The sequence below is a fragment of the Gossypium hirsutum genome, chromosome A05, assembly GCF_007990345.1.
Source record: "Gossypium hirsutum isolate 1008001.06 chromosome A05, Gossypium_hirsutum_v2.1, whole genome shotgun sequence".
Taxonomy (NCBI): Eukaryota; Viridiplantae; Streptophyta; class Magnoliopsida; order Malvales; family Malvaceae; genus Gossypium; species Gossypium hirsutum.
In genome coordinates, this window is record NC_053428.1 from 99,120,069 (window position 1) to 99,264,247 (window position 144,179).

A 144,179-nucleotide genomic window follows, 5' to 3' on the forward strand; every position below is an offset into this window, starting at 1 on the left:
GGGGTGTTACACCACAACTGGAAAGAGCGTCCTATTATTAGCTCCATGAGCTTCCTGTTAATAACTCTTCGGAGCATCCCGATTGGTTGTGGTCCTGCATGTGTTGTGGACACACCGCAACTCTCATGAGCTTCTCGATTAATGGCTTTCCGGAGCTTCCTGATATTGGCTCACTTGAACTTCCCGATTAAAGGCTTTTTCATGAGCTTCCCGATTAATGGTTCTCCGAAGCTTCCTGATATTGGCTCGTATGAACTTCCCATTTACGGCTTTTATGAGCTTCCTGTTACATGGCTCACTTGAGCTTCCCGTTATATGGCTCGAAAGAGCTTCCCAATTACATGCTCGTATGGGCATACATGAATATGAATTGACGGATATTACCATTTTGTACACTTTGTGTGTACCATTCGTGTATCCATCGAAATTTTAAATGATTCAACGGGTAAAGTTCTGATATGAAACAATTTGAATTCGAGATGAATTATTACGGAAATATATTTGAAATACATGGATATAATTTATACATGTTATATGAATACAATGTGAAAATTATATGTATATGGAAATTACATTTATGTTGAGCTCATATATGTTGCTTGATGTTTATATGAAATACATGTCTAACATGTTTGATGAGAATATGTGGTAGGAGTTTTGGCCAATTTGCTTTGAGTATGCCTTGAATGTTATTTTTAATGTGATTAAATGGTAAGTTAAATTCCATGTTATATGAATTTACTAAACATTAAATGCTTACTCTATTTTATTTTCTTGTTTTATAGTAATTCGAAAGATAGTTGGATTGGAAGTTTGATGGAGATATCTCACACTATCCATTAGCTCATTTTGGTACATATAGAAAACTAAATTTTGGTTATAATGACATGTATAGGCTAAATTGAGCCAATGATGGCAGGTATGTATGTTTGGTTGTATCTAGCCATTGGAATGGCTTGAGATGGACATGTTTTGATGCGTATACAACACCTTAACATGTTTGATATGTGTCTGAAATGGTTGAATTATGGAAGCACATGGGCATATTGATAAATGGTTTGAGATAGCATAATTGGTAAAAATATGCATATATGTCAGTATGGCTATTTTGGCAAGCTTGGATACTTGAACATATATGATGTATAAAGCTTGATTTTTGGCTTGAATTGGAAGTTTTGTTATGGCTCATAAGTGTGAAAATTGATATGTTTACGTTGAAATAAAAAAAGGGGTAAGGAATGTAGCTTGTAATTAGCCTATTTGTGTCCACACGGGTAGAGACACGGGCATGTGTCTCAGTCGTGTGTGACACACGACCTAGCACATTGGCGTGTGATTTGGCCATGTGTCCCCTACATCTTCAAAATTTCAAAATAGAATGCTCAAAATTTCTCACATGGCCTTGCACACGGGCGTATGCCTTGGTCGTGTGACCCATGCACCTATTTAATGCAAGTTATTATGTTCACACGGCCTAGCACACGGGCGTGTGACTTGGGCATGTAACCTAAGTCAGAGAATTACATGAGTACGGAAAAGGCTGGGACATGACTGTATGTCTTATTTTAAATGCCCACACGGCCTGACCACACGGGCGTGTGTCCCTTGACCTTGGAAAAATTTTGACATTTTGCGAAAAATTCTCTGAGTACCTGGTTTAGTCCTTACTTGTTTGTAATACATATTTTGGGCCTTGAGGGCTCATATAAGGGACAATATGATTGAATATGGTTGATTTTTGATATGGATATTAAATGATATGAAATGTCTGTAATTGATCTGTAAATCTGGATAATGCTCTGTAACCTTATTCCAGTGACGGATAAGGATTAGGGGTGTTACACTAACTCTTAAATTATAAGTCTAAAAAGCCGACTTGTTTAGAGAGTTCATGGATGAATTAAAGAGAGTATTTATTTTGTTAATTGGAGGAAGTTGCTTTAGTGAAAAGTTATTTGTAAACAAAATGTTTTTGTGCTCTATTCGTAACTAAGCTTTCAAGGGGAAAGACTTAATGCAAAATGATCTTAGTTGAATGTATAGAAGTAGGGTTAAGTTGAACATAAATCATGACTTTTATTTTTTATTCATAGGGAATTACTCTCTGGGCAAGACCATCATAGATGTAGGAAAGTGTTTCTGTAACACCCTTAACCCGTATCCATTTCCGAACTAGGGTTGAAGGCGTTACCTGAAAAATCAGAACATTTTACGAACAATTCATATACATCATTATCAATCATAGTCAAACATTACCATAGAGTCCCTTATTTAGGTTATCGAGACCTTAAACATGCATTAGAAAAGGGTCAGGACTAAACCGAGCTCATACGAAATTTTTCAAAACTTAAACATTTTTCAAAGTTGTACAGGTCACACACCTGTGTGAACAGGCCGTGTGCCTCACACGGATTTAGACACGCTTGTCTATCTAGGCCATGTCAAAACATGGCATACATACTGACTTGTCCACCCACAAGACACGCTTGTGTGCCAGGCCGTGTGAAAATTAGGGAGGCTATTGACTTGGCCACACGCCCGTATGTCTAGCCCTTGGTCGGAACTGACTTGGCCACACGGCCTAGCATATGCCTATGTGTGCGACCGTGTGGTTCATCCAGGCTCATTTCGAAATGGCCCTCGAGTAACACGGCTGAGACACACGCCCGTGTCTCTGCCCATGTGGGCAAAAATAGACCATTTACAAGGCCAATTTGCCACCCCTTTAAGGGTCCTCCCTATAAGCATCAAAACCATATCATTTTATACCAAATTCTCAACCATTTCTCAACCAAAACATGTACCATTCAAGCCATAACATTATTTATCAATTTCATACTCAATATATAAACTGTAACATACCCAAACCCTAAGCCAAAATCATACCAAGACATAGGTTTAATTATCTCTAATCACACAATCAAATCTCATGTCAAATTCTTACCAAATTCCATAATAGGCACATATCAAAACTTACCAAATTGACCAATTCTTTTGGCCATTCAAGAAAATATAATAAAGATAACATTGCATCACATAATTCATACCAAAAACTCATTCATAGTCATTACCAAAACCAAGCCAAATCACATGGCTAGATATACACATTACCAAAACATATACAAATACTTCTAGCCTATACATGCCATACTTCAATATACACATTTTCAAAGGTGCCAAAATATAGTTCGATAGTGTGGTGATGATCCTCGATGATCCTCGAGCTTTCAATAGCTTCGATATCTATAAAACAGTTGAAAGACATACAAAGTAAACTTTCAAAAGCTTAGTAAGCCATATACAAATAACTTAACAATATAAACATATAAGCATCATAATATACATATGCTCCTTAACCAAATGCTATCACAAAACACATAGCTCAAATACATTTTACATATTCCCCATTCATTTGCATATAATGCATATTTTCTCATACTTTTGTCACAAATAATCACTTGATCACAAAGATACATATACTTACCTTTCAACATCAAATACAATATACAACTTCAAACGTACCTGAATTGGATACACAATTCATATTATTATTCGTTACTCAGAATTCCCGTTGAACAGTTTGGAATCATAAGGATGCGTGGATAGCTTGGAAAGCTCGTACAATGCCAACGTCCCAGACGTGGTCTTATATGTAATCAAATATCGATGCCACTGTCCCAGATAGGGTTTTACACGAAATCAAATATGATGCCAATGTCCCAGACATGGTCTTACACGTAAATCATAAGTCAATGCCAACATCCCAGACATGGTATTACACGAGAACACATATCAGATCCTATGTCATGACATATGTATCCTAACTATTCCTATGGTTCGTAAGGGGCTTTTTGGACATCGGAACTTTGTCGATACTCTCTTGGATATCTCATATTCAATGCATTAAGATATTCATCATTATTCAATAACATATAAGTACAAATAAATCATTTCAAACACATTTATTTGTATATAAACTTACCTCGTACGGGTATGAATAGAAACGAGCAACTATTCAACAACTTTTGTTTTCCCCCGATCTAATTTCGTTTTCTTTGATTCTTGATCTAAAGGCATTCAAATTTAACCATTTTATTCTGTTTTATTCACCAAAACTTTCAATTCAATCCAAAAACACATATTTAGGGCATTTTACAAATTAGCCCTCACATTTTCACATTTTGACACTTTAGTCCTTAATTCACAAAATCACAAAATACACAAAATTTCTATATACCCATGTTAAGCTGAATTCTCATAGTATTCATATAAGCCGATATATTTCATTTATTTCACATTTTAGTCCCTCAATTTACAAATTTCACATTTGAGCCCATTTTACTCAAATTCGTCAAAAATTCAAAGATAAAACATGTTAACCCAATACATATCTTTCATTTTCTATCATCTAACTTCACAAAACTCACAATTTAATCAATGGCGTATTTCAAAATCATCATCAAAATTAGAAATTTAGGCATAGGCTTGATAGAACAGTAAGAAACGATCGCAAAATGTAGAAATTATAGAAAACCGAACAAAATACATACCTAAATCACCAAATTTCTTAGCCGAACCCTAAGCTTGAGTTTTCCTTCTTTTTCCTTTGATAAATTCGGAAAACATGGATGAATTAATCATCCAATATCATGTTTTATTATTATTACACCTAGTAATAATCCATTTACCTTTTTGCCCTCAATATATTAAACATATAAACTTATAATGGATGTCCAACAATGTCCATTTAAAATATCAATGGTCTAATAACATAATAAGGACCTCACAATTAAGAAGACATAACAAATAAGCACTTTAACAAATAGAAAACATCTTTTTCCATTTTACGCGATTAAGTCCTTTTATCAAATTGAGCATACAAACGATTAAATTTTTCATTCGAAACTTTCACACATACTAATTCACATATAATAAGCACGGAAAATAATATTAAAATATTTTTCAGACTCGGACTTGTGGTCCCAAAACCACTATTCTGACTAGGGTCTAGACCGGACTGTTACAGTTTCAGTCTATATAATTAAATCTCTTCTCTACTGTTGTTACTTTCCTTTTTCAATTGTTTCTTTTGTTGTAACTTAATTTATAATTGACAAGAAACTCAATGCTAACAATTGGTATAAGAGAGACACCTAACATATTAGGTGAGGATCATGTTGTTGATTTGTTTAGAGATGGAAGCCAACTCTATTTCAAGATTTATTATGCTTGATAGCTCAAACTATGCCTACATAAAAGCTCGAATGAGGGCATTTATCAAGTTTTTTGATAGAAAGCTTGGAGAGAAGTGCTAACTAGTTAGAAGGCTCCAACTACGGATGTGTAACAACTCCCAAGCTAGAAACCAAATGGACTATAAAGGAAGAAAATCAAGCTAATGTTTATTCGAAGGCTCTTAAGGTCATCTTCAATAGTGTAAACTCCCAGGAGTTTAAAAGGATATTCAAATGCATTACTACTCATGAAGCTTGGATACTTTTGGAAATAGATCATGAAGGCACAACCATTGTCACACAATCCAAACTTTAGATAGTAAGGTAATGTATGAAACTCTCAGAATGCTTGATGGTGAGTCATTATCTGAATTCTATGAAAAACTATTTGATATTTTCTAGCCAGGATTTTGCACTTGGTGAGGAGTATTTGAATTCCAAGTTGGTTTGCAAGGTTTTGAGGTCACTCCCTAAACGTTTTATAATCCAGGTAACTATTATAAAGGAGGCCAAAGACATTGATACAATGAGGACAAATGAACTCATTGGACCCTTACAAACCTTTGAGATAATTTTTTTGGTACAGAACTTCAATGAGGAAAATCTCGAATACACAAATGGTACATGAACAATAACTTAGACAAAAAATGAATCAATAGGACAAGGCTCCAAGGTGTGTATTAAGCCATTATCTTTAAGGTTTTATTCGACCCTACTATGCTCGGTGTGCAAATGAGTTTCAAACAAATGAATCTTGAGGATACAATGAAGTATTTGCGTTTTGCACTAACAAAAATAGTCCACTAAGCATTGATCAAAGTATAACAAGAAAATCAATTTCTATTAATAATTTTTACTGATATTCTTTATAAAACAATCTAAGAATAGTAAAATATGGAGGAATAATAGAAAGAATTTTTTGAGAACTTTTTTGGTATATTATCCAAATGAAATATCACTCCTATTTATAAAAATTTTCATGTCTCTTTATAGAGACATAACTTTTCAATAGGTGTCTTTTCTAAATATTCACATATCTTAAATAGATATAACCATTCAAGTAAGACCTTATAAATAAATATAACTATTCAATTAATATTACTTAAATAGTTAGAATTCATTATTAAAAAAAAAGTGATATAACTCTTAATATTTAAGAGACATAGCTCATTATTATGTATAGTCATAATTCTTGATTAATAACCAAAAGTTATAACTTTTTATTACTTACACCCTTTCATTTATAAGTATTGGAACACTATAAATATTTGAAAATCTTCCAACAACTCCCTTCATTTTTTGTCTGCATAAGGCTAAATAGATTAATGTGCAAGAGCTCAAATGTTGCTTTGGTCTGAATATGAGTCATCTTTTAATGCTTTTCTTGATGTTGTTTTCCTTTCATACAATTACCACAAACTTTAGGAACGATTCTTGAAAGTTTTGGGGTTCTTCAAACTACCTCATATCTAACTGGTCTCTATAAACCTTCAAAGTGGATATAGCCAAGCTTTTCATGCCATAGCTCCAATTCTGAGGTTGAAACACCATTGCAACTAACAAATAGCATCATTTTTTAATAATTATTGGAAGTATGGCCACCTTCCATGATCACTTCATTAGAATCATTAGTAACTATACATTTGTTTTTAATAAAATGCACAAGCATACCTTGGTCACACAATTAAGTCAAGAGGTATCGATACTAGGCATGAAGTATCGATACCTACCTTTAGGTGTCGATACGTTCACTTAGTGTCGATATTATCTTAGCATTTTGTTTTGTAACATTTTTATAACAAAATTTCAATAATATCGATACCCTTGTAAAGCATTGGTACTTTGATATAAAATATCGATACTTCATTCCAGTATTGATACCATTTTGGGATTTTGTTTTTGAAAACTTACTTGAAAAACACTAAGTACTGATACCTTCACCTATGGAGTCGATACCTTGAAGCCAAAAAAGTCAAAATCTTGTATTTTTGGACCCCTTTCATGCCCAACTCACCTTAAACACAATTGGTGTTTAGGAGCACTTTATAACCTGCACAAAATCAATTTGTATCATACCAAAACACCTTCATTCAACAATTCCCAAATTAATCACCTTTCAAACATCAATATATCCCATAAAAATATCATTTCTAACTTGTAACATTCTCAATCATTCTCATTTTTATAATCATCCAAAATAACCAACTCAATAAAGCATAATTTAGCATTAACCATACCATTTCAATCCATCTACTCAATTATTTATTCAACCTATCATATAAAACAAGTCTAAAACATACACCAAAAACCATATGCATTCTACCTATCAACTTTAACATTCAATCCTACAATTCCTTGTCAAGAATACATGTCATACTTTAACCAATTACCAAATGGTTCCATACCAATTCACTTCTTATATTACCAATTCATCTATATAAGTATTCCAAACATGGTTAAAACATACCTAAACCAACAAGGCACTAGTCATTTATGCCACATTTCTATTCCAAACTTATATAAATCTAACATATCATCTACTAACACTAAAACATATAATCAATTTATACCTACTTCCATGTACCTATTCATATTTGCCATACAATTCATATTTTACGATTTAGTCTATTATAAGTCAGTATCATCAAAATTATAATTAATCTAAAATAATAGACATTAAATATAATAAAAAATACCACAAAATTTACATAGTAAGATCCTTATGAACTTACCTAGCAAAAACAACAACAGTCAAGGTGCAGGGACTACTTTGTAATTTTTCTTTTTCCGCTAGGATCTTCCGGTTGATATAAATCTCGATTTATACGATAATTCAACTCAACTTATTAATCTCAAATACTTTATAACATCTAGTTGTATGTATAGGAAATTTTAATTTTAATTTTTATTTACAAAATTTTCCTAAAATTTCCTATTTTATTCAATTTAGTCCCTAAAATCAAAATTGTCATAACTTTCACATTTGAGCATCTATTTTAAAACTGATTTCAATTTTATCCTTTTACATCTCTATAGTATCTATATTCTCATAAATTTCATGCAAGTTTTGAAATATTTACAATTTAGTTCCTATGTTCAAAACTAACAAATTTCACTTTACAAACTAGTCATTTTTCATATCTAAGCATCAAATCTAACCAAATAACACCAATTTCATCAAGCATTCAGCAATGGAAACATTTAAAAACTATAACAATTTTAAAAATTAATACACAAGTTAACTAAACCAAGCTTCCATGATCACAAAAATATAAAAATTACAAGAAAAAAATGAATCTAGGCTTACCATGCAAAGGTCGATTGTAAAAAGCTTGAAATGGCTTTTCCTTAATGTTTTCTTTGTTGTTTCGGTTTGAAGAAGGAAAGATGAAGACATTCATGTCTTTCTTTTTCACTTTTATTTGTTTATTTGCTTTATAATTTAATTAAAATTAAATTATTACATTATTATATAAAAACATGCACCTAACTATCCACTAACTTTCTAAAATGGTTTAATTTCCATTTTAGACTATGATTTAATTACCATTTTAATCCTGTAGCAATTAAATATTTAAATGCCAAAATTAATGAAACAAACTTCAACCAACCTTTATATTCATCTCGTAAATATTAAATAATAATATTTACAGACTCGATTATCGAAAATAGGGTTTCAAAACCCTTGTTTCTGACATCACTTATGTTTTAATTAACTTAAACATAACATAGTTAATCTAATCATATTATTAATCAAACTTTGTGGAAGATGTCATCATCATCCACCAACTTTCATTGTATAATGATTTATTTACCACTTTATTCCTTTAGTAATTTAAAAGTTTATAGTGGTTGAACTTTTATTATTTAATCTCTATTCCTCAATTAAACCCCCAATTCAGTTAAATTGCTTACCAAAATTTCAATTCATCTATACATTAACTCCATAAATATTTCTGCTAAATATTTATCAACTCATTTTATGGAAATAGGGTCACAAAACCATATTTCCAACACCATTGACTTTTGGATCATTAAACTTGTACCTTAATTAACTACCAATTAAACAAAGTTACTAGACCAAAATTTAATATATTTTTATACTAGCCTCATAAGTATTAAATAATATTTACTAATACAGTTTATGGAAATGGCATTTCGGAACTGTAATTTCTGACATCACTGGAAACCGAGTCATTGAACTATGTTTATAGACTTGGTATGTAAAATGGCATTGAATGAAGTTGAGATGATATGTTTAATTGGTAAGCTTGAAATATGTAATAATGTGTAATATCCCGAATTAGGGCCTAATCGGAATAGTGGTTTTGTGACCACAAATCCGAGATAGAAATAATTATTTTATAATTATTTTGAGGTATATTATATGATTGCATGATTGTGTGAAAATTTCATGAAACAATTCTACGCATAAAGTGCTTAATTTGAAGTTAAGGACTAAATTGAATAAGTTGCAAAACTTGCATTCTAGAAGTTTCTAGTATGAAATTGCTTTGAAATATTAATTAAGAGGTATTAAATAGAAATTTGACCAATTTCTAAGTTTATGGACAAAAACTTAGACATGGATGGAATTTTTGAAAGTTTAGTAAGGAAGGGTATTTTGGTCATTTTGATATTAGATGAAATAAAATGGGAAAAATAACACAAAAATGGTCATCTTCTCCATATGTTGCTGCTGAATTTTTCCCTCTCCATAGCTAGGGTTTCTTCAACTTTTAAGCTTCATAGTAAGTGATTTCAAGCCCCGTTTTTAATGATTTTTATGTTTTTGAAATCCCGGTAGCTCGATTTAACTTATGCTAGCAATAATTCAACCTAGGGTTCATAATTGGAAAAATACCCATAGGTGAAATTTGTGTATTTTGGTGTTTTATGATAGAATATAAGGTTTTAAATTATGTTAGACAACTTGTGCTACTCGGTTTTAAGTGAAAACGAGAAAAAGGGCTTAATCGGTAAAAATCCCTAATAGTCATAAGTACATGTTAGAGTGAGAATTTGATGTTGCCATAGAAGGGAAAAATGATCAGCATGTCATAAAACATAAGAAAATAGGATGAAGTTTAATTTTTGAACCTTGGGGAAAAAGTGCAAATATGCAAAAGTTTAGGGGTCAAAATGAAAATTTGTAAAAATATGATTTTTGGACCCGTATGAATAGTGTAATTAATTATTAGGCTAAATGTGATATTATAGATGAAGGAAATCGAGATTCAGGCTTAAATCGGGAAAATACAAGGTTATAGACTAAAATGGTAAATTACCGTTTCTGGATCGAGATAAGTTCATGTGTTAATAATAATGCAATACCATGCATGAATTGTAATTCTTTATTGATATGGCATAAATTGTATGATTTAATATGTTTAAGAGAAGTTGATGGATGGTATGTATGATATGGAAAAAAAATGTAATGCTTGTTGCGTCATGTGAAATTGAATGGAAAAATTTTTGTTACATGAATTGAGTGTTAAATTACTATTACCTGGGTTGTATGAATTGCTACACGGTTGTACCTGATGAGATTTCGACAAGTTTGTACGTAAATAATTTATCGATTCTTTTTATTTTATTATATTTTGCTATCATATGTAATGTGGCTACCTATAGATTGACTATTTGTTGTAAATTGAAAACTGAAAAAAAAGACTATAAATAAATTTGTAACATGTTGGAAAGTGAGGAATTTCCCGGTTGAGCCTTCGGAATAAAAACGATACGAATGATCCATTGTGAGGTCGCATGTGTAGTACTAAGTGCAGGCTACTATGCGTACCCGATAACTTCGATCACGTGTGTAGTACTAAGTGCAGGCTACTACGTGTATCAGATGGTTAGGTCACGTGTGTAATACTAAGTGCAGGCTACTACGTGTACCGGATAATTGGTCGCATGTGTAGTACTATGTGCAGGCTACTATGCGTACCAGATAACCTTGTCTACAAGTGTGAAAATATGTGCAGGCAACTGAGTATAAGTTATTATTCCGAAGAGTTCAACGGGAAAATCGATTAAGTAAAAATACATGTGAACATGATTATATGATGAATAAGTGCAGGTATATGTTTATGAAAATTTTGAGCAATGTGCTTGATATTTGGGTGAACTTCGATAAGACAAAATGGATTAAGTGAAATTATGTAAGAATGAATTTTAGTAGTAAAACAGTGTTGGACAGCAGCAGTTGTGTGACTTTGAAAATTCACCAAAAATTGTGTAAGTTGAATTAAATTTCAAAAAAAAATTATGGAATTAATGATTAATGAGTCTATTTTCATATAAAAGAAACAGGGGGAGCAAAAGAGTTATATATTATGTGATATTATAATTTTTGTCAGATAGTGTCAGAATGAATTCGAGATCCCCTATTTTGAATTGGAAAAATTGTTAAAAATTTTACAAAAATAATTATGAGTTATAATTTACATGAATAGAATCTTAAATGAGTCTAATTTCAGGAGAAATGGACGAGAACATCATCCGAGTTCCGAAATATGAGATAAATAATTTTTAGTGAAGAGAGGTCAGAATTGTTGGACAGCAAAACAAAGAAAACTTTAATGAATAAACTATACTAATTGGTTAAACCAAAAATTCTGGAAATTTTATGGGAGAAATATATATGTATCTAGTTTCAAGGAAAATTAACAAAACTAAATTTGGAGTTTTTTAGCTTTAGATATGAATGATTTAGTAACTGTAACTCGATAACACAGATTAACCTGAAGATGTGTAATTGTACAATTATAGTGTTTTATCATGAAAAGCGTGGTAGTAATTGCTTATTATTTTCATATGAACTTACTAAGCGTAAAGCTTACCCATCCTCTCCATTTCTTTAGTATTGGCAGGTCGGCTCGGAGTTGGAGATCGTCGGAGGCAAAATCACACTATCAAACTATCATTTTTGGGAGAATTAATTCAAATATTAGAAATATCAAGTGAGTGGCATGTATAGGAAGTTGGTTTATGATATGTATTTTTATTATGACTTTGACCATACGTACCAGTCTGCATTGAGTTATCGTATATGATCATGAGATGTGGTCCTTATCCATTATGGTTTATAAGTTTAATTAATCGTGCCATGTCCTATGTTTTGATGTAATGATATAGTTAGCTTTGTTTGTTATGTATGTGTTCGAAAAGTTTTGAATTAAATGAAATTTATGGCCCAGTTTTCATCTATGTGTATTGTTAAGTCTGGTAATGCCTCGTACTCTGTTCCGGCCTTGGATACGGGTAAGGGGTGTTACATTTAATGGTATCAGAGCTATGGTTTAGTCAGTTCTCGGACTAACCTAGCATGTGTAAAAGTCCAGCTATACATGCCACTGATCCGTGATAGTGTGATGTCTCCCAATGCGTATGAGCACCGTCTTGTTTAGACAGAGGTACTCTCCAACCGAGCTGCACTGACCATGTTCAATGTGATGCGAAGGTGTTTGAATAAAATTACGATTATGATGAGTCTCGATTCAGAAAAGTATGAATAAAAGTTTGTGATATATATAAGTGATAACACGTGAGATGAAAGGTCATGTTGTAATAAATATCCATACTTGTTTGATGCTCATATGATGTAGTGTATTTGACTTACTTGATAAGATGAACGGGATAAATAGAAATTCATAGAGGTATGAGTAAAAGTTCCTAATATCATGATATGAATGAAAATGTCATTGCCTTGATTGAACGTTGAATGTTGATGAATGTCAATGATATTTTTTTATGAGATAAATGATTATAATGAAATGAATTTATCTATGTAAAAGTTCCTAATACTTTTCTAGTTGCGATTGTGATGCAAATATCTATGTTTGTTTAACCCTTATATGATGTCATGAGTATGATTTGTTTGAGTAGATGAACGGATAAGTCAAGTTATCCAGAAAACATAGGATGCATGCATAATTATACTTGACTAAATGAGACAACTGGAAAGTGGGCATTAAACCAATATGAATGTTAGTTACTCGAAATGAATGACATGATTGAGATATGATTGCTATGATGAAAACTGTGTTACATATATATGTATATGAGAGTTGAGTCAGAGGCCCTATGACCCTTCCCCCTTACCAAAGTTGGTGTTTTATAATGGAATTTCATGAGATTTGTACTGAATAAGTTTTCGGTTAAGAAACCAAAGAGTTCAGTGCTAGAATAATTATAAATATGATTAGAGATTGAAGAATGAGTTGATAAGTAAAGTCAAAGCTAGAAAAGTATCAGATTGGCATAAGGATTATTGGAGTTATGCACTGTTCCAGTTAGAGAAAAAATTTATTTTGATAAATCGAATTACTAAGGTACAAGGTCAAGAAAAGTGCAAATCAAAATTTATTCAGAACTAGCCTCCTTTAGTGAAAAGTAATATGAAATTTGTGATAACAGGAATAGTTGGAGAAATAATATCTGAAATGTGTAATATCTGAGTGTGACAGTTACGGTTGGACAGATTTTAGCAGTTTCTTCTAAGATGTTCTATGTGTTTATCCGTTCCCAGAAATATTTCTATGGTTGTTGATCTTTTGAAGAAATTCTTATTATATGGGGATGTTTTCTAATCCTGATGTTAGACGAAAGCATTGGTAGCCTGACTGGTTTATAATTTGTATTGCTCTATTCCTTCAGGCATTCTATTAAATTCTGCCTGATAAAAAAATTGATGAGAGAATATGTATGATACTATGATTCTGTTTCTTCTACTTGATGCTCCATTTGATATGTATAGATATGGGAAGATACATTGTTCTTGTTGCATTTGATTCCAGTGAGATTAAATGATGTTTTCTACTGGATTTCTTTTCTCTGAGAAATTATCGAGATCTTCTATATTTTCCTATGAGTTTGGTTTTCAATTTTTCGGCATAGTATCGTATCTTGGGTTTCTTTATTCTGGATTTTTTATTCTAGGTTTTTCTATCTTGGATTTCTTTATTCGGTTTTCTTATTATCTTTATTTCATAATTTGTCAATTATGACTCATGTTCGGAGTGTAATCTTCAGCTCATGATAATCATGTCAAGTATGACTATACTTCTAATTTAATTTGGGTAATGTGGTGATTTCAGTATTGGGATTTTTCTAATTTTCGTGTAAGGTTTGACAACAGTAAAGACATAAGTGATAAAAGTGCGAGTTTCAATCAGTATGGTGGATTACTTCTCTCAAGTAAGTTAATTATAGTTAATGTCTTCAATTGAGATATTTTGGTTACTTGAGCTAATGCAATTGAGACAGTTTTGATTAACGTAAGGAATGAATAGTAAAGGATGGCATGATGAATTATTTTGTAACTAGAAGAAAGGATTACTTGAAATGTCATTCATTGGTGATTAAGATCGACTTCTGATGTTGAATTTCAGGTTGGATTTGATTCATGGTATTATTATTCCGAGGCTTATGCAAAAAGAATTGTATGAAGCTCACAGTGAAAATTTTCCTATTCATTCAAAGAGTAATGACGTGTACTGTAATTTGATTCAGATGTTATTGGATTGTGATTTATTGATGATGAAAATCTGTATGATTATTTTGGAAGAGTGCAGGTCCCTTTGATTGTTGGATTTCTTGGAATTCTAGTCTCCATTAACCAAATTGAGATCTGGTTTTATGTTAAGATGACAAGGGAAACAGAGAAGGGTTAAAAATTTAAGAACAATTACGAGATGAGTCCGTAAGCTTTCAGAATATATGAGAAATTAAAAAGATATATTGGAGGCACCGCCTGAGTGAAATTTCTTCAGCACTAAATATGAAATTGAGAAATCTAAGTGAATACCACTTTTTCGGGAAGATTTAAGGGGACAAAAATCCCTAAAGGGAGGGAGAGTTGTAATATCCTAAATTAGGGCCTAATCGGAATAGTGGTTTTGTGACCACAAATCTGAGATAGAAATAATTATTTTATAATTATTTTGAGGTCTATGATATGATTGCATGATTGTGTGAAACTTTCGTGAAAAAATTCTATGCATAAAGTGCTTAATTTGAAGCTAGGACTAAATTGAATAAGTTGCAAAACTTGTATTCTAGAAGTTTCTAGTATGAAATTGCTTTGAAATATTAATTAGGAGGTCCTAAATAGCAATTTGACAAATTTCTAAGTTTATGGACAAAAATTTGGACATTGATGGAATTTTTGAAAGTTTAGTAAGGAAGGGTATTTTGGTCATTTTGATATTAAATGAAATAAAATGGGAAAAATAACACAAAAATGGTCACCTTCTCCATATGTTGCTGCTGAATTTTGCTCTCTCCATAGCTAGGGTTTCTTCAACTTTTAAGCTTCATAGTAAGTGATTTCAAGCCCCGTTTTTAATGATTTTTATGTTTTTGAAATCCCGGTAGCTCGATTTAGCTTATGCTAGTAATAATTCAACCTAGGGTTCATAATTGGAAAAATACCCATAGGTGAAATTTGTGTATTTGGGTGTTTTATGATAGAATATGAGGTTTTAAATTATGTTAGACAACTTGTGCTACTCGATTTTAAGTGAAAACGAGAAAAAGGGCTTAATCGATAAAAATACCTAATAGTCATAAGTACATGTTAGAGTGAGAATTTGATGTTTCCATAGAAGGGAAAAATGATCAGCATGTCATAAAACATAAGAAAATAGGATGAAGTTTAATTTCCGAACCTTGGGGAAAAAGTGCAAATATGCAAAAGTTTAGGGGTCAAAATGAAAATTTTTAAAAATATGATTTTTGGATCCGTATGAATAGTGTGACTAAATATTAGGCTAAATGTGATATTATAGAGTAGGAAATCGAGATTCAGGCTTAAATCAGGAAAATATAATGTTGTGGACTAAAATGGTAAATTGCCATTTCTGGATCGAGGTAAGTTCGTGTGTTAGTAATAATGCAATACCATGCATGAATTCTAATTCTCTATTGATATGGCATAAATTGTATGATTTAATATGTTTAAGAGAAGTTGATGGATGGTATGTATGATATGGAAAAAAAATGTAATGCTTGTTGTGTCATGTGAAATTGAATAGAAAAATTTTTGTTACATGAATTGAGTGTTAAATTACTATAACTTGGGTTGTATGAATTGCTGCACGGTTGTACCTGATGAGATTTCGACAAGTTTGTACGTAAATAATTTATCGATTCTTTTTATTTTATTATATTTTGCTATCATATGTAATGTGGCTACCTATAGATTGACTATTTGTTGTAAATTGAAAATTGAAAAAAAGACTATGAATAAATTTGTAACATGTTGGAAAGTGAGGAATTTCCCGGTTGAGCCTTCGGAATAAAAATGGTACGAATGATCCATTGTGAGGTCGCATGTGTAGTACTAAGTGCAGGCTACTATGCGTACCCGATAACTTCGATCACGTGTGTAGTACTAAGTGCAGGCTACTACATGTATCAGATGGTTAGGTCACGTGTGTAGTACTAAGTGCAGGCTACTACGTGTACCGGATAATTGGTCGCATGTGTAGTACTATGTGCAGGCTACTATGCGTACCAGATAACCTTGTCTACAAGTGTGAAAATATGTGCAGGCAACTGAGTATAAGTTATTATTCCGAAGAGTTCAACGGGAAAATCGATTAAGTAAAAATACATGTGAACATGATTATATGATGAATAAGTGCATGTATATGTTTATGAAAATTTTGAGCAATGTGCTCGATATTTGGGTGAATTTCGATAAGACAAAATGGATTAAGTGAAATTATGTAAGAATGAATTTTAGTAGTAAAACAGTGTTGGACAGCAGTAGTTGTGTGACTTTGAAAATTCACCAAAAATTGTGTAAGTTGAATTAAATTTCAAAAAAAATTTATGGAATTAAAGATTAATGAGTCTATTTTCATATAAAAGAAACAGAGGGAGCAAAAGAGTTATATATTATGTGATATTATAATTTTTGTGAGACAGTGTCAGAATGAATTCAAGATCCCCTATTTTGACTTGGAAAAATTGTTAAAAATTTTACAAAAATAATTATGAGTTATAATTTACATTAATATAATATTCAATAAGTCTAATTTCAGGAAAAATGGACGGGAACATCATCCGAGTCCCGAAATATGAGATAAATAATTTTTAGTGAAGAGAGGTGAGAACTATTGGACAGCAAAACAGAGAAAACTTTAATGAATAAACTGTACTAATTGGTTAAACCAAAAATTCTGGAAATTTTATGGGAGAAATATATATGAATCTAGTTTCAAGGAAAATTAAAAAAACTAAATTTGGAGTTTTTTAGCTTCAGATATGAATGATTTAGTAACTGTAACTCGATAATTAACCTGAACATGTGTAATTGTACAATTATAGTGTTTTATCTTGAAAAGCGAGGTAGTAATTGCTTATTATTTTCATATGAACTTACTAAGCGTAAAGCGTACCCATCCTCTCCATTTCTTTAGTATTGGCAGGTCGGCTCGGGGTTGGAGATCGTCGGAGGCAAAATCACACTATCAAACTATCATTTTTGGGAGAATTAATTCAAATATTAGAAATATCATGTGAGTGGCATGTATAGGAAGTTGGTTTGTGATATGTATTTTTATTATGATTTTGACCATACGTATCAGTCTGCATTGAGTTATCGTATATGATCATGAGATGTGGTCCTTATCCATTATGGTTTATAAGTTTAATTAATCGTGCCATGTCCTATGTTTTGATGTAATGATATAGTTAGCTTTGTTTGTTATGCATGTGTTCGAAAAGTTTTGAATTAAATGAAATTTTATGGCCCGATTTTCGTCTATGTGTATTGTTAAGTCTGGTAATGCCTCGTACTCTGTTCCGGCCTTGGATATAGGTAAGGGGTGTTACGTAATGAATAGATGAATTGGTTCAAGTTTAGGACATATGAACCATTAAAGTGCAAAATGAACATAAATGTATAAATATAAGGTGAAATGGCATGTTTCTAATTGGTTTGACATAGATAAGGCTTGGTATTTAAATTGGATTGAATACTTGTTTAAAGGTTGGATTGAATTTTTGAGTTGTTTAGCATGATTTGGTAAGTTTGGGATCAAGTAAAAGCTATATTTTATTGATAAAATTGATAGGTATGTTTGGAAGAATTGAAATAGGTATCAAATTGTTCATTTTTACCAAAAACAGAGTTCAGATACCGACGAGCAACCTACCTCATCGCAACATCCACAGACAATAAGTCACGTCGCGTCATCGAGTGGCCTAAGCACGTAACATGAAAAACTATTTGGCGGCGTCACAACTTGGAGAAGGTGACGTCACAATGTCAACCCCAAAATTTTAAAACTTTGCAATTTGGTCCTAATTCAAGTTCGGGTTGACAAAAACGCTTTAGAAGCTTGATTAAGACTTGATTTTGATTGTTTAACCACAAAAGAATGTGTTTGACATTAAATTGCATGTGAGTATGAATATTTTACTATAAATTGATTGTTCGCTCCGACATCGAATGTAGAACTCTATAGCTCGGACTTGGCGATCGGGTTGGGCGAGGAGTGTTACAATACTTCAAATCAATCTTTTCCCTACACATTAGAAAATAAAGCGTTAAGCTTGCAAAAGCTTAGTAACTACAACTATAATTAATCTTTATTTGATGCCTAATGTAGATTTAACAGAGCATGCATGATATACAAAAATAATACAAAGATGCACTGAAGTGCAATAACAAAGCAAAGTAGCACCGAAGTGCAATACCAAAACAAAGTAGCATCGAAATAGAATGCATCGTAGTGCATTAACAGAATATAGAGCACGCCAAAAGTTTTCTTAATGACATGCCATCTATATCTTACTTGTTCATATATTTTCTACATGAGCAAATTTAACAAAATTAGTCCTTGTTATAAAAATCCAATAAACACTATAATAATATAACACACTTTCTTATAATGCTTCATTTCCAACATCAAAATAGTAATTTATCTTACTTCTCTATTTTGCATATTTTACACTTTAGCCCCTTTTCATTAGTCATATATCACTACATTTAGATATGTTATTTCGAAATTTTAGTACACTTAATCACATTTTGAATATTTTACAATTTAGTTTTTAGCAACCTAGAATTTAATAAGCACTATAATATCTCTTCAATATCTATTTGTATTTAACTCACTAACACTTAACACTTAACACTTCATTTAAGCTCTTTATCATATTATTTCATCCCACACATAGAATTTTTTACACTTTTCAATTTAGTCATTTTTACTTTAATTTCACCGCATTTAATCTATTCACTTTGTTGTTAAGGTTAAATTCATATATTCACTTCTTTCTAATTAATTTCATAATAAACATTAATATTTTCCTATATATGTAATTAAATCTTAAGAAAATTAATATAACAATTTAAATATAAATTACACATAATTTTACTTTGGTAAGGTAAGATTCTTGAAGTACTTACTTCTTTTTTGTTAGAATTTCACTATTTTTACTTTAGTTTTCTTCCTTCCTCACTTCTTTTACCACATTCACTATGTTTCCAATGCTTTTATCATTTCTTTTCTTTTTCTACTTCATGAACACATCAAATACATAATCAAAACTCACACTAAAATCACTCTATTATATCTTTACTTCAATTAAACATGATTTCTATAAAAAAAACTTGAATTTCTTACATTGCTCTCTTGATATCAAGCCTTAGCTTGATTTACTCTCTCCTTCAATTTCTATTTTTCTTGAATCCAAGTTGATATTCATATTCACCATAGTCTTATCAATTTCCTTCTTGGTGGCTATGGAAATTCTTTTAATTTGTAGCTGAAAGGTGAATTTTGATGGAAAAGACTAAATTGCAAAGAAATAAAAAATTTCTTTTCTTCAAGAATGGTGGACATGAGATAGAAGGATGAGTGAATTCCATCATTCTTTTATCCCTTTTACTTAACCATTAATTAAATAATAAATTTTCTTACACTAAAGTAATAATTTAATAATATTAAATAGTCTTAACCAATCAAAATCCAACACCAAATAGTCCATAATTACCATGATATTACATTCTAATTATCCTAATTGGGAAATGACTATCTTACCCATAAACATTTTCTAGAATTTCTTCCTTAAGTCACCACTTGATTTGGTAAAATTGCAATTTAGTCCCTTATATTTCTCCACTAATTCAACTTAGTCTCTGCTTATTAATTTATTTTACACTTCGGTCTTTTCAATATTTAGAATATTTTCACTTTTGGTCCTTTAAATTTTTTAAAATTATACTTTAACCCCTCAACTTTTGCTTAATTCTATATTGGCCCTATCACTTTTCACTTCTTTATAATTTAGTCAAAATCTTGGATTTATTTCTCTCAATACATAAGTTTTTTCAATTTCTTCTGATATCCAACTCCTTTATCTATTAACACTAATAGTTCCTATTTTATTTCCTTCAAAAATTCTAACATATATCATCTTGTATTAGCATTATTCTTAATTCAGGGGTGTTAGGGATGTTACAAGATTACTATAGTTGCAAGGTCTATAGCTCAAGAGATGATCATTTTCATAAAGCAATGCAATTTACTACGGGAAGTTTGAGATTAATTGTTGGGTTTCGTAAAGGTAACTTCGACTTGACTTCTTGAGACCTTTCGACCACCTTTTTGGGTGATTCACATACCTAAATAGTAGATCTTCTAGTCCTCTTTGAAACAATTTTTAAGTCACCAGATTTTGAGGTCTGTAGCCTGAGATATTATCATTTCCATAAAAGAATGTAGCTCCCTGCGAGCAGTTTGAGTTCAATTGCAAATTAACTTGTCGAAGTTAATCAAAGCACATCCAGATACTAGATTATTGATGTTCTATTTTTCTTAACTATTTTATATGATCCTAGATGCATGAAAAACTTTAAAATTTTGATGCCCAACACACCACGTGTAATAGCCCGGTTTTAGCTAAATTAGAACAGTGGTTTTGGGACCAAAAATATAAGGTTGTAAAATTATTTTCATATTATTTTTGGTGTTTATAGCATGAGAACATATATGTGTAAAAATTTTGTGAGTTAATTTTATCGTTTAATAGCTTAATTTGAGAAAAGGACTTAATTGCGTAAAATGCAAAAGTAGCATGCTATAAGTTAAAAGTGTTTAATTGCTATGGCTTATTAAATGAAAGGTCCTTGTGTTATAATTAGACCATTTGTAGTGGATATGGACATTAATAGCCTTATATTTGATGAATAAATGGTTTAATAACCAATGGTAAAATGGTAAAATATGTATAAAGTTATAATAAATAAAAGAAAAACAATTTTAAAGCATAAATTATTATCATATTCCACCAAAAATCAAAATAAAATAAAATATAGAAGCTCGTCTAGGGTTCAGCACTTGTGTGGCTTAATTGAGGTATGTTTTGAGCTCAGTTTTTAATGATTTCTATGTTTTTGTGATCGTTGCTTCGTGTTTGAGCTAGCCCATGTCTCAATTTTTGAAGGTGTTGATGATTTTTAAAGTTCCCATTGATGAATTCTTGTGTTTTTGGATGTTTGATGATGAATTATGAAAGCTCAGTGATAGATATCTAAGTTTTGTAAAGTGATTTTTGATGAAAATGTCAATTAGAGATTAAATTGAGAAAATGTGAAATGTTTTGGTTAAAAGTGTGAAATAAATGAAAATATGGGTTGTTATGATGCTATAGAGAATTCGGCTAAGCATGATTCATATTGAATTTGTGAATTTGGTGTATTTATGAAATAAGGACTAAATTTTAAGAAATGTGAAAGTTTTGGTCCAAAGTGTAAATTGGCTTAAATATGTGTTTGTGGATGAAATTTAAAGATTATGTGATTAAATGAGTTGAATTTTTTATAATATAGATCAAGAAAAGAGGAACCCGGACTTAGATCGAGGCAAGAACAAAGTACTCGATTACTCGACTAGTGTTATCGTTTTTATGTCCGAGGTAAGTTCGTACGTGATAAACATTGTTATAATTATTTTTTTAATGCTTTAATATTGCATAAATTATATATATGAGACGATGGTTGTGTACGATGATGAATCAATTATGTTTGGCACTTAGTGTGCGAATTGGAATAGCTTCGGCTATATATGGCACTTAGTGTGCGAATCGGAATAGCTTCAGCTATATATGGCACTTAGTGTGCAAGAATGAGATAGCTTCGGCTATGAAAGGCACTTAGTATGCGAGATTATAATAGCTTTAGCTATGCTTTGGCACTTAGTGTGCGAGATATTGAGTATTCGACATTATCACGAAAAAGTATGAGTTCAATATGAATTTGTACAGGTATGTACATATAAAGCATGAAGTTCAAATAGAAGAAGTTATGAACTTGTTCATAAACTTGTTCATAAGCATGATGTAGATATTAATTAGTACGAATTAATGATTTGTATATTATGAACTGTTGAGTATATTTAGTACGAAATTACTAAGCTATGAAGCTTACTTTGTGTTATTTGTTTATGTTTTATAGAGAATCAAAGCTACCTTGGACTGGGGATCATCAGGAAGCGTCATCACACTATCGATCATTTTTTTGGTACTTTTGAAGCTTTGTATATATCGTATATGGCATGTATAGCTAGTGTCATCTTAGTACGTTTTGAATTATGATTTTAGCCATGAGATTTGGCTTGTAAATGTTGGTGTGTATGGTCCTTTAAGTTGGCTTGAATTATGTGTTGGCTTGTTTGGAATGGTTATATGGTTGCTCTTTTGGATAGTTATAAGTTGTGGTATCATTGCTTCAAAGTTGGCATATTGTGGATTGATTGAAATGATGATAAGGCGTGTTATGTGTCTTGAATTAGAGGATAAGTTGATGAGTAAATGCAATTATAAGTTATGTAAGTTTTTGATGATATTGGTATATTGAATTGGTATGTTTTTTATTATGGAATTGAGTGGCTAAAATGGTTGATGATAGATGGCATGATATGTGTGTGAATTGGCATGTTTTGGTTGCCTATATATGTATTGAAATGATACATTTTGATGGCTAGGTGTGCATGAGATAAAGATGGCAAATTGGCTTTGCAAATGGCCTATTTTTTTCCACACGGGTAGAGACACGAGCGTGTGTCTCAGCTGTGTGAGACACACGGTCATGTTATATGGCAGTGTGTCCCCTAGGGTGCCCTTACAAATTAAGGCAGTATACCCTACAGTTTTAACACGGCCAAGACACACGGGCTTGTCTACTGGAAGTTTATGACACACGGGCTGGCACATGGGCGTGTGGCCGGCTGTGTGACCCAAGTCAGTAACCTCTCAAGTTTTCCTACGGTCATGGCACACGGGCGTGTCATCGGCCGTGTGGTGCAAGTTAGTATATATGCCCTGTTTTCACACGACCTGTGACATGGGTGTGTCTGGTGGCCGTGTGAGGCACACGACCTGTTTACACGGGCGTGTGACCCTTAAATCAAAGAAAATTTTCTAAGTTTCCCAAAGTTTGCAAATGTTATTGGTTTAGTCCCGAACCACTTCTAAGCATGTTTTAAGGTCTTATAGAACCTTATAAGGGACAATGTGATTAAGATAAATGGATTTTGATTATGATTGCATAAATGTATATGAATGATGTGTATTATCCGGTAATGTTTTGTAACCCTATCCCGACGATGAATATGGGTTAGGGGTGTTACACCATGTTTTTTCCAACAGATATAAGTCCAAGTATATAGTAAGTTGCAATTAGACTAAGCTACTATAATTCGTCATGAAACTAACAAAAAATCTTACTAAGGCAAGTGCATCTATCAATTAATAGTATAGCTACAGTGAGTAAAGATATCATTCCCACGAAGTCTAGAAGTACTAGTAATTATTGCCATTCTATTATTTAACCAATAAATTCGAGTGATTAATTAAAACTAAAATTAACTAAATTAATTAACAAACGAACACCACAAAGAACAAATCAGGAAAATAAACGATTGATAACCAAGAAGCGAAACAATACCCAGGAAAGAATTCACCTAGATTTTATCTGTCATTATCAATTTAAATTACGCAATTTCTTTACTTAGTAACTTGATCCATAGAAATCCCTAAATTATGCTAATATCTCTTTCGAGAGTAAGAGCAACTGACTCTAAATTGATTAATTGAATTTTTTTTCTAATTAAAACTCATATTATCACATTAACTTGTGCTATGGATTCTCCTATTAGATTTGACTCTAATCCGGTAGATTTATGTTGTCCTACTTCTAATATTGCATGCAACTCCACTCAATTACGCAAGATCTACTCTTAAACATGATCTATTCCTCCTCTGATTTAAGCATATCAAACATGGTTCAGCAATCTAGAAATATCAAACTAAGAATTAAGCACACATAACTGAGAACAAGAAACTAAGTCTCTATTGCGAAAAATAAAAATCAAAAGACAGAATCCATCATAAGGTTCATCTCCCTAAGTATTTAGAAAATTAATTCATGCTTGAAAAGAAAAACATCTAAGATACAATATAGCTGAAAGAAATGAACAAGCTCATGATAATCTCCTAAGAAATCAAATGTGAATCTTTAGTCTTGACGGATGTATGCTTCAAAGTCAGCTTCAATGGTATTTTTCGAGTTGTTTTCTTGAGTATTCTATGACGGTTCACTTCTATCTTTTTCTTTTTTTCATATTTGGGTTGTATCAATGGTGTTGAAACAGTGATTCAAGATAACTAAATTCGACATGTGAGTTTAATAATTAATAAATTAACAAACGAAAGTTAGGTGTGATTTTAGAAATATTTTTAAATTAGTGAATTTTGTATTTTAAAGGAAAAGTATTAGGTAATTAGGTCAAGAATGAGGTATCGAGACCTCGAATTCATAAACTGAGCCATAAATATTTTTAGAAATATTTATGGAGTGTTAATAAGTTAGTATTAAAGTTTTGTTAGGAAATTTTTACATTTCGGTAGTCAATTGAACGAAAAGGACTAAATTGAATAAGATGTAAAATTGTGGGAAGTGATTAAATGGCTTAAATAATAAATAAGAGGGACTTAAAGAGCAATTTGAACCAAAATAAAATGGGCTGTTAGGTAAGTGAATGGCTGAGAAATATTGTGAACTAAAGGCAAAATGGTTTGAAATTGAATAGTTAAAAATTGGATTAAATAAGAATATCTAGAATTCTTTTCATTTTTTTTCATCCTCTCCAGCCAAAAACACCATTGAAGGATTTTCTTAAGCTAGTTTCTCATATTTTACTACATGTAAGCTTAATTCTTGATTAATTCTTGTAATTTTTATGATTTTGAGACTTTTACAACTAGGTCTTATTATCTAATTCATTAGTTTTTGCTTTTATGAATGATTTAGAAAGTTTCCATGAATAAGTGGTGAAATTTTATGATGATTTAGCATGGAATTGGGGTTTTAATTTTATTACATGATGATTTTATGAAGAGATTTTAATAGGAATTGATTTTTAGAACCTAATTATGAAAGTTGTTGTAATTAGGGTTTTTGTTGAAATTTTGAATGTCAAAGGATATGAAGTAGTTTATAATGTCTAGATAAAGTGTTATTTGAGAGGAACTAGTTTAATTGATGAATAAATTGTGCTGGGACCAAATTATAAAAACTAAAAATTTTGGGATAAAGGTGTAATTTTGAAATTAAAGGGCATAAAGTATGAAATAGAGTAAAATTGTGATAAATGCTAATAATTGAATGATCTTATAATTATAGATCAAGAATCTGAAGTGAATCGTGGAAAGGATAAATTGCTAGAATAGTCCCTAAATTTCCACGACTTTTGCAAATTTGCCCAGGTAAGTTCATATGACTAAATTTAATATTTTGATATGAAAATTTAATGAATATTATAGTTTATTATTGCATATGAATGTCATTAAACTGTGATAATTGTGAAATAATGTTTGAGTAAAAGTACAAATTAAGTGGAACGAAAGATTTGAGTACTTTTGTTCTGTGGCTAAGATGAATTGACGAAAAAGACCATAGTCAAATCATGGCAATATGTGATTCTGTGCTTCTGTGTAAAACCATAGCTGGGCTATAGCATTGGTGTGATGTTATTATGTGCCTCCGTATAAGATCATATCTGGGATATGGCATCAGTGCGATATGTGCTTCTGTGAAAGACCATATCTGGGATATGTACTTCTGTGAAAGACCATATCTGGGATATGGCATCAGTGTGGTATGTGATCCGCGCAAGACCATGGCTGGGCTATGGCTTCGGTGTGTGATATGTGACTATGTGCAAGACCATAGTTTTACTATGGTATTGTGAAAACAAAGTACTCAATTCCATAATCGTTCCCTAATTTGATTAAGAAAGGTAAATGATAAATGGGCTTGAAAGATTAAAATTGATTAATAAGTGACATTGAATTCAATCAAGTGAACTTATCACTAATTTTCTTATTGATAGGAGAAATTAGTGAATTCGTATATTATATGATTGTTATATAATGTTCGGTAAGACTTATTTTCTATGCCTATGAGCTTACTAAGCTTCTATAAGCTTACTTGTGTATGTTTATCGTTCTTGTAGATTGACGTATATACGTTCGGAGGATCAGATTTACATCGAGGATCATGCTATCCAGATTTACTCAGGTAGATTTTGTTAAACAACTTTTTAATTTATATGGCATGTATAAGGGCTGAAATGATAATGTAATGGTATGGATGATTAAGCATGCAAAATAATTTGAATGTAATGGTTGTGTTAGATAATGAAATATACATGTTTTGGCTTAAAAAGGGTCGATTGGATAGGCTTTATTGGTGTATAGATGTGTTTTTGTGCAGGAGAATAGTATGAAGGTGAGAAAAGTGGTCTTAAATGGCCTATTTTCGTCCACACGAACAGACACACGGGCGTGTGTCTAGGCCGTGTGTGACACACAGCCTGCCATATGGGCATGTGTTAAGCCCATGTGTCCCCTGCATCTTAAAAATGAGAAACAGAATGTCTAAGTTTTGACACACGGCCTAGTACAAGGGCGTGTGGCTTGGCCGTGTGACACACATGGGCTACAACATGGCCGTGTGATACGGCCGTGTTGTAACAGTCTGGTTTTGACCCTAGTTAGAATAGTGGTTTCGGGATCACAAGTCCTAGTCTGAAAAATATTTTAATATTATTTTTTGTGTCTGTGATATGTGAATTTACATCCGTGAAAATTTCTGTGATTTAATTTGTCTGTTTCTATGCTCAATTATACAAAAAGGATTTAATCGCATAAAAAGTGAAATTAGCATGCTACACGTTTAAAGTATGTATTTGTAATGGCTTTGGACTAATGGGTCCTTATGTAACGGCCTAATTTTTAGTGGTGTCGGAAATGGTGATTTGAGATCACTAAATTCGACAAATAAGATTGAACAAGATAGTAATTTAATATTTATGAGTCAAGTAAGAATTTAGAAGAATTTGTGAAATGGTGAAATTAGTGAATTAAAAGAATTTATTAGGTCAAACGGGTCAAAAACGAGGTATCGAGACCTCAAAATTTAAAATCGAGCTACAAATATTTTTATAAATATTTATGGGGTGTCATTGAGTTAGTATTAAAGTTTCGTTAGAAAATTTTAACGTTTGGATGGCTAATTAATTAAAAAGGACTAAATTGAAAATAACACAAAATTTGTTAAATTGTGAGTAAATAGCTTAAGTATTTAAAAAGATGGATTTAAAGAGCAATTAGACCCAAAGGTTAATGGCTGGACGGTTTGGGTATGAAATAAGCAAGAAAACAATGTGAACAAGTGGCAAAATTGGAAATAGCATAAAAGTTAATAGTTAAATAATGATGTAATTGAAAAATCTAGACATTTCTTCATATTTTCTCAACCAAAACGCCATAGAAGGTCTGGAGAAAGCTGGTTTTTCATATTTTTACATCATGTGAGTTTAATTCTTGCTTTTTCTTGATAATTTTTATGTTTTTATGACTTTTACAATTAGGTCCACTTATAGAATTCATTAGTTTTTGATTTTATGGGTGAACCCTGGATGGATAAGGGAATTTTATGATGAATTATTATGAAATTTAAGTTCTAATTTCATATTAAGGTGGTTTTATTAAGTGATTTTGATAGGAAATGGTATTTAGGACCTAATTGTGAAAAAGTTGTGAATTGAAGGTTGCTTTTGAAATTCAGAATATAAAAGGTTTTGAAATAGTTTATAATGATAAAATAAAGTGTTAATTGAGAAAAATTAGTTCAATTGATGGGTGAATTGAGCAGGGACTAAATGTGAAAACTGTAAATTTTGGGGTAAAAGAGCAATTTCGAAATTTGAACAGCATAAATTGTGAAGTGAAATAGAAATCAAATAAAAGCTAATGAGTAGAAATATTTTATATTATAGATCAAGAATCCAAAGAAGAACGAGGAAAAGAAAAAGTTGCGAAATAGTCCCTAAATTTCAATATCTTCTACAAATTAACCGGGTAAGTTCATATGGTTGAATTTAGATGTTTATTTGTGAATGATTAAAGTATATAATGTGTTATTATATACGAATTTGTTGTGGGATTGTGTAGATTTTGTTAAAGAAAGAATAAATGTGGAAATGCAAATTAGGAAAAACGTAGGATTGAGTACGTTCGTATCGTGACGTGTGATGAATTGACGGATAAGACCATGGTTGTTCCATGGCAAAGTGTGAAATGTAGGTATGGTATCATCCATACTGAGTTGTGAAATGTAGGTATGGTATTATCCATACTGAGCTGTGAAATGTAGGTATGGTATTATCAAATCCATACTAAGTTAAGAAATGTAGGTATGGCATTTCCCATACCGAGTTGAAAAATGTAGGTATGGTATTTCAATGAGGAAAACCATACTGAGTTGTGAATCATGGCATTGAGCAACGACGTACTCAATTTCGTAAGCCGTTTCCTAATTTGATTATAAGAAATAAAAGAGAAGTGATTCAAATGAAAGAGATTGAGTAGTTGTTACTGTTGAGCTCAACTATGTGAATTATTATAACAATGGTTGTGAATCGCAGGAAACTTTAGTAAATGTTTTGGTATTGTTTGGAAATATTATGTTTGGTAAGCATTACTTTTAAACCTATGAACTTACTAAGCTTCAATAAGCTTACTTGTGCGTGTTTAATATTTTTATGCAGATTGACTTTAAGTGAAGTGGGTAGATCGGATCAACACAACAAAGCACACTGTCCAGATCAATTCCGGTAGCTTTTGTTTTATGTTTGAAGATTTATATGGCATGTATAGAGTTTAAATGAAATGAAGTAAAGATGTTATAAACTAGTTAACAACATTTTGTACTAAAACAGTTTTTGGTTAGTAGCAGTAGTTTGAGTTTGAAAATTTACCATAAATCATGAAAATCTAATTAGAGGTTGAATAAAATATGAAATTAAATCTTATTGAATCTAGTTTCACATAGAAGAAATGGTGTAAGCAAAAGGCTTTCATATCAGGAGATATTAGAATTTTTGTGAGGCAAGGTCAGAGTGATTTTGAACTCCCCTGTTCTGACTTGTAAAAATTATTAAAAATTGTAAAAAAATTAATTAGGAGTCATACTATATATATATTGATTCCTTATTGAGTCTATTTTTAATAGAAACAAACAGCTTGGTATTTGAATTCTGTACATGGAGAAATTTGGTTCGTAGTGCACAGGGGTTAGAGCAGCCGAACCCTGAAATAGGGGAGACTTCAACTAATAAACTGTACTAATTGGCCCAACCAAAAATTCTAGAAAAAATATTAGTAAGTAGATATATGAGCCTAGATTCGGGGAAAATTTACAGATTTGGATTTCGAGTTTTGTAACTCGAGATATGATTTTTTTTGTGTCTGTAACGCAGTTGGACAGCTTGTCTGGAAAGTGTGATATAAACTGTTTGAATTTGTTTAAGTGCTCAAATAAGTTTAGTAATGCCTCGTGCTCGACTCCGGCGACGGTCTCGGGTAAAGGGGGCGTTACACCTTATGTGGTTAATTGACCACGTAATGTATTAAATGACCTTGTTGGACATTAGTAAATAGTTTATCAATGTTTAAATGCAAAGGTATTTTAGTAAATGGTTTAAAAAATGTAATTATAATAAAACAAAGCATGAAATGGTTTTGCATGTTCATCATTTTGGCCAAATATTACCATGGAAATAGGGTTTGAATGCTCAAAATAATTCGGCACTTTGAGGAAGCAATTGTAAGTCTATTTTGACTCGATTTTTAGTAATTTTTATGTTTTTGTAATCGTTGCTTCGTGTTCTTCAAAGCCCATGTCTGAATTTCTGTTTCTGTTAAAGATTTCATGAGATGCCATTGTTGATATCATGAGTTTTGAAATGTTTTAGGATGAATTATGAAGGCTTGGTAGATGGGTTATAAGTTTTGTTTTTGAATTTTGATGTAATAGAGTCATTTGGACTAATTTGTGAAAATGAGGATTTGAAGGACTAAATTATGAATTAATTTTGTAATTTGGACTTGTATGGAGGCTATGTATATTTGGCCAAGCTATAGTCTTGGTGAATTTTGCATATTTGTGATTTTGTGAAAAACAGACTAAATTGTCAAAGTGTGAAAATGTAAGGGCTAAAATGAAAAGTGCCCTAAATATGTGTTCATGGATTATTTTGAGTGAATCAATGATTGAATGGTTGAATTTGAATTGTATTAGATCAAGAACAAAGAAAATCGGACTTAGATCGAGGGAAGTCCAAAATAGTTGAATAGTCGACTCGTTCCGTCTGAAATCCGTACGAGGTAAGTTAAATTAAAATTACGTGTTAATTGAAATAAATTCTGCACATATAAACTGTAATCTGTATTGGATGGCCTTGAGTGCCTGATGTATATCTTTGGAGTAAAGTATGATAATATGTTAATATCTGAAAAACTCTGTATGTTCCTAAGCAAAGTTGACATCTGTCTATGACATCGTGTAAGACCGTGTCTGGGACACAGGCCTCGATTAAGATTTACGTATAAGACCATGTCTGGACATTGGCTTCGTATCTGATTTTGTGTAAGACTCTGTCTAGGACAGAGGCATCGATATTGAATTACATGTAAGACCACGTCTGGGACGTCGACATTGTACTTGATTATGAGCATTTGTATCGTTTCTGACCCGTCTGATTATAGCGTACGAAATCTGAGATTGAGTATATGAATTGTATAACCTATGCAAGTACGTTTGTATAGTACTGAATATGAAAAACTCTGTCTCTATAAAATATGTATGGAAATGAAGCATGACATATATGCAAACAAATGAGCATGGTTAAGTTTATGAATTATTCTATGAAATGGCTATGAATCTAGATGTTTGAATGGTACATATATGCTTTAGTAATTATACCAATTGTATTTGGCTTACTAAGCTCTTTGTAGCTTACTCTGTGTGTTTATTGTCTGTTTACAGTTATCGTAGCTACTGAAGGCTCGGGGATAGTCGAGGATCGTCACCACACTATCGATCTCATTTTGGTAATTTTGGAAGTGTTCATATTTTAAAGTATGACATGTATAGGCTAGAAGGTCTATGTATAATTTTTGATGTGTATATATTATGCCATGAGGGTTGGCTAACAAATGACAGGTTTGTGTATAGTTTTGGTGTATGTTTGTAATGTGCTAAGTTCTAATGTGTTTTGGTCATTTTTAAGCATGGAATTGGTTGGAAATTTTAGTATTAATGTTGTATATTATTGCTTGAAGGTAAAGTGGAAAATTGGCTTAAACCAAGTCTGCATTGTGCCACACGGGCCTTGTGGCAGCGTAAGAAAAACAATATTCACCTAAAAATCACACGGTCTTGATACACGGGCGTGTCATATGGCCGTGGGATAAAGTCAGTAGCTAGCTAAGTATCACAGAGCCGTAGTACACGGGCGTGCCTATTGGCCGTGTGAAAAAATCAGTATAGGACCTATTTTTGGCACGGTTAGCTTATATGGGCGTGTCTAGAGCCCGTGTGTACCACACGGCCTACTCACTCGGGCGTGTGACTTTAACAGTTTGGAAGAATTGGTTAAGTTCTGAAAATTCTGAATAGGTTCGGTTTAGTTTTGACCTTTCCTTAAATGTATGTTTTAGGTCTCGTAGACCACTTTGATGAATGAATTGGTGTTGAATGCTTCTATATTATTGATATACGATATCGGTGATTCTGAATTGGTCTGAAATGTTCTGTCTATCTGGTAATGCCTCGTAACCCTAATTCGATGACGGTTACGGGTTAGGGGTGTTATATTTTATTGGTATCAGAGCTATGGTTTAGTTGGTTCTAGGACTACCATAGCGTATGTGAGTCTAGCTATACATGCCATATATCTGAATCTGTGATAGTGTGATGACTCCTGACATTGAAATGTGCTTTTATATAGCAAATGGATCCAGATAGAGTTGTAGTTGACGATGTTGAAAGTAATGCACCTGCTCCCGCGCAAGGGATGGCGCAAGATGATTCATAACCGGCTATGAGTTGCCGTGATAGCGAGGCTAAGCAAGCCTTCTATCAACTGATAAACGATTAGTTCACTCAGTATATTAAAACCAATCCGACTGTACAACAACCTCCACCCCCGGTTAATCCTTCTCAAACTCCTAATATGCCACGAATGAATCTGGTACAGTTGAGTAGACCATCAGTTGATAAGATTACAAATTATGGAGCTGAAGAGTTCCAAGCTACAACAACTGATGACGCTGAAAGAGTCAAATTCTGGTTAGAGAATACAATACGAGTGTTTGATAAAATGTCTTTGAATCCTGAAGAATGTGTGAAATGTGTCGTTTCACTTCTGAGAGATACAGCGTATCATTGGTGGAAAACTTTAATATCTGTGGTTCCGAGCGAACGGGTTACTTGAGATTTCTTCCAAGCTGAATTTCGGAAGAAATATATTAGTTAGAGATTTATTGATCAAAAACGTAAAGAGTTTCTCGAGCTTAAATAAGGTCGTATGTCTGTTACTGAATACGAAAGAGAATTTGTGAGATTGAGCCAATATGCTCGAGAATGTGTATCAAATGAAGCAATCATGTGCAAAAGGTTTGAAGATGGACTTAACGAAGATATCCATCTGTTAGTTAGGATCTTGGAGATTAAAGAAATGGTAGTGCTCGTTGAGCGAGCTTGTAAAGCCGAAGAATTAAGTAAAGAGAAAAGAAAAGCTGATTCTGAAGCTAGATATGCTAGAAAGAGATTTTCTAGTAAATCATTTCATTCTGGGTCAAAGAAATTTCGAGATGATCAGAAACGTTCAAATATTAATGTGGGACATTCGAACAAAGATCGAACTAGATCGTATTCGAACACCAGAGCTCCTGTTACATCTGTTGCAAGTGTTGGAAATGTCCGATCTGAGAAACCTGAATGTAAACACTGTGGTAAAAAATATCCGGGAAATTGTAGATTGAATAACCGAGTTTGTTTTCGATGTGGATCTCTGGATCATTTTGTAAGAGATTGTCCTGAACCTGTTGAGCAAGAGAATCTACAGAATTTGAGACCGAGTAATTCCTCATCTAGAGGTAGACCTTCTAGAAATTCAAAAAATGCAAGTGGTGGTCAAAGAGCTACTGTGGATACTGCTGTTAGATCTGAGGCCAGAGCACCTGCCAGAGCCTACGCTATCCGAGCTCGTGAGGAAGCCTCGTCTCCAGACGTGATTACTGGTATTTTTACTCTCTATGATACTTCTGTGATTGCATTGATAGATCCTGGATCAACGCATTCTTATATTTGTATGAATTTAGTGCACAGTAAGACTTTGCCTATAGAGTCTACTGAATTCGTAATTAGAGTATCGAACCCCTTAGGCAAAAGTGTCTTGGTTGATAAAGTTTGCAAGAATTGCCCGTTAATGATTCGAGATATCTATTTTCCTACTGATCTGATGCTTTTGCCTTTTGACGAATTTGATATAATTCTGGCAATGGATTGGTTAACTCTGCATGATGCTATTGTGAATTGCAAATAAAAAGTCATTGATTTAAGGTGTAAGAATGATGAAATAATCCGAATTGAGTCTAGTGATCTGAATGGACTATTAGATGTGGTATCTGCAATGAAAATACGGAAATATGTGAAGAAAGGTTATGAAGCTTACTTAGCTTATGTGTTAAATTCGAAAGTGAATGATAAGAAAGTTGAATCAGTGCCTGTTGTTTATGACTTCTCTGATGTATTTCCTGAAGAACTACCTAGTTTGCCTTCGACTTGAGAAGTCGAGTTTGGCATTGAATTAGTATCTGGTACTACTCCGATTTCAATAGCTCCGTATAGAATGGCTCTGACCGAGTTAAAGGAGTTAAAATCTCAGTTACAAGAATTGACCGATCGAGGATTTGCTAGACCGAGCTTTTTACCATGGGTTACTCTTGTTCTATTTGTGAAAAAGAAATATGGCACACTGAGAATGTGTATTGATTACCGTCAACTTAACAAAGTGACTGTAAAGAACAAATACCCTCTGCCTAGAATTAATGATTTATTCGATCAGTTGAAAGGTGCTACTGTGTTTTCTAAGATAGATTTGAGATCGGGTTACTACAAGTTGCGAGTAAAGGATTCTGATATTCTGAAAACTACTTTCAGAACGAGGTATGGGCATTATGAATTTTTAGTTATGCCATTTGGTTTAACGAATGCACCTGCTGTATTTATAGACTTAATGAATAGAATTTTTAGATCGTATCTAGATCAATTTGTTGTTGTATTCATAGATGATATATTGATTTATTCACGTGATGAATCTGAACATGCTGAACATCTAAAAATAGTGCTACAGAATCTGTGAGATAAACAGTTATATGCAAAGTTCAGTAAATGTGAATTCTGGTTGCGAGAAGTTGGTTTTCTGGGTCATATTGTATCAGCTTCCAGTATCCGGGTTGATCCGAGTAAGATTTCAGCTATTCTAGATTGGAAGCATCCGAGGAATGTATCTGAAGTCCGCAGTTTTCTGGGACTTGCCGATTACTACAAACAATTTGTAAAAGATTTCTCTGTAATAGCAACTCCGTTGACAAAATTGCTTCAAAAAGATGTGAAGTTTGAATGCTCTGAAAAATGTCAGAAAAGTTTTGAGCAGTTAAAAGCTTTGTTAACTGAAGCTCCAGTGTTGGTACAACCTGAGTCGGGAAAAGAATTCGTTGTTTACAGTGATGCTTCGTTGAATGGACTAGGTTGTGTTTTAATGCAAGAAGGAAAAGTTGTTGCTTATGCTTCAGTAGAATTAAAACCATATGAGAAGAACTATCTGACACACGTCTTGAGTTAGCTGCCATTGTGTTTGCTTTGAAGATCTGCCGTCACTATCTGTTTGGTGAGAAATGTCACGTGTTTTCTAATCATAAAAGCCTTAAGTATTTAATGACGCAAAAGATTTGAATTTGCGACAGAGAAGGTGGTTAAAACTATTAAAAGACTACGAACTTGTGATTGATTATCACCCGGGAAAAGCAAATGTGGTTGCTAATGCTTTGAGTCGAAAATTGTTATTTGCAATAAATGCTCATTTAGTTCTGTCTGATGATGGTTCAGTTTTAGCTAAATTAAAAGCGAGACCTTTTTTTTTACAACAGATTATCGAAGCTCAAAAGATTGATAATGAGATTATGGCTAAACGAACTCAGTGTAATTCTGATTTTGATTCTGAATTCTGAATAGATGATGATGATAGACTTTGTGTTCCAAGAAATCCAAATTTGATTCAAACAATTTTGAATGAAGCTCACAATAGTAGATTTTCTGTACATCCAGGAAGTACAAAAATGTATAACGATTTGAAACAACTATATTGGTGGCCGGGAATGAAAAGAGATATTTCTGACTTTGTTTTGAGATGTTTAATCTGTCAGCAAGTTAAAGCTGAGCATCAGATGCCATCTGGGTTATTACAACCAATTATGATTCTGGAGTGGAAATGGGATCAAATGACCATGGATTTTGTTTCGGGTTTGCCTCTGTCTCCGAAAAAGAAAGACTCAATTTGGGTTGTAGTTGATCATTTGACGAAATCAGCTCATTTTATTTTGATTCGGTTTGATTATTCGCTTGATAAGCTAGCTGAGTTGTATATTTCTGATATTGTGAGATTGCATGGTGTGCCATTTTCAATAGTGTCAGATAGAGACTTGAGATTTACATCACGATTTTGGAAGAAATTGCAAGATGCTCTAGGAACTAAATTGCATTTTAACACTACTTTTCATCCGCAAACGGATGGTCAATCTGAACGGATTATTCAGATACTTGAGGATATGTTGAGATGTTGCATTCTCGAGTTTGAAGGTACATGGGAACAGTATCTACCCCTAATTGAATTCTCTTATAATAATACTTTCAATCGAGCATCAAAATGGCACCGTACGAAGCCTTATATGGTAGGAAGTGTAGAACTCTGTTATACTGGTCTGAGCTCAGTGAGAATAAGATTTATGGTATTGATCTGCTAAAAGAAACAGAACAGAAAGTGGAAGTAATCCGAGATAGTCTGAAAGTTGCCTCTAATTGTCAGAAATCATATGCAGATTTAAAAAGAAAAGATATTGAATTTGAGATCGGTGATAAAGTGTTTTTGAAAGTATCTCTGTGGAAGAAACTGTTTCGATTTGGCAAAAAGGGCAAGTTGAGTCCGAGATTCATTGGACCATATAAAATCATCGAACGAGTTGGACCGGTTACTTATAGATTGAGATTACCAACTGAGTTGGAAAAGATACATAATGTGTTTCACGTATCGATGCTTCTATGATACAGATCTGATCCTTCGCATGTAATTTATCTGTCTGATATTGAAATCCATACTGATATGACTTATGAAGAAAAGTTGATTCGTATTCTATCTCATGAGATCAAAGAATTATGTAACAAGGAAATTCCGTTAGTCAAGGTGCTGTGGCATAGACACGGAGTAGAAGAGGCTACATGGGAGCCTGAGGATGCAATGAGACAACAATATCCAAATCTATTTAACGGTAAGATTTTTGAGGACGAAAATCCTTAAGGGGGGAGAATTGTAACAGTCCGGTTTTGACCCTAGTCGGAATAGTGGCTTCGGGACCACAAGTCCGAGTCTGAAAAATATTTTAATATTATTTTCTGTGTTTGTGATATGTGAATTTATATCCGTGAAAATTTCTATAATTTAATTTGTCTATTTCTGTGCTCAATTATACAAAAAGGATTTAATCGCATAAAAAGTGAAATTAGCATGCTACATGTTTAAAGTATGTATTTGTAATGGCTTTGGACTAATGGGTCCTTATGTGGTTAATTGACCATGTAATGTATTAAATGACCTTGCTGGACATTAGTAAATAGTTTATTAATGTTTAAATGCAAGGGTATTTTAGTAAATGGCTTAATAAATGCAATTATAATAAAATAAAGCATGAAATGGTTTTGCATGTTCATCATTTTGGCTGAATATTACCATGGAAATAGGGTTTGAATGCTCAAAAAAATTTGGCACTTTGAGGAAGCAATTGTAAGTCTATTTTGACTCGGTTTTTAGTAATTTTTATGTTTTTGTAATCGTTGCTTCGTGTTCTTCAAAGCCCATGTCTGAATTTCTGTTTCTGTTAAAGATTTCATGAGATGCCATTGTTGATATCATGAGTTTTGAAATGTTTTAGGATGAATTATGAAGGCTTGGTAGATGGGTTATAAGTTTTGTTTTTGAATTTTGATGTAATAGAGCCATTTGGACTAATTTGTGAAAATGAGGTTTTGAAGGACTAAATTATGAATTAATTTTGTTATTTGGACTTGTATGGAGGCTATGTATATTTGGCCAAGCTATAGTCTTGGTGAATTTTGCATATTTGTGATTTTGTGAAAAACAGACTAAATTGTCAAAGTGTGAAAATGTAAGGGCTAAAATGAAAAGTGCCCTAAATATGTGTTCATGGATTATTTTGAGTGAATCAATGATTGAATGGTTGAATTTGAATTGTATTAGATCAAGAACAAAGAAAATCAGACTTAGATCGAGGGAAGTCCAAAATAGTTGAATAGTCGACTCGTTCCGTCTGAAATCCGTACGAGGTAAGTTAAATTAAAATTATGTGTTAATTGAAATAAATTCTGCACATATAAACTGTAATCTGTATTGGATGGCCTTGAGTGCCTGATGTATATCTTTGGAGTAAAGTATGATAATATGTTAATATCTGAAAAACTCTGTATGTTCCTAAGCAAAGTTGACATCTGTCTGTGACATCGTGTAAGACCGTGTCTGGGACACAGGCCTCGATTAAGATTTACGTATAAGACCATGTCTGGACATTGGCTTCGTATCTGATTTTGTGTAAGACCCTGTCTAGGACAGAAGCATCGATATTGAATTACATGTAAGACCACGTCTGGGACGTCGACATTGTACTTGATTATGAGCATTTGTATTGTTTCTGACCCGTCTGATTATAGCGTACAAAATCTGAGATTGAGTATATGAATTGTATAACCTATGCAGGTACGTTTGTATCGTACTAAATTTTCTGAATATGAAAAACTCTGCCTCTATGAAATATGTATGGAAATGAAGCATGACATATATGCAAACAAATGAGCATGGTTAAATTTATGAATTATTCTATGAAATGGCTATGAATCTAGATTTTGAATGGTACATATATGCTTTAGTAATTATACCAATTGTATTTGGCTTACTAAGCTCTTTGTAGCTTACTCTTTGTGTTTATTATTTGTTTTACAGTTATCGTAGCTACTGAAAGCTCGGGGATAGTCGAGGATCGTCACCACACTATCGATCTCATTTTGGTACTTTTGAAAGTGTTCATATTTTAAAGTATGACATGTATAGGCTAGAAGGTCTATGTATAAGTTTTGATGTGTATATATTATGCCATGAGAGTTGGTTAACAAATGACAAGTTTGTGTATGGTTTTGGTGTATATTTGTAATGTGCTAAGTTCTAATGTGTTTTGGTCATTTTTAAGCATGGAATTGGTTGGAAATTTTGGTATTAATGTTGTATATTATTGCTTGAAGGATTAGCCCCAAGAGAAGTGGCAAATTGGCTTAAACCAAGCCTGCATTGTGCCACACGGTCAGGGTACACGGGTGTGCCTTGTGGCCGTGTAAGAAAAATAGTATTCACCTAAAAATCACACGGTCTTGACACACGGGCGTATCATATGGCCGTGGGATAAAGTCAGTAGCTAGCTAAGTATCACACGGCCGTAGTACACGGGCGTGCCTATTGGCCATGTGAAAAAGTCAGTATAGGACCTATTTTGGTACGGTTGGCTTATATGGGTGTGTCTAGTGCCCGTGTGTGCCACATGGCCTACTCACACGGGCGTGTGACTTTAACAGTTTGGAAGAATTGGTTAAGTTCTGAAAATTCTGAATAGGTTCGATTTAGTTTCGACCTTTCCTTAAATGTATGTTTTAGGTCTCGTAGACCACTTTGATGAACGAATTGGTGTTGAATGCTTCTGTATTATTGATATATGATATCTATGATTCTGAATTGGTCTGAAATGTTCTGTCTGTCTGGTAATGTCTCGTAACCCTAATTTGAAGACGGTTACGGGTTAAGGGTGTTACACGTGTGAAATCTGCACCTAAAATATGAAATTTTAATTACTACATGGCCTAGCAACACGGGCGTGTGCTTAGGCCGTATGACTCAAGTTTCTTCATGGATGCATCAGAGAGTTACACGCCCTAGAGACACAGCTATGTGAGCTACACGGCCACACTACACGGGCGTGTCCCCTGTCACACGGACGTGTGACCCCTTTTACATGAAAATTTTTCTAAGTTATCTAAAAAGTTTTTAAATTCTCTATTTAGTCCCAAACCATTTTCAATGTATGTTTTAAGCCTCGAAGGCTCGTAATAGGGACAATATATATGTTTTTTAGAAGTTTTAAATTTAAGTGAAATTATTGTCTCGGTTTTGAATGTTTGCTTGTGAATAAGTCTGGTAATGCCTCATACCCTATTTCGGCGATGAATACGGGTAAGGGGTGTTACATATATACATTTTAGAATGCCCAAAAACCTAAAAAATGAGATTTCCCGCAGTTTAGGGTGCAAATTCACAAAATCAACACGGCCTGCGACATGGTCGTGTGGCAGGCCGTATGGAATGGGCCAGTCCATGTGGCTCTTGTAGTTTGCTCGAATTTTCCAGTTTTTGCTCATTTTGCTCCCAAATACTCTATTAAGCATAAAAACATGAATTTAAAGGATTAGGAGCATGAAATTCACAATTAACATTGAATAATCACCCAAAAATGCATTAAGAATTAGATTAAAACATGTTACTTTTAGCACTTATCACACTATTACAGGTAAAATAAAGATGGATAACAAAATTTTGTTTGTGAAGTTCGAAAACTTCCTACTTTACAAGGCCTTACCCAAAGTGTTAATTCACTATACTTCAACAAGTACAAGTTGTGATTTAAGTATGTCTCACTCACTCACAAAGTAGCAACCTCACTACTACTTTCTAGATAGGAGCACTTTCCCTCTAAAACTTTAAGCAACCTCAATCCTATACTCTAGATAGAATCACTCTCCCTTTGAGACTTTTCCTTTGAAAACTTATAGTAACTTACAATTTTGCACTCAATGAAATATTCCCTATATGAACAAGTAAAGTGCTCCCTATTTATCCAACCAATCCTAAACAAGTCGATCATATATAAAAGTTAAAAAGGCTTGTTGAGTTACAAAATTACAATCACTTATTCCACATAAATAGTCACATATAAAGGTTTTAAATTATCTTCATAATATCATAAACCTTCTCAATGTTTAACTCTAATTATAAGCCAATCTTCTATACAAGGAAACTTGGATGTATTAAAATTCTTGGATTTAATCCCTAGTTTGACATTAAAACTAGTATTTTAGAATCTCATAAAAATCAATTACTTAGTACATGACATTGAAATGTATATTAAAACTAGTATTGAAATGTTGAACATACAAGACTTCACAAAATTTGCTTATTTCTCATCATTATATGTAGTCGGCAAGGAAAGTTGTGAGAATGGCTTAGGCTCTTATTATTTTCCACGTTTCCAACTAACCATATTTTACATATATATGGATGACAATGATCTTTCTTTGAATGCTTGTGGATACGTGATAAATTCTTTTGATGTGGACTTTATGGAGTCAATTCAAGCAATCCATTCATACATGTCATATGTTTTGAGTTTTATATTTAAATATGAACTCAAAAAACATATTTTTCTGAGAAAATATATCAAAATCTTAACAATATATCGTATACTTTTCTGAAGGGGTTCGTACAAAGGTTGAAAATATCATGGGAAATGGATTGTAGGAGATAAATATTGTTGGCAAAAATATGAGGTCCATGTTTAGAGCTCCCTTTCGAGAAATGAGCCGCCATCGCCACATCTTTGTCAAAGAAACTTCAATGCACGCATACTTTAGAATTCATACCAACCATGCATTTCCTAGCGCCAGCTAATAACACCCACCAAATGAAATCTGAAAAATAAAGAAAACGTTGGATTGGATCTTTACATCTCCTTTGTTTTAGTCTATAATTCAACATTATCCCATAATTAATATGAATAACTGAGACATTAAACATGAACCTCTTCTTAAATTTGTGGTGGAAAGTCATCATTTTCAAGTCCTTTGCTGTCATAAATTTTACTCGTAAACATAACTACATGAACTAATGGACTGTGAACAGCAAGACTGGTTAAGCTAATTACTTGTCAATTAATGCCTCTTATATTTTGTATTCATATGCAAAGCTTATAGTCCCCCCAACAACTATGATCTTGCCTTCACTATTGCGACATTCAAGATGCAGAGCACTGCACTTACTCTTTCTCCTTTAACTCCATTGCTGAGACCTTTAAATAAGAACCCAAACCACAGATATGGTTCACTCTGGAACTTGTCTTCATTAAAGCCATTAGGTCTCCTCAGATCCATCAATGGACTTTCATTTCAAAAAGCTTCTCATCTTTTTTCTTGTTCCCGCTTCAATGCTCGCCGAATCAACGAGTCATTCCTGATTTCAGATGGAAGATGTGATGGCTTCAAGGTCAGGGCTACACCGGTTCCTGGAAACATAGGCGACACAAATGACTCTAGTGGTTTAGCTACGAGCATGCAACTTGGAGCCATGTTTGCCATTTGGTATATTTTGAATATCTACTTCAACATTTTCAACAAGCAGGTTATAAATCCATTTTCATCTCTCTTTCTGTTTGTGTAATAATAAACTGGGTCTTTCGATAGACCACTAGTCACATCTTGAAGCTAAAGATGTAGCTTTTTTTCATTTTCCTCTAGTCTTGTCTGTTTTCTTGGAAACCAAGCTCCCATTGAGATTAAAATGCAATTTAAAGCAACGGGTAGATCTTGAATTTAGCTTTTGATGGTTAAAAGTGGTAGAATATCAAGTGCATTCTTGTTGTTTATGAAGGTTTTAAAGGTGTATACGTTTCCAGCAACAGTTACAGCTTTCCACTTTGGGTGTGGGACTTTGATAATCCTTATAATGTGGGCTTCAAATCTTTACCATCGACCAAAGCTTACTCGTTCTCAGGTATTTTTCATAAATTTCAATCACATAGTTCTGTTTCAATTCTGAAAGTAAAGTGTTTTTTTACGAAGCAATTTTCAGCTTGCAGTAATCATTCCATTGGCTATAGTTCACACCCTTGGCAACCTTTTGACAAATGTTAGTATTGGGAGAGTTAATGTCTCCTTCACTCACACCATTAAAGCAATGGAGCCCTTTTTCACAGTCTTATTCTCTGTTCTTTTTCTTGGAGAGGTATGAGTTTATGTACTGTTTGTACTGTTTGATTGATTACTGTTTGAAACCAACAAGTATTTTTTTCTTTTTCCGAATGTTTGAGGTTCCAATTCTTTCAGGTCTCCAGTTTTTATAGAAATGAGGAGCTTGTTTGTATTATATTTCAAATATGAATATGGAGATACGATGCTTAAGATTTCTTAAAATATATGGAGCAAAATTTTAATAACTCAAATATACTTGTGTGTCATCAACACTTTTGACTCTGAATCTGATAAATTAATACTATCATGTCATTGACTTTGTTTTTAACAATTTCATTTTTGCAGTGGCCTACATTTTGGATAGTGTTCTCCCTCATACCAGTTGTTGGTGGAGTGGCATTAGCATCCTTCACTGAGGCATCTTTTAATTGGTAAGAACTAGGAAGGATTCTCCTAATAACAAAACCCGTAACCCGGGTCTAAGTAAGTGTGAGTTAAATTTTTCGAGTTTTCCCATATAATTGGAGAACTATATCTCTATGCCTATACTTGGATACAAATGTATGATACAAATATTTTGTGAAACTAAAGAGTTGAGGTAACATACATGTTTCTTCATCCCATTCATTACGGGAACATAGAACTCGGTCTTGGTTGATGTTTATTTCTTAAACTTGACTAAATGTTCTGTCTGTTCTGAAACAGGATTGGTTTCTGCAGTGCAATGGCTTCCAATGTGACTAACCAATCGCGTAATGTTCTCAGTAAAAAATTCATGGTTAAAAATGAGGTAAAAAAATTAAAACATACCGGCACTGAATATATACACCCGAGTCAGAGTAATACTAACGTTTTATAATAATAATAATAATAATAACAGGAGACATTGGACAATATCAATCTTTTCTCAATAATAACCATAATTTCGTTTATGCTATTGGTTCCTGCTGCCATTTTATTGGAAGGGGTCAAGTTCAGTCCTTCATACCTGCAATCTGCTGTAAGTAGTTATATTATATAACATATATATAAAGAAGACATATTGATGTAATCTTAAGAGCTTAACATGATGCTGTTTTTTCTTTCCTTGGATTAAGGCAAACCAAGGTTTGAATATTAGAGAACTATGCATAAGATCTCTTCTGGCTGGATTCTGTTTACACAGTTATCAACAGGTACGTGTATTTTCTGAATGATATGTTATTCAAATTTGGATGTTTTTTTTCAATATATTGCAAACGAACAGGTGTCGTACATGATATTGCAAATGGTGTCACCAGTGACACATTCAGTGGGGAACTGTGTGAAGAGAGTTGTGGTCATAATTGCATCAGTTATCTTCTTCCAAACGCCTGTTTCACCCATTAACTCCCTCGGTAAAAACTTGGTCATTAGTGCAGTAAACAAAATTTATCTTTATACTTGTAAAATGCTAAGTTTTGACTGGTGAGCATGCATGCAGGCACTACACTGGCTCTTACTGGAGTCTTCTTGTACTCGAAAGCAAAACAGCTGAAGCCAAAGCCCAAGGTTGCATCATAAATCAATGTTTTTTTTTTTTTTTAGTCATTCAAAAACACTACTTTAAAACTCAATCAACCGAATGTCTTTTTGGTGATGGAGATTAGGTTGGTGAATCTCTTAAGGTTGCAGAATAGAACATGTAGAAGATACAACTGAATTTCGATCTTCCAAATGTGTTTCCATAGATGAAGAAGATTGATCTATCAATACATCGTCTATTTAAATGTAAAAATATTACTTCACGCATAAAACAGAATTTAGACAAGGACAAAAAATAAGCATCTATGAATAGTTCATCTTGGCGTTTGGTTACAGCGTACTGTCCACTCAAGATTATCATAACGTAACCCTTCAAGCACTTTATCATCCTTTTTAATTATACAAATTTTATTATAATTTTTATATAATTATGTAAGAGTAAATTTCACCTAACATTACTACACTATTAATAAATTTATGACTCAATTTATTAATAAATTTTAATATCACTTCTGAATATTCAATAAATTTTTTTACTGTTATATATATATATGACCTTTTTGCACTAATAAAAATATTCACTTTTCTTTTTTTCTACATTTTAATTTTTTTATAAACTTAGAATCTAAACTATATTAATTTAGTTTACACATTTACAATTACATAAAACAGCGAAACAATAATACAAGCACATACAAAATATTGCAAATTTTACGACTTATTTTTTTCAAAAAGTCACGACCACCTAACACATTTGTATTCAATCTCTGCCAAAATTTTTGTTGAAGAGATGATGACAATTCAGGTGAAAATCAAGGGGAAAAAACAACTAATAGGTTACTTTTCAAAATCAGTAAAAAAAGGAAAAAAAAAAAAGTCCGAGAACTTAAAATAATCCTGTCTATAGACACTGATTTATAAGACCTTAAACGCATTTTAGTAGAAGAGATTTCACACAACTAATACATTATTAAAAAGAGATGAAGGTTTTTATCCTTGATACATTACAAACTTTTCTTTTATTTTACCTTTAAAAACTTCGAAAATTTTCCTTCATTCATCTAAAATGCTACAAAGTCCAACCCAAAAATCCATCAAATAATCCCTTGTAATTTCAACTTCTGAAACTATATATATATATAACTAGAATCAAACTGAAAAAGAAGACGGTACCAGAAAAGCATTACATAACTAGCAAATTACTAAATCCAAAGGTCAAAAGAGATCAATGACAGGAGGTACCATGCCTTCCACCTGAGGTCCATTAGCATATACTCATCTTCCCCTCTCCTGCTGAGTCACCGCACCATCTTCCCCAATCACCAGCGTAAGGTGACCTTGACCTCTCAAGAATTGGGCTACATGAATTTCAGTGTTCGATTGAATTCTAATTATTTTGAAGTGGCCCACGCTATTGGGATGGAGACAACCGGTCCCGTTTCATCCCCACCTCAAGAAAACTGCGCGTTGGGGAACGTTGACGTCCAGCACCACTATCATACCTTTCAGCACTACAACTCCAGCTGCGATCACGTACGCCAGTTTTATGGCGATCACCCCAACCTGCAGGACTTCGACTGCGACTTCTTCCCTTGTCATAACTATCATGGAAACCACGACTGCACCGATGCATACATAACAAAGGGGTTAATAAACATGGCAGAACGTTAACATACTCCACAGTATCAAGAATACAATAATTCTAAACTCACTAATCAAGGATGGCTTGCGAAAATCATAAATTCAGATACTGCCATCAAGCATTTTGCAAGAACAGTAAGAAGTCCAGATTATTATAATTACTTAAATTCAGAAAACCAAAAAATTAAAAAGATGAAGAACACCACATACCTGTCGCGAGACTCACGATCATATCCGCGGCCTCCACTTCTCTCATGCCAGCTAGATGAAGATGTGGAAATTCCTCGACCACCTCTTCCACCTTCCCTACCACCATATCCTGAACTGGCACGTCCACCACGCCCCTCATCACGGCCACCAGAACTGGGAGCCCAACGTCTAGGCATTCCCCTCCCACCACCACATGAAGCCATATCACGAAGTTCTGCAGGCACCCACTGGTCTGCTCCTTCAAGAACCTTGATGAGATCTGACACATGCTTTGAATCCTGATCACCAAAGAATGTATATGTCAATCCGGTCGCACCTGCCCTCCCTGTCCTCCCAATCCTGTGAACATAATCCTCAACTCCAGTAGCGAAGTCATAGTTGATTACCACCCTGCAATATATATATTTATAAATGTAACCAAGAAAACATGAAAGATGAAGAGCTTCCTGCAACATAACTCGCTCCTTTGTGATATAAAAGCAATGAAACTGTGTATAAGAAATCTCAACCCCTACCTTATGTCTTTAATGTCTAATCCCCGAGCAGCAACATCAGTAGCAACAAGCACTGGTGACCTCCCAGTGCGAAACTGACTCAGCACGAAGTCTCTGTCAGCCTGAGATTTGTCTCCATGTATAGCAGCAGCTCCAAACTGCCGAGTAAGGTTACGAGCAAGTTGATCACACATCTTCTTAGTTGAGCAAAAAACAATAATCTTGGATCCTCGTTCTTGCGAACGCAGTATCTGCTCCAATCTTCTGTGCTTTTCCATAGGTGATAATACTTCAACATACTGCAACATACCATCAGAACAGTAAATTTCTCAGCAACTAAATGATAGAAGTAACCATTCATTCACAACAAAAACTATTAAGTGTCATATTCCCAAAGAAGCTTTAATAGCAATAATTGAGTTCAAACCTGGGTAATAGACTTGTTTGCCACAAGCTCATCAATATTGCCAATATTGACCTGAACAGGATTTACCAGTAGATCTGCTGCAATTTTCCGGACCTCCTTTGGCCATGTTGCTGTGAACATTAGAGTCTGCCTGCGTGTAGGCACTTCTTTCACAATCTTCCGTATTTGAGGTTCAAAACCCATGTCTAACATGCGATCAGCCTCATCTAACACAAGGTAAGAAACTTGATGGAGGCTGATTCTCTTCATCTCCAGAGTATCATTTAACCGGCCTGGAGTGGCAACCACGATATCCACTCCTTTCTCAATCTCTCTCAACTGAGGACCCTTTGGTGCCCCCCCCCCATATAAACACTGCACGTATACATATGACAACTTACATCAGTAAAACATCACAATTCTACCTTCACCTTCAAAAGGTTTCTAAGTCAATATATAATCAGGGGAGCATCATTTCAAAAATTTTGAACATTCTATTGAAATTGGAACATGATAAAAGAATGGCAACATACCGTGCACCTAATTCTTGAAGACTTCCCAAATTTGTGAGCCTCGTCTTGTATCTGTGTAGCCAACTCCCTAGTTGGTGATAAAACTAACACAGTTGGACCCATTTGAGGATCGTTACGGCAACGCTTGAGATGCATAAATCCAGGAAGTAGGTAACCCAATGTTTTCCCAGAACCAGTTTTCGCAATGGCCACTATGTCTCTACCTTGTAGTGCAATAGGCCATGACTGAGCCTGAATGGGTGTCGGAGCAGAAAACCCAGCATTCTGCACCTGTTTAAAGAAAAAAATCCAGCAACCTCTGTGAGCAGAAGTACTGCCCTGAAGACTTATGGTTTTCTTTTAGGAGTTATAGAGCAGTGGCTTATGTCAGAAGAAGCATCATCCCCCATATGCAAGCGGAAAGTGCTTGCTGATGCAAGCTGGAACAGGAGGAGGCCTCTTCTTCCGTTCGGACCGAGTGGCGGAATTAACCATCAGCTACAGCAGTCCAGGCCACGAACTTGGGTCATTCAGTAAGCCCTTCCGAAAAATCGGTCCACCATACAAGGTCGCCCCAAATTATAAGCAAGCCCCCCACAGAGGGCACCACAGCGTACGACATTAGCCCCTCCAAGGAGCAAATATTGCACCTGCGACAAAAAAGTAAGATGGCAAAAGAATCAACATGTGTCTAATGCTCAACATTGGGACCTTCGCAATCACAGAACTTTCATCAAGAAACATTCAACTTGCATGGTTCAACTACTTACCATATGCAATTTTCAGATCCACCTATGTTACGAAGATTAAAAGGAGAAGCAGAAATGCATACCTCTCTAAGTATCTCAGGAGGGAAACCAGTAGATTCAAACGATGAAAAAGGCGGTGGCACTTCACCTCCCTTGCAAGATTTAAGAGAAAAAAAAATGTCATAAGGGAGAGCAATGCCCCAAGAAAACTGAGATTTTCAAAAGCTAAACTGTCTGAAAGAACAGAAGTTACTAAAATGGTTAATAAACCGTAATTATCACTTAGATACTCACAGATACTGTTATCTCATGCTGACGACAATAAGCATCACCAAACAAATTACTTTCCCCTGCTGCTGATCCTTGTCCTCTAAAAGATCCTCCAATCACATAGCTGGAAGTCCCATTAGGTGCAATAAGGGAATGAAATGGTCCGCCTCTTGAATTCTATGAAGAATTAAGAACATTAAACTAATTCTAGGAAGCAAAAAATAACTACCATAAATTCCCACTTTGGAGGCTAGAACTTCTCTGTAGTTTTGAGATAGCCAAATAACAAGAACAAATGCAAGGAGCTAGGCATGAAAACATGTACCCAAGTCGTTGAATCAAATGTGACAAAATGAACTGTTTAGCCACCACAAAGATGGACATACATACTACTCACTTCAGTGCTAAACAAGTTAACACAAACGCAGTACTTTGTTAAGACTGACAAGAAAAAACATATCAACAAACACCTTATCTAGAGGACAGAAGTGGAACCAATACCTGATTACCCCCTAATATTGACTCAAGTTTTGATACAGCATTGCAGCCTCTTCCATGCCGGTCATTTTCCTTCTCAGAGCTATACCTATAACGCCCTTCAGAAGATTGTTGAACCAGAACTGAAGAACCCATAGGCACTGAAGAAGATTTTGGGACAGAATCTATCCCTCTAGGCCTCTCATATTGCGTAACATTTGTTACCGGATTCCAAAAGTAGAGATAACCAGTTTTTCCATCAACCAGGCCTTTCCATGGTTCAGGAAGAGTAGGGTCAGGCGGAGCATATCGTGGACCACCAGAGGCAGTCGCAGCAGCAGCCATGGCAACAAAAGCAACCTGATAAAAATCTGCAAGCTCCAAATTTTCCAAATGGCACAAATGAGAAATGCATAAGGAAAGCTTCTTGGATAACCCAATACCATGAGTTTATTTGGGTTTTAGTCATTTCTCTCATTTTAATCATTCATTATTTTTTAATTTTACCAATTACTTTTTCCCTTTTAGCTACAATTTTAGGAAGCAAAAATGCAAATATATACATATAAAAAATGTAGCAAAAGGAGCAGCACAAAAAGCCATAAATATATTCTAAGAAGCATATGAAAGCCTACGCAAAAATAACTTCTGAGCCAAACCAAAGAAAAGAATATAAGAAGCAAGATACCTAATTGTTTAAACTGCCTCTTCCAATAACCAAAACACAAATAGAAAATTAAATGAAAAATCTCAAAATTTTCTAATACCGAAATCGAAAAATGTCCTGCAAAAGCATAAAACTGAGATCAATAAATATTAAAAGTTCAAAATTAATTAAAAAAAAAAGAATTCCAACATCCAGATTCTCATTCAATCAGATCCCAGATTCAGAACAAAGAAGAAAACCCCAATTATTCTAATCATGTTTTTATCAGGAAACAATTAAAAGATTCAAAACCCTAACGATAACTAAATCATTTTAACTACAAGAAAATCATTAAAATATTTAAAAAGTGATCAATTAGAATTTAAAACCCTAAAAAATAGAATTTCCCCAAATTTTGAAGGAGATCCAGATCGGAATCTAAAAACTTAAAAGTAAAATTCAGATCCAATAAACTCAGAGAAAATTTAAGAAAATTAGTACCTGACGAAGTTGTTTCGGGGAAGATGAAGCGATAATCGCTCTTCTAATTGAGGGTTTTTAGAAAAAAAAAGTTCAATTTTTTTGCAGTTCTTTTGTTCCCCTTTTATCTCTCTCACCCCTCTCCCTATTCGCAATGTTTTTCTTAAAACAGCAAAGAAAAAGGGTAGAGAGAGAAAATGGGAAGATGAGGAAAAGGAGGAAGAGCAAAAGCGTATATTTATAGCCTAATAACAACAATTTTTTCCATTTTAATCTTTATTTTTCGATTCTTTTGACTTGATTAGTTGATTTTCATGATTTTCTTATTATTTTTAGGGTAAATTACACATAGGTTACTAAATTATTGATAAGTTTATGTTTTAGTCACTCAACTTCAAAATATTACAAAATGGTCACTAAATTATTCGAAAGTTTTCATTTAAGTTACTAGGCTGATAAAATTGTTGTTATATGATCTTCTTTGTTTCGAAAGCGCTCTTTACTCTTCTCTTCTACAATCCAATTTTTTTATGAAATAGTTTTGAAAGTCATAAATTTGTAAATCAAAATCTAAACAGTTTTCTTTTTTTATCTCCAACACTGACCTTTATATTGACTTGGTTAAGGGGTATTCTTCTACTCGTCGATAAGTCCTAATCCACCGTACCGATCGTAGTTTGGAGCTCACTAGTCAAATTTAAATAATAATAAAAATTTAACAGCCTAATAACTTAAATAAAAACTTTCAAATAATTTAATAATCATTTCGGAACTTTTTTAAGTTTAACTAAAGAATTTATTTGCTAATTGGCCTACTAACCTATTTAATATAAAGAAGTTGATTGTCGACTTTCTCTCTTACATACACCTCGACCATTTCTCTTCTCTTCCCACTAAAATTTTTTTCAAACTCTAAAACAACCTTGTTATTTTCTACGGAAAAATTTATTGCTTTAAGGTTTTAGAAAGAACACATAATCAGTAATACGGTAAAATTTCTAACTTAATTTGTTTAAATTTTTTTGTTATATTTGCACTAATATTCTTAAGATTATGCGAAATTATTTTTTGTGATATTTTAAATAGTAAAAAAATTGAATTGTTCATACTTGACATAATCTAAAATTTCCAAAGACCAATAGACTTATTGTAAATTGTTTGAAGAGTATGAAGAATATTGGTTTATATATGGCATCTGTGACGATAAAGTCTATATGATACCAAAGTTGCTTTCTGCCTTGTTTGGCAAGATGGAGGCTGAGAATGCATATATTCTATTTTTCATGTGAGGGGTGACTATAACGCTTGAAGATTTCGCTTTAATGATTGACCTTCTAGACAATGGACAAGCGATAATTGGAGTTAGCAAAATTAACATGGAGTACGAATGTGATTGACTGTTGGATGTTGTCTCGTCTAAGGATAAAGACAATAATAAATTAAATGAAAACTGGGTGAAATATATACGGTTGAAGAGGCTTGTCAAACTAGTCTGTCTACCACATGCAATTTTGGAGGAGGTGGATTGATATGCTAGAATATAAATGTTTTAGATGGTAGGAGGAATCTTCCTCTATTGGAGTCTTTTGAGACTACCAATACATTCAAGTAGGGTTTAGTGACTTTGACACATCTGTATGGGGAACTTTGCATGGCGACATGAAAATTGATCGATGAAATAAATTATTATTGTCTACTTCTACAAACATGGGCATAAATACAAATGATGATTAACGTTCACCCTTCTCAATTATTGAAGGTAAAAATATAATCATATATAATATTTTTAAAAGTATTCAATAACCACTATTCATAATCTCCTATTGCATGAAAATTTGAATAGATTTATCTATTACCTGGACAATGTGGTTAAAATATATCATAAATCCTTATACTCTTTGTAAATTTAGAATTTAGCCCATATACTTTTATTTTTAAAATTTAATCTTTCTACTTTTTTAAATTTCGAAATTTAAGTTCAAATGTTAACAATATTAAAATTATTTTATTAAATTCAAATTTATTATAATATTATTTTTTTAATTACATGACTATCAAATAATTTTTTATTTTATCTCAAAATGTAACATCAACAAATTAAAGAAAAATTAACAATGCTACCACCTTGTTACTTTTTTCAAGCCTATTGGATTTGGTGTTAATGCCAGACATTCCTTCAAGACTTCATGGATTTGGTGTTGGGGTAATGATCATTTGTTTCTCTATCTGGTCCTTGCCTGTATGTTTCTTTACCTCATTCTTGTTTGTTTGAGACTTTGGAGGAATGATCATTTGTTAATTGAGACCATATTATATACTATTATATGGTACAGTGGTATAGTATAGTTCAAATAACATTATGCCAAAAACTATCAAGTGCAACAATCAAATGGTTGCCACCATCGGCAGCAAAAAAGATGCTTTTATAACTTTTGATAGCTGTCTATTTTCTTTGATAGCTGTCCGGGTCCAAATTGTAAAAATTTAAACCAAGATAACAAAGTCTAAAAAAACTATCCATTTACAACAATAGACCCAAATACCCAATTACTGCCCAAACAACAAAAACTCATAGCCCAAAATTAACCCTAGCCCAACAAGCCAATAACCTAAACTAGTAACAGAAAACCCTAGTCCCTAGCCTAGCTGCTGTTGCACGCCTCCACGCAAGCCCTCCTCCACGTCTTCACAATACTTGCGATTTGGGCGAGAAAATAGCAACAAAAAAGAGCAAAAAACGGAAAAAGAAATTTGTTGTATTTTCGGCTCTAAAAAGCCCCAAACAACCATTGTATTTTTTTTACGAATACACACAATAGAGAATCAAAAATAAAACTTGAAAAGGTCTCTTTTATTTTGCATCTTTTTATTATTTCGTGCATTTATATTTTTGTTTTTATTATTATTATTTTTTAAAACGAAAGGAAAAACAAAAAACACAAAAAAGGAGTCAAATCTTATTGTTTTTTTGTGTACGCTCTGCCGTAGGAAGTCGAGGTTTGTCGTTTCTGATGAAAAATTGCGTGATTTTGGGCTCGAGGAGTCCAAAGGCCGAAAATGACCCTTTTTCAATTTTCTGGCCACCATAGACGACAGCGCCGTCACCAGCGACAGGCGACCATCATGGTGGCCAACTACCGGAGCCATGGCCGGAGTTAGGAAAGGGGGAGAGAGTTGTGAGCCTTTTTTCTGTTTTTTTTAAAAGAATGAAGAAAATGAATTTTTAAAAAAAATTTGGCTTTTTATAGACTCTTGAAACGACGCCGTTTTGGGCCGAAACGACGCCGTTTTGGGCCAAAACGACGTCGTTTTGATCCTTACCCGCGCACTGACCTGACCTGTCTAGAAGATCCACGTGTTTTTGATTAATGGGCTATTTTCCAGTTTAGTCCTTCTGCCTTTTATCCGCTTGCAATCAAGTCTTTTTTAATTTTTAATTTTGGCCCTGTAATTTATTTCGGTTTTCGATTGAGCCTGTCTTGAAGCTGCGCGTTTTGGAGGGGGATTATTTCCCGTTTTGGTCCCTCCTTGTTATTCGCGCATTCAATCTTGTCCTTTTCTTTTATTTTATTTTCAAATTCGCCCCAAAATTTCTGTTTTAAGTTCAAATTAGTCTCTCTTTTTTTGCTATTTTAGCTATTTTATCATTAAATTAATTAATTTTAATATTATTATTATTACTATTATCTTTTATTATTATCTCTATTATTATTAACATATTATTATTCTTATTATTACTATTTTTGTTATCTTTTTAAATTGTTTTATTTAACATTTCTTTATTCTTTTATTTATTTGTTTACTTTCAAATTTTTTAAATTTTTTTACAAGCTGTTTTATTTATTTTATTTTTTTATTTATTTACCTATTTGTCTTCCCAGTATTTATTTAGTAAAATTCTAACCCTTTTTGCAAATTTGTACTTGTTTTAAATCTCTTCATATATTATTTATTTTAAACCATTTTTATTAATCACTTAATATCTCCTTTATTTTATTGTTTATATCCGGCCTCTTTCACATTTTCTTTTATTATCCCCTTTATTTATTTATTCATTACTCCAAGATTTAGATTTTATTATTATTACTTTTATTATCTTTTTTTTCGTATTATCATCATTATTGTCATTGTTATTGTTCATATCATTAGTTATTTTGTCTTATGATTCTTTCTTTTGATTGTCCATATTAGCATTAAAATTTAGTATATCATGTGATATCATGAATTGTTTTTGTTAACGTATTTATATTTTTGTTATTTAGCACAACAATTTTATCCAAATCATTGTTTAAAATAAGAAATTATGCTTTGTTTAGTTACTACACTTGTTATTATTCAAAAATTTTCAATAACAAGGCAATGTTTCGCATTTAGAAAATTCGAAAAATCGTACCCTAATTTACTGGGTCTCGATTTTCTTGTTGAACCTAAATAGCCGAGTATCCTTTCAAATTTCAAAATACATGATTTTTAAATAAGATAAAGGCAATATTCTGCATTTAGAAACTCGAGAAGGTCGTACCCTAACTTACGGGGTTTCAATTTTCCTCGTTGAATCTAAACAACCGAATATCTTTTTTAAAAATCAAAGTGCAAATTTTAAAATAAAACAATCAAAAGGCAAGCTTATTCTCGAAGGTTCAAATGTCGTGTCCTAACTTACGGGATATAATATTTTGTTACCTCGAGACAATAAGGCCTTCAATGTTCGCTTCAATTTATTCAAGCATTTCTTTTAAATCAATGTAATAGGCCAATTTTAGTTTGGCCCGATTTATAAAAATAAACCAAATGAGTAAAAATCCAAGATTTATTAACAGTCCATTTACATAAAAAAACCCCAAATTTTGTAGGCCCAAAACTAAAAAACCCTAGCCCAAAGAATAGCCCATAGCTTGAACACTCTCAGCCAAGGAAACCCTAGGCACCGCAGCCTCCATGTGCGTCCTCGGCGCGCGCTCCGCTCGAGGGACGGCTCCCCTGACACTGCTTGCACCAAAATGGCAAGCTTCTGCCCCATTGACCCCCTAAGCCTGCAAAACAGAAACAAAAAGGAAAGCAAAGAAGTAGAAGCAAAGCAAAACAGTAGACTAAATCTTTGCATTCGACTATAAGAGAGCCTCGAACAAACAATTTTTTTTACGTGCACATAGCAATCAAAGAAAAACAAAAAAGAAATTTCAAGAGGTGGTTCCTCTAGTTCTTCATGCTTTGATTCTTGAGCCCTTTTTATTTTTCATTTGGATACATACAAAAGCATCAATCGAAAATAGAAAGGATTTTTTTTTCATGTTCTGTCGTTTTTTTTTAAATATTGTATACGTGAATAGAAACAAAATACAATACTTTACCCATTTTTGGTGGCCGAAAATGTTGGAAACCGAGAGGTTCCTTCGCGTTTTGTCGGCTCGCGGGATCTTTTTTTGTTTTTGAGTGTATAGACTCAAGATTTGGGTCAGAGAAGAAAGAAGGGTTAAAAAGGGTTCGGTTTCATACCGCCGGCCACCGCATACGGTGGTCGTTGGCGACAGACGAACGGCGGTCCGATCGCCGGGGAAGGAAAACCCAGAGAAACCCCACAACCCTTTCCCATGTTTTTTTTTGTTTGCACAGCTAAAATGAAATTTTTTTAGAGATTTTTGGGTTTAAATACCCAAGTAAAACGGCACCGTTTTAGCTCTTCCTTTAAGTGACCAAAACGACGCCGTATGAAGGCTACCCGTGCGACCCGACTCGATTGATGAAGGATCCGCTCATTTCTCTTACTTTTGGGTTATTTGTACTTCAAGTCCTCCCATTTCTAAGAGCTTTAATATAGTCCTGCTTTATTATTTCTTTCTTTTTACATTTGCCCATGAACTTTTATCTTTGTTTTCATTCTGGTCCTTCATTCACATGGTGATTCTAGAAACGGTGCGTTTGGAGGGCGAAAGGAACAATTTACTAATAAGTTCCTATGAGATTTCACACCTTCCTAATCGATCCTTTATTATTATTTTAATATACCCTTTTAATTCGGTTTGGGCTTATATTTGAGTCCCTTAATCAAGCCAACTCTTTTACTTATTTATCAATGACTATATTAATTTGTTTTTTACCGAGTCTTCTTTTATTAAATTATTTAATTGTTTATTAGTATTCATTTATTCGTTACTCTTTCATACATGTCTAAAAATTGGATCGCATATGTGCTTTATGGGTATGTTTATTTATCATTGCCTTTTATCATTTTTTTCTTACTTTATTTTATTTTAGTATACACTTGTTCACCTACCAGTTTTGTACTTTTTTATATGATGGTTCTTTTATGATCATGTATTATCTTTTGTTTTATTTTCTTTCGAAATAACCCCATTATTTCATTATTATTCCCTTATTTATTTAGTTATTATACATTATTTTAATATTTTACCCTTATACATCATTTTAATATTTTACCCTTTCTACTTTTCATTTTATTTTACCTTTTACTATTGTTACTATTACTCCACTATTTATCTATTTTATTTTTTTATACAAATAAAAAAATGATTTATTTTATTATCGTTATTACTATTACTATTATCATTATTATTATTATTTTGTCTTTGCTATTTTATTATTATTATTATTTTAAAAAAATCAAATTTGGCATCACGTATATTTATTTATTTATTATTCTATACTCTTTATACACCTATTGAAATTCATAAGGTTAATGTTTTTACTTATAAACACTTGTTGATTCATGTATTTTTAGCAATATCTACTTGTTTATTCATGTGCTTATTACCCGTTTCCCATTTATATGCGGTTATGTCCGTTTGTCTTTTATCATGCATTTTTATTTTATCGCTTCACTTATTCATCGAAACTAATCCACTAATATTGTATTCATACCAAAATTCATAAAAATGGATTCTCTAATAAAGGTAATATTCTGTGTTTTGGAAATTCGGGAGATCGTATCCTAATGTACTGGGTTTCGATTTTTCTTGTTTGATCCGAAAGACCGAATAACCTTTTGAAATTAAAACGCATGAGTTTTAAAAATCAAAAGACAAGCTTATTCTCGAGGTTTTAAAATGTTATGTCTTAATGTGGCATTTTGTTACTTCAGGACAAGAAGGTCTTTAACATCTATTCTGATTTACTCAAGTAAATCCTTCGTAAAAACCAATATTAAAAGAGGGGATCATATTTTTAATTCTTTTCGAGTTTTTTTAAATTTCGACATTAAGACATTAATTAATCAATTAGATACCAATTTTGGGCGTTTTGAGGGTGCTAATCTTTCCTCGTACGTAACCGACTCCCGAACTTGTTCTCTCAAGTTTCGTAGACCAAAAATATCATTTTAGTGAACTGAAATGTTTTATTAAAACAAAGGTGATCTGATCCCACATAATAAAGATCGATGGCGACTCCTGTTTTTTCGTTTTCAAAATCAAAGTCGATCCTTATTTTTCAAAAAATAGTTTTGACAATCAACATTAATAAAAAAGGATCGTATTTTAAATTCTTTTCGAATTTTCAACTTTCAATGTTTAGACATTAATTAATCAATTAAGTATAAATTTTGAGCATTACGAGGGCGCTAATCCTTCATTGTACCTGAACCTGTTTTCTTGAATTTCATATACTAAAATTGTTGTTTTTGTAAATCAAAATGTTTTATTAAAACGATTGATCATGAGATGACCCGATCACCACCGTCAAAAAAGATTGGTGGCGACTACGTTTTTATTCGTTTTCATTTTTAAAATAAAGTTAACCCGTTTTTTTTAAAAAAAAGTGCAATGAAGACAGTTCGTGTGTGGAAAACTTGTTTGGAAAGCTGTTTTCTAATTTAATTTCTTGAAATATTTGATGTTACAATTTTTATTTACTTAAAAAGAGGGTCAGTAGCGAGGGAAAAAACTTAATTACCGATTAGCTAAATTATATCTTGTATGGAAACCAAGTTTACAAACTGCCTCCTAATGATGTGCCAGGAGATCTCCAACAACGGGACTTAGCCTGTGATTTTACTGATTTTTTTATTTGATGTAATAGAATGTTTTTCTTCACCCCAAAAAAATTATTTTATTGTTATTAACTTCTTAACATATTTGGCCATTCAAAATAAAAATTCTTTTAACATATTTTATTTAGGGAAAAATAATCCAATAATCACTCAAACTTTGATGCAAGAGGCAAAAGAGTCACTCTAATTTCATTTCAATCATTTAACTTCCGAAAAATTACAAATCAGCCCTTTTAACTATTTTCCGTCGTATATATAACAGAAAAATGACATAACATTTAACAGAATCCTTGACCGGCCAGTTAGAGGGTTAGCATCAGTTTAAACAGCCCCATTTAAGAGTTTAGGGTTCAGGCAGTAAAAGAAGAAGAAAAGGAGGAGGAGAGAAGAAATGGAGATGCCAACTGTGATTCCGGTGTGCTATTGTGGAAACCCATCTAATCTAAAAATGTCTTCATCCAATCACAATTAAGGTAGGAGGTTTTTTGGGAGTAGAATGTCGAAGTAACATGTCAAACATGAGTGTCAAACTCGGACAAAAAGACTTATTTTCGAACATGAACCAATAAACAGTGTCTAATACGAGGAGTAAGCCGGAACGATAAATATATATTTGCTTAAATAGCACTTCATTTCCCTTTTAATTTTATATTAACAGGAGTTTCGGAAATTATTCAAATGCAATCTTCTTCAGATAATCATTGATTTTGTGCCATTCATAATACATTTCACCAAATCCAGTATTCGACAGAAATCAAAGAAGAGGGCAGAATCTTTACCTTCGAGTCCGTCTCGATGATATCTATTGCTGCCAGTGAGGTTGTTGCAAGGACTCCCTCCCACCACAAGGTCGAATCCTCCAAAATTTTTAATCAGTTGCTCCAAACGGTCCCCGTTTAGTTCTTGAACATCTTGGATGTCAGTCAAAGTCCCTCTCTGGTTTGTTTGTTCCCACCAACTCCTAAGAATATTTCGGTTCAATTCAGCTATTTCCACCGCTACCACATTTTTCAGAGGGATACCGAGTTGGTGGAGAGCAACCTCCGCACCTCCAATCCCAGAGAAAAGGGACAACAGATTGATACCACCGGGGAACTTATCTTTTAAAACCGAAAAGTGATACGCCACTGTGTCAATCTGAAATCAATTCTTCTATAAGCACAATATCTCAACCAGAGAATTTGTGCACATCGGACAGCAATATGACAGAACTAATTCAAAACTTGGGTAATCACTTGAAATAGTCTAAAAACTTTGCATTGCATTCCTGTGTTCTAGTCAGTATTTATAAAAAAAAGAAAAAAGTAACAGAACATGAAAAAGATAGGAAGAATCACGCACCTGAAATGAGTTACCAAGTGATTTGTATCTATCTGTCCGACTGATTCCCCCTCCTCTTGTGTGGTTTCTAGGGAATCCCAAAAGCATTTCCACTTCATCAGGTTCAAGTGGAGCAACCTTGTTCCTTCCAACCCAAACCAGATTCCATTTTCTGCATTGTTCGAGAACAAACTTTTGGATGCCCAACGGCGGTTCACCATCAGAATCTTCTAATGCCTTGCGAATCTTATCCGTCAATCTTGCACTTGCTATACAGGTTTGCAAGCAGTTCAATTTCGTTCGCGTGTCCCAGGATGGCCACCATTTCCTTGTTAGTGGAAAAGCTTCATGAATAGTTCGTGGAGGAAATGGAAGAAGGGGAAATCTATTGTCAATTGGCAGATTATGAACATAGCCCCTCTTCCTTGCAGCAGCACAAAAGAACTTTGAATCAACAAACTCAGGCTCCACATCATATAAGAAGCGCGAAATGGTGGTCCAAACACCTTTTGGAGCAAGTGCTACATTCTCGTAGTAGAAGTATGGAGGCCCTAAAGCTGCTTCTGGAAGTACTCTATTAGTGATCTGATCTGGTTCATTGGGGACCCCGAAACCAATCATAGGATTAGGAAGATGAACTGCATCATCATCTTCATCAAACCTCTTTTCAAGCTTAAGCTTCTTCTTCCTTAACAACAAATCATAACCCCAGTTTCGCCTCTTCTTGTGACTAGAGCCATTGCTGAATGGCTTCTACAAAATTAGATTGAAAATCATTGGTGAAAGTTTTACAGAAAATAGTAAGAAGAAAACTGCAACAAGTTGAAAAAGTAAATAGAAAACAACAAACTATGAAAGATATAGAAACAGTATTGCAAGTCTGGAGTGTTCGAAAAAAGGAAAGGAAACTACCTTGTCTTCAAGTGGAAAAAGTGCATCAGCAGCCTTTGCAATTTGCGCAGCACATATAAAGTCGGTTAACTCCTCAATTGTGGAGTCTGGACCTGCAACATTTGAAGTTAAGATATAACCTCAATTCTTAACTAAGACCACCCTCTTACAACTTAAAAATGGCCAAGGATAAAACCTAAGTATCACAAAAACCTTCTATAAAGACAGAAGCCCAGGGTGCCACCTAAAAGGTTCATAGTTGAACATTCAGAATTCTCTAAAAGGAAGTTGGGGCAAATTTTGTCTGTAAAACCCAAAGCAACTAAGGACTACTGAGACTTGCAACTTGGGTATTTATAAACAGAACAATAAAAATGAGAATTGATCTTAACATTCTTCTACGGTAGAATAAAATTGATTGCCAATCATATATGACAGATATGAAAGTTTACCATTTTCAATACAACAATTGAAGAGTCTAGGATCCTTTATACTGTCCAAATGAAACTTTGACATCCTACCAACCATCAACAAGAATATATTGCAAAAATGAATGAGATAACACAAACCACATCTCTCCATGACTACTGAAGCCTCTGCTTCTGAGTACCCCATTTTTGTCAAGTGTAACAATTTTCTCCCCTCCTCAGAACTAGGACTCATAATTTCCTGGAACAAAGAAATATAAATGTAAAAACATACTCAAATCATCTGCAAGTTAACATACATAATCATCAGTAGCCGAACTGTAGCATCTACATAAATGCGAATCAAATGGCTAAAGGTCGCATTATATTATCAAAGCAGATACAAAGAAGAAAGGCAAAACCACCTCAAGAATAAAATTTTCATTGGTAAAAGATAATTTTTTTTAAATGTCAGAAAATTGAGAAACAAAATAATCAAAGCAAGTTTAGATACCTCGGACTCAGAAAAACTATCAAAATCAGAGAAATCATTCAGCAAACTCCCTTCATAATCTGATGAGCAGTTACCAGAGTCAGGATTTTGCTGAACGGAAGCAGTTGTTTCAAGAGCCTGCAAATTTTAAATAGGTCATTCATCAAAGTACAGAGACAATAAACAATTCTTTGTGAGGTACTCCAACAACTTGCACAGACAAATCTACTTGAGGAGGATTGGCAAATATCACCTAAGCCACTAAATAAGTAGTTTTGCAATTGCATCATTATCAAGATTACTATTAAGGGAAACAAGGTTCAGGTGTATAGCTTACTGAATATGTCAATAGAGTCTCCAATATGGAATCTGTATTTCCCTCTCCTGGAAACATAAAGAACAAGATCAGATATGAAGTTGTTGAGGTGAAAACTGACTGCCAAGGAAATGAGAAAGGGTCATTACCATTTTCCTGAACCACTTTGACAACCATTTCTTCAGAAAATCCCATCCCTACAAAATGATCGATCAACTTGGAATTGGAAGAACTAGGTAATGTGCTTGCCTTCATATCAAAAAGGGGAATCAATAATTAATAAAGTAACGATATCTGTAATCTAAAAAAACCAAAAAGTCAGCAGTAAAATTCTGACGAGCATGTGAAGCAACTTTCTAGCATCATGACGCATGCAACTTAGAAGCATCTTAGAAGAGCATACACAACACAATAACTCACCGAGTACTCAAGGAGGGCTTCAAGTATCAAGTCTGAGTTTTCCTCTCCTGGACACCATTCAAAGCAGAACTATAAGTGAATTCTCAGGTGGAAACTTCTGCTCTAAGTGAAAGAAACCTATAAGCTTAACCTTTTTCTTCAACCACTTTGGCAACCATTTCTCTTGAGAACCCCATTCCGACAAAATGATCAATTATCTTGGAATTGGGAGAATTTCCAGATGAGCCCGCCTTGAGGCAGTAAAAGTTAAAAATGAGCATGTACCTTTCCAAAATGCTATGTAAACTAATTACATATGAGCATGTACCTCTGCCGAACCCAAAACAGCTTCTCCACAGGGAGTCGACAAACCCGAAGGGGCCGAGATGGCATAATTATCGATTTCCAGATCATCTTCAGTATCCCAGTCAAAATTATCAGCTTCTCCACCCGAATTATTGTCAACCTACAGAAATTACATGAGCATTAGTAGCATGCATTATATTAAGGTATAACAATTCTCTTATCTTTTGGTCAGTCGAATAATACAACTAAATCAACAAAAATAATAATACCATTTTTTTGACTTGTAGTATGGGCCAAGAAAAGCTTCTCAACCTGTAAAACAAACAAAGGAAAATTAGGAAAAAGAATAAAGATTCACAAAAAGGAAATATATATTGCAATTATAAAAATTTTTTATTCAATATCAAGTCGTTTATAAAAAATTAAATTAAAAATTAGAATAAACAAGATTAGTATTTAAATACAGATAAACTGATTGCAAAAATTAAATGCAAATTTTCGACGCTTGTATTTCCTAACTGAATAAACTGGGGCCGAGCAAGTAAAAATAAAACGAACGACTAAACAGCTGAAAAAGATAATCGTTTCTCGGAAACAAACAGAAAGAGCAAAAGAGAAACCATTATTGAAACTATCGAAATCAACGGAACAAACAGTAATTAATGATTTTATCATTTTGTTAAGTGATGGGAAATTTACATCAACGAATCAAAGACAAAATTGTTAATCTGATCCTGAAATTATCTCAAAGAAATCCGTTAAGTCGATAGTGCAGTTCACAATAGTCGGTGCAGAAAAAGAAGAAGAAGAGAAAAGCTGATGCATGCAAGGAATGAAAATGGAGGAATCAAAGTAGAAGGTTTTGGCTATGGCCGTGGATTTTTTATTTATTTTTTGAATCTTTTCTTAATAAATAATGAGTAAAAAAAGGTTAAAGTAAAATATCCCGCCACGCGTCGGTTCGATGAGGGTTTTTTTCTTGTTCGAGTTTTGACGTTAACTCTTTTACGCAGTAAAATTTTGCATCTTTTGTTGCGTTTCGCTGAGCCGGTTGTACGGAACGTTTGTGCTACTGCTACTGTCGTTGTGGATTTTATAAAGAAAAGGAATTAAATTAATCAATCCTAATAATTTTATTATATTATGAAATTTAAGCAGAAACACTTTTTGATGGGCAAAACAAAAAAAAATTAGAAATTTATTAATATATTAAAAGTTAACTAAATTAAATTTCGCAATTTGTATTTACTTTGTATTTAAATTTTTCAGACTTATTTTTTATTTAAATCTGAAAATTATAAGTGAATTTAGTACTTTTTTAAAGATATTTGACTATCACAATTAAAATACGGTAATGTAGTATTGATAATAAAAAATATAGTGATGCGTGGCAGTCTTATATTTTAACATAAATTTTCTTTTGTCATGTTGTGTCAAGATGTGAGGTTGTTATGTGTTATCATACTATTAGTCACCAGCGTAAAATCAACATATTTTAATAATATTAATTAACTACCTAAAAAAATTTGCCAAGTTGGTTTCTAAATTTAGGTGCCAATTAAGTTTAAAAAAAAACATATGTATCAAGTAGTTATATATTAACTAGTTCAGATACCTTCATATATATTAATATTTTTCCTAATAGGTCGTTTAGGGTAGATATAGATTACTAACTTCATGTTATGGTGATAAAATAAAATAAAATCATTAAAAATAAGTTAATAAAATTAGTATGGGTATAACTTATTTTATAAAATTTATATAAAAAGATAAAAGGAAAAAAAAACACAATTATGATCAAATTTGTTCCTTTTTCAAGAGAACAATTTTTAAATCTTTAACTAATGAGTTGGTTTCTCATTAAGACTCTTTTTTAGATTTAAATTATTTTATAAATTTTATATAAAAATATATAAAAGCATCTTCTAAAAAGTATTTATTACTTTTAAAGAAGTTTTTTACTAATTATATTAATTAATTAATATGTATATATTCATGTCATGTGAGATTAGCTTATCCCTTATTCTATTACAACTTGATAAGACGTGCAATAAAAGAAAGCTCAATGGAATTTGGCCGTGTTTGGATGTGTAAATTGAGTTTCATTAATTTGTGTTATATTTTTATAATAAAAAAATAGAATTTTATTATTTTAATAATTTATATATTTAGAATTTTTAAACGATTCAATTAAATTTTTATTATTTTTAAGAGGTCAAAGTATAATTTTACTATTAATAATTTAAATTTTGATAAATTATAAACTGTTTAAATGAAAAAAGTTTCATTTTAAAATCTTGGCTCTCCCACTTCTTGTCAATAATTCAATGTTTTTATTTATAAATATCACCTTAACAATTTTTTTGAATATTTATGATATCAGCGTTTATTTATTTGAGGAAAAAATATTTAGTTTGATTTTATTTATTTAAGACAAAAATTATTAAGCAGTTATTTAACATTTTCCAAAAACTTAAAACCATTAAAGAATAAAGAGAACCAAGGTTTATGATGGTGAATGCACATTTTATAATTATTTTTCATTTTTTTAATATAATTTAAAGATATACATCAACTACCTAATTACATTTGTATACTATTTAACTTCATTAATGATAAATAAAATAATTATCTTATAAATATATCATTAATTTTTAATAAATTATATTATATTTCTCAAACTGAACACGCCCTTAAACTTCTGAGAACAACACGTGAAGTGCTCTGTCCTTCATCACTTTTTCCTTGTGTCATTGTGCTTAGAATATTTTGCTTTGGAAAATAAAATATTTAAATAAAAAATAAACAGGGCTAAAAATGTAAATTACTAAAAATTAATGTAAAAAATATGGTCAGTTACCGATCAAGCAAAACAATTTCGAGTTAGTCCAATTGACACCTCTTATTTTATTATCTTAACTCAATTTGAGTTGTTTTTTCCAATTCAAATCTAGTAAAATTATTTGAATAAAATTTTAAAAATAAACAAGTCAAATTATTTTTTTGTTGACAATTAACAAATTTCAAGCTATCACACGTAAACATGAGACAATATATATTTGAAAATTTTTCAAAACAAAATAAAAGAAAAATAATATACTTTAGTATGATAAATTTGATTTCATAATTTACTTGTTTAAGGTTTTAAATTTATCATTTTGGAAAATTTTTATAATTTAACATCTTTTTTACCATATTTAGAACTTTTTAAATAATTTTTATAAACTTTTAGAATTTTTTAATATATATTTTGAAAATTTGAGGATTATTTTGAGTAGGAGAGCAATTCTCAATTTCAACAGAAAAATTTGCAAAAACTAATCCATTTGATTTTTTTATTTCGATTTAGTCTATTGGGAGGAGTTGATCAATTTTAACCTAAGTTTAACCAGTTAATTCAGTCTATTATCAATTTTTGAATCTAGAAACAACCAAAAATAATAATTATTTTATATTATTTTTAAATTATTTTATCTATTATATATTTTACAGTATATAATAGATAAAATAATTTTATAAACCCAATCTTGTAACAGCTTGATTTTGGGCCTAGTTGGAATAGTAGTTTTAGAACCACTAACCAGAGTCTGGAGAAATTATTTTTAATATTATTTTATGGGTTATAGCATGTTTACATGGATGCATGAAAATTTTGATGAATTAATTTTAGCGATTGTGAGCTTAATTGCGAAAAAGGACTAAACCACATAAAGGGCAAAAGTTTTATTTTACTAGCAAATGGTGTTAAATGACTAGAGAATCATAATTAGGGGTCTTTAAAGAGCAAATAGACCCATTTTCATAGGGGTGTCCGGCCATAGAGACAAAGAAAATAGAAAATCAAAATTAGGTGAAGTTGGTAACCTATTTTGACTAGAAATAAGATAAAATAAAACAAAAGGCTTCATCTTTTTACCATTCATCTTCTCCACCGAAAATATCAGCAAGAAAAGGGGTTTTTGAAGCTTGAAACTTTCAGCCATTAAGTTCTCTTATAAGTAAGTGATTTTGATGACTTTTCTTGATAATTTTTGTACTTTTGAGACCCTTGTAGCTTAATTTAGCTAATGGAGGGGCTATTTTGCAAATGGTTGAAAGTTTAGGGTTTTTTCCATGAAAGCTTTTGTGTTGTTTACTGAAATATTATGGAAGAAAATGAGTTATAGTTGTTAAATAAACAAATTTTGTGAAGTAATTTTCATGAAAACCCTAACTAAAGATCATTTTGTATAAGTTATAAATTATGTGGTAAATATATGAAATAATTGGAATTGTGGGCTACTTCTAGTATACAAAGAATTCGGCTAGGCTTGGTTAGTGAGAAAATTTGATGAAAATCGATTTACGAGTCTAAGGGTAAAATCATAATTTTGTGAAAGTCTAGGGGCAAAATGGTTATTTTTCCAAAATATGAATTATGAAATGTATTGATTTATGTGATGATTAAATTAGTGAATTTTATTATTTTAGATCAAGAAATACAAAATCCGAACCTAGACCGGGAGAAGACCAAGCTAGTAGACTAATTCAATCTAGTCGCCCACTTTTTGTATACCGAGGTAAGTTGTACGTAAATATTACAATTCTATTGTTATTATGCATTAAATTATTGATATTGCATGAAATGTTTGATTTTGTTACGAATATGCATGACGAAATTTGATGTGGTGAAACTCCCAGTTGAACCGTAGGAATAGATCAGATATCCATGCAGTGATACTAGGGTTATGTGAGCCAGTGTAAGACCATGTTTGGAACATGGCATCGACTTTGTTACGAGAGCTAGTGTAAGACCATGTCTAGGACATAGCATCGGCCTCAATATGTGAGCTAATGTAAGACTATGTTTAGAGCATGGCATCAGCTTTGTTATGAGAGCTAGTGTAAGACCATGTCTGGGACATGGCATCGGCATCTTACCCTTTTGTATGAGGCTTATCGGGTATCCATTTATTTTTCCAACTGGTTTAACAGGTAATTTAAAGATTATATCATGATTGAGAAAAGTTATGATTACGTTGCAAGTGGTACAGGTACCTACACAAAACTCATAAGAATGAGCTGGGGTTACGTATATGAATAGTAAGGATGAAATGAGTAAGTTAAGTCTTTAGTCATTCAAGAATCTTGTGCAAGTGTATGATATGTTATGAGTATGATGTTACTTAGTAAATCAATGTTAATTATTTACTTGTAACTTACTAAGTTGTATGCTTACTTCTTCTCTTTTCCATTTTTCTTATAGTGCAGTCAAGCTAGCTCGAAAATCAAGGGACGTCGGAGGCATTAAACACACTATTACCTCAAGTTTTTGGTATAGTTAGTTTAAATGTTTTGAGCGTGGCATGTATAGGGACTTGGTCTTTTGTTTAGTGTCATGTTGGTTTAGCCACAAGTATTGGCTCATATGGATGTGATATTCATTTTGTATAGGCCATGGATGATGGCTACTATTTATTATTGCTAAATGCATTTAATGAGAATTAACATTGATGTGGATATTTGGTTTTGGCTGTTTTGGTTATGTGTGTTTATGCTAGGATTGAAGATGTTTGATGTTGTGTAGGTTGGTGCAAGTAAGGGTGGCAAAAAGGCTTGGTAGATAGCCTTGTTTTTCTCCACACGGGCAGACACACGAGCGTGTGTCTAGGCCGTGCGTGACACACGGTCTGCCCCATGGGCGTGTAGTTAGGCCGTGTGTCCCCTGCACCTAAATTTGGCAAAACAGAATGCCCAGTAGTAACCACACGGGCGGAGACACGGCCATGTGTCTCAACCGTGTGGAGGACACGGTCTAGTACATGGACGTGTACCAAGGCCGTGCACCCCTAAAGGGTTGATGACGTCAGAAATAAAATGTCAAGGTTTTTGTACAGGGCGGAGACACGGGCGTGTCATGGCCATGTGAGGGACACGGGCCATGGATACGGGCGTGTGCCAAGCCGTTTGAAAACCCTTGTAAGTTCGAATCGAGAAATAAATTTGCACAGGCTAGGGACACGGGCGTGTCCCAATATGTTCAGGCCGTGTGAGCCACACGGGCCTTCAACATGGCTATGTTAAGAGGACACACGGGCGTGTCGCCCTTCCACACTGGCGTGTGCCCCTAGTTGCATTAAAATTTTTCTAAAATTTTCAAAAGTGTTCAGTTTATTCCTGAACTGTTTCCAAAACGTGTTTTGGGCCCCTTGTAGGTCCATATTAGGGACGTTAAGAGGAAGGTTGAAAGTTTTAAATTTGAGCGAAATTTTATAACTCGAAAATGTTTGTATGTATATGTTTAAATCTAGTAACGCTTCGTACCTTGCCCCGACGTGGGATACGGGTAAAGTGTGTTACAAACCTAATAACCCTAAGTCTATGTTTGGATTAGAGGTGAAGAGGGGGAGAGAAAGGAAATTAATATATATAGCAAATTATTTGTAAGGCATATCCCCAAAAAGATATCAACAATTGCTGATAACTAAATTATAACAATCCGTTTTCAGTGAAATCATAATAGTGGTTTCAGAATCACAAATCCAACGTCGAAAAATCTATTTTATTATTATTTTATGGTCTACAGTATGATAAAAATAACTTATAAAATTTTCATTAAGAAATTTTACCGTTTACATACTTAATTTGATAAAAGGGACTTAATTGTGTAAAGTGCAAAAGTTGTGTTCTAATAGCTAAATATATTAAATAGTTATAGAATTTTAAATTGGAGGTCCTTATATAGTAATTAACCATTAAGGTTGTTAGTGGATAAGTATGGATTTGTCATCACTGAAATTTGAATGAATTATTAAGGTCAATTTTGAAAATTAGTGATTACAGTTATAATTAATTAAATAAAATAAACAATTATCATCCATTATCATCATCTTCCACCAAAAAATAAAAAGAACGAAAACCTATTAGGTATGCATTTTTGTCCCCTTTTTTATGATTTCTATGATTCTGTAATCGTTGTAGCTTAATCTAGCTAGCCCGGGGATTAATTGGCAAAGCTATTAAAGTATTAGGGTTTTCCATTAGTGAACATGCTTGAATTTTGAAGTTTGATGATAGAAACTGAATGATTGTTGTTAGATAAACAACTTTTGTAAATAGATTTTTGGTAAAATTATCAATTAGTGGCTAAATTGAAAAAATGTGATAAATTTATGGTAAAATTTGTGAAGTTGTGAATTATATGGGCTGCTATTAACATGTATAAAAATTGAGTAGGATTGGGTAAGGATTAATTTGCATGAATTTCATTTTTCGAACCTGGGGACTAAATTTCAAAGGAATTAAAAATATAGGCAAAAATGGTAATTTTGCCAAAAATTTCATGATGGATTAAATTGAATGAAAATTATATTGAAATGAGTTAAATTCGTTCGTATAGATCCTGTCAGACCTTGTACAGAGTTAGATTGAGGTAAAGAGAAAATATAGGATTAGTCGCATCCATATCTACATACACTCGTCGAGGTAAGTTTGTGTAATTATATGCTTTGATTGAATTAGATGTATGCTATTTGCTTTATTATCATATATGAGTACCGATTGCATATCCGACGATGTACGGCGATTACCGAGCCCCGTTTGAACCTTAAGAATTTGTAGGGATACAAATGACATGTCATTAGGGTTATCCATTTCAGCTCTTATGAGCTTACCATTATTCAGCTCGGAGGAGTTTACCATTTACTGTAACGACTCGTTTTTGGTGAAATCGAAATAATATTTTTGGGACCACAAATCTGAGGTCATAAAAATTTTTTTAATATTATTTTATGGTATATAGCATGTTAGAATTATGGTATAAAAATTTTGTTAAGAAATTTTACCGTTTGTTTGCTCAATTTGTGAAAAATGACTAAATCACATAAAGTACAAAAGTTATGTTCTATTAGCTAAAGGTATTAAATAACTATAAAATTTTAAATTAGAGGCCCTTATTGAGTAATTAGACCATTAAAGAAGATAGTAGATGTACATGGGGTGAAATCATAAATAGTTAAAGTTGGTAAAGGGTTAGTAAATTGTTGACTAAGTTATATTAAATAAAATAAAAACAAAATGGCCATCTTAATCTTTCTTTTTAGAACCAAAAATATCAGCAAACTAAGAGCTTGGAAAGCTTGAATTTTCAGCCACAAAATCCTTTGCATGTAAGTTATTTTGGTGTTGGTTTTTGTTGATTTTTAAGTTTTTAGAGCCCTTATAGCTTAAGCTAGCTAATTGGGGCTAATTTGCAAGATGGTTGAAGGGCTAGGGTTTTGCCATGAAAGCATGATAGTTGTTTGTGAAGTTTAATGGAAGAAAACGAAACCTTTTTGGGTGTTAAACACTTTTTGTTAAGTGATTTTTGTTGAAAATTCAATTAGGGGTTAATTTGTGAAATATGAAGATTTTGAGTTAAATGTGTGAAATTGGAGAATATATGAGCTGTTATAAGCACATATAAGTTTCGACTAGGCTTGGGTGTATTGAAATTTCATGAATTTTATTTTTACGAGCCTAGGGACTAGTTTGTAAAGAAGTCAAATGTTAGGGGCAAAATGGTAGTTTTACCATATTATGAAATCAGACTAATTTGAATAGAATAACTATTAAATTAATTAAATTTGATTATATAAATTAAGAAAATCAACGTATGGATTTAAATCGGGGAAAAGATAAAGTACTAGATTAAGCGACCGTTATCTCCGAGCGAATTTGAGGTAAGTTCGTGGACTCGAACTTAATTTTATTTTTAATTACGAATTAATTAGTTAATGCTAAATTAGCTCTTGATATAAAATGTATGCATATTATGGAATTAATGTTAAGGAAAATGAATGAGAAATTTACGGAAGTAGATAATTTTACAATTGTCTATATATTCGACTAGCGCTGGGCGCAATCTTTGTTAGCTTGTCTGACTACTGCTGGGCACACAACCGTCGGTTTATCCGACTAGCGTTAGGCGCAATTACAGTTGGTTCATCCAACTAGAGCTGGGATCACAATTATTATCGTCGGTATATCCGACTAGCACTGGGTGCAAATATCGTTGGTTTATCCAACTAGAGCTGGGCTCACAATTACTATCGTAGGTATACCCGACTAGCACTGGGTGCAAATATCGTTGGTTTATCCAACTAGACTGGGCTTACATTTAATACTGTCAGTTAATCCGACTAGAGCTGGGCGTAACCTTTTCTGTAGTTTACCGCTAGGCACCAGGTGCCACGTCACTAATAGATCTTGCAGTAAGGTTACTTGAATTATCGAAAGAAATGAAATCTTATTTGGTTAAGTTATAATTTCATACTAATATCGATTGTTTTTGTGTTTAGCTAATAAATGGAGCCTATTAATGGTAAATTGATTTACATGTTGTTACAAAGTGTGCGAGATATTCGTTTATCTGGTATTATTCTAAGTGGGTCAACAGACACAGTGCTGTTACAAGGTTATATGAGTTCAATACGAACTAGTATAGATATGTATACGAAATACGTAGAAATGATATGCATTTATGACATATGAATTCATGGCATGCTAACTAGGTTGATGATTATGTGTTAGGCTTTTGAGCCAAATTGAGTTGTGATATGCCTTGTTTTACTTACTTAAATTGTGGTTAAACGAGTATGAAAAGAAGGAAAGCTAGGCAACTGCTTCAATTAGAATTGTTACGAAAGCATGGAAAGGTATGAATTATTAGACGATCAAAATAAGTTTAGACACATGCTTGAAAATGTGAATACATTTAAGTAGGGTGTACTTATGCTATGATGTTTTGAGATGGTTTGTTAGTTTATGTGATAATTAAAATTGAGAGGCTAATGTTTTTCAGACTAAGGCCAAGACATGTCGGATTGAATAAAGTGGCTTATGATTATAAATTGTAGCGGTAAGATTTATTTTTTAATTACGAACTTACTAAGTATTACATGCTTATTTTGTGTTAATTTCTTTGTGTATTTAGATATCAGAAGCTCGGTCGGGTTGGAAGTTGGCGGAGATTTCATCACACTATCTATCAGCTATTTTGGTATTGTGGTTTTATAATTCTGGTTATAATGGCATGTATAGGTCATTTTGGCTAATGGTAGCTTATATGTCTTGTTGTGTTTTTAGCCATTCGATTTGGCTTGAAAATGGTATATGTTTTGTTATGTAAACATGTGTAAATGGCTTTATGATATATGAGGTATGGTTGCCAAGTGAATGTATTGTTTGTGAATTGGTATTTTTTATACCAAATGGTTGAAATTGAGATATGGTATGCATGTTAAATTTTAGGCACAAAGTCTCCTTTATGTGTTTGACCATTTAGATAGATTTTGGAGGTTTAAATTGGCATGTTTAAAGTAGTCAATTAAGGTGCCTATTAGTATCATGGTTGTGTGTCATCTTATAAGATGTTATAAGCTTGTTATTGATTGGTTTTGAATGTCTAAATATGCCATGTTTATATGCACATTAAGGTGTTTAGGTTGGTACCAAGTTGGGTGAGAAACATGGCTTGGAAAATAGCATATTTTCGTTCACACGGGCAGAGACACGAGCGTGTGTCTCAGTTGTGTGTGACACACGGCCTAGCACACGGGCGTGTAGCTTGGCCGTGTGACCCAAGTCAAAGAGTTACACGGGAATGGGCATGGGCTGGGACACGGCCGTGTGCCTCACATCGAATGCCCACACGGCCTGGCCACACGGGCGTGTGTCCCCTGCACTTAGGAGAAATTTTTTAACTTCGCGAAAAATTCTCTAAGCTTCTGGTTTTGGTCCCGACTTAATTCTAATCTTTATTTTGGGCCTCGAGAACCCATATAAGTGACTTCATGATTGATTATGAATGGTTTTTTATTTGAATGTGAGATGAACATGAAATGTTTGTTTGTTCTATTATAAGTCCAATAATGCTCTATAACCCTGTTTTGGCGTCGGATATGGGTTGGGGGTGTTACATTTACAGCTCGTATGAGTATACGTGTACATGAATTGACGGATTATCGTTCAGTACACCTCGTGTGTGCTACCTATGTATCCAACGATATCCTAAATACGAACATAGTTCTGTTACGAGTTTATAAGAATTCAATACGAACTAGTACAGGTATTTACATGAATTACATTGAAATGATATATATATGATATATGGATACATGGTATAGATGTTACATGTATATGAAATTTAAATAGTGGTTGAATTACATGACTAACATGGTTGTTGAGGATATGTCTTTAGACTTTTGGCCAAATTGGTTTGGATATGTTTTGTATGCTTACCTTAAATGTGATTAAATGGTAAGTTAATTTATTTGTTATCTGAATTTACTAAGATTAAATGCTTACTCCGTGTTATTTTCTGTGTTTTATAGTAATTTGGAAGCTCGTTTGGGTTGGAAGCATGTTGGAGCTATATCACACCATTCATCGGCTCTTTTGGTACTTTTGGTTAATTAATTCTGGTTATAATGGCATGCATAGGTTAATTTGGCCAATGTTGGCATATAAGTGTTTTATTGAGATTTTCCACTTATATGGCTTGTGTTTGGTATATTTTGATGTGTGTTTGATATGGTAGAATGAAAGAAAGTAAAATTTGGTTTGAATATGCATATACGTAGTTGGTCATTTAGGTAAGTTTGGATACTTGGTTGACATGTTTTTAAGTTGTCATTTGAGGTGCCTAAGGGCTTATTGGTTGTATCTGGTGATATTTCATGTTTAAGACTTGATTTTGGCTTGTTTTGAATGCCTTGTTGATGTGCAAAAATGTTGAGTCAGGTTGGTGTCAAATTGGGTAAGAAATGTGGTTTGGAAAATGACCTATTTTCGTCTACATAGGCAGAGACAAGGGCGTGTGTCTCAGCCATGTGTGACACACGACCAGGTGACATGGCTATGTGTCCCCTATATCTTCTTAAGGGTGCAAGTCAGTATGCTCACACGGCCTAGCACACGGGTGTGTGGCTTGGCCGTATGACCGAAGTCAAGGAGTTACATGGGCACAGACACGGGCTGGAACATGGTCGTGTGTCCTTATTTCGAATGTCCACACGGCCTAAGACATGGGCGTGTCTCTTGGCCTTGTGGCCCCTGCAGTTTTGAAAAATTTCAACATTTTCAAAAAAAATAAAATTCTTTAAGTGTCCAATTTAGTCCCAACTTGTTTCTAATATGTATTTTAGGCCTCGAAGGCTCATATAAGGGACAATATGTTTGATTTCAATTAGCTTCTGACATGAATATTATATGATATGAATGTTTGAAATGTCTGTTTTTTGATCTGTAAACTCTGGTAATACTCTTTAACCCTGTTCCGACGATAGATTCGGGTTAAGGGTGTTAAATTAACATTGATCGAACTATGTCAATAAGGTTCTATTTTTTTACTGTCACGTCATTTTGTTGTGGAGTTCCCGATGTGGTTAACTAAAATAATATCTTATTCTTTATGAGCTATCCTAATAACTCATCTTATAAATACTATTCACATCGATCTGATTGAAGTGTCTTTATGGGTAAACCTAATTATTTCTCCACTTCCGCATGTAACTCTTGAAATTGATCAAAGGTTTCACTCTTGCAATGCATTAGGTATACATACTCATATCTAAAATGATCATCTATGAGGTTATATAATAATTGTAACCATCTCACGTATTGATGTTCATGGGGTTACAAACATTAGTGTGTACAAGTTCTAAGGATTGAATAACCTTCGTCCATTTTACATTAAAAGAGCAATTGGTCATCTTGGTTAATTGACCAAGTCTCAAATGTTAAAGGTACGCCTCATTAGAGTGAGAAATTTTAAGTTTCTTATTCGCAATTTCGATTTCAAACAATGTGTACATCTTGTGTTTGATACAATAGTGATTGTTTTGCATCCATCCATTATAGATGAGAGAATGATTTCTAAAAATTGCAATATTATTATTAAAAGTCACAATCAAGTTGTCTTTAAATAGACAAGCAACTGAAATTAAGTTTCTCTTGAAATTAAGTACATAGAAAATATTTTTTAAAACAATTTTCTTAAAACTATCAAAATAAAGATGTACATCCCTCACTCCTTCAACCACAACACTTGTTTCATCTCTAGTCCACAACGAGAGGCTCTTATTGTTGGAATATTTAGTTTGAAAAACGTAGCGGAAAATAGGTTTAAAGGAAAATTAGAGTTTTAAAAGTTTTTCCAAAATAAGAATTTGATTGTGCTATCTAAATTAATAAATACTTAATCAAAATTCATACATTTTTTATTTGTTTAGTATGAATGTTTTGACCAAGTGGTCTTCTCTACTATCCTCAAGCTCATGTCTACTAAGTGTGGGCTTGCTTCGGATTAGAAATTTTTTTCACAAAATTACTATTAGGGCAATTTCATAATTTCTCTAAACTTTAAAGGCCAAATTGTAAATAAAAAATATCTTTAGAATTTTTTGGAATAATTTCTTCAGAAAATTTTCTCTTTACAACTTTTCTTGAATTCAAGTGTGTGAGAATAATGACTCATATTCTCTTTATATAAGGAGAGTTTAGATAGAATTCAACTAAGATTAAAATTAATCACATTAATATTAAATTAATAAAATATTATCTAGTTAAATATTTAATTTAATTCAATATTAAATTTATTAAAATAATATTATATTTGAAAAAGTTAATTGAAATCAAGTTACCTGATATAGTCCCATTAGAAGTCTATAAATAGACAACGTTGTCAACATGCAAAACAAAGATTTTGCAGTTTTTAATTCGATTGCTACTTTGTGCTTTTATTTATAATTTTGTTTGACACTCTTTATAAGTTTTATTGGAGAAAATTTTCATAATTTGCATGTAAGATATTTTCACTACAGGAAAACAGGTCTTTAGCGGCGTTTTTAGCGACGTTTTATCAAAAGACGCCAAAAAAATTGTAAAACATAGAGCAATAGCGGCATTTTACCAAAAACGACGCTAAAAACAGAGCAATAGCGGCGCTTTTGGTAAAACGCCGCTAAAAATAAGAGCATTAGCGGCGCTTTTGGTAAAACGACGCTAAAAATAAGAGCATTAGTGACGCTTTTGGTAAAGCGCCACTAAAAATCGGAGCAATAGCGGCGCTTTTGGTAAAGCGCCGCTAAAAATAAGAGCATTAGCGGCGCTTTTGGTAAAATCAGTTGGATGATCTAAGGATTACTCACATTATGCCTTATATCAATTTTCAATTTAGATGGTTGTAGTTTGAAGATGATCTATTTTGGTACAAATCAGTTGGATTTTGTTGACATTTAATTTTTAAACTTTTTCAGGGTCATTCTTCTGTATCTGTTTCTGAGACGCAAGTAAGTTTTATTATTAATTAATTTTACATTTATGTTCTGTGTATTGAATCTAATTTGATAAATCAATGCATTCCAGGGAGCAATTGAAAAAATGATCAGCCATTCAGATTGATAATTTTTGTATCAGTTTGTTAGCATCCTTATCAAGTATCAAATGCCTATCTGTTACTTCTTGTACACTGCAGGTTGGTTATATAATTCCTTCTTGTTTGGGTTATTCTGTCAAGATTTACTTAGTATTTGAATTAATTTTGTACAAAAATATTTTTTTGACTGCTTTTAACCAACACCTAATTTTTTCTTCCCTATTTTTGTACTATGACGATTGTTAATAAATTTAATTATTACTATAATAATTATATGAAGTAATATATATGAAGTAAAATTATATTGTATACTAAATATGGTACATATACTTTAATTCCTTGTGTTTTGACTTTTAGGATATAGTTCCATGTGTCTATATTAGTGAATTAATGTTGTATATGTTTCAGTTACTGCTTCCTGCTTCTCCTGCAACTATTGGTTCAACTGAAGCTGCCATTTAATCTTCGAATTAATATTTGGTACTGATATAGATAAAGTTTTCATATTTGCTTAAACTGAAATATATTTGGTGCTACTCTTATAATCTTACATGTGTCTGTATTAGTGAATTAATGTTGTATGTATTTCAGTTACTGCTTCCTGCTCCTCCTGCAACTATTGGTTCAACTGAAGCTGCCATTTAATCTTCGAATTAATATTTGGTACTGATATAGATAAAGATTTTATATTTGCTTAAACTGAAATATATTTGGTGCTACTCTTATAATCTTACATCTGTTCTAGGTACTATCGAGCACCTGAATTAATATTTGGTGCAACTAAATACACCACAGCCATTGACATTTGTTCTAAGTACGTATAGGTTTCGTTGCTAAATTTTTTTCCTTATTTCTATGCATTTTCACTTTAAATTACTTAACAAATATTACTTTTTTGACTCCAGCCTCTGTTTGCTGGTGAGAGTGGAGTAGACCAGGTACGTTTTATTAAGGTACGTTTTATTTAAAATTCTAATCAATAATAGTTTTATCATGATGATTTTGGAAAAATTAATATTTTGGGGTTGCGATTTTGTAAAGATTTAATTGCTGGTTCTGTTTGGAGCAGAACTATTTTGTTACCAAATTAATTTTAAATATTTGGTTCAACTTAATTATTATTTGATTCTGCTTAAGTATGAATAAGTATGAATTAATTTTATTACCGTGTAGCTTGCTTGTCCATTAAAATTACAACAATGGATGACTTTCTCTCCAACCTTATTTTAAATATTTTAAAGATTCAAAGTATATAGGCTGGAAACCTGACAGGTTGCCTTATATCGAGCTGCAAGATATAATGGATCCTCCCTAGGTGTAACAACGCCACGTATGATGAATCTTAAAAAATTCAAAAAGACTTGAAAAAAGTTCTATCGAGCTCATTTACTATTGAATATTTATTTCCAATTTACTTATAAAAATTAAACTACGATTCTTTTTTTATATTATTATATTCAAATTACTATTTTTTTGTATTAATAATGTTTGATTTTAATATTTAATATTTTTAAATGTCTTTAAAAGTTATAACTAATTTTTATCAAAATTACAACAATGGCTGACCTTCTCTCCAACCTTATTTTAAATATTTTAAAGATTCAAAGTATATAGGCTGGAAACCTGACGGGTTGCCTTATATCGAACTGCAAGATATAATGGATCCTCCCTAGGTGTAACAACGCCACGTATGATGAATCTTAAAAAATTCAAAAAGACTTGAAAAAAGTTCTATCGAGCTCATTTACTAGTGAATATTTATTTCCAATTTACTTATAAAAATTAAACTACGATTCTTTTTTTATATTATTATATTCAAATTACTATTCTTTTGCATTAATAATGTTTGATTTTAATATTTAATATTTTTAAATGTCTTTAAAAGTTATAACTAATTTTTATCAAAATTACAACAATGGCTGACCTTCTCTCCAACCTTATTTTAAATATTTTAAAGATTCAAAGTATATAGGCTGGAAACCTGACGGGTTGCCTTATATCGAGCTGCAAGATATAATGGATCCTCCCTAGGTGTAACAACGCCACGTATGATGAATCTTAAAAAATTCAAAAAGACTTGAAAAAAGTTCTATCGAGCTCATTTACTATTGAATATTTATTTCCAATTTACTTATAAAAATTAAACTACGATTCTTTTTTATATTATTATATTCAAATTACTATTTTTTTGCATTAATAATGTTTGATTTTAATATTTAATATTTTTAAATGTCTTTAAAAGTTATAACTAATTTTTATCAAAATTACAACAATGGTTGGCCTTCTCTCCAACCTTATTTTAAATATTTTAAAGATTCAAAGTATATAGGCTGGAAACCTGACGGGTTGCCTTATATCGAGCTGCAAGATATAATGGATCCTCCCTAGGTGTAACAATGCAGCGTATGATGAATCTTAAAAAATTCTCCGTTTTATCACAAATATTATCGTCCGTTTTACCATTTAAGTTAAACTTTTTATTCAAACTAAATCATAGCTTTTAAGCTAAATACGGATGTCCACACAGTGCTTTAATATGTACTTAAGAAAAGATGACTTGTAAAACATAAATTAAATTAAGTGTGGACTATTTTAACTGCACATGTGATTTGTCAAATAAAAACGAACGACATGTATATTACTTAATTAAAATAATTTTTATAAATATTATTTAATTAAATATTATTTAATCCCGCTACTTACCTGTAGATACTTGATACATGATATGTATTATCCATGTGATTTTCCACATCGTGAAATAAAAAACTTACATAATACATAAATATATTTGATATCATAATTTATATAACTTACAAAACGTACATAACTTATATAACTTAGATAAATATATAACTTACATAACTTACATAATACTTAAATATATTTTATATCATAATTTACATAACTTACATAACTTATATAACTTAGATAAATATATAATTTACATAAATATATATCATATCATAACTTACATAACTTACATAATACTTAAATATATATCATATCATACATAACTAGTTTACGAAATTTACTTAACTTACATAATACATAAATCTATAGTTGAAAATCTCGCAACTTGCCTGAATTAGTTTATACCCATTAGAGACTTGATATTTAGTATAATGATATGATTTAAATCAATTGAGAACATTTAAGTAACTGTAATATGTTGTGAACTTTAGATTTCAAGAACTACAAAATGGATAGGAGTTGGATGAAATTGTCAAGGGTAAGCAATGCCTATCAAAATGGAGTACAAACTTTTCTAAATTTTGCATTTCAAAATGCAAGCCAAGAGAATATGATTCTTTGCCCGTGTAAGAAGTGTGGCAACATCTACTGGCATTTTTGTGAAGTTGTCTACGAACATCTAATTGTTGATGGCTTTATTCGGGGGTATAAAAAATGGATTTTCCATGGAGAGTGTACATCTAGTGGAACTTCTTCAACGATTAATCCGACTTATCCTGATACTGATTACCATCAGTATGTTAGACAAGATGACATGGAAGATATGTTGCGGGATGCATTTAATATGCGTAGTCATGGTGAGCAATCGTTTCCACCTGACTTTATTATATCTGAGGATTGTAATATTACTAGAAATGTTTTTGCGAAACGGGAACAAGTGCACCTAATGAGGAGCCAAATGAAGAAGCGGCTAAGTTCTACAATTTACTTAATAAAATGAATGAAGAACTTTACGAGGGATCAAAATATTCGAAATTGTCCTTCTGCATTCGTCTGTTTCACTTAAAATGTTTGGGAGGGTGGACCAGAAACTCTTTTACAATGCTACTAGAGTTTCTAAGAGAGATGTTTCCGTTTGCAAAAATTCCTCAGTCTTGTCAAGATATGAAGAGACTAATAAAAGATTTGGGCCTTGGGTACGATAAAATTCATAGTTGCCCAAATGACTGCATGTTGTACTGGGGTGATCAGAAAAACCAACAATCTTGTCATGTTTGCGGTAAGTCTCGTTGGATGAATAGTAATACAGAAGATATGAATACGGATGAAGGTGGGGCACAGTTAAGAAAGAAGCCAGTCAAGGTCTTGCGATATTTTCCCCTGATACCAAGACTTCAAAGGCTTTTCATGTCCTTAAAGACAGTCGAATCTATGAGGTGGCATAATGATCAACGGACCGATGATGGATTATTAAGATATTCTACGTTCTACGGATTCTTTAGCTTGGAAATCATTTGACAGTAAATTTCCAAGCTTTGCAAGCGATCCTCGAAATGTGAGGCTTGGGCTAACAGCTGATGGCTTTAATCCATTTAAAATCATGAGTACTTCGTACAGTACTTGGCCTGTAGTGTTTGTTCCTTACAATTTGCCTCCATGGATTTGCATGAAGCAATCTTCATTTATTTTATCAATGATTATCCCTGGAGAGAAAGGTCCCGGAAATGATATTGACATCTATTTGTAGCCACTTATTGAAGAGTTAAAACAATTATGGTCGGGTGTTGAGACATATGATGTATTGAGAACGGAGAACTTTAATTTACGTGCAGCTTTATTGTGGACAATTAATGATTTCCCGGCTTATGCTAATTTATCGGGTTGGAGTACTAAAGGACGTTATGCCTGTCCTTGTTGTGCTGCGCAAACTTGTTCGAAGTGGTTGTATAATGGAAAGAAGTTCTCTTACATGGGCCATCGTCGGTGGTTAGATGAAAATCATAAATTTAGATTTCAGAGGACTCTATTTGACGGTACTGAAGAGTACAGAGGAGCTCCTGAGCAGACCGTTGGATCTGAAATCTTGTTTATGTTAAAAGATATCAACTTTAGTTACGGGAAGATGAATCAACCACCTATCACGCAAACAATGAGAAGATCGAGGGATGAATCTGATGATGAATCTGACGAAGAGGATGATCCTAATGAGGCGGAGTTGTGGAAGAAAAGTAGTATTTTTTTAGTTGCCTTATTGGGAGCACAACATTTTACGCCACAATCTTGATGTCATGCATATTGAGAAGAATGTCTGCGAGAACATAATTGAGACAATTTTAAATTTCGATGGGAAATCAAAAGACAATCTTCAGAGCCGACTTGATTTAGTTGACATGAGAATCCGGCGTGATCTTCATCCTCAAGTACTGCCGAATGGGAAATATCGGTTGCCGCCTTCTATTTTTTCAATGTCAAAGAAAGAGAAAGAAGTTTTCTGCATGGTGTTGAAGGATATAAAGGTCCCAGATGCGTATGCGTCAAATATATCTCGATGTGTGAGTTTCAAAGACCGAAGATTATATTCATTAAAATCACATGATTACCACATCTTGATGCAAGATTTACTCCCAATTGCTTTACGGTGCTGTATGTCAAAAAATGTAACGTCCTGTATAATTGAACTATCCAATATAATGAAAGCTATTTGTGGCAAAGTTTTGAATGTCGGAGAACTTGAGAAAGTACAGGATCGAGCGACTTTGACTTTATACAATTTAGAGAAGATATTTCCACCTTCCTTCTTCACTATTATGGTGCACTTGGTAATCCATCTCCCTCACGAAGCAATCCTTGGTGGACTGGTTTTTTATCGATGGATGTATCCTATAGAAAGGTGCTAATTTATTTCTCAAGTATTCATTCATTCACCTCTATACATTTAGTTACAGCTTTTGATAAATATTGTATATCGTGTTTAGGTTCCTAAGCAAATTGAAGTCATATTGTTGCAATAAGCGTTATCCAGAAGGATCAATTGCTGAAGGCTACTTGGCAGAAGAGTGCATGACCTTCTGTTCTAGATATTTAGAAGATGCTGAAACACGATTGAATAGACCAAGTAGAAATGCTGGGCTCAATGATCATGACTTGGCCGAAACTTATTTATTTCAAAGTTATGGAGAACCAATCGGCAAAGTTGAAATTGTAGAATTAGATGATATATCGTGGATACTGGCACATCGATATGTACTTTTTCACCACGATTCAATTGAACCGTTGCGCAAGTAAGTTATAAAATTGTCTTACATATTCGTCGTTTTGATTTGTTTATCTTCTAACCAATTAAACTTGTTTTTAATATAGTGAGTACAAACAAATTTTGAGATCTCGTGCACGCTCTCGAAGATTACAACATCGAGAGATTAATAAGTTATTCACAGAATCTTTTCATGAATGGTTAAGTCAAACGGTATGTAACTAAAGTTAATAAGTTACATATAATCGCGAAATTTAGTTAATCAAATAAGAATGTTTTTACATAATACATTTATAATTATTTAATTTACTTTCGATTCAGTAGGTTTGGAGTGGGAAGGACGTCAATGACGAAATTAAATGGCTTTCCCAAGGTCTGAACAGAGTAATAAAAAGATATAGTGCCTTCCTCATCAATGGATACAGATTTCATACAAAGTATCGCGAGAGAATGAGGAGAACTCAAAATTGTGGAGTTGTTGTTAATTCTTCAATTACAAGTTATGCTAGTGCTAGGGATAGTAATCCGGTTGAGGGTAATGTGGAGTATTACGGACTTCTTACCGACATTATTGAGTTGGATTACTATGGCAGATGGAAAGTTATCTTATTTCGGTGTGATTGGTCTGATGTTAATACTGCTCGAGGAATTAAAAAAGATCAATTTGGTTTTACAATGGTGAATTTCTCTCGCTTGATTCACACTGGACAACAATTGATGGACGAGCCATATGTATTTTCCTCTCAAGTGAAACAAGTTTTTTATTCGAAAGATCCAACTGATGAGGGTTGGTATGTTGTACTCTGGAACACCCCTAGAGACTTGTTTGACATGGGTAATGGAAGTAGAGATGACATTGTCGAAAGATCAGAAACATTACCTTTTCCAGAACAAAACTTAGATGAAAATATCCCTAGTACTAGTACACAATATCAATGGGTTCGAGATGATGTGAATGAAGATATTTACGAATAATGATGTAGTAAGATTTTACGTTTTTTTAATTATATGTAATATTATAATTTTAATCTTGGTCATGTTATATAATTTGACTATTTTATATGTACTATCATTGTTGTAATTTGTTACTAAAACTTTAACTATTTTATGTGTATTGCAGGAAAAATGCGTAGAAGAAGATTACGTGGTTTAAGTATTGTCCAGAATACTCCAAATTCGGAAGAAGGAAATAGTGAACAGCAGACAGTTGTTGGATCTTCGAATGTGCCAGAGACACTTGACGAGCCTGAAGAATTTCAAAGTAATGTTACGTTTATTTTACATGTGTTGACTTTTATTATTAATTTATTTGTAAATTTTAATATAATAATAGTATATCATTTTTCAGCTGAAAATGGTGGGACGCGCAGAGCTCGAGGACGTACACTGCTTAGTGATTTATACGACTTAGATCCTGCCGACCGTGTCAAAGTAAGTAGAAATACTTATGGCCAGCCTGTTGGATCTGAAGCTCGACTTTTAGCAGGCTATATTGGCATTTTAGCACGAAATGCCAATATGTTGCCCATCAACTACGAATCATGCTATCACATGCCTGATAGCAACCAAAATCAGGCTCTCGCTAATATTAAGGTAACAAAATGTGAATGTAATTTATAATATTTTGGTTTAAGTTTCATTCATATTTACATTCTAAACTTGTGTTTTTTTAGGATAGATTTGCTTTAGAGGTCTCCGATGATTATATCAAGAAGACATTGGGTAAAAATGGAGAGACAATAAAAGCATTTTAAAAAAACAATATTTTAAGAAAGACATAAGCCTCAACGAAAAATTGAAAAATGTCCCACCGGGAATGCTGAGGTACCAATGGGAAGATGCGGTTAGATTCTGGAATTCAAAGAAAGGAGAGGTATTATGTATTTCCAAACTCTTATATATAGTGTTTACTATATACGTAATAATAATTTCATTATGTAGGACCGTGAGCGAGTTGGAATAAGCAGCAGGCAAAAACAAAAATTCACGCACACGGCAGGGTCGAGAAGTTTTGCTTCTGTAGCTGAGGCCGAGGTATTAAAATTTTATTAATTCTTTCAAATATTAATAACTTTCTAATATTAAATAATATTTTTACTACTATATTGTAGGAAGTCAAATCTGGACAAAAAGTTGGGCGCCTTCAGCTTTTTGAGATTACGCATAGGAAAAAAGATGAATATCCTATGACATCCGAAGCTGGAGAAATTATGGTATATTTACTTAATAATATTTGATTTATTCTAAATATTTATAATGTTTAATTATAATTGTTTAATTCAATTCATCATTAGTAGTTTTAAATAATGTTATGTTGTATTTCTTTTTATTATATATTTCGTTTCTAACTTTTTAATTGATTTTTTAGGAGAAACTAAAGGATAAGAAGGCCGAATATGAAGCAGCTACTTCGGCTGATAGTTCTGTTAATCTTGAGAACATTGATAACAGAATTATCACTGAAGTTTTGGGTCCTGAAAGGTACGGTCGGGTTCGATTTCAAGGATCTGGTGTTACCCCGACCCAATATTTTGGATCCGGCTCCCAGCAATACATGCCTTCCGGAAGTCAAGCTAAAGCTGAAGTTCAGAGGTTAAGAGATCAGATAGCTCAGATGCAAGCGAACACAGTTGAGCAAATTGCCGAGGTTCAACGAAAATATGAAGAACTCCAGCAACAACTTAGAGCGGAGGCAGCAGAGAGGGAGGCAGCGGCAGCAACGAGAGAGGCAGCGGCAGCAGCGAGGGAGGCAGAGCATAGGAAAAAGTACGATGACCTCCAGCTACAGCTTCAGCAGATGATGCAGATGTTTCAACAGTCGCAAAAGCCGCCATCTTAGACATTAGTTTTCTCGTTGTAAGAATATTTTTAACTTTGTCACGTTTAACATTATTCTAAGAATATTTTAAATCATACTTTATTAATGACATCATATATCTTTCGTTAATTTTGAAGTATTATTTAGAATTAATATTTTTGGTTGTATTTTTTTATGCTAAATTTGGTATTTTGGCTGCATTTTATGCTATATTTGTTGTATTTGGTTGGATTTTAATGCAGGAAGGGCTGAATATTGGTGGAAAAAATGTATTGCAAATCTGCCAAAATTAGCGGCGTTTGTGGGAAAAACGCCGCTAAAGGTCATGACTTTTAGCGGCGCTTTTTCTTCAAGCGCCGCTAAAGGCCACGACTTTTAGCGGCGCTTTTTATTCAAACACCGCTAAAGGCCACGACTTTTAGCGGCTCTTTTTCTTCAAACGCCGCTAAAGGCCACGACTTTTAGCGGCGCTTTTTCTTCAAACGCCGCTAAAGGCCACGACTTTTAGCGGCGCTTTTTTTTAATAAACGCCACCAGTTTTTGCGACGCCGCCTATAGCGGCATTTTTTGCGGCGTTTTCAAAAGCGCCGCAAAAAAGTTTTAGTGGCGCTTAAAAGCGCCGCTAAAGGCTAAAAAAAGCACCGCTAAAAATCTGTTTTGCTGTAGTGTTTGAGATGACTGATTGTAACAACTGAATTCATTACTGTTGAATGTTGAATAAAATTATTTATTGAACAGGACTTTGCGAAATAAGATTATTGATCTAAACTGCATTCTTTTACTACTTCGCACTTTTCTTTTACTTTGTTGATAAGCGAACAATTTGTTCCAACTCATTGTTGGAAGTGAAGTTAAAGACAACAAAGTTTGGAGTACAACAAACTGATTTATTTGAAGGTGTAAGAAGATTATTAATGATTTGGTAATACACCGAAGGCATGAAGAGATCCTCAACTACATCGTTTGTTGTTGGGAAGATTTAGGGAGAGAAATAAATTTTATCGTAAATGTGTTGTACCTGACTTTCAAAGCATTAATGGGTGGTGCTCATTTTTGCAATCTAAATTTCACAATTAAATTTATTTTTGTATTTATATTTATTTATTTATTTTAACGATTGAATTTGATAATTAAATTTATTTTAATCTTCAAACTTTGAAAATATAAAAGTTTTGATGATATGACATTTTGAGATTATCGCATATCATCACTTAAAATTTTAAAAAATTCTATAAATTTTTAGGTTATAATATGGTACAATATTAAAGTGCCACAGATAATATTTTAATTAACCAGACTAGTGATTGAACCAATCAAACTACTAGTTCTCGATTCAAATAGTTTGACCGGTCAAACTGCTAGACCAACAATAATTAAATAAATAATTAAAAAGTCATAAAATTAAAAATTAAAAAAAATATTAAGTTTGTTCAACTATTGGTTTTTGTCCCAATTTTTTTTATTTTTGTTGGTTTCAAGTAATTTCTGATTCAATCAGTTCAATTCTTTTTTTGGACTAGTATATCAGTTGGTCCTTGATCCGATCGGTCTGACTGACCAATCTAATCATATTTAAGAACACTTATTATATCATCAAACTTTAACTGAATTTAAGTTTAGAACCAAAATGGATCTAGTTATAAAGTTTAAGTACCAAAATAAATAAAAAATATAAGTACAAGAAAGAATCTAATTAGCAAGTTTAAAGGTAAAAAACTAATTTTTATTGGAAGAATGATTTTTCAATGAAAAACCTTTTTAGAAAATCCTAATTAAATTTCTTTTAAAAAACAAAAGGAAAATCGAGTTTGAGATGAAGCATATAATATTTATATATTATTTTGTGAATTTGATATTTTACTTTTTAATTAAATTTAATTATTAATATTTCAAAAAGAATTAAATAAATTTTTAACTAAAATATTAATTTTTAACAGATTGATATAATAATCCTCATTATAGTTCATGTATAATTCATACTAACACGATATTATTTAACTTGTATTATCAATGAATAATTTAAAATAATATAATATTCAAAAATATATAATAATAAAAAATTCAAACAAATTAGCAAAGAGTAAATGGTTTAACTATTTAACATTTTAGTGAATATTTTCAATCAATCTTTAATAATATTTTAAAATTTTTAATTGAGAAAAGTTTATAAATTCCGGAGACGCCCGCAAGTTAAATCCGGACCAGATTGGACTCAACTCAACGATAAAACTTTTTAAAGAGTTAAATGTGTTTGATATTTGAGCAAATTATTTTTTATATGCCATAAAACAGCAGAGAAATAAACGGGGTGACTCTCTCAAGAAAACCACAACAGATTTCAGATCCTCCTTCCAAGCTCTGCAGAAAGGTAATTCCTTTTTCATATTTTAACAGAAACAGGTAAAATAGATCCATAAAGTTACTCTCTTTTTTCCCCTTATAGATTCCTTTTCATTGATTTATTCGAAGTTTTAATCTTTTCTCTTTATCTTGCTTTTGTCCAGGGCTTGATTTGATATATCTGTTTTTGTTGTACTATTTCTGGGTTCATTTCATTGTTTATGAATTTATGATTTATTTTGTAGGTTTAGGTTTTTTCCTCTTTGTTCTTTTTAGATGTGTATTTGATGATTTTTATGTCTTTTCTTTTTGTTAATTATTTTTTCGTTGATTGATTTTAGACTTTTTGCTATCTAGTTGATTTTTTTATTCAAATATTATTAGGTTTTGATTTTTATTAGTAGCTTTTTTTGTAAATCAGTACTGTGTGCAGAAAGTGAAGAACAACGATGGGGCTGACATTTACAAAGCTCTTTAGCCGGCTTTTTGCCAAGAAAGAGATGCGTATTTTAATGGTGGGTCTTGATGCAGCTGGTAAAACCACCATTTTGTACAAGCTCAAGCTCGGCGAAATCGTCACTACAATCCCCACCATTGGTGAGTTTGCTTCAAATTCTAATTTCCATGGAAAAAGGAAATTCATTTTTGATTGTTTTGGAATAGGTTGTTTGAGAATTAATGGTGAAGCAAAAGAGAAGGTATCAAACAATTTCATTTTTATTCATAGATCTTATACTGAAGTCTGCTTTACACGCTTCTTGTATGTGCTTCTTACTACCTAACATATAACATATGAATACTTGTGTCCTGGTTACCGTTTGTTCATGAAGCATGTAATTGTATCTTTATTTGGAAAGAGAATGGTATAAGAGGATCCCATTTTGTATGACTTGAAGATTTGAAAGAGAAGTTTGAATTCTTGCTTGTTTTATATGCACTTCAAACAGTATGGTAATAGATTATTGAGACTAACTTCATAGCACCTTTTGAAAGCAAATGGTAAAATGTAATTGATCCTCTTAATAGATATAAATTATTTGTATGGGTTGATTTCCCCTAATTTAAGTGGTTTACTGAAGTATCTGACATGAAAGGGGTCTGTTCATACTGTTTTTGCAGGATTCAATGTGGAGACTGTGGAATACAAGAACATCAGCTTCACTGTTTGGGATGTTGGTGGTCAGGACAAGGTATGCATCATAAAACCTAATGAAGTGTAGTTCTTTTTTAGGTAAAAAGTATGCCACTGCCTAGGAGTAGGGGAAGGGGTTGCGGATGTTGGGATCTGAATCTCTGATATGCTAGATGTTACCACACTTGAGGGTGGCTGCATGAATCAATAAGCTAAGTCCTTAGTTCTATGATATAGTTCTATGATGTTCGGTGTATATATGTTAAATGTTCTGTGTCATTTACCCTGATTGATCCTCTGTTTCGAGCAGAGTACAATATGATATTGTATGGTAATTCATGAAGCCTTAGTTTCAAGAATGCAGAAAGCACATGGATATAACACTCTACCATCTGATTTTGTTACTTGTGTTGTTTATATTGGGGGCGTAGCCAGCACTGAAGCATCTTCTTGGTTGGTTCTATGATTTTTATTTAAAGCTTCATATTTTCACCAGCTTACTTTATTTGAAATACAGATTCGTCCTTTATGGAGGCACTATTTCCAGAATACTCAGGGTCTTATTTTTGTGGTGGATAGCAATGACAGGGACCGTGTTGTTGAGGCAAGGGATGAGTTGCACAGGATGTTGAATGAGGTATGTTACATTATCAAATAAAGAGAATCTGTTGATACATATAGATACGAGCAGATACTATAACAACTGCAAAGGGGCTTTATATATAAGCTAACAATAAGTTCTTTTTTATTTCAGGATGAATTGAGAGATGCTGTTTTGCTTGTATTTGCCAACAAGCAAGATCTTCCCAATGCAATGAATGCTGCCGAAATAACTGATAAGCTTGGTCTTCATTCTCTCCGTCAGCGCCACTGGTAAAAATTACCTCTCGCGTTTCTTTTTCTCAGCCCACTTGTTTTTATTTTTATTTTATTTTCCCACTGTTCATGTGATTTTCTGACTTGATTTGTTTCCCGTTCCAGGTATATCCAGAGTACGTGTGCAACTTCTGGGGAGGGCCTCTATGAGGGCCTTGATTGGCTTTCCAGCAACATTGCTAGCAAGGCAAGTCCATGAACCTCAAAATCTGATAGAAAGAAACACACATATATTTTTATATATATTCGGTCATGGAAAAAGCATTGGTCATACGAATGCATCAGCAATAGAACATAGTTGAAGTCTATTTTACACCAACTCTCCGTTTTTCTTATAGTATCCCTGTGTCCAAGACATATGGGGATATGGTTTTCCCAGGATCATGGAAAAACATGAAAGAAATTGAACATTGCGTGTAACTTATGCGAAACTCTCGATAACATAGGTTTAGATAAAGACAAGTCACAATTACTTATATGTCTTGTCCTGCTTTTTCTTTTGCAATTGCAGGCATGAGAAAGGATCAGTGTATTGGTTGTTAGTTAGACTTGTTGAAACTCTGGCAACTCTTGAAGAGGATATAGCTTCCTGTTTATCCAGCAACGTTTGTAATGACAGAATATCTAGCTTTGTTTAATCTTTTTACTTGGATTTTTCATTTTCTTTAATCTATTTGTGTTAAATCTTCGAACTTGTTATGGTTTATATCGAAAAAAAAAAAATAGTAACATTGCATGTCAAACATGTACGTAAGGCTGACAATCACGTTCGAATCAGGGATTTAGAAAACACCACTTTGACTACTCCCCCTCCTCTTGGCATTATAAACCCATTTTTCTCCTATCAAAAATTAAAGTTTTTGTTGTACTTGAGAGAGAAATCTCAAAATTATATATTAATTTTGATTTTGAATCAACGGGTAATTTAATATATAAATTTATTATTTGATGTAATTATATACATAAAATTTTGATTATTGTATTAAAAAAACATATCAAATTTTAATTTTAATTTAATCATTTATATTTAAATAAGTTATTAATTTATTCTTATATTAAATAAATATAATTATTTGTATGTAATAAATAAACATAAATATATGTTAATTTGTTATATAAATAATTGTGTTAATAATTAAGATAAAATTAAATTTTCATAAATTTTATGTATAAAATTATTTAAAGTTTATGTGTAATTTTAAGATTTATTTATTAGTTAAAGTTATATGTTGGTTTTTTAATTGTTCTCTATAAAATAGAATAATGAAGCAATACGAATGATTTTTTATTGAAATGAAATTTTGATATTTTAAATGATGACATACTTTGGGTTCTATTTCTTAACACTATGTTTTTCTAGAAAAAGGTGAAGGTAAATAACAAGCAAAGCGAATTACCCATTTGTGTCTTATCCTTTTTTAATTTCATACATTTTAGAAGGTCAGTTTCGTCAAAATGAATTCTAAACTTACAAAGGCAGTTTGGCTACACTTCCACTGCCTTGCCTTCCTAATCCTCTTTTCACTCTGTCACTCCAAACAGAGGAAGAAAAGAAAGCAAATCAAAGAAGAAGAAAAATGGCTTCCTCCACTCACTCAACAACACTTTCTCTACGTTTACCCTCTTATGCTCCACCCACTTCCTCTTATCCTTCGCACCCTCCCCTTTTCAAAACCCCTTCTCTCCAATTCCCTCCCCGTTCCGCCACTCCTCCTAAACTCACCCACCGTTCCACCGCCCTCCGCCCTCTCAATGCCACTGCCGCGCCCGAAAAAATCGAAAAACTCGGCACCGAAATCTCCAACCTAACCCTCGAGGAAGCCCGCACCCTTGTCGACTACCTTCAAGAGAAACTCGGCGTCTCCGCCGCTGCTTTCGCCCCCGCAGCCGTTCCAGTTGCCGCCCCCGGTGGTGCTGATGCCGGAGAGACTGTTGTCGAAGAGAAGACTGAGTTCGATGTGGTGATCGAGGAGGTTCCTAGCAATGCCAGGATTGCGGTGATTAAATCCGTTAGGGCTCTGACAAATTTAGCTTTGAAAGAAGCGAAAGAGTTGATTGAAGGTTTGCCCAAGAAGTTCAAAGAAGGAGTTTCGAAGGAGGAAGCCGATGATGCCAAGAAACAACTTGAAGAAGCTGGAGCTAAAGTTTCCATTGCTTAGAACAGCCTTTCGAAGGTTGGTTTTTCTATGATGTACAGTAGAAATTTTCTAAATTGTTAAGACTGTTGTACTCTGAATTTTACTCTCTAATTGATGCAATTTTATATATTTAGTTGCTTAATTTCTCTTGAATTGTTGGGTTTGTTAACCCAGATGGGACATGTGGGTGTTTAAATTTTGACTTCTTTTTGTAGGATAAGTAGTTGCAACTTGAGTACTTCACAGTTTAGGGTTTTTTTTTGCATTGGATAAGGACTCAAATCAAGTTCTTCTCAAAATTTATTCGAGGTTGAGCTAAGGTCGTCCCTTCCAGTATTGTTTTGTAAGTATGTAGTCGAATTCAAATTCTTTGGTTAATTCGTGTGGGTATAAAATTGTGATTGGGATGGTGAGAAAGCTCTTTAATATCTATCTTATCTAAATCTGATTCGACTCAACTCAACCCATTGACATTTCCATTTCACGTATTAATCAAATTAGAATGTGTTTTGGGTTTGGTTTCGCAGTTTCTTGCTAAATGCTATGGGTTTGCTTGAAATCGGATATGGAGCTTCATCATTGACAAAGATTGAGTTATTTATATACCAAGTCATCTCATCTGAATATGCTAGGCTTTAACTTAGTAATTATTTTCACACTGGAGTTTAAACTGTCCGGCAAATGTTCTTATATTGGGCATGAATTTTAAGATTTTTAAAGAAATATTAAGGGCTAATTTGGATAAAAAAAAGTTCAAGGTTTAATTTGGACAAAAAAATTTAGACTCTAACATGAGAATAGTTGTAAGTTTAGGTCTTAAAAATTAATTTAATCGAAATATTATATTAAAACCAATTGAGGCCTTCTTTATAGATATAAAATAATAAAAATATCCTCATAATAAAAAAATATAATATAATTTTTAAATAAAAAGGGTTTTTTAATATTTTTTAGTTAAATTAGTATTTATTAGAGTTTTGATATCAACTCAAAAAAAACTTAAATATGTATTGTACGTGTATATAAGAATATTATCGAAGTATGTCTTTAAAAAAAGACAAGACTTGTTCGCAATGGCACAATTTTATATCTAGAAGATAAACGGGGGAGATGTTTGCGACATAAATTTTTGTCTGTTTTTTATTCATTTTATTTATTTATTTAGTCCTTACAGTCTTATGATTATTTTTAATTTAAAAATAACTTAATAATATTTTTAACATTAAAATGGTCTTATTTATATTTTTATTTATTTATAAAATCTTCTTTTTATACACTTAACATAAACCTTGTAAATTCTACAATTTTAGCATTTAACATATAACTTTAATTAATTAATTGATACGTGTTATTATATATAAATGTTATTTGTTACATAGTTTTTAGATTCCATAAGTAGAGTTAGGGGTTAACAAGTGTCCTATAGAGATATAATAAAATATTTTTAAAAAAGAGACATATGACAACTTTTTAAGGTTGCTTGTGGAATAAAAAATATACTGCTAGTGTACCAAATACATACTCAAATTTTAGTCCAGTTTTAAAGGTTAGTATTTGGTACATTGACAGTGTACATTTTTTTTATTCCACACATTTTTAAAAATTTGGCATGCGTCTTCTTTTTTTTTTTAATTTATTTTTTAATATTTTACTATACATTTATAGGAAACTTGTAATCCATTAACATTGCTTGTGGAGTAAAAAAACTCCACTAACAGTGTACTAAATATTTTCCCTTAAAATTTAAGTTAAATATTAAAAACTATATTTTTGTAATTTTAAATAAATAAATAAATAAAATAGTTTTTTAATACATAATTCTGAATTAGAATAAATAATAAATATTAATATTATTTTATTATGTGAAAATTTAATATTTATTTAACCTTATTCAAAATTATGCATTTATAATTACACAAAAAAAATTAAGTATTATTATAAAATGTTTTATAATTTATAAATGAACAATATTAGTATTTGTTAGAGCTTTACTAAAGTTTATTAATTTTAAATTAACATTATAAATTTATATTGTTGTAGGCCAATTTTGACCTCATATACATAAAACCCACATCCAATTTAAATCCATTTAACCCATTACATCAAAACCCAATACAAAGATCAACAAACCAAAACCCAATATTCATTTACCAACCTAATACCCAAATACTCGGTCAGCCCAAGAAACAACCCAAGAACAAAATAAAAAAACCTAACACTAGCCACTTGCACTGACAGCCGCAACTACCCCCTGACGCCACCTGCTCCACCGGTCACCTCCACCGACTATACCCTGCAAAAATGAAGCAAACACGCAAGGCAGAAGCAAGAAATAGCAAAAAAATAATTATAAAAGCATGTAAAAGTGGCTATAAAAGCCAAGCCAAATATTGTAAATGATTTCGGCAGTTTTAATACATATACTATATTTTCAAACACAAAAACAGTGACTAGAGTAACACCAAATCAGAAGCACAATACCAAATCAGAGGATCTAAGTACCAAAAAATCAAGATTGAAAGCCTAACGTGATTCATTTTTTTACCGAATCTCTTATTTTTTCTGTTCTTTTTTTTATTTGCAAATTTATACCTATATATATTATTAAGCAAAAAAAAAGAAACTAAAAAAAGCACTAAAAAAGTACCCTTTTTCGAATTTCCATGGTGGCCGGCAGCGGCGGACCAGCGGCGGCGACGGCAGCCTTCCTGGCCGGAGCTGGGGCTTAGTTCAGAGAGAATTCTCTCTTCTCTCTCTTCTTTTTTTTCCCTCATGCTAACAAATGAATTTTTTTTTCAAAAACATGACTTTTATAGCCCCTTAAAACGACGTCGTTTTGGGGTTGGCCATTAACACCCAAAACAACGACGTTTTGAGCATACCCGATCTGTCCGACCTGAACCCGCCTCAGGATCTGCGTGTTTTTGCTTAATGGTCTATTTGCGCATGAGACCCTTCCGCTTTTTTTATGTTCTGCAATCAAGTTTCTATTTATTTTAATTTGGCCCCGAAATTTGTTATGCTCTGCAATTTGGTCCCCTGTGTTGCGCTGCGTTTTGAGGGGAAGGAATAATTTATGTTTTGGTCCTTCCAAGTTACGCGCGTGTTGCATTTTGATCCTTTTCCCTTTATTTTTTTTAAATTTGCCCCAAAACTCTGTTTTTAGTTCAATTTTAGTCCTTTTTCGTTTATTTTCGTTTCTTTATTAATATTATTATTATTTCTAATATTATTACTATTATTATTATTATTATTAAAATTAGTGTATATTTTTATTATATATGTATATATATTTATATATTTATATATAGTATTATTTTTAATTACTTTATTTTAATATTATTATTATATTATATTTGCTTTTTGTATTTCATTATTATTTCTATTATTATTATTATTATTATCATCATTATTAACATATATATATACATGTATATTTTTAATGTACATATTAGTATTTTCTACTATTATTACAAATATATTATTTCTTTTATTATATTATTAGAACATTATTATTATTTATTATTTTCTTTATTCTGAATATTATTGTTATTTTTATTCTAATATTATATTTTAACATTTTTCATTAATTGTATCATCGTTTGCATTATTTCCAAATTCCTATTGCAAATGATATATTTTTTATGTTTTTAATTAATTTCAATAAATAAGGCAACGTATCGATTTCAACACTAAGTCGCTGATTTCATTGCTATGTTGGGTGGATATCATTGGCTCGTGTTAAAAAACGAGACGTCCTTCTAAAAAGCCAAAAATTTCAAATTCTCATATTTCAATCAGATCGCGATTAAATATTAAATTAAACTTGTATTTTTGAGAATTAAGACAACGTGTGTTTAACAAGATACCAATTTTGGGCGTCGCGAGGGTGCTAATACCTTCCTCGTGCGTGACTGACTCCTGAACCCTATTTTTCTCTGGATTTTCACGTAAACCCAAATTCGGCCTTCATTTTTGTTCAAAAATAAATTTTTTTTTTAAAAAAAAAGGATTTATTAGGTGTCCGATCACACTTAGGAAAAAGATCGGTGGCGACTCATTTTCTCTTTAAAACCAAAATTTCGTTTTCAAATTTTCAAATAATCGCTTCAATTAGCGACTAAAGCAAAATTTTTATGTCGCTACAGCTGGCGACTCTGCTGGGGAGTATTTTTTGAAAGTCGAGTCTGGAGTTAAGCACGTGTTGTCAAATTTTTCGAAATTCCTTGTTCAAATTAATATTTATTCGTGATCCTGAAAATTTAATTTTTGAAAACCATACATTCGCATCATGTTGTAAATATTTTTCTAACTTTTTTTATTTTCTTGTTTTTCAGTTATAAGTTTTAATTTTTTAGTTTTTTAGTTTTAATAAAAATGAAAAGGTTTGTGAGTTTCTCCCCACACACCGTGCACTTGTACTTTTGCATAATATGAGCTCTCTACCCGGGCTGCGTCCGCTTAAGTGAAAGTAAACGCTATGCCTTCGTGAGTTAACTCGTCCTTCCGCACAGGCTAGTGCATACTTTCAGGTTACATGTGACTTATGCTTTTATGAGTTAACTTGTCCCTCCGCATAGGCATAAGTAAATGTAATCCCTCGAATTGAACTCGTGAGCCTGTGATGGGCCACGACCGAGGCTTCGTACTAGTCTTAGTAGACGATAGTACGAACAATTTGAGTACCTGTCTAGAACTGAAACCCCATATAGTGAACCATACGAGCCACCTAACTAGAGTCATGCCAAACCTCTGTCCGTTAATAGTCACCAAAATAAGTACACGGGAGAAGTGCCTCTTACCTTTCATTGCTTTTACATTTATACTTTGCAAAGGAATCGGGTCTATTGGACCGGGTAACTTAATTTGTTAGATTCTCCATAGTTTTTTCTCTGTTCATATTTATTGTGATTACTAACCAAGGTTGTTTATTTTTATTTTTATTTTTCATCATGCATCATAGGCATCTTGATTAAGAATGTGTTGATTAGAGATTGGTTGCCAAAAACGGGTTTCTGATGGAGGAGTCAATTACGCAAGTAACCAAGAAAAATGTCGTGGTTTGAGACTGGTCTTTGAAAACCCAGAAAGCAAAAGGGGACAGTTTAACAGAAGGATGTATCTCTAGTCTTCCCGAACATGTAACTTCGAACGTTCGTTAGAATAACCTCGAAGACTTGACTCGGATTTGGAAACAATGGGACTCAGATACTAGGGGCATTTTTACTGAAAAGTACAGGGATATAGCTCACTTGATCACCGTCAATGTAGACGAACAGTTGATTCAAGCCATGGTTCGATTTTGGGACCCAGTATACCAATGTTTCACTTTCAATCAGGAAGATATGGCTCCGACCATAGAAGAGTATACTACCTTGCTTCGTGTTGACAATGTACACTTCAACAAGATTTATGTGAAAGAGCCCAAACCAATGGCTTTCAAGAAAAAGCTAGTGAGGTTTATGGGAATGACCATATATGGGCTGAAACACAGATAAAGAAAAAGAATGAAGTCAGTTGCGTTCCGTAGTTTTCTCTGCGAGACTTAGTTCAAAACCATCCAGATATTGCGAAGAGAGTGGATCTATTTGCTTTGGCCATTTACGGATCAATTGTCTTCCCAAAAGTTCTCGGGCATATAGAAGTTGTGGTAGTGGATTTCTTCGAAAGATTGAAGTAATGGATCAACCCCGTCCTGACTATCTTGGCCGAGAATTTTAGATCTCTAAGTTGTTGTAGGAGGAAAGGGGAAGAACGTTTTATCGGATGCGCGCAGTTACTTAATGTCTGGATTCAAAGCCATTTCTGGAAAGTGGAGCGCACACCTTTCCACATGTTTTCAAAAACATTCGCCCCATTAAAAGCTTACCTAGAGAAGAATTGGCCAAAGGATGTCACCGAACAGCATTGGGTTTCAGTTTTTCAGAACCTTCGCACCGAAGATATAACCTAGAGAGCACCATGGATCCGTCCTTCAATTCTATTATACAAATGTAGAAGCCAAGATTGGGCGCCTTTACTAGGATTATGGGAAGGAATTGGATACGCTCCGTTAATGGTTTAAAGGCAGTTTGCTTCACGACAGTCCATACCCGCTATCGGAGGATTAGCACAATCAGAGTTCGCCTTTACGGGTGAAGGCTACATGAAAAGAGTCCGAGATACTGCAAAATCTTGGAAGGAAATTCACCTAATAGAGTTAGCCCTTTATGCTGATACTATCACTCAGGATTATGAAATATGGAGAAAATGACGAGTCAATAGTCAACAAATTTCACCGACGAGTTACACTTTCCAGAATCCTTTCTCAGAAGAAATGCCATCCGAGCTAGAAGTAGCAAGACATGAATTCGAACGTGAAAAGGCCAAGCTGTTACGGGATATTAGTTCTCTTCAAGAGGAAAACTACTAGCTGAAGATCGAGGTTCAAATTGAAGAATCCAAAACGATGAAAGCTCAAAAAGAAGCTGAGATCGTGAGAAACGACTTAAGGGACCTTCATTTAGAAAATAAAAAATTAAGAAAGAATATAAAAAATAGCGGTTTGGGCAAATCATCAGCAGAAGGGAAGGAATAAATTAGCAATATCAAAGGTGGGATGGAATTCTGGAGAGGGAAAGCGAAGAAAGAAGAGGAAAAAGCTACGCGTGCTGTGATAGAGTTAAAAAAGAAGAATCTTGAATATGAAACCGTGTCTGCAGAACTAATTACTAGTCAGTCTAAACATCAAGAGCTAAGAGGGAAAGTACGAGATTTAGAAAATACATCGCAAGCTCAACAGCAACAGTTGGATAATCTCCTAAAAGCCCTAGAAGAAAAGAATAGTCAGTACGACAGAGACACTCACGCCTACGAAAGAGCTCTCTAAGAAAAAGAAATGTATCTCGACTTTTTGATCAATGAAATTCGCAAGGCAGCTATGCAAGTTGTGCAATTATCAGATGAAGCCAAAGCTCTCAATTGCCAATTCCCTCCGAGTCAAAGATCAAGCATATCAGAATTCTTAGAACAAGTGAAGAAACAAGGCAATGTGGCTAGAAAATTTGTGTAGCTATTGAATCAAAGATAGCGAAATGTTTTGTAATAGACTCTTTTGATTAATGAAATGCCTAAGTAGGGGTTATTTTGAAATCAACACCAAATTCTTGCATATTCATTCATGACTAACATTCAATTGTCATTCATCCATTTATCCATTCATTGCATGTACATATCACCATAATCATTCACTGAGGCTAAAACCGTATAATCCGCAGTTGCGACACTACAAGTCTGGAATCACACTATTCTTATAGGACGCGCCGAAAAGCTAGAATTATGGAAGCCGAGTTCAATGAGAGAATTGAAAGGATAGAAAAGACCTAAAGAGAATTGCAAGAGCATTTGACCAAGTCACAACAGGAAGCAAGAGATTTGATGTTAAGATCTCGAGACAAATTGCTCGAGCAAAGAGATCAGATGGCTAAAATGATGGAGATGATGATAGCTTTGGTCAAAGGAAAAGGGACCTATATAGAGCCCTGGCATTATGGAGCCTCAGTCGAGAGCTAATCATGATCAGGATTCGCTCTATCCCTCAGGATTCACTCCACCTCATGCCCATGCAACCCAAAGAGGATATCCTCAAGGGGAACCTGCAAGCCTCGAGCAACAACTTGTACCACCTGCTCATCTAGGGCAAGGTATATTTGTATTAAACCCAGGAACAAATCTTACTGATCCCAATATTCCAGATTTGGATGATCTGGTAGAAATAGTTAGGTTGAAAATGGATGATCATGATGCCCAGGATAAGTATAGGAGCTTGGAAGAAAGGCTCAAGGCGATAGAATGTACTGAAACCTTCTTTGCACTAAGTGCCAAAGAGCTCAGTTTGGTGCCTGATCTAGTTCTGCCTCCAAAATTTAAAGTGCCAGATTTTGAAAAATATGATGGGATGAAATGTCCAAAGGCGCATCTTATCATGTTTTGCCGGAAGATGACTGGTTACATGAATGAAGATAAATTGCTAATACACTGTTTCCAATACAGCTTGGTCGGATCGGCCCTTCGATGGTATAATCAACTTAGTAGAGAAAGGATCCGATCATGAAAAGACTTGGCGTCAGCATTTTTTGAACAATACAAGCATGTATCTGACATGGTGCCTGATCGGCTAACTCTGCAGATGATGGAAAAGAAGCCAACGGAGACTTTTAGGCAATACGCACAAAGGTGGAAGGATATCTCGGCCCAATTAGAACCTCCATTAACTAAAACTGAAATAACGGTCCTCTTCATCAACACTTTGAAAGCACCGTTTTATGATAAGTTGGTAGGAAACGCCACGAAAGACTTCACAGATATTGTAATATCCGGGGAACTTATAGAGAATGCCATCAAGATTGAAAGGATGGAAGGCCCCAAAAGCTCGAAAAGGGCAGCACCCATAAAGAAAAAAGAGGCAGAAACCCATATGGTGGGAACTGGAAGCCACCACACTTCTAACCCTTACCCAACCCAGCCACAACCTCGATATCACCCGCCTCCAAACTTCTATTATCCTCTTCAAAACCCTTACTATCAAGCACCTCCTCCTTACCCCGTCTACGCCACAGATAACCAAAGACCATTTGCCATATTCCCACCAAATACCATGCGTGCTCAAAACCAACCCAAAAATAAACAAAGACTGGCAAAACTCAATTCTGAAAAACCTCAATTCACCCCTATCCCCATGTCATACGGAGAGCTGTACTCAAAACTATTGGAAAAATAATTAATATCCCAACATTATATGACACTCCTGAAGCCTCCATACTCAAAATGGTATGATCCTAATGCCAGTTGCATGTACCATGCCAGAAACCAGGGGCATTCTACAGAAAATTGTTTGGCCTTTAAAAGGAGGGTTCAAGGTCTTATTGATACAGGTATTTTACGATTTGATGGTGCTAGCAATACGTGAGCGCAGTGATAAAAGATGACATGTGGTGAGCCAAAAGTTGTGTTTCAGAAATAAAGACACCTTTGCGGAAGGTTTGAGAGATAATGGTTAAAAAGGGGCTGTCCTGTCATCTTAATAGAATTTTCAAAGAAGGAAGTACAAAAAGCCAATGTTTTGTGATTTCCATGGTATCGAAGGGCATGACATTCAGTCTTATGAGGGATTCAGAAAATTACTTCAAGACATGATGGACAACAAGGAGATCGGGATCTTTAACAAAGTGAAAGAGGCCGATGAAGAAGAAGTATGAGCTTCTGATAGTCAATCATCAAGTTTCCCTTATAGCGCCGATTGACCGTTGGTGATTTATTATTATGAAAAAAAAGAACAAGTGAAACCAAAGATAATAATTGAAGTACCATCTCCTTTTCCTTACAAAGACAGTAAGGCGATGCCGTAGAAATACGATGTCAACATTATCGTACCTGAAGGTGAAAAATCCAAAGCTACGACTGGAAATGTTGGCGAAGTAGAACACTTTACCCGCAATGGGAGATGTTATTCTAAAATGGTTGAACCAATGAAGAAAACTGGTGACTCGAACCAGAAAGGAAAAGCACCGATGCATGAGGCCGAAGTTGAGCTTGAAACTCCGTTTGAACTAGGAGTTAAAAAGCCTGTGAATGAGGAAGAGGCACATGAATTCTTAAAGTTCATCAAACATAGTGAATATAACATCGTGGAACAGTTAGGTAAACAACCGGTACGAATCTCGGTATTATCTCTATTGTTGAATTCAGAACCACATCGGAATGCTTTGCTGAAAGTGTTAAATCAAGCTTACGTGGCAAGCAATATATCTGTCGAAAAGTTTGATAGGTGGGTGAATAACCTGAACGCGGATAATTTTATTTCTTTCAGTGATGACAAAATGTCTCCAAATGGTAGGGGCTACGTAAAAGTATTGCATATCACAACCCGTTGCAAGGGTTATATAATACTGAATGTACTCATTGATAACGGGTCGGCACTCAATGTCATGCCTTTGGCCACGCTTTTTAGAATTCCAATTGATATATCTTATCTGAGGCCTTGTCACTCTACAGTAAAGGCATTCGATGGGACAAGACGAAAAGTCATGGAAAAAATCGAAATTCCTCTTGAAGTAGACCCCTATATATATGACATCGAGTTTCAGGTCATAGACATCACGTCTTTGTATAATTGCCTTTTAGTAATGCCTTGGATCCACTCTGCTGGGGCAGTTCCTTCATCTCTCCATCAAAAAGTAAAGTTTATGATGGATGGTCTTTTGGTCACTGTCGTAGGTGAGGAAGACATTGTCGCATCTATCTCTACTGATACACCATACCTCGAAGTAAGTAAGGATGCAGTAGAATGTTCCTTCCGTTCCTTCTAATTCATCAATGCTACGTTCGTTGTTGAAGGAAATAAAATTCTCGTGCCCAAGCTGTCAAGGAATACCAAGATGGGAATTAAGCTGACTGTGGGTAAAGGAGCCCGAGCGAATAAAGGTTTGAGAAGATATCAACAAGGGATAGTTAGAGCGCTAAAACCAGTACCCCACAAGGCTCGATACGGTCTAGGGTTCTAACCGGATATGCGACAAAGAAGAAAACAGTTACAGAAAGATCGAGAAAGGCGGATTGCAAGAGCCTTGGGCTAAGAATTAGAATGGGAGTCCATAACGTACCTTCTTTTGTCAAAAACATTTACATCTGCAGGAATGATGTACCCCAGGGAAGATAATCCACGAAGCACGCTGTTATTAATTGAAAGGGGTCTTCAGAATATCAGTATAAATATCATTAACAAAGGAGATGATGCAATTAAAGATGTTTCAATGATACGCCCTTATCCTCCTAAATTCGTTATGAACAATTGGATTGCTGTGGACCTTCTTGTAGTTTCTAAGTCTTTTCCAGAGTAATGCTCAATGTTAACGCTCTTCTTTTTGTGTGTCCCTAAGTAATAGCGGGATTTTTTTGTAAGAGCTTATGTTTGCTCTTTATCATTTAAATGAACATAAATAGAGATGCATTTTGTCATGGTCTTTTCATTCTCATTAACTTCATAATTTTCCCCCCTTCTCACAGCCTGTCATTGCATATATCTCACATCATGCCATAATATTATGCTTGTTGGTCCTAATACTTTGATGCTCCTCTATAGTTTTCTTTTCCATTCAACTTTCAGGTGCTCAGATATCAACGATATGAACAAACCCGTTACAAATCTTGAAATCAATTTCGAGAAAGCTATTTGTTTAGGAGAGTTCGAAGCTAAGGAAAATGTTGAAGATTATGTCTCGTCTCCTGACATACTAAGAATGGTAGAACAAAAAGATAAACAAATTCTACCTCATCAAGAATCTATTGAGATAGTAAACTTGGTTCAAGGTCTTATTGATACAGGTATTTTATGATTTGATGGTGCTAGCAATACGTGAGCGGAGTGATAAAAGAAGACAGGTGGTAGCCAAAAGTTGTGTTTCGGAAATAAAGACACCTTTGCGGAAGGTTTGAGAGATAATGGTTAAAAAGGGGCCGTTCTGTCATCCCAATAGAATTTTCAAAGAAGGAAGTACAAAAAGCCAATGTTTTTGTGATTTCTATGGTATCGAAGGGCATGACATTCAGTCTTATGAGGGATTCAGAAAATTACTTCAAGACATGATGGACAACAAGGAGATCGGGATCTTTAACAAAGTGAAAGAGGCCGATGAAGAAGAAGTATGCGCTTCTGATAGTCAATCATCAAGTTTCCCTTATAGCGCCGATCGACCATTGGTGATTTATTATTATGCAAAAAAGGAACAAGTGAAACCAAAGATAATAATTGAAGTACCATCTCCTTTTCCTTACAAAGACAGCAAGGCGATGCGGTGGAAATACGATGTCAACATTATCATACCTGAAGGTGAAAAATCCAAAGCTACGACTGGAAATGTTGGCGAAGTAGAGCACTTTACCCACAACGGGAGATGTTATTCTAAAATGGTTGAACCAATGAAGAAAATTGGTGACTCGAACCAGAAAGGAAAAGTACCGATGCATGAGGCCGAAGTTGAGCTTGAAACTCCATTTGAACTAGGAGTTAAAAAGCCTGTGAATGAGGAAGAGGCACATGAATTCTTAAAGTTCATCAAACACAGTGAATATAACGTCGTGGAACAGTTAAGTAAACAACCGGCACGAATCTCGGTATTATCTCTACTGTTAAATTCAGAACCACATCGGAATGCTTTGCTGAAAATGTTAAATCAAGCTTACGTGGCAAGCAATATATCTGTCGAAAAGCTTGATAGGTGGGTGAATAACCTGAATGCGGATAATTTTATTTCTTTCAGTGATGACAAAATGTCGCCAAATGGTAGGGGCTACGTAAAAGTATTGCATATCACAACCCGTTGCAAGGGTTATATAATACTGAATGTACTCATTGATAATAGGTCGGCACTCAATGTCATGCCATTGGCCACGCTTTTTAGAATTCCAATTGATATATCTTATCTGAGGCATTGTCACTCTACAGTAAGGGCATTCAATGGGACAAGACGAAAAGTCATGGAAAATATCGAAATTCCTCTTGAAGTGGACCCCTATATATATGACATCGAGTTTCAGGTCATAGACATCACGTCTTCGTATAATTGCCTTTTAGGACGGCCTTGGATCCACTCTGCTGGGGCAGTTCCTTCATCTCTCCATCAAAAAGTAAAGTTTATGATGGATGGTCTTTTGGTCACTGTCGTAGGTGAGGAAGACATTGTCGCATCTATCTCTACTGATACACCATACCTCGAAGTAAGTAAGGATGCAGTAGAATGTTCCTTCCGTTCCTTCTAATTCATCAATGCTACGTTCGTTGTTGAAGGAAATAAAATTCTCGTGCCTAAGCTGTCAAGGAATACCAAGATGGGAATTAAGCTAACTGTGGGAAAAGGAGCCCGAGCGAATAAAGGTTTGGGAAGATATCAACAAGGGATAGTTAGAGCGCTAAAACCAGTACCCCACAAGGCTCGGTACAGTCTAGGGTTCGAACTGGATATGCGACAAAGAAAAAAATAGTTGCAGAAAGATCGAGAAAGGCGGATTGCAAGAGCCTTAGGCTGAGAATTAGAATTGGAGTCCATAACGTACCCTCTTTTGTCAAAAACATTTACATCTGCAGGAATGATGTACCCCAGGGAAGATAATCCACGAAGCACGCTGTTATTAATTGAAAGGGGTCTTCAGAATGTCAGTATAAATATCATTAACAAAGGAGATGATGCAATTAAAGATGTTTCAATGATACGCCCTTATCCTCCTAGATTCGTTATGAACAATTGGACTTCTGTGGACCTTCTTGTAGTTTTTAAGTCTTTTCTAGAGTAATGCTCAATGTTAACGCTATTCTTTTTGTGTGTCCCTAAGTAATAGCGAGATTCTTTTGTAAGAGCTTATGTTTGCTCTTTATCATTTAAATGAACATTAATAGAGATGCATTTTGTCATGGTCTTTTCATTCTCATTAACTTCATAATTTTCCCCCTTCTCACAGCTTGTCATTGCATATATCTCACATCATGCCATAATATTATACTTGTTGGTCCCAATACTTTGATGCTTATCTATAGTTTTCTTTTCCATTCAACTTTCAAGTCTCAGATATCAACGATATGAACAAACCTGTTACAAAACTTGAAATCAATTTCGAGAAAGCTATTTGTTTAAAAGAGTTCGAAGCTAAGGAAAATGTTGAAGACTATGTCTCGTCTCCTGACTTACTAAGAATGGTAGAACAAAAAGATAAACAGATTCTACCTCATCAAGAATCTGTTGAGATAGTAAACTTGGGAAATGAAGAAAATAGGCAAGAAGTGAAGATTAGGACGTCCATTTCAGATAACACCAAACATGATTTGATTGCTTTGCTTCATGAGTACAAAGATGTATTTGCATGGTCGTATCAGGACATGCCAGGATTGGATGAGGATGTAGTGGTCCATAGACTCCCACTGAAACCAGAATGCAGACCCATTCAACAGAAGCTAAGACGAATAAGACCTGAAATGCTGTTAAAAATAAAAGAAAAAGTCAAGAAACAATTCGATACTGGCTTCCTACAAGTCTCCAAGTACCCATAATGGGTAGCTAACATAGTCCCAGTACCGAAGAAAGACGGTAAGGTACAAATGTGTGTGGATTATCGCGATCTGAATCGAGCAAGTCCTAAAGATAATTTTCCTTTGCCACACACGGATACATTGGTAGATAACACAACAAAACATTCATTGTTTTCTTTCATGGATGGATTCTCGGGTTATAATTAGATAAAGATAGCTCCTGAGGATATGGAGAAAACCACCTTAGTAACGATGTAGGGAACATTCTATTATAAGGTGATGCTGTTCGGATTAAAGAATGCTAGGGCAACATATCAGAGGGCCATGGTGATGTTGTTCCATGACATGATGCACAAATAAATAGAAGTCTACATCGATGATATGATTGCCAAATCTAGAGGGGAAAGAGAGCATGTTGGGAACCTCAGGAAATTGTTCGAAAGACTAAGAAAGTTCCAGCTGAAGCTTAATCCAGCAAAGTGTACGTTTGGGGCTACCTCGGGAAAGTTACTAGGCTTTATTGTTAGCAAGAGAGGTATTGAGGTTGATCCAGATAAGATAAAAGCCATACAAGAACTACCACCTCCGCGCACGCAAAAAGAAGTCAGAGGATTTTTAGGGAGGTTGAACTACATCGCTCGGTTCATTGCTCAACTTACCAACCAGTGTGACCCAATTTTTCGACTCATTCAAAAACATAATTTGGGAGAATGGAACGAGGAGTGCCAAGTGACTTTTGACAAGATAAAACAGTATTTGTCTAGTCCCTCGGTGCTAGTACCGCCAACTCCAGGAAGACCGTTAATATTGTATCTGACTGTGTTTGAAAATTTAATAGGTTGCGTACTGGGGCAACATGATGAGTCAGGGAAAAGAGAAAAGGCGATTTACTATCTCAGCAAAAAGTTCACAGAGTATAAGGCAAAGTATTCGTCAATTGAAAACTTCTGTTGCGCTTTGGTTTGGGTAGTTCAGAGGCTTAGGCAATATATGTTGTATTATACGACATGGTTAATTTCAAAGCTGGACCCAATAAAGTACATGATGGAATCACCTGCACTCTTAGGAAGAATGGCACGATGGCAGATCCTACTATCAGAATACGACATCGTCTATGTGAGCCAAAAGTTAATAAAAATGAGTACAATATCAGACTTCTTAGCAACTCAAACAACGGAAGAATACGAGCAATTGAGATTTGATTTCTCAGATGAAGACTTGATGTGCATTACAGGAAAAGAATGCGAGTCATCCAAAGAGAAGTTATGGAAGATGAGCTTTGATGGTGCATCGAATACATTGAGGCATGGGATTGGAGCAGTCTTAGTATCACTAGAAGGGAACCATTATTTGTTCACTGCCAGGCTGAATTTCTTCTGTACCAATAACATAACAGAATATAAGGCCTGTATCATGGGACTTCGTGCAGCTATTGAAAGAAACATCGACATCTTAGAGGTGTACAGGGACTCAACGTTGGTGATATCCCAAATCCGTAGAGATTGAGAGGTGAGAGATTCGAAATTAGTTAAATACAACAATCTAGTGGCATGACTGATTAAAGAATTCAAAGAAGTAACTTTTAATTACTTCCCACGAGAAGAAAATCAATTGGCTGATGCTTTGGCCACTTTGGCTTCACTGTTCAAAGCGAACAGAGAAACAGAAATAATGCTTCTTCAAATGAGCATATATGAAGTCCCTACATATTGTTTCAACATTGAAAAAGGGCTAGATGGACGGCCATGGTTCTATGATATCTTAGAATATGTCAAGAATCAAAAGTATCCCGAACAAGCAAATGAGAACGACAAAAGAACAATCAGAAGAATGGCAGTAGGATTTGTTCTTGATGGGGACATTCTGTACAAAAAAGGAAAAGATCAAGTGCTCTTGAGATGCGTAGATGCTGTTAAAGCCAGAAAAATACTTGAAGATGTCCATGAGGGAATTTGTGAGACACATGCCAATGGTTTCACTATGGCCAAGAAGATTATGAGACTCGGTTATTACTGGCTGACGATGGAAAGTGACTGCATTAGTTTTGCACAAAAATGCCACAAATGTCAAATTTATGGTGATAAAATTCATGTAGCACCTTCGCCCCTTCATGTCATGACTTCTCCGTGGTCTTTTTCTATGTGGGGCATGGATGTTATAGGGTCAATTTCCCCAAAAGCTTCTAATGGACACCGATTCATTTTTGTAGTGATAGATTACTTCACGAAATAGATAGAAGCCGCTTCATTTTCTAATGTGACGAAGACTACAGTTTGCAGGTTCTTAAAAAAGGAAATTATTTGTCGATATGGTTTGCCTGAAAGAATCATTTCAGATAACATCTTGAATTTAAAAAACAAGATGATTAAGGAAGTGTGTGAACAATTTCAAATAAGGCATCATAACTCCTCACCCTACCGCTCGAAAATAAATGGAGCAGTTGAAGAGGCCAACAAGAATATTAAGAAGATTATTGGAAAAATGACCGAGACATATAAAGACTGGCACGGGAAGCTATCGTTCGTTTTGTATGCATATCGCAAATCTGTGCGGACATTTACGGGAGCAACTTCTTTCTCTCTGGTCTATGGAATAGAAGCTGTACTACCCATTGAAGTTGAGATCCCCTCTCTACGAGTCTTAATGGAGTCGAAACTAGAAGAAGCAGAGTGGGTTCGAGCTCGATATGACCAGTTAAACCTTATCGAAGAAAAAAGTTTGAAGGCAATCTGTCATGGACAGATGTACCAAAAGAGAATGATCGCTGCCTATGACAAGAAAGTACAGCCAAGAGAATTCCACAAAGGAGAACTTGTGCTGAGAAAGATTCTCCCAATATAAAAAGATTTTCGAGGAAAATGAGCACCAAATTGGGAAGGACCATATGTCGTAAAGAAGGCTTTCTCAAGTGGAGCTTTGATTCTCACTGAGATGGATGGGAAAGAGTTACCTAACCCAATGAACTCAGATGCTGTAAAGAAATATTATGCCTAAAACAAAAAAGATTAAGGTGAAAACCCGAAAAGGGCGTCTTGATGAACAAAAAGGATTAGGATGAAAACCTGAGAGGGCGTCCTAATGAAGTAAACCTGGGCTTAAAAAGCAAGGCGGTTTGAACGGTGGGTCAAACGACAAGACTATAGTATTTGAAGCATCTCTGAAAGCTCGAAATCTTCTACGTAAGAAGCCATGCTCGAAAAGATTCTTGATTAAAAAACGTGAAAGAGATCATGCGTTGAATATTTAAAGCATTTGTATTTACTGAATGTGATCCTCTTTTCTTTATGACACTTTTTTACTATCCTTGGTTAACTTTTTTTTTTGTTTGTTACCTTCGAAATAAATAAATGTGAATTATCTCTTTTGTACCTACCTGAACATTTTCATGCATCTCATTATATGGTTTATTTGAATAAAAAATATTAGAATGACATACTCTAAACAAAAGAAATATTGAGCATTATCTGGATGAGAATTCGATAAGTACAAAAGCCTCAAAGCAAGGACAAAGTTCAACAGAGGGCAAAATAGTGATATTTGAGAAACATAGATTCCTCGTAAAGCTTGAGGATGGGTACAAAGCCTAAAAAAAAAGTCAAGAATCGAAGCAATGAATGCAGATCATCACAAGAAGCGTGACGAAAAGAGATACATGACAAACAAGCCCAAGGCTCATAGTATAATCATATAGGCATAAAGGCATTTAAGGCCAACATGTGCATATCATGATAACATCATGCATGACATATACAGGTACTCTAGCAGAGCAAGAGGATTTGATGATAGTATACTGGATCAAGGAAAAGACATCTGAGTTCCACCAGATGATATGTTTTGGTATTCTGATGTTTTTATTTCTGTTTTTAAAAAATCAACTCATATTGCGAGAGGTGAGTTGAGCCTCGGGTCACACGCTAAGGTATTTTTAGTTCCTAATTTTCAAAAAAAATCAACTCATATTGCGAGAGGTGAGTTGAGTCTCAGATCACGCACTGAGGTATTTTCAATTTATGTTTCAAAAAAATCAACTCATATTGCGAGAAGTGAGTTGAGCCTCGGGTCACACGCTGATGTATTTTTGTTTCTATTTTTCAAAAAAATCAACTCATATTACGAGAGGTGAGTTGAGCCTCGGGACACACGTTGAGGTATTTTCAATTTATGTTTTTTCAAAAAAATAGACTCATATTGCGAGAAGTGAGTTAAGCCTTTTAGTTTCTGTTTTTCAAAAAAAATCAACTCATATTGTGAGAGGTGAGTTGAGCCTCAGGTCACACACTGAGTTATTTTCAATTGTTACTTTTTTTCAAATATTAACTCATAATCCGAGAGATGAGTTGAACGTCAGTTTGTATGCCGAGCTATTTTCGATGTTTTTTTTCAATAAAGAATAAATATTAGAGCTAATCGAATATACAGATTTTGCCTCCCTGAAGTTGCAGTGGAGCAGGTTGAAATTACAAGTCTTATCTCCATGAAGTTGTAGCGGAACCCTGAAGTTGTAGTGGAGCAGACCGAAGATATTGGATCTTATCTCCTTAAAGTTACAGTGGAGCAGTGAAGCAGATTGAAGCTATGAACCTCATACCCCTGAAGAAGCGAGCAAAGTGAAGCTACGAGTCATATCTCTGAAGTTACGGTGAGGTAGATCAAATCTATAAGATGTGGTGGACTGGAATGAAGCTACCTAAAGAAAAGGAGCGCCAAAGAAGTTAATACTCAACAAGACCGAGAAAAATTGGCCTTTCTTTATGTCTTTGCTATATTTTCATTACATGACAATAAGCAAAGAGGGGCAGCTGTTGTAGGCCAATTTTGACCTCATATACATAAAACCCACACCCAATTTAAACCCATTTAACCCATTACATCAAAACCCAATACAAAGACCCACAAACCAAAACCCAATATCCATTTACCAACCTAATACCCAAATACCCGGTCAGCCCAAGAAACAACCCAAGAACCCAAAATAAAAAACCTAACCGTGGCCACTTGCACTGACAGCCGCAACCACCCCCTGGCGCTACCTGCTCCACCAGTAACCTCCACCGGCCATACCCTACAAAAATGAAGCAAACACGCAAGGCAGAAGAAAGAAATAGCAAAAAAAATAAAAAATAAAAATGCATGTAAAAGTGGCTATAAAAGCCAAGCCAAATATTGTAAACGATTCGGCAGTTTTAATACATATACTATATTTTCAAACACAAAAACAGTGACTAGAGTAACACCAAATCAGAAGCACAATACCAAATCAGAGGAACTAAGTACCAAAAAATCAAGATTGAAAGCCTAAGGTGATTTATTTTTTTACCGAATCTCTTATCTTTTTCTGTTCTTTTTTTTATTTGCAAATTTATACCTAAATATATATATTATTAAGCAAAAAAAAAAAGAAACTAAAAAAAACACACTAAAAAAGTACATTTTTTCGAATTTCACTGTGGCCGGCAGCGGCGACGGTGGCCTTCCTGGCCGGAGCTAAGGCTTAGTTCAGAGAGAATTCTCTCTTCTCTCTCTTCTTTTTTTTCCCTCATGCTAACAAATGAATTTTTTTTCTTCAAAAACATGACTTTTATAGCCCCTTAAAACGACGTCGTTTTGGGGTTGGCCATTAACACCCAAAACGACGATGTTTTGAGCATACCCGATCCGTCCGACCCGAACCCGCCTCAGGATCCGCGTGTTTTTGCTTAATGGTCTATTTGCATATTAGGCCCTTCCGCTTTTTTCTATGGTCTGCAATCAGGTTTCTATTTATTTTAATTTGGCCCCGAAATTTGTTATGCTCTACAATTTGGTCCCTCGTGTTACATTGCGCTTTGAAGGAAAGGAATAATTTCTGTTTCGGTCCTTTCAGGTTATGCCGTGTTGCATTTTGATCCTTTTCCTTTTATTTTTTTAAATTTGCCCCAAAACTCTGTTTTTAGTTCAATTTTAATCCTTTTTTGTTTATTTTCGTTTCTTTATTAAATATTATTATTATTATTATTATTTCTAATATTATTACTATTATTAATAAAATTAGTGTATATTTTTATTATATATGTATATATATTTATATATTTATATATAATATTATTTTTAATTACTTTATTTTAATATTATTATTATATTATATTTGCTTTTTGTATTTCATTATTATTGCTAGTATTATTATCATTATCATCATTATTAACATATATATATACATGTGTATTTTTCATGTACATATTAGTATTTTCTACTATTATTACAAATATATTATTTCTTTTATTATATTATTAGAACATTATTTTATTATTATTATTTTTTTATTGTGAATATTATTGTTATTTTTATTCTAATATTATATTTTAATATTTTTCATTAATTGTATCATCGTTTGCATTATTTACAAATTCCTATTGCAAATGATATATTTTTTTATGTTTTTAATTAATTTCAATAAATAAGGCAACGTACCGATTTCAACACTAAGTCGCTGATTTCATTGCTCTGTTGGGTGGATATTATTGGCTCGTGTTAAAAAACGAGACGTCCTTCTAAAAAACCAAAAATTTCAAATTCTCGTATTTCAATCGGATCGCGATTAAATATTAAATTAAACTTGTGTTTTTTAGAATTAAGACAACGTGTGTTTAACAAGATACCAATTTTGAGCGTCGCGAGAGTGCTAATACCTTCCTCGTGCGTAACCGACTCCCGAACCTTATTTTTCTATGGATTTTCACGTAGACCCAAATTCAACCTTCATTTTTGTTCAAAAATAAATTTTCTTTTTTTTAAAAAAGAGGATTTATTAGGTGTCCGATCACACCTAGGAAAAAGATCGGTGGCGACTCCTTTTCTCTTTAAAACCGAAATTCCCTTTTCAAATTTTCAAATAATCGCCTCAATTAGCGACCAAAGCGAAATTTTTACGTCGCTAAATATATAATGTTAAAAAGTTTCTATTTTCTCTTTAAAATTAACTAATATTTAATATTTTTTTTACTTTAAATAATTTATCGCAAAGAGTAATCAATTCAATTTTATTTTAAATATTTATTATTTTATTTTTAACTTATATTATTATTAATATAAAATTTTAAAAATTAAATAATCATATTATATTATTTTTTCCAATCATCGTAAAAGGTTATCACAAAATTTTAAAAAATAAATATAATATACTTTAATTAATATATACAACTAAACTCGTGCATTGCACATTGTGTTGGTTTTTAAGTGTAGTTATTTGGCATATTGATAAATTTAGTCCTCAAATTTACATTTTTTGTCAATTTGACTCTTTTTTTAAAATTAAATTTGACCCTTAACCTTTAAAAAAGAGTCAAATAACTTATTTTTAATGAAAATGATGACTAAAACATTATTTTTTAATATTGTTAGCACAATAACATAGCATCTTTTGTTTTATATGTCACGTCAGCAAATAATTCAAAAATTATAAAAAATAAAAAATATATAAAAAATTCATAAAATTTAAAAAAAAATTGACATAGAGTACACGTGGATTGTCATGTAGATTGTCTTCTTTAAAATTTTAACATTTTAGTTAGGATTCTCGTTAAAAAAAACATCATTTTGACTCTTTTTTAAAAGGTTGATGGTCAAATTTTACCCTTTTTAATAGGTTGATTCTCAAATTTAACTAAAAAAAAAAAAGAAAAAGAACCAACCTGACAAATAATGTAAATGTTAAGGGCTGAATTTAACATTATGCCTAGTTATTAAAAAAGTTAAAAATATGCTGTAAGTCATTGTGTTTTTCATATATTCAAATTTTCGGTCCCTTACTTTTATTTCAAGGAATTTAGTCCTCTAGGTTTTGGATTTAAAAATGCAAGTTCAATTATTAATATTGTCAATTTTTCTGCTAAATTCAGTTCCTTAACATCAATCTTTTTATTGCATGGCTACTAAATGAGTGTTTTTTTCTTCAAAATATCATACCAACAAATTTAACAAAAAAATTAATGTTAATAATTGGATATGAATTTTGAAATCTAAAAAAAAAAAATAGAGAAACTAAGTTTCTAGAAATAAAAGTAGAGTGAATTTCAAATATTCGAAGAGTATAAGGACTCAAGGCATATTTTAACCTAAAAAAATCTTAAAATTGGTCCTAAATGTTAGTACATTAAAATTGGATAATTTTTGCAGGTTAAAATATGTCATAAATCTTTGTATTTTTTTGAAAATTTATAATTTAGTAATTATATTTTTATTTTTAGGAATTCAGTTTCTTAATTTTTTAGATTCTAAATTTTAGGTCTAACTATTAATAGTGTTAAAATTATTTTGTTAAATTTAGGTTCATTACAAATGTTAATTTTTTAATTAAGTGGCTATAAGTAAATATTTTTATTTAAAAATGTCACGTCAACAAAGTTAATAAAAAATTATAAGTGTTTAAAGTTAGACTTGAATTTTGAAATAAAAAAAAGTAGAGAAATTAAATTCTTAAAAATAAAAATATAAGGATTAAATTTAAATTTTGTGAATAAATACATAGACTTATAACATATTTTAAATTTTTTTATATTCTTGCTTTTTTTAGAGTTTGATGGAAAAGTTGAAGTAATAAAGTAATTTTTTCACTTAAAATGTGAAATATTATTTTTTATCTTCTTGATCTTTTATATAAATTATTATAAAAAATATAATTAATTATTTATTTGACAAACAAAGGTTGTAAATTTTTTTACCCCTTTTTAATTATTATTATTTTAAGCAATCAAAGGAAATGAATATATACAAAATAAGAAAGGAAACAAATAAATTAAAAAATATTAAAATTGAGATATGTGAGTGTGGAACTCTAGTTATCAGTCTAAGATTTCCTCTCATTTATCCTCATAATTCTAATGAAATAAAAAATTATTATTCTTTAATTCAATTAGTATGAATATTATTGTTAATATAGGAAGACGTGAATTTAAGTATTTTGAAACATATTATCTACTTATATATGAATCGGAGAAGGACTGTAAATAATTTTAAACATCGTTAAAAAAAGAGAGGAAATTTGCAGAATTGGAAAAAAAACCTCTAAAGGGTTGATGTAAAGTTGGAATTTGGAGGAGTGGAAAAATGATATGAATCGGCAAATTGAAAGATACTTCTCATTTAAATATAAAAAGAAAAAGTGAGATTTTCTCAAAATTAGATTTAATTACAACTTATTTCCATAAAACCTACAAATTTAATTTTGTTGAGGTATAGGTTGCCTTGCCTAGTTCATCGCAAACATTAGATGACACGTGTCAAACATCCGTAAAAGGAGGGTCTCCGCACTTCCTTCTGTACGATCTTCTTCTTTAAAATCCGGACCAAGTGCTCTTTTGTCGTAAATCGCCAATCCTCAAAACTCACCTGCACACTAATAAACCCTTAATTTTCTTCTTCATCTACAGGTACTTTTTCTTTTAGTTCTTTGTTTGAATTATTTTTATGTTGAACTGTATGATTTGTTATTTGTTTAGGTTTTTTTCTCTTAAAGTATGGGTAAGTGTTAGTGGGTATTTTTGTTTACTGTTTTTCTTTTTTTAATTAAAATGATTATATTGTTGTTTTTACTTTTTCCTCTATTTCAGTTGTAAAAATCCCATTTTTTGAGGTTGATTTTCTTGGGGGAAAAACAATTCAATCATTTTCAGGGGGAAAACATGGAAGCTTTTGAAAAGCCAACTGAAACCCTTACTGGGGATAAGTCTTTAGACCAAGATGCTAATGAAGGTTCTAAAGCTGGTGGGTTAACGGTTGAAAGATCATGGGAAAATGGTTTTAGGGTTTCTATAAATGGAAAGGGAGGTTCTTGTGTTGATGAAGATGGTGAGGGACTTGAGGATTCTGAATTGAATGGGGTTTCTTCTTTGTTACAAATGAAAGGAAGTGTTAGGAACATTGATGTTAATGGTGGAAGGAGTGATAGCGGTGAAGGGTTCGGCACCCTTTTAGGTGCTGTTGATGAAAGTAAAGAAATTGGTGCTGAAAATGTATTACCAAATGATGACGATGAAATGGCAAAATTGGATGAGAAAGACAATGGTGGGAAGATGATGATGAATAAAATAGATGACTACGATGGTGATGGTGGTAGTGTTAGTGGTGAGTTCTCTGCTGGTTATTTTGTATGGGGTAAGATTAAGAGTCATCCATGGTGGCCGGGGCAGGTCTATAATCCGACTGATGCTTCAGATTATGCGGTGAAAATGCGGCAGAAGGGAAGACTCCTTGTTGCATACTTTGGGGATAGTTCGTTTGCGTGGTGCCTTCCTTCTCAGTTGAGGCCTTTTGAGGAGAATTTTGAGGATATGTCGAAGTTGAGTAGCTCTAAGAACTTTGTCAATGCTGTACGGACTTCTGTTGATGAAATCGGCCGACTTGTTGAGTCGAAGATGACTTGCTCGTGCGTTCCAAAGGAGAATTGTATTGGACTCGACCGACCTTTAGCTGCGAATGCTGGGATAAAGGAAGGAGTTCTTGTGCCTGAAGGTGGAATTGGAAAGGTTTTAGTTGGTCTCTTTGAGCCAAAAGAAGTTCTTGGTAAATTGAAACAAATTTCGCAGGCGGTTTCTATGTGTAATTTGCTTGAATGTGCACTGTTGAAGGGTTGGCTTTCAGCTTTTAATCGATCAATAGGGCGCTTTGGAATGCCAGTGTACTATGAACCCCTGTCCATTCCGGATGTTGAAGAAAATGTTAGAACTCTTGTTGTGGACATGAGTGATTATAGTGAGGCAGTGGGAATCCCAATCACAGGGCCAGTCGAAGAAGATTGGATTTCTTCTTTGTCCCATCCAAAATCTGGCCAAGGCAGTCGGGCTTTGTTGAGGAGTCTGGATATTTCGGAGGATGCCATGTATCACAGGAGGAAGCAGAAAAGCATTGCTGAAATTTTAAAAGGTGATTTAGATGTACAGGCTCATAAGGTCTCAAAGTCCAGCAAACCAGCATCCTCATCTCGGAGAAAAAAGATGAAAGGCAATGATGAAGTTAATGGTGATGGTGGAAGTGATTCGAGTTTCATACCAAGAAAGGGGAAGGGAAATGAGCTTTCAGGATTAAATGCTGAAGTTGATTTCATTGAGGCCAATGAAGGAATGGATAAGGTTTATTCATCAAGGGGAAGAAAAACGAAGATTAAACAAGCAAGCGATAATGACGGTGATAATCGGGGCAAAGAAGATACTGATAACCAACCTGTTTCGATTAAAAGGAAATTGAATGTTGGTTCTGGTATCAGAAGGATTGATGCTGAAACTAAGGACCTATTCGAGAGTGGTTCTTTTACTAGAGAAAGGAAGAAAAGCAAGTACTTATCTCCTCCTTACACAAGTTCAACTGGGAAGCTAAGGAAAACCGAGATAGAAGATGAATCTGTAGAAGTTTCCAGTGACACCCGATTTGGGGAGACAATGAGCAAGGCTACTGACAACCTTGTTACGGGTAAAGGGAATGAAGTCCCTGAAGAAGTTCATCCAGAGCAAGAATCCTTGAATGAATCGAATTTTCTTACACCTAAACGATACCTGAATCAGATGAATGATCTAGCAAAAGTTGAAACTCCTGCTAACGAAGTTCTAGTTGAAGTCCGATCCATGGCTCTTAGTCCGCAATATCAAAGGAAAAATAGCTCTTTTGAATTTGTTGTGGAGTTTTTATCTGTATTTAGAAGCTCAGTTTATCGAGATGGATCTGACTATGAAATGTATAATCAGTTCCAGCATCAGAAAAAGAGAAAATCTCCAGACTTTTCTACTGTGTCATCAGGAAGCAACCGATCTATGGCTGGTCATGTTCCCTCTGGACATAAATCCCATAAGAAAAAAGTTGGAAAAAATGAAGAAACAAAGATGGGTGAATCCAAACCCAGACAAGCAACCAGGGCGTCACTGAAGAAAACTGAGAGACTGAAGGCATATACTCCTAAAAGGAAGCAAACTGCCATTGCTGCAGTTGGAAATGATTTACCTGCTGCCCTCTTCGTGACATTCGGTCCCGGATCCTCATTGCCTACAAAGGACGATCTTATCCGAATATACAGCAGATATGGAGCTTTAGACATGGACGACACTGATATGTTCTTCAGTAATTTCTGTGCTCGTGTTGTCTTCTTAAGAACCTCCGACGCCAAACAAGCCTTCAGCAGTTCACAAAATGATAGTCCTTTTGGATCTGCCAATGTCAGTTTTCGGCTTCGACTTCACCAGGCAGCATCAGCTCATAACAAGAAGGAAATACCAGGTGCCAAAAACCCTTCTCTAGCAAAGGAAAGATCAACAAAGTTTTTGGCACCTGGAAATTTGGAGCTGAACTACATCAAGCAGAAGCTCGAGACGCTGACATCAATGCTGGAGACATCAGAGGAAACAATGTCATCAGAGGCTAAATCCAAAATACAGAGCGAGATAAAAGGGCTGTTGGAGATGGTAAACACAATGGTTGAATCATCATCATCTTAGGCAAAAAAGTAGTCACTTTTAGGATGTATGGATATGTAGAAGTGTATGTTACGTCATTGCTGTTACATACATTGGGTTAGGATTTTGTAAGAAATACTTAGGTAAGTAGTTCATAGTTACCATTTGCATATGTTGAAATCAGCACATGCTATATATATATATATGGCATAAGCTGCAGTAGTTGAATTCTGTTTTCATTGGATACAAATTCTGTTACTATTGAGCATACTGGAATCAGATTTTTCTTTTAAATGTTGCTTCCATTGGATGTCTACAGTTTCTGAAATACCCGAATTCAAATTACTAGCCTTCGAATTTGTTTATTATTCGCGTACTCCCTGCCACAGGTCTAGAAAAAACCTACTACCATCTCAATTGGAGTCCTTTGTAGAATTTACTGAAATTTTTTATAAATATTTCTTAAAAAACAATAAATTTCAAATAAATAAAATATAATCAATACCCTCTATAATTTTTTATAAAAACTTTTAAATTATTTTTGCTATTTTAGATATAAAATATTTCTTTTTATTAATACAATATCGGAGAAGAAAAAATATAGAATTTAAACTTGTATTATTTAAATGTTGTTGAGAAAGAGTTCTAGTCACTGATTCAGGCAACTCTTCGCTAAAATATTTATTTGTGCAACATAAAATTATAAATTAAATCAGAACAATTCAACTCATTTTTAGATAAATACTTTTTTTTTTAAACAAGAGAACAATTCTATCAAATTAAATTGAGTAAAAACACCATCAAATTAAATTGAGCAAAAACACCATTAACTTTATCTTATTGCAGAAACTCTAAAACTTTATTTAACGCATCATCTAAAATCTGCAAGCTTAACCTCCGTAGAAACCTGCTACTAAATTATTATTCTCTCTAAAAACATACCTAATCCACATTGTTTTTAATTTGCATTTCATAATCCATTTAATCAACCCTCAGTTTTAGTCAACTTTTAATTTTTCTTTGTTTAACCCTAAAATCCCGTGACACAGAAATTTGAATCTTGGTAAAATCTAGTAAATAAAAAAAAGAACACGAGAAAGGGTTTTGGAAGTAATTAAAGCAAATACAACTTTATATACGGGCCAGACTAATAATAGCAGTTCTCTTTGCACACAACAAACGCAATCCACAACAGAGTATTTTTTCCACCAAAACAGAAGCAATTCATTTCTTATCCCCACTGATATATGGAATTGGTAAAGTCGTAGAGTTTCAAGTCTATTAACAGAACCAAGAGCAATGAATCAAGGGGTCTGTGAAACAAATTTAGTCATCGACGGGGTCTTGAGGAGTTTCATCCGATCTACGCTTGATTGTTACGACAGGGCACTCAGCATGCTTCACGCAAAACTCGCTCACCGTTCCGACAAAAACCCTGGAGAAGCAAATACTCAAGTTAAGGTCATCAACAAAAATAAAAAATAGGCGGCATCAGGTACTAAGCATACCGTTGGAAAGGACCAAGTCCTCTGCTACCAAGAACAAGAAGATCTGGCTGGATCCTCCTCACTTCATGGCAGATAACTTCCTTTGGATCACCTTTCTTGATCCATGCTTCACACGCAACCTACAATCAGAGAAATCTATCATCAGGAGGGAAAAACTACAAATAAAATGCAGTTTTCTATTTAATACAATAATTTATTGAAGAATGAACACCTTCCAGTAAAGTGTGATATTTGTTTGAAAACAATAATTTATTGAAGAATGAACATTACCCCAATTTCATGGCACCTTGTAACAAAGAATTCAAGCAGATGAAGCCCTCTAGCCCGGTCCCTGCTCTTCAGGCTCTTGAAATCTTCAGGAGAGGCATATATGCTGTCCATGTCATCGAAACCTTACAGAAAAACAAATTGAAATTTAGCGGCATTGGCTGATTTTACAACAGTCGAAGCTGAACATGAAGCATTCATGATTTGCCACTTGAAAGTTGAAACCAGTTTTGGCATAGGAATTTATGTTTCAGACTCGAAGCTTAAATTTGAAGCTTATACATGCCATTGCTGTACATGAACATTGTAATCTAAAAGGCTAGGGTAAAATTCAATCTCTAAACACAATCATTTCTACTTTATCCATCCAACTTTGACGGTGGAGCCTGATTAGTACTTTCAAAAAGAAAATGATTTGTCAAAGGTATGCTTTTAACATTATTATTATTCGATAAACACCTTTTGACATTCAATTATTAGTAGCCACACAGGTAATTGTCATAGCAACCAAACAGTATAATTAAAAGATTCAACGAATGATCCATCAAATTAACATCTCTTAACCATGTAAACCAGCAAATCGAAGTAATTTCGAGAAATTCAAGCCCCGAATCAAGAATTGCACACTCATATCATACACTCCACAAACCCTAGCGAACGGCAACCACGTGCTTATAGAAAACGCATCACGTAAACTTCATTACATAAAGAAAACCGCAAAAGAAAAGAAAAGAAAAGAAAAGAAAAAGAGCTGAAAGCGAAACAAACCATCTTCATCGGGAACTTGAACATGGAGGAAGAGAAGCTTGAAACCAGAAGTGTTGGACATAACGATCTTCTGAAGAGTCCACTCGAAAGCTCCCTTACTACTTATAGAAGCGTGAGGGTAACCTTTGATCGTTGACTCATTCACCGCCACCATTATCCGAGTCACGGATGCCTCACTTGTAGCCATCTTGTCACCCCTAACTCACTGAGTCACTCACTCGGTAACAGTTCTCTCTCTGATCTGTTAAGCTTTATGAAGTCTCTAGCTTCAAGAAATGCCAAGGCGAGGGAGGTTAAAAGGGAAAGTGCGCAGTTCGCATGATGCGCATGATATGTGTAAAGATCACATGGGATTGCTATTGTGCACCCTTGCGGTTAAAATCCACCGCGGCAGATTTTCGTCTTTTTTCGAGCTTTAATTTTTATTTACACAATTATAAAAATACTGAAATGCCCTTTCTGAAAAAAATTATAGGTGAATAAAAATCTTCGCGTCGCTTTGCAGCGTTTCGGATTTCATGAATGGGTTAAGCTGAAACTGGAGCTTGGATGCTAAATAAAATTGGGCCTTCTCAAGTTCTCTGTTTAATATTTAATAAAATTATCTATGATCCAATTCTTTCTTATGCTTGCATGATCAAATTCTATGAAGGCGGCTGAAAAAGAATGGAACGAAATTGAGTGCGTTTGTGTTGTATTATATATATATAAAATATCCTATGCTCACCAAGGTTAATCATCGAGGAGAAGGAGAAGAGCTGGTGTGCGTTTGTATTGTATTCTGTAATACCTAGCCCTGCATAACCATGTTTATTGTTGAAGCTTTTTCAATTTCCAAAGTTCTTTGACTATTATTATTTACATATGGAAATCTTGTTGGATTTTGGATTAAACTACAAGAGATTTAACTATATCTCATGCAATGAAATGGGTGGGCTATCTCCATAGCTTTTTGTTGGTAATAAGATGGGAATTGTTTATTTCTTTTTTTTTTAATTATATAATTTCAGACTGCCCATATACTTTTCTACCCATAAGAGCTAGAATTTCCCAAACATAAATTTAAAAAATGATCATTCGGAAAATATTTGGCTTTAAACACCTGCATAATTAAAGAATTCTGATTATTAATAATTCTCCATCCTTGCTTAGCTAACAGGGAGATGTTGAATTGAGCCATATTTTTTAAACCCATTCCTCTCTCCATTTTAGGGCAGCACATAACTTTCCATTGGCACCAATGAATTCCTTTTTTCATCCTGTCTTTTTTGCCACTAGAATCTAGCAAAAATATTTTCAAAATTCCCACAAAGTAACCTTGGTAGAAGACAACATGTCATTGCATAAGTTGGTATTGCTTGAAGTACGGATTTTATAAAAACCTCTTTCCCCCCTTGAGATAGAATCTGTGTACTCTATTTTTCAATTCTTTGTTTTATCCTATCTTTGAGATTCTGAAACTATTCCCTCTTTCGTCTTTCCACCATATTAGGGAGACTTAAATATTTCTCCATATTTGTCGAGCACTTTACCCCTATTTCATTTGAGATGTCTACTTTGTCCCCCTCTGTTGTATTAGAACTAAAGAAGATCGTTGATTTATTGAAGTTCACGTATTGGCCGAAATATTGTTCATATTCCCTCAAAATATCTTTTAAAATCCTTGTTTCTCCATTTGTAGCTTCACGAAACAAAATACAATCATCTGTCAATAGTAGATGTGAGATCGCCGATCCCTTTCTGATAGCCTTAACTCTTTTTAACAAGCCCTCTTTTATTGCCAGCCTAACCAAGGATGAAAGTCCTTCACTACACATCAGAAAAAGAAAAGGACTAGGTGGATCACCTTGACAGAACCCTCTAGTAGGTTTGAAAACATTGCCTCTACTCCCATTAATGGTCATTGCATAAGAGACTGTGGAGATACATCTCATAACTAGTGCCACCCATTCTTCTGCGAATCCCATTTGAAGTATTACTACCTTTAAAAAAGCCTACTCAACTCTATCATAAGCTTTACTCATGTTTAATTTCATTGCCATAAATCCCTTTTTCCCTATACGTTTTTGGCGTAGCGTATATAAAAGTTCATAGCTATTAACACATTGTCAGATATTAGCCTTCTCGGGACAAAAGCACTTTGAGCATTGTCAATGCATCTTCCAATAAATTCCTGAAGACGATTTGCAATTGTTTTGGCTACAATTTTGTATATAACTGTGCATAGGCTAATAGGTCTAAAATTAACAAGAATTGTAGGATTAGAGATTTTTGGAATAAGCACTATATCAGTAAGGTTGAAAGATTCAAAATCCTTACCATCATTCAAAACATCCAAGTAGAAAGCTTCGATATCTGGACCCACAATATGCCAGAATTTTTGAAAAAGTAATGTCGGAAAACCATCGTGACCTGGTGCTTTAGTGGACCCATTCCTTTCAATGCCGAATAGACCTCTTTTGTCGAATATTTTTCCAATAGAGCTGTATTGATATCAGATGAAATGTTATTGTCAATACCTGATAAAAGATGTGATAAATTCCCCACTCTAGTAGACGGAAAAAGATTTTGAAAATAAGCTGTAGCAACCTCTTTTATTTCTGATTCATCAGAAATTTCCTTGCTATCGTCTGTGTCTAGCCTATTAATTGTGTTGATTCGTCTATGAATTGAGGTAAATTTATGAAAAAAGGTTGTATTCTATCTCCTAGTTAAAGCCAATTAGCCCGTACTCTTTGTTCCCAATACATTTCGTCTTTATCAGTCTTCATATTAAGTTGAATTCTAGTATGAATTGCCTTTGCCAGTATATCATCATCATCTCTTTCCTTTTCCATTAAATTTTCGAGTTCCTTTGTGAGCTTACTCTTCAACCCATCTCGTCCCTTCTTTATTGATTTTGCTCATCTTTTCAAACTGATTTGTAGCCTTTGAAGTTTTTCAAAAAAACGATCCACTTGATGACTCCCATGATTCCTTAACCTCCTGTTCAATTGATTCCTCTATAGTCCACCATGCCTCAAATTTGAATCTTGAGATCCCCTTAAAACTGTTTCCAGTAGTTGTATTGATAAGAAGGGGGCAATGATCTGAAGACAAAGACATTAAATGATGAATATTACCTTTTGGAAAAAGTTGCATCCATTTTTCATTCACAACACCCCTATCCAATCTCTTTTTGATATTTGTTTTCGGTAGGTTCCTTTCTCCCATGTAAACTATACCCCCTTGTAACCCACATCTATTAATGGACATTCCTCTAGAACTTCACGGAAGGCTTCCATTCTTTTCTTCTTCCTCAGTTGGCCACCACTTTTTTCAAAAGAATACATTATTTCATTAAAATCCCTACTCACTAGCCAAGGGTGATCTTGTTCCTGACCCAAAGTCCTCAATAGATTCCTCGAGGTAGTTTTATTGTGTATATAAGGTGAACCATAGAAACCTGTAAATCTCCATTCTATATTAACACTTTCATCTTTAATTAGCACATCAATATGGCTTGAAGAGAACATTTTTAAACTAATTTGGAGTTCTTCTTTCCATGCCAGACAAATTCCTCCATGAAAGCCTTCTGCTCCTATATCAATCCCATTCATAAAACCACGTATTCTCCTAATTTTTTCCATCAGCTTTTTATCAATTTTAGTCTCCATAAAGAAGATCATTTGGGGATTATGTTGCTTCAGCAAAAACTGAAGCCTTCTCATTGCCAATGGATTCCCCAATCCACAGGCATTCCAGCATATAGTTTTCATTGCATTCGGTCGGTTTGCCTTTTGGCAGCCGCCGATCTATTTTGGTTAGAAAATTCTACCAACAAATTTGTTCCAGCCTCGTTTTTCAAATCCTATCCACCATATCCAATCCTTTTTGCTGTATCTTCCCGTAGCCCTTTTATACCGCAATCATCAACTTTAATTTCTACCGATTTCCTTTTCCCTAATTTGTTTTCTTCATCATAAAAACTTATTGCTTTCGCTGAATCAATTCTTTTCCAGCTGGATTTCCTGATTGGTTTTAGAAAATCTTTATCTATATAATTCTTTTCAGTGTCTTTTCCTTCATCGATCATCCCTTCCTTTTGCCTCTTCATCACTTCCTCTACTGCTATCAATCGAGAATTATCCTGTATTTCTTGAGACATAGCAGAAATCTCTTCTTTTTGTGGATGCATCTCCGGATTCTTTTCTATATTACCTATATATGAACACTGGGAATGTGACTTTTTTGATAGAGTATTAAACTTTAAACTTTCTCTTCCAAGCAAATTTAATTCTGCTTTTAGCGCTAAAGAGAAAGGTGGATCATCTCTAATTTTGTCTTTTTCTGCAGGATTTACCACTTTACATTTTTGGAGATCATGTCCCATTCTTCCACAACCAATATAGAATGTCGATAATTTTTCATACTTGAAAGAGATCCAAGATCTACTTCTATTATTTATTGAGACAAAAATACTCCTTCGAAGGGGTTTCTGCACATCTAATTTAATTCTAAGACAACAAAACTCACCATTAATTTTAGATCTAATTATGCCACCAAAAGTAACCTTAATAGCATGCAAGAGATATTTTTTTATTGAATTCTGGTAAGCATGGTCCTATCTTGATCCAAAACGGGGATGAAATAAGCTTGATTTGACTTCTTTCTAGCAGTTTATTCAAATGACCAAAGATAAATAAATTCTTTCGGAATAACCATGGTTGACCTTTAATAACAGTTTCTAAATCTTCATCAGTTTCAAACAAAATAAAAAAAAGGTTTTGCCCTCTCAGTTGAATCTCAATTTTTTTTTGTTTTCCATATACTCTTCATCTGTGCCCTAAAACTATCTGGATTGTATGATTTTTTGTCCATATGGTACAGATTAGAGTTAGCTTGTCGTTTGGTTCCACTATCGAACTTTTGACCGATAGTTGAATGAGCTCATTCGCTAAAAGAGAGATCTCGTCTCCCTCAAAACCCTTATCGCCACCACTTTCCATCATCCCAAGCCACAGTAGCCACTGTTTTTTCTAGGATACTAAGGAGAGCACTCTTGGCTAATTGTTTATTTCTTTTTAGATTAATGTCTTTTGTATTCAAAAAGTACTGTCAACTGTTGTAACACCCCTATCCCATAACTGACACCGGAATAGGTAAGGGGTGTCACCGAACAGATAGAATATTACAGAACAATACAGAATCATGGATATCAAATCTCATTATTATAGAAACATTCACCACCAATTCATTCATCAATGTGGTCTACGAGACCTAAAACATACATTTAAGAAAAGGTCGAAACTAAACCGAACCTATTCAGAATTTTTAGAACTTAATCAAATATTTCAAAGCTGTCAAAGCCACACGCCCGTGTGACTCGACTGTGTGACTTAGATGGGCATAAGTCACGCCCATGTGATCCAACCGTGCCAAAAAAAGATCTTATACTGACATTTTTACACGGCCAATAGACACGCTCGTGTGCCATGACCGTGTGATACATAACTAGTTACTGACTTAAGCCCACGGCCATAAGGCACGTCCCTGTTCCCTGACCGTGCAAATTCTAAGAGGCTACTGCCAAACTAACACAGCCACTAGGCACTCTTGTGGCCTCTGATCGTGTGGCATAATGCAGGCTTGATTTAAGCCAATTTGCCATTCCTTTAAGGGGTCAATCCTACAAGCAATGCTAAACAACATTCATATAACAAATTTTCAGCCAATTTCATACTCAAAACATGCTTCATTACAAGTATCTTGTCATCATTCAACAACCCATTCAAAACCATGCCAAATCTTAACACAAACATACCATTTTCTAGCCAACTCTCATGGCTTAACATATATACAATTCAAAACTTAATACATGGATATTCTAGCCTATACATGCCATACTTTAAAATATTTACACTTTCAAAAGTACCAAAATGAGATCGATAGTGTGATGACAATCCTCGACTATCCCCGAGCCTTCAATAACTACGATAACTGTAAAACAGACAGTAAGCATACAGAGTAAACTACAAAGAGCTTAGTAAGTCAAATGTAATTGCACAACTAATATAGCATATAAGTAAGAGTTAATGGCCATAATTCACAACCGTCTCATAGATTATTTCCTTATTTCACAGAAACATAATCTTTTCTATTCAGAAATCTAGTACGATACAAACGTACCTGTGTAAATTATACATTCCATATGTTTATTTCCATATCTCATACTTTATCATCAGACAATTCAGAAACGGAATAGATATTCACAGACAGGTACAATGCCAACGTTCCAGACGTGGTCTTTCATATTCCATATAAAAACATCATAAAGCCCATATAATCATCAATGGCACATTTCATAATCTTCAACAAAAATAGAAATTCAGACATGGGTTTTGAAGAACACGAAGCAACGATCACAGAAACGTAAAAATTATAAAAAATCGAACAAATATCATACCCCAATTTAGCTATCAAAGTGCCGAATATACAAAAGCTTCAAACCCTTCTTTCTTTTGCTAATTTTCGGCTAACATGCATGAAAGTAAAGCTATCTTTTGTTTTGTTTTTATTTAATATATCATTTATACATTTTTTACCATTTTAGCCTTGTTAATAAAACATTAATTTCCATTCACTAATGTCCATAATTGTCCATACCATATAAAAATGGTCTAATTACATCTTAAAGACCTCATATTTAACAAGACAAATCAATTAGGCACTTAAGCAAATAAAAAGCTACTTTTGCATTCACTGCGATTAAGTCATTTTTCATAATTAAGCACAGAAACAGATAATTTAAATCACAGAAATTTCGCAGATATAAATTCACATATCACATACACAGAAAATAATATTAAAATATTTTTTAGACTCGGATTTGTGGTCCCTAAATCATTATTCTGACTAGGGTCAAAATCGGACTGTTACATTTAGTGGTATTAGAGCTATGGTTTAGTCGGTTCTCGGACTAATCTAGCATGTGTAAAAGTCCAACTATACATGTCACCTATCCGTGATAGTGTGATGTTTCTCGACGCGTATGAGAGCCACTTTGTTTAGACAAAGGTACTCTCCAACCGAGCTACACCGACCATGTTGAATGTGATGCTAAAATATTTGAGTAAAGTATAGTCATGACGATCTGAAACATGGGAAGGCACGAATGAGGATTCATGAAATGTGTACATGGTGAAATGAGTTTATCCATGATTAATAGATAATTCCATGATGTATATGATCGATTTATTTGAACAAATGCATGTGTTTGAGTAACTTATCAAAAATATTGATAAGATGAATATTCATGTATATTGGTTGGGATGATTATGATTGGTAAGCTCGTATAACTTGAGTAAATGTATTAAATTGCTTGGATTGATATATATATAATTGAATGATATGTATATGATGATGTGTAAGATAAAAGTTTAGACTGTGATATACTTATCCATGTTTGTTTGGCCCTTATATGATATTATGTACTTGACTTGTCTGATTTAATGAATGAATAAGTAATATTATCTAGGAAACATTGAAATACATGTATAAGTACACTTGTTTAAATGAGATAACTAAAAAGTGAGTGTAAAATCAATATGAATGTTAGTTCCTCGAAATGAATGACATGATTGAAATATGATTGCTATGATGAAAACTGTGTTACATTTGTATATGAGAGTTGAGTCAGAGGCCCAACGACCCCTCCCCCTTACCATAGTGGTGTTTTATAAGGGAAATTCCTGAGATTTATGTTGAATGAGTTTCCAGGTGAGAAACCAAAGAGTTCAATGATGGAATGGTTATAAGTATGACTAGAGATTGAGAATGGGTTGATAAGTACAGACATGAGCTAGAAAGATATCGGATTGACCAAAAGATTATTTAATTTTCGCAACATCGCTGTTAGCGGAAAAGTTAATTTTGGTAAAACGATCTATCCTGGTATGATGTCGAGAAATGTATAGATTGAAATTCCCTCATGAACTGGTTTTCTTAGTGAAGGGAATATTATGGAATTTGGGATGGTAGAAATAGTTAAAGGAATAATTTTTGAAATAAGGAAATGTTCCTTGATCTTAACGTTAGATGAATGTGTTGTTAGTCTAATTGAATTATAATCTACATGGTTCTGTTTTTCTCTGGTATTTTGTTATATTCTGCCTGTTGGGAATCAATGAGAAATTGTGTATGGTGCCATGATTCTATTTCTACCGATCATTGCTCTGATTGATTTTATATATATACGAGAAGCATATAGTTCCGGTTGTATTTGTTGTCAGTGGTTAGGAATGATGTTATTCTGGATTTCTTTTCTTTGTAAAAAAAACTATTGGGGACTTTCAAATTTTTATGAGTCTGGTTCTCAGTCTTTTGATGCAGTGCTGTAAATTGGATTCTCGTATCATGGATTTCTTTATCTTGGATTTCTTTATTCTTGGCTTCTCTGTTTCAGATTTCTCTATCTTGGTTTTTCTGGATATTTTATCTTGTAACTTGTTGATCATGGCTTGCATTTAGAGCATGACCTTCAGCTTGTGATTGATGTATATAAAGAACAAATATGACTATACCTCTGAATTGATGCTGATAATGTGGTGAATTTTCAAGTCCCAATGTGTATGGTGAATTTCCTTTTTCAAGTAAGTTAATTAGAGTTAATGTATTCAGTTGAGGTATCAGTATTACTTATGCTAATCATTGGTTATGGTCTTTGATTAGCATGATGAGTGAATTTGGAATGATGTATGTTGAATCGTTCTGTTGACTAGAAGAGAGAATTTCTTGAAATATCAATTACGGTTGAATAAGGTCGACTTGATTGTTCAATCTGTATGGAGTATATGTCTAGAACTTAATGAGATGTGCATACTTGAGAATAAGAAGATCTGATATTGATAATATGAAGATAATCTGGGTATAAAAAAATGCTGAAACGATCATTGTTTATCTTTAAGTATAAATTCTTGAAACGTTGAAAGTTTAAAGATGTATAGCAAGAATCATCAGAATTGTTTTTGCCGTCTGGGAATTAGAATGGAAATAGAAAAGGTTAATATGGATTTTCTTGTCTGAGTCGTTCCTGTCCTTGAAAGAGGAAAGTAATATGTAGTTTTGTTAAACGTTATGAGATATGCAAATTATGCTGGTATACCCAAATGTCTACTCACCAGATTTATAGTATTTCATGTTACTATGAATGTTAGATATCATGGAATTTTAATCTCCACTAATTGGATTGAGATCCGAGTTTCATATCATGGTTTCTTTGGAAAGCCAGAAGAGGCTTGAAATAAAAAGTAACTGAGGGTTGAATTGACAAAAATTGGACTGTGTGAAATTATAAAGAGTATGAGGCCGAGATGAATTGACTAGTTTTGCTATTTGAATCCGAAAAGATTCTAGTGCGAATGTATATGTAACATAATGGTATGGATCGGACTTTTGAGTACATAAGCTTTTTAGTAGAGATTAAGTTTCAGAAAAAGTATTGTAAAGTGAATACCACTTACGACTTTTGTTTGTAAAATTTAAAGAGAGAGGTAGTAAAAGTTTAGCCTGAGTGAAAGTTCTTTAACATCGATTATAGGATTGAGGAATCCAATTGAAAAACCAAAACCATTTTTTTGGTAAGATTTTCGGGGAAGAAAATCCCTAAAGGGGGGGAGAAATGTAACATCCTGATTTTGGGCTTAGTCGGAACAGTGGTTTCAGGACCACAAATTCGACGAGGAAAGTTTTATTTTTATTATATTTTTATGGTCTACGATTTCACGGAATGATTTCGTGAAAATTTCGTTCAAAAATTTCGACGTTTGGGCACTTAATTTGGTCAAAAGGACTAAATTGTAAAAAAGTGTAAAAGTTGAGTTTTACATGTTAGAAGTGTTTAATTGTTATGAGTTTTTAAATAAAAGGTCCTTAAATGGGAATTAGACCATTTTGAAGTTTGTGGACAAAACTTGGACATGGATGGAATTTTTTTGAAAGTTTAGTAATAAGGGCATTTTGGTCATTTGTATATTAAATGAAATAAAATGGGAAAAATAACACAAAATGGTTATCTTCTCCATATGGAGGCCGAAATTAGCATGGGGGAAGCCATGGCTAGGGTTTTCAAGCTTTCCAAGCTCAAAAGTAAGTCCGTTCTAGCCCCGTTTTTCAAGTTCTTTACGTTTTTAGAATCCCGGTAACTTGATTAAGCTTATGCTAGCAATAATTCAACCTAGGGTTCGTATTTGGAAAAATACCCATAGGTGAAATTTGTGTATTTTGGTGTTTTATGATAGAATATGAGGTTTTAAATTATGTTAGACAACTTGTGCTACTCGATTTTAAGTGAAAACAAGTAAAAGGGCTTAATCGGTAAAATTACGTAATAGTCATAAGTGCAGGCTACTATGCGTACTTGATAACTTTGATCACGTGTGTAGTACTAAGTGTAGGCTACTACGTGTATTAGATGGTTAGGTAACTATGTAGTACTAAGTGCAGGTTACTACGTGTACCGGATAATTGGTCGCATGTGTAGTACTAAGTGCAGGCTACTATGCGTACCAAATAGCTTCGGCTAAAAGTGTGGAAATGAGAAAATGTGCAGGCAATTGTGTATCTGTTATTATTCCGATGAGTTCAACGGGAAATCGATTAAGTAAAAATAAATGTGAAAGTGATTATGTGATGAACAAGTGCAAGTATATGTTTATTTGAATTTATGAGCAATATGCTCGATATTTGAGCGAACCTCGGTAAAATGGAAGGGATTAAGTGAAATTGTGCAAAAGTGAACTTTAGTAGTAAAACAGTGTTGGACAGCAACAGTGCATGAATTTGAAAATTTACCAACAATTGTGTAAGTTGAATTAAATTTCAAATAAAATATGTAATTAAATTTTATTGAGTCTATTTTCACATAAAAGAAACAGGGGAAGCAAAAGAATTCCATATTATGTGATATTTGAATTCTTGTGAGACAGTGTCTGAATGAATTCGAGATCCCCTATTCTGACTTGGAAAAATTGTTAAAAATTATAGAAAAATAATTTTGGGGTATAATTTATATGCCTAAAATCTTGGATGAGTATACTTTTAATAAAAACAAACAAGAACATCATCCGAGTTTTGTACTATGAGATAAATAAATTTTAGTGAAGAAATGTCAAAGCTGTTAAACAGAAAAATAGGGGAGATTTTGAATAATAAACTATACTTATTGTCTGGACTAAAAATTCTGAAAATTTTATGGTGGAAAGATATATGAGAATAGTTTTTGGGAAAATTTAGGGATCTTAATTTGGAGTTCCGTAACTCTAAATATAAATGATTTAGTGTCTATTACTCAAGAAAACAACTTAACCAGAACATGTGTAAATGTACAAATGAGTTAGTTTTATTGTGGGAAGCATGTTAGTAAATTGCTTATTATTATTTCATGTGAGCTTACTAAGCATAAAGCTTACCCCCCTCCTTTCCATTTCTTTTAGTGTTGTCAGGTTAGCTCAGGGTTGGAGACCGTTGGAGGCAGCATCACACTATCAAGCCAACACCTTGACAGTATAAACACATATGCTAGATTTATCAAGTGAGTGGCATGTATAGGGACCTAATTTTATAACATGTGTTATTATTATTTGGCCAAATATATTGGTCTTTAGTGAGCTAATGATTCTGACTTATAAATCTAGCTATTTATGTTATGTTTGATATTGGTGATGTGCATATGCTTGGTTGTCATGCATCGTTGGTAATAAGTTGTTTAAGTTGTTTAATTGATAAATTAAGTTTAGTAACACTTCGTGCTTGACTCTAGCGATGGTCTCGGGTACGGGGGTGTTACAACGGATCTATTGGGATCCATTTGCTACACAAAAGCACATTTCAATGTCAGGAGTCATCACACTATCACAGATTCATGTATATGGAATGTATAGCTAGACTCACATATATTATGGTAGTCCTAGAACCGACTAAACCTTAACTATGATACCAATAAAATGTAACACCTCTATCCTATAATCGACACCGGAATAAGTAAGGGGTGTCACCGGATAGACAGAACATTACAGAACAATACAGAATCATAGATATCAAATCTCATTATTATAGAAACATTCACCACCAATTCATTCATCAATGTGGTCTACGTGACCTAAAACATACATTTAAGAAAAGGTCGAAACTAAACCGAACCTATTCATAATTTTCAGAACTTAATCAAACATTTCAAAGCTGTCAAAATCACACACCCGTGTGACTTGACCGTGTGACTTACACGGGCATAAGCTACGCCCATGTGATCCAACCGTGCCAAAAAGAGGTCCTATGCTGACATTTTTACACGACCAACAGACACGGCCGTGTGGCATAACCGTGTGATACATAACTAGCTACTGACTTAAGCCCACGGCCATAAGGCACGCCTGTGTTCCCTAACCATGCAAATTTTAAGAGGTTACTGCCAGACTAACACGGCCACTAGGCACGCCCGTGGCCTTTGACTGTGTGGCATAATGCAGGCTTGATTTAAACCAATTTGCCACACCTTTAAGGGGTCAATCCTACAAGTAATGCTAAACAACATTTATATAACAAATTTTCAGCCAATTTCATACTTAAAACATGCTTCATTACAACTATCTTGTCATCATTTAACAACCCATTCAAAACCATGCCAAATCTTAACACAAACATACCATTTTCTAGCCAACTCTCATGGCTTAACATATATACAATTCAAAACTTAATACATGGATATTCTAGCCTATACATGCCATGCTTTAAAATATTTACACTTTCAAAAGTACCAAAATGAGATCGATAGTATGGTGACAATCCTCGACTATCCCCGAGTCTTCAGTAGCTACGATAACTGTAAAACAGACAGTAAGCATACAGAGTAAACTACAAAGAGCTTAGTAAGTCAAATGCAATTGCACAACTAATATAGCATATAAGTAACAGTTAATGGCCATAATTCACAACCGTCTCATAGATTATTTCCTTATTTCATAGAAACATAATCTTTTCTATTCAAAAATCTAGTACGATACAAATGTACTTGTGTAAATTATACATTCCATATGTTTATTTCCATATCTCATACTTTATCATCAGACAATTCAGAAACGGAATAGATATTCACAGACAGGTACAATGCCAATGTACCAGACGTGGTCTTACATGTAATTCAGTATCGAAGCCTCTGTCCTAAATAGGGTCTTACACGAAATGTCAAATCGAAGCCTATGTCCCAGACACGGTCTTGCACAATATCACAGATCAATGTCAACGTTCTTTCAAGAACATACAAAGCTTCTCATACACCAGCATATTATCAGAGTTTATTCATCAAGCTCTCAAGGCCGTCCAATGCATATCACAGTTTATATACGCAAAATTTAAATCAACTTAATACGTAAGTGTAATTTGACTTACCTCGTACGAATTTCAGACGAACCGAGTCAACTATTCAACTACTTTAGATTTCCCTCGATTTAAATCTGATTTTCTTTGTTCTTTATCTAATATAATTCAAATTCAACCATTCAATCATTCATTTCATTCAAAATAATCCATGAACACATATTTAGGGCACTTTGCATTTTAGCCCTTATATTATCACACTTTGACAATTTAGTCCATTTTTCACAAAATCACAAATATGCATAATTCATCAATACTATAGCTTGGACAAATATACATGGCTTCCATACAAGCCCAAATAACACATTTAATTCACAATTTAGTCCCTCAAAACCTTATTTTCACAATTTAGCTTAATAAGCTATATTTTATCAAAATTCAAAGACAAAGCTTAATAATCTCATACATATATTTCATATTCCATATAAAAACATCATAAAGTTCATATAATCATCAATGACACATTTCATAATCTTCAACAAAAATAGAAATTCAGACATGGGTTTTGTAGAACACGAAGCAACGATCACAGAAACATAGAAATTATAAAAAACCGAATAAATTTCATGCCTCAACTTAGCTATCTAAGTGCCGAATATACAAAAGCTTCAAACCCTTCTTTCTTTTGCTGATTTTCAGCTAACATGCATGAGAATAAAGCCATCTTTTGTTTTGTTTTTATTTAATATATCATTTATACACTTTTTACCATTTTAGCCTTGTTAATAAAACATTAATTTCCATTCACTAATGTCCATAATTGTCCATATCATATAACAATAGTCTAATTACATCTTAAAGGCCTCATATTTAACAAGACAAATCAATTAGGCACTTAAGTAAATAGAAAGCTACTTTTGCATTCACTGCGATTAAGTCCTTTTTCATAATTAAGCACAGAAACAGACAATTTAAATCACAGAAATTTTGCAGATATAAATTCACATATATTAGACACAGAAAATAATATTAAAATATTTTTTAGACTCGAATTTGTGGTCCCGAAACCATTATTCCGACTAGGGTCAAAACTGGACTGTTACAACTGTGGCTTTATTACTATGAAGGTTTACCGCAACATCTTTATTCGATTTTACCTGTAGACTGTAGACATCCATCCAAAATGTTTAACAATTTGGCTTTAGCCAACGAGAAGCATTGGGAGATAATGTTTCCCGAACAAGAAAGTGCCATCCTTGAAAATAGCAAAGTTGCCGAAGCTTCCAACAAATTTTATGCCAGTCCACACCTTCAATTTTCACATCGTTGCGGCTAAGGACTAGAACCGAGGGCATTACTAGATCGAGTGGGGAAGAATGTCACACCCTACAGGTGAACAAGAACTCATCAAACTCGAAACAGAGCAAACACGAGTGAATCGAGCCAACGAGAAGCATTGGGAGATAATGTTTCCCGAACAAGAAAATGCCATCCTTAAAAGTAGCAAAGTTGCCGAAACCGAGCAAACATGAGTGAATCGAGCCACAAGATTCCTGGAGTGCCCCGAAAGATCCTAGAAGTTAGAAGAAGAGACTGGATCCGTGTAGAATCGTGTAGAATGTTCCAAAAGTTCTAGAATATTCTATCATTGTATAACTTTTAATGAGTTAGGTGGGAAGGTTCTTGAATTAGATCTTGACCGTTGATTAAGATCAATTGTAACCTTTGGATTGTTTAGGGCTTATATAATGAGAGGCTCCCCTCCCTCATTTGTATCCAAGCTAGCTTATTTGAGTAATAGAGATACCTCCATATTCTCCCAACTCCTGCATTCATCTATTGTGCTAATCTAAGTTCCCTTTTTCGTTGTTTATCTAAGTAAAATGTGCTAAAACCTCTCCCGAATGAGGGCAATGGTTGACTCAGGCTCGTTGGTGGAAAACTGAGTCTAAGACTGTACGTTTGCTTGGCTGAAGTTCTAAGCTTGTGACATAAGTGGCCAAATGTTATTGGTCATAGCCTCAAATCCTATTACGGTGCGTTTATGAAGAGTATTGAGAAATCTATAAATCGGACCCCAGCTTTTTCTAGAACTACATTGTCGTTTCAAAGTTTTTTTTATTGTTGCTTGAGTTTCTTGTTCAATTGTTGCAGTTCAAAATTTTTTTTCCTTTGTTGTTTTTGTAATTTTAGTAGGAGAATGGTTAGATTTGTAAGGAGAGGGGAAAAAGTGGTAGGCTTTTTTCGCAAATGGGTGGAAGTAGGTTTTTTGCTGTCAACAATAGAGCGGCCATGGTTAATCCTATGAGACCTCCAATGACCGAGAATAAAAAGGGACAAGTACTTGAACATTTAAAGGTTTTAACTAATTGTTTATAGGCTTTAACTATAGTTAAATCTCTATTCCTCAACCATCTCCAAACACTTTTAGCCACATTGTCGACGGGGCTAAGTTCTTACAATGGCATATAAAATCAATTGATCAATGTCACAACTAAATACTCATATATTTGGAAACTCAAGCTTGAGCTTATAGTTTCCACTGTCTAATCTGTAACACCTCTTACCCGTATTTGATGCCGAAACAGGGTACGGGGCATTACCGGACTTAAACTCAATCAAACATTCAAAATGGTGACATAATTTTCCTCTCAAACTTAAAACTTTTCAATCATATGCAAATTGTCCCTTATAAGGGCCTACGAGGCCCAAAACATACACCAAAAGCGGTTCGGGACTAAACCGAGCACTTTCAGAACCTTTTTGACATTTAAGAAAATTTTCTTATTTTGAGGAGTCACATGCCCGTGTGGCTCGAGACACACCTGTGTCCTCAGCCTGTGTAACTCTCTGACTATAACGTCATCAACAAAATAAGGTCACATGGCCAAGTCACACGCCTGTGTGCTTAAGTTGTGTGGCGAATTAAATTCCAAAAATTAAGTGCAGACTTCACACGCCTAGGCACACGCCTATGTCCTAAGGCCGTGTCCTTTACACGGCTGATACACACGGCTGTGTCTTTGCCCGTGTGTTTACTACTGGGTATTCTATTTAGCATAGGGTGCAAGGGACATACGGTTGGATCACATGCCCATGGGGCAGACCATGTGCCACACACGGCCTAGACACATGCCCGTGTGTCTAACCGTGTGGACAATTTCTAGGCTAGTTTCCAAGCCAAATGCCACACTTAAACACTCACATACTTAATTCCATTTCATAGCATGCAATATGGCACATTTAATCGCTTAAGCATACACATTCATGGATAAATTATGACTTGACAATATCAACATATCACCTACCCAAACTATTATGCTTTCATATGGCATTTCATACCAATTTCATATTTATCTATCATCTTTATTAACTTATTTTCAAGTTATATATTTGCACCCACATATTGCATACACAATCATATTTCATACATCAAACATACATGTCATCTATCACACCAGAAGCAACTATAATCACATTAAGGCATAAGTACTTTTGCATACATGCATCAATAATTAGTGTTACAACCCAAACAATCAATATGAGCCACCTCTCATGGCCATATACAAAATAACCATAATAACATCATGAGCCAACACATTTGGCTAATAAATATGACACATAACAAAAAGACCAAGTCCCTATACATGCCATATCCAAAATGATGAAACTAACTATACCCAATTGTTTAATTGATAATGTGATCGTGTCTCCGACGTCCTTCGGTTCTTGAGCTAGCTTGGCAGAACTATAAGAGACGGAATGGAAATGGGGTAAGCATAAAGCTTAGTAAGTTCACATGCAAATAAAATGCAACTTAAACAAGTAGTAATTATACATATAACATAATAAACATAATCTTGTATTTCATCAAATCTCATAAACTTATTCTTCTCATATACATATACACTTGTTCTTAACACGAGCTTATCGTATTTCATGTCATTCACATGAGTTCGATGTACATACCTATGCCCACTTGTACATAATAACTTACTTTCTTGTCTTGATGCAATTGTCAAGATTACTCATTGTACTTCTCTTGAATTACACGTTGAACACTCGAAATATTATCGGATACATCGGAAGCTCGCATCTAAGTGCCTCATATGTAGCCAATGCTGCCTCATATTTCAGATGACATGTTGCTCATTTATGAGCTACTCACGGGTCTATTCATACAGGCTGTCAGGTATCCGCAACACATGCCGAACTACCTTGCCATCGATAGCATATACGAGACTAGTAACCAAACGCCAAAACATGTGTCATATATAACACAAATTCAGACCACAACTTAGTGAGTTTAGATGTCACATATATCATGAACTCAGACACAACTCAACGAGTTCAGATTACATAACTCCTAGTGACATGTCACTTGTATCCTAAACTATTCCTAAGGTTCAAACGAGATTCTTCAATACCACATTTTCGTCGAAGTTACTCGTGATGTTGATTTCAATACTCATAGCACCAATCACATACTCATGGAATAATCAAGACATAATTCATGATAATATTTAGGCAATAAACACACGATACAACATCATATCAACTATGCAAGTATTTACCATACATGCAATATTAAAGCATTTAAAGTATGGTACATATTGCATTATTTCCAAATGAACTTACATCGGTACAAAATGATAGAAATGTGTCTAATCCTCGTAAACTTTATTTTTCCCTCGATCAAGACCAGAATCATGTTTTTCTTGATCTATAATGCCAAATTAACTCATTCAATACACACGTTATTCATATCGACCCATAACACATACTTAGGTAAAATTACCTTTTTACCTCTAACTTTTTACTTATGTACACTTTAGTCTCTATGCTTATAAAATGAAATGCATGCATTTTCTTGGTTACCCAAGCTTAGCTAATTCATATTCCATCTCATATTAGCCCATATTTTCCTTTATTTCACATTTCTACTGCTCATTTTACACCTTTTACAAATAAGTCCTTTTTAGGTGTTTTCACTGAAAATCACTTAGCAAAGGATGTTTATCACACATCAAACATTAATATTGTAACACCCCTAACCCGTATCCGTTGCCAAACTAGGGTTAAAGGCATTACCGAACAGAATTGAAACATTAACATTCATTTCATAAGCATCGAAGCATTAAAGATCAATCATCAATATAAAGTCCCTTATATAGGTCATCGAGACCTTAAACATGTATTAGAAAGGGGTCGGGACAAAACCAAACACATAAATTTTTTTTCCAAAATTTAAACATTTTTCAAACAAGTACAGGTCACACGCCCGTGTGAATAGGCCGTGTGCCTCACACGGCTTCAGACACGCCCGTGTGTTTAGACCGTGTCAAAACAGGGCATACATACAAACTTGTTCACACAGCCACAAGACACGCCCGTGTGCTTTGGCCGTGTTCGAATCTAACTTGGGCCACATGGCTAGCCACACGCCCGTGTGCCATGGCCGTGCTCAAGCCTGACTTACAATGGTAGGGTACCCTAAAGGACACACGGCTGTGCAACATAGCCGTATGTGGCATACGGTTGAGATACACGCCCGTGTCTCTGCCCGTGTCGACAAAAATAAGCCATTTTAATAGCCAATTTCCACCCCAATTTGGGTCACCCTACAAGCAAAGAAACAAGCATAATTGCACAACCATTTCAGCCAAAATCCATGCCAATCTATAGAACATTTATGCCGTAACTTTGTCAATCATTTTCATGCTTATAAACTCAACTCAATCGTGCCAAAACATATGACCAAATCATATCAAAACATATGGCTTCATAATCTCTAAACTCATGACCAAATCTCATACCAAAAATTGCCAAATTTACCATTTTTTTAAGCCATACATGAACAAATCAAATAGAACATTTTGCATCACATTTCATATACCAAAATCAAAACATAAACACAACCATATCAAGCCATATCACTTGGCTAAATATAACATTACAAAACCTATCCAAAATACTTCTAGCCTATACATGCCATACTTTACTAAATACATTTTCAAGAGGTACCAAAATGAGATTCGATAGTGTGATGATGATCCTTGATGATCTCCGAGCTCACAGTAGCTTCTATATCTAAAAAAAAAATGCAAACACGCACAAAGTAAGCTTTCAAAAGCTTAGTAAGCCATATACAAATGAACATATCATTCAAAGCAATTAAACATCATCAAATTATTTATACTTTGAAGACAAATTCTAACTCAAATTTCATATTCATACACTTACCTTTCATTCTCAAATAAGCTATACAAAGCAAACATACCTGAGTCGGATATAACATTTCACATAGTTATTAATTATCTAAGAATGCCCGTTTGATCGTTCGAAAACAGAAGGATACGCGGATAGATTAGAAAGCATATACAATGCCAACGTCCCAGACATAGTTGTAGCGACGTAAAAATTTCATTTTCTTTTGCTTTCGTTCGCTAATTAAGGCAATTATTTGAAAATTTAAAAAACCGACGTTTGATTTTATTAAAAAAGGGAGTCGCCACCGATCTTTTTTTCTAGGTGTGACCGGACACCTAATAAATCATCCTTTTTTAGAAAAGAAAGTTTATTCTTGCACAAAAATGAAGGCCGAATTTAGGTCTACGTCAAAAGCCAGAGTAAAGTTGGGTTCGGGAGTCGGTTATGCGCGAGGAAGGTATTAGCACCCTCGCGATGCCCAAAATTGGTATCTTATTAAACACGTGTTGTCTTGATTTTCAAAAATACGAATTTAATTTGACGTTTAAGTGTGATCCGATTGAAGGAAATGAGAAGTTGCGAGTTTTAGGTTTTTTAGAAGGACGTCCCGTTTTTAACACGAGCCGACTAATTTCACCCAACATAGCGATGAAATCGATGACTTAATGTTAAAATCGGTACATTGCCTTATTTTTAAAATTAAAATGTAAAAAGTTTCTAAAATGATAGTAAAAAATCTATGAATATTATTTTAAAAAAATGAGAATAATGATGTGAATAATAAAATATATAAAATATAAAATATTAAAATATCAAAATATCAAAATATTAGAATAATAATAATTAATATTGACAAATAAAAAATAAAATAGAAATAAAAAAGTGTACATAATATATATTAGAAATAATAATGATATTTAAAAACAATACTATTAATAATACTACATAAACATGTACATATATAAAAAACAAATACGTGATAATATTAAAAATATATACATAATATAGTGTTAAAAATACATACATAATATAGTTAAAATATATACATAAGATAACATGTAGAAAAAATATATATGTATATAAATAATATAGTATTAAAGATATATACATAAAATAGTATAAAAATATATATATGTAATATAGAATTTAAAATATACCTAATATATTAAAAGGATATATATAATATAATATTAAGAAATATAATAATAACAAAAAGAGAGAGAGAGAGAGAGAAAGGGTGGGTGATTTTCGGCCACAAGGCCGGCCATCGTCCGGTCGCCGAACCTCCACCGGCCGCCGTAGGCGCCACCGTACACGGCAGCCGGACCTCAAAAAAACTTTTTTAGTAAAAATGGGTAAGCTTCCTCCTTTTATTTTTTTACTTTCCTATAAAAGAAACAAAATAAGATTGAAAGGAAAACAATAAGTAAACAAAGAACTTAAAACGAGAATAGACAAAGAAACCTCTTTTCCTTTGATCTTTGATTAATCTTCAAAAAAAACTAGCTTCTCCAAAAACTAGCCTTTACAATAACTCTTCTCCTTGATTACTTTAAAAAGAAACCTCTCCAAAAATCCTTCACAATAACTTTCTCTCCCAAAAACTCTCCAAAAAAAAATCCCCCCATATACAAAATATGAGAAGGCTTATAGAGCCATTTACAAAATATTTTTTTATTGTTTATGTCTTCATTTGTAGGTACAAGTGGTGATGGAGCAAGTGTGGTTAGTGGAGTAGGTAATGGAGCAAGTGTGGCTAGTGGATTTGGTGGTGGAAAAGGTGTGGCTAGTGGAGTTGGTGGTGGAAAAGGAGTGGCTAGTGGAGTTGGTGGTGGAAAAGGTGTGGCTAGTGGAGTTGGTGGTGGAAAAGGCTAAGATTTAGTTGAGAAAAGTTTAATTTGTGGGCTAGGGTTTTTTTTATTTTGATTTGGGCTTAGGGTTTGGGCCATTAGGGTTTTGATGTAAATTGGGCTTTGGGTAGTTAAGATTTTGGGTTTTGGGTTTAATTTTGGTGGGTGAGGTAAGGCTAAATTGGGTTTTGATGTAAATGGGCTAAAATTGGCCTACAAAAGCTGCCCCTCTTTGCTTATTATCGTGTAACGAGAATAGAGCAAAGATACAAAGAAAGGCTAATTTTGCCCGGTCTTGCTAAGTATGGACTTCTTTGGTACTCTTCTCATCCAGGTAGTCTCTTTCCAGTCCATCACATCTTGTAGCTTTGGTTCAATCCACTGCAAATTCGGAGATATGCCTTGTAGCTTCAATCTGTTCCAATGTAACTTCAAGGATATGAGATTTGTGGCTTCGATCCGCTTCACTGTAACTTTAGAAAGATAAAATCTACAACTTCAATCTGCTCTTCTATCGCTTCAGTGAGATAAGGTTTTGGTCTTCTCTTCTGCCACTTTAGAAAGGCAAGATCTGATATCCTCGATCAGTTCCAACGCAACTTTAGGGAGACAAAATATGGTGTCTTCAATCAGCTCTAATCTTTATTCTTTACTCGGCATGTGATCTTGAGCTCATTTCATTTCTTGCAATATGAATTGACTCTTTAAAAAAAATAGACATTAAAACAGAAATTAAAAATAGCTCAGCACGTGAGCCAAGGCTCAACTCACCTCTCGCAATATGAGTTTTTTTTTGAAACACAGAAATTAAAAAAAAATAGAAATTAAAAACAGAATTTGAAAAGACCTTGGCGTGTGGCCCGAGACTCAATTCACCTCTCGCAATATGAGTTGATTCTTAAAAAGCAAAAATTGAAAAGCATAAATTGAAAATACCTCAACGTGCCCTGAGGCTCAACTCACCTCTTGCAATATGAGTTGATTTTTTTGAAACACAGAAATTAAAAAAAAGAAATTAAAGACAGAATTTGAAAAGACCTCGGCGTGTGGCCCGAGACTCAACTCACCTCTCGCAATATGAGTTGATTTTTGAAAAGCAGAAATTGAGAACGCCTCAGCGTGTGACCCGAGGCTTAACTCACCTCTTGCAATATGAGTTGATTCTTTTGAAAAGTAGAAATTGAAAACCAGAAATTGAAAATACCTCAGCGTGTCCCGAGGCTCAATCACCTCTCGCAATATGAGTTGATTTTGATGAACAGAAATTGAAAAAACAGAAATTGAAAATACCTCAGCACGTGAGCCGAGGCTCAACTCACCTCTCGCAATATGAGTTGGATTTTTGAAAAATAAATTGACAAACGGAAATTGAAAATACCTCAGCGTCTTGAGGCTCAACTCACCTCTCGCAATATGAGTTGATTTTTTTTGAAAGACAGAAATTGAAAATACCTCAACGTGTCTTGAGGCTCAACTTACCTCTCGCAATATGAGTTGATTTTTTTGAAAAACAGAAATTAAAATTACCTCAGCGTGTCCTGAGGCTCAACTCACCTCTCGCAATGTGAGCAGAAA

At 33.6% G+C, this 144,179-nt stretch overlaps 7 protein-coding genes and 3 long non-coding RNA genes across 22 annotated transcripts; 6 read left to right on the forward strand and 4 right to left on the reverse strand.

Moving 5' to 3' along the window:
• The first annotated feature begins 41,934 nt into the window (after nucleotides 1–41,934).
• Nucleotides 41,935–44,850, forward strand: LOC107959862 (phosphoenolpyruvate/phosphate translocator 2, chloroplastic). 2 transcript variants are annotated; one of them, XM_016896030.2, is made up of 10 exons: nucleotides 41,935–42,445; nucleotides 42,695–42,817; nucleotides 42,896–43,048; nucleotides 43,360–43,445; nucleotides 43,720–43,804; nucleotides 43,895–44,014; nucleotides 44,112–44,189; nucleotides 44,261–44,390; nucleotides 44,477–44,544; nucleotides 44,643–44,850. In XM_016896030.2, exons 1-10 carry the CDS (start codon nucleotides 42,068–42,070, stop codon nucleotides 44,670–44,672), a joined length of 1,251 nt encoding a protein of 416 aa, XP_016751519.2. In that variant the 5' UTR covers nucleotides 41,935–42,067; the 3' UTR covers nucleotides 44,673–44,850. The 2 variants fall into 2 exon arrangements, with proteins under 2 accessions (XP_016751519.2, XP_016751520.2); XM_016896031.2 differs by lacking the exon at nucleotides 42,896–43,048 and having other exon boundaries at nucleotides 41,948–42,445.
• Nucleotides 44,851–45,539: 689 nt separating this feature from the next.
• LOC107959861 (DEAD-box ATP-dependent RNA helicase 46) lies at nucleotides 45,540–50,635 on the reverse strand. 2 transcript variants are annotated; one of them, XM_041114234.1, is made up of 10 exons: nucleotides 50,424–50,613; nucleotides 49,965–50,060; nucleotides 49,301–49,647; nucleotides 48,824–48,976; nucleotides 48,613–48,681; nucleotides 47,802–48,071; nucleotides 47,290–47,643; nucleotides 46,884–47,161; nucleotides 46,369–46,758; nucleotides 45,540–46,136 (listed from the first exon to the last, which is right to left on the reverse strand). In XM_041114234.1, the coding sequence occupies exons 3-10, from the start codon at nucleotides 49,619–49,621 to the stop codon at nucleotides 45,929–45,931; spliced, it is 2,043 nt and encodes a 680-aa protein (XP_040970168.1). In that variant the 5' UTR covers nucleotides 49,622–49,647; nucleotides 49,965–50,060; nucleotides 50,424–50,613; the 3' UTR covers nucleotides 45,540–45,928. The 2 variants fall into 2 exon arrangements, with proteins under 2 accessions (XP_040970168.1, XP_040970169.1); XM_041114235.1 differs by lacking the exon at nucleotides 49,965–50,060 and having other exon boundaries at nucleotides 50,424–50,635.
• A 2,569-nt stretch (nucleotides 50,636–53,204) lies between these two features.
• On the forward strand, nucleotides 53,205–54,029 carry LOC121229582 (uncharacterized). Its single transcript, XR_005927353.1, has 2 exons — nucleotides 53,205–53,246; nucleotides 53,391–54,029. It is a non-coding gene; the product is annotated as an uncharacterized lncRNA (long non-coding RNA).
• Nucleotides 54,030–55,131: 1,102 nt separating this feature from the next.
• On the reverse strand, nucleotides 55,132–56,249 carry LOC107959860 (uncharacterized). Its single transcript, XR_001700994.2, has 2 exons — nucleotides 55,754–56,249; nucleotides 55,132–55,435 (listed from the first exon to the last, which is right to left on the reverse strand). It is a non-coding gene; the product is annotated as an uncharacterized lncRNA (long non-coding RNA).
• A 2,770-nt stretch (nucleotides 56,250–59,019) lies between these two features.
• On the reverse strand, nucleotides 59,020–63,431 carry LOC107959859 (DNA (cytosine-5)-methyltransferase DRM1). 7 transcript variants are annotated; one of them, XM_016896026.2, is made up of 12 exons: nucleotides 63,239–63,431; nucleotides 62,809–62,851; nucleotides 62,562–62,699; nucleotides 62,385–62,484; nucleotides 62,255–62,301; nucleotides 61,984–62,083; nucleotides 61,856–61,887; nucleotides 61,540–61,656; nucleotides 61,071–61,287; nucleotides 60,640–60,731; nucleotides 59,749–60,480; nucleotides 59,020–59,544 (listed from the first exon to the last, which is right to left on the reverse strand). In XM_016896026.2, coding segments are annotated over exons 1-12 (2,067 nt in total). In that variant the 5' UTR covers nucleotides 63,241–63,431; the 3' UTR covers nucleotides 59,020–59,097. The 7 variants fall into 7 exon arrangements, with proteins under 7 accessions (XP_016751515.1, XP_016751518.1, XP_016751516.1 ...); XM_016896029.2 differs by having other exon boundaries at nucleotides 59,749–60,477; nucleotides 61,188–61,287; nucleotides 61,856–61,902; XM_016896027.2 differs by having other exon boundaries at nucleotides 61,188–61,287; nucleotides 61,856–61,902.
• Nucleotides 63,432–77,205: 13,774 nt separating this feature from the next.
• Nucleotides 77,206–77,747, forward strand: LOC107961467 (uncharacterized). The gene is made up of 3 exons (XR_001701299.2): nucleotides 77,206–77,414; nucleotides 77,526–77,597; nucleotides 77,680–77,747. It is a non-coding gene; the product is annotated as an uncharacterized lncRNA (long non-coding RNA).
• Nucleotides 77,748–87,821: 10,074 nt separating this feature from the next.
• LOC107959858 (ADP-ribosylation factor 1) lies at nucleotides 87,822–90,787 on the forward strand. 4 transcript variants are annotated; one of them, XM_016896021.2, is made up of 7 exons: nucleotides 87,822–88,064; nucleotides 88,458–88,633; nucleotides 89,156–89,226; nucleotides 89,686–89,805; nucleotides 89,923–90,041; nucleotides 90,150–90,231; nucleotides 90,556–90,787. In XM_016896021.2, the coding sequence occupies exons 2-7, from the start codon at nucleotides 88,486–88,488 to the stop codon at nucleotides 90,559–90,561; spliced, it is 546 nt and encodes a 181-aa protein (XP_016751510.1). In that variant the 5' UTR covers nucleotides 87,822–88,064; nucleotides 88,458–88,485; the 3' UTR covers nucleotides 90,562–90,787. The 4 variants fall into 4 exon arrangements, with proteins under 4 accessions (XP_016751510.1, XP_016751511.1, XP_040970174.1 ...); XM_016896022.2 differs by having other exon boundaries at nucleotides 88,470–88,633; XM_041114240.1 differs by lacking the exon at nucleotides 90,556–90,787 and having other exon boundaries at nucleotides 90,150–90,258.
• A 665-nt stretch (nucleotides 90,788–91,452) lies between these two features.
• Nucleotides 91,453–92,741, forward strand: LOC107959857 (50S ribosomal protein L12, chloroplastic). The gene is made up of 2 exons (XM_016896020.2): nucleotides 91,453–92,218; nucleotides 92,398–92,741. Exon 1 carries the CDS (start codon nucleotides 91,622–91,624, stop codon nucleotides 92,201–92,203), a length of 582 nt encoding a protein of 193 aa, XP_016751509.1. The 5' UTR covers nucleotides 91,453–91,621; the 3' UTR covers nucleotides 92,204–92,218; nucleotides 92,398–92,741.
• A 22,748-nt stretch (nucleotides 92,742–115,489) lies between these two features.
• LOC107959855 (uncharacterized) lies at nucleotides 115,490–118,945 on the forward strand. Of its 2 annotated transcripts, none has more exons than XM_016896018.2 (2): nucleotides 115,490–115,642; nucleotides 115,823–118,945. In XM_016896018.2, the coding sequence occupies exon 2, from the start codon at nucleotides 115,895–115,897 to the stop codon at nucleotides 118,691–118,693; it is 2,799 nt and encodes a 932-aa protein (XP_016751507.1). In that variant the 5' UTR covers nucleotides 115,490–115,642; nucleotides 115,823–115,894; the 3' UTR covers nucleotides 118,694–118,945. The 2 variants fall into 2 exon arrangements, with proteins under 2 accessions (XP_016751507.1, XP_016751508.1); XM_016896019.2 differs by having other exon boundaries at nucleotides 115,494–115,642; nucleotides 115,886–118,945.
• An 820-nt stretch (nucleotides 118,946–119,765) lies between these two features.
• Nucleotides 119,766–121,581, reverse strand: LOC107959854 (universal stress protein A-like protein). Its single transcript, XM_016896017.2, has 4 exons — nucleotides 121,195–121,581; nucleotides 120,430–120,551; nucleotides 120,160–120,278; nucleotides 119,766–120,086 (listed from the first exon to the last, which is right to left on the reverse strand). Exons 1-4 carry the CDS (start codon nucleotides 121,379–121,381, stop codon nucleotides 119,978–119,980), a joined length of 537 nt encoding a protein of 178 aa, XP_016751506.1. The 5' UTR covers nucleotides 121,382–121,581; the 3' UTR covers nucleotides 119,766–119,977.
• Between the last annotated feature and the right edge of the window lie 22,598 nt (nucleotides 121,582–144,179).

Coding starts and splice junctions, on each gene's coding strand:
- LOC107959855 (XM_016896018.2), top strand. CDS start 115,895: ATGGAAGCTTTTGAAAAGCCAACTGAAACCCTTACTGGGGATAAGTCT.
- LOC107959859 (XM_016896024.2), bottom strand. Junction 62,084..62,254: donor AAGCCCTCCTTGAGTACTCG/GTGAGTTATTGT, acceptor TTTGATATGAAG/GCAAGCACATTACCTAGTTC. Junction 60,732..61,070: donor CAATTGTTGTATTGAAAATG/GTAAACTTTCAT, acceptor CAAATGTTGCAG/GTCCAGACTCCACAATTGAG.
- LOC107959862 (XM_016896030.2), top strand. CDS start 42,068: ATGCAGAGCACTGCACTTACTCTTTCTCCTTTAACTCCATTGCTGAGA. Junction 42,446..42,694: donor TCAACATTTTCAACAAGCAG/GTTATAAATCCA, acceptor TTGTTTATGAAG/GTTTTAAAGGTGTATACGTT. Junction 44,190..44,260: donor GTTTACACAGTTATCAACAG/GTACGTGTATTT, acceptor GCAAACGAACAG/GTGTCGTACATGATATTGCA.
- LOC107959861 (XM_041114235.1), bottom strand. CDS start 49,621: ATGGCTGCTGCTGCGACTGCCTCTGGTGGTCCACGATATGCTCCGCCT. Junction 48,977..49,300: donor CAATATTAGGGGGTAATCAG/GTATTGGTTCCA, acceptor AATTCTTCATAG/AATTCAAGAGGCGGACCATT. Junction 48,682..48,823: donor AGCATGAGATAACAGTATCT/GTGAGTATCTAA, acceptor AAATCTTGCAAG/GGAGGTGAAGTGCCACCGCC.
- LOC107959858 (XM_041114240.1), top strand. CDS start 88,486: ATGGGGCTGACATTTACAAAGCTCTTTAGCCGGCTTTTTGCCAAGAAA. Junction 88,634..89,155: donor CACTACAATCCCCACCATTG/GTGAGTTTGCTT, acceptor CTGTTTTTGCAG/GATTCAATGTGGAGACTGTG. Junction 90,042..90,149: donor TCTCTCCGTCAGCGCCACTG/GTAAAAATTACC, acceptor TTCCCGTTCCAG/GTATATCCAGAGTACGTGTG.
- LOC107959857 (XM_016896020.2), top strand. CDS start 91,622: ATGGCTTCCTCCACTCACTCAACAACACTTTCTCTACGTTTACCCTCT.
- LOC107959854 (XM_016896017.2), bottom strand. CDS start 121,381: ATGGCTACAAGTGAGGCATCCGTGACTCGGATAATGGTGGCGGTGAAT. Junction 120,552..121,194: donor TCAAGTTCCCGATGAAGATG/GTTTGTTTCGCT, acceptor TTTTTCTGTAAG/GTTTCGATGACATGGACAGC. Junction 120,087..120,159: donor GGACTTGGTCCTTTCCAACG/GTATGCTTAGTA, acceptor TTGCTTCTCCAG/GGTTTTTGTCGGAACGGTGA.